Source organism: Melanerpes formicivorus, unplaced genomic scaffold (assembly GCF_026170545.1).
Source record: "Melanerpes formicivorus ecotype bairdi unplaced genomic scaffold, bMelFor1.0.p_v2 SCAF_66, whole genome shotgun sequence".
Classification (NCBI taxonomy): Eukaryota; Metazoa; Chordata; class Aves; order Piciformes; family Picidae; genus Melanerpes; species Melanerpes formicivorus.
This window is the reverse complement of record NW_027142418.1, coordinates 23,869-155,475: the sequence shown is the minus strand read 5'-3', so window position 1 is coordinate 155,475 and position 131,607 is coordinate 23,869. Positions and strand designations below refer to the sequence as shown.

The 131,607-nt window shown below is 48.8% G+C and overlaps 1 protein-coding gene and 1 long non-coding RNA gene across 4 annotated transcripts; one reads left to right on the top strand and one right to left on the bottom strand.

The window, feature by feature from the left end:
• Positions 1–10,180: 10,180 nt before the first annotated feature.
• Positions 10,181–97,062, bottom strand: BICD2 (BICD cargo adaptor 2). 3 transcript variants are annotated; one of them, XM_068162577.1, is made up of 8 exons: positions 96,648–97,062; positions 59,661–59,873; positions 38,483–38,635; positions 35,611–36,063; positions 32,488–33,507; positions 31,277–31,428; positions 15,376–15,586; positions 10,181–12,306 (listed from the first exon to the last, which is right to left on the bottom strand). In XM_068162577.1, exons 1-8 carry the CDS (start codon positions 96,885–96,887, stop codon positions 12,301–12,303), a joined length of 2,448 nt encoding a protein of 815 aa, XP_068018678.1. In that variant the 5' UTR covers positions 96,888–97,062; the 3' UTR covers positions 10,181–12,300. The 3 variants fall into 3 exon arrangements, with proteins under 3 accessions (XP_068018678.1, XP_068018679.1, XP_068018677.1); XM_068162578.1 differs by having other exon boundaries at positions 15,421–15,586; XM_068162576.1 differs by having other exon boundaries at positions 10,181–15,586.
• A 269-nt stretch (positions 97,063–97,331) lies between these two features.
• Positions 97,332–100,394, top strand: LOC137453428 (uncharacterized). The gene is made up of 2 exons (XR_010990370.1): positions 97,332–99,583; positions 100,217–100,394. It is a non-coding gene; the product is annotated as an uncharacterized lncRNA (long non-coding RNA).
• Positions 100,395–131,607: the final 31,213 nt, after the last annotated feature.

The window sequence follows — 131,607 nt, the reverse complement described above, 5'->3', positions numbered from 1 at the left end:
TCCAGCACCTCCAGATCTTTCCTGTGCTACAGGCTCCAGAACTGGACACAGAGCTCCAGGTGGGGTCTCAGCAGAGTGGAGCAGAGGAGGTGAGTCACCTCCCTGGCCCTGCTGGCCACACTTCTCTTGCTGCAGCCCAGACTCTGCTTGGCTCTCTGGGCTGCAAGTGCTCACTGCTGGCTCCTGTTGAGCTTCTCCTCCCCCAGCAGCCCCAACGCCTTTTCTTCAGGGCTGCTCTCAAGCCTATATCAGTGCCTGGGATTGCCCTGACCCAGCTGCAGGACCCTGCACTTGGTCCTGTTGAACCTCATGAGGATGGCTTGGGCCCAGCTCTGCAGCCTGTGCAGGTCCCTCTGGATGGATCCCTCCCTCCAGCTGTCAGCCACACCACACAGCTTGGTGCTGAGGGAGCCTCAGTGCCACTGTCCATGGCACCAACAAAGATGTTAACCAAGCCTGGTCCCAGGACTGATCCCTGAGGGACTCCACTTGTCACTGGCCTCCACTTGGCCATGGACCACTGAGAGCCACTCTTTGGGTGTGGCCAAGTTCTTTATCCACCCAGTGGTCCATTCATCAATCCTCTGTTTTACCAGCTTGGAGACCAGGATGTGGTGTGGCACAGTGCCAGAGGCTTTGCTCAGGTCCGGATCAATGATGTCAGCTGCTCTCCCCTTGTCTATTGATGCTGTGACCTCGTCACAGAAGGCCACCAGGTTTGTCAGGCAGGACTTGCCCTTGGTGCAGGCCTGTTGCTTGTACCAAATCACCTCTTTGTTGTTCTTCTGCCTCAGCAGTGCCTGCAGGAGGCTCTGCTGCAGGATCTCAGCGGGCACAGAGGTGAGACTGCCTGCCCTGTAGTTCCCTGGGTCATCCTTCTTTCCCTTGTTGGACATGGGGTTATGTTTCCCCTTTTCCAGGCAATGTGGACTTCCCTGGCCTGCCAGGACTTTTGGAATATGACAGAGGGTGGTTTAGCAGCCTCCTCTCCACCTCCTTTTACCACCCCTGGGTGCATCCCATTGGGTCCCATGGCCTTGAACACTTTCAGGATCTTCAGGTGCTCACGACCCTGATCTTCACTCACCATGGGCAGTTCCTTCTGCCTGCCCCTGCCATTATCTTCCATGCCCCTTGGAGTGTGGCTGGAGCCCTTGCCAGTGAAGACTGAGGTAAAGAAGTCATTGAGAACCTCAACCTTCTCCATGTCACTTGTGGACAATTCTCCCAGTAATTGGCCATTGGTCCTTATCCTTTCCCTGAAATGTCCAACTTTCATATAGGCCTTGTTAAGGAAACACACTGTTTATAACTTGAATCACATGGTGGAATGGAGGAATGTTTTTGTGATGTAGTAAAATGGATTTCTTTGGACTAATTCCAGAATAAAAGCAATAGCTGTTCTAGATTATGCACAGGGTCTACTTAGACCCTGTGGATAATCAAATTAAGAAAGATTTGGAATCATGGATTCCTCCCCCCAGAATGCAGTGCCTTGGAAGGGCATTCCAACCCTCCTGCAGTTAGCAGGGGGCAATCCCACCTAGACCATGTTGCCCAGATCCCCATCAAGCCTGACCTTGAATGTCTCCATGGATGAGGCCTCCACCAAGTCCCAGGGCAAGCTGTTCCAGTGTTCCACCACCCTCAGAGTAAAGAATTTCTTCCTAATATCCTGTCTAAATCTTCCCTACTTTAGTTTTCAACATTATCTCTCATGCTTCACTTCCACCCCTTTCCGAAAGTCCCTCCCTGTATTTCTTGTAGTCTCCTTCAGGTAGTGGAAGACTGCTCTGGAGCCTTCTCGTCTCCAGACTGAACAGCCCCAACTCTCTCAGCCTGTCCCCATAGGAGAGGTGCTTCAGCCCTCTGATGATTGTTGTGGCCTTCCCCCATATCTGGCCCCAGCACTGCAGGTGAAGTCTCATCAGAGCAGTGGGGCAGGATCCCTCTCTCCATCTCTGGACACTGCTTTGGATGCATCCCAGACTGCCATTGGCCTTCTGGGCTGCAAGCTCACACTGCCTGCTCCTGTCCAGCTTCTCACCCACCAGCACCCCCAGATCCTCTTCCACAGGGCTGCTCTCCATCACCTCCTCCCCCAGCCTGTACTGATGATGAGGATTGTTCAGCCCATGTGCTGGACCCTGCACTTGCTCTTGTTGAACCTCAGGAGGTTCACCAGGCCCCACCTCTCCAGCCTGCCCAGGTCCCTCCAGATGCCATCCTGTCCCTCTGGTGTATCAACAGCACCTCTCAGCTTGGTGTCATCTGCAGTCTTGCTGATGGTGCCTCAGGCCCCCTGTCTATAGCATTGGTGAAGACATTGAACAGTACAGCTCCCAGGACAGACCCCTGAGGGACACCACTCGTCACCCATCTTTATGTGAACATTGAGCTGTTGACCGCTACCCTCTGGATGCCACCATCCAGCCAATTCCTTATCCACTGAACAGTCCACCCAGCAAATCCAACTCTCCACCCATCTGTCCAATCAGAAGGATGCTGTGGGGACTGTCAGAGGCCTTGCAGAAGGCCAGAGAGGTGACATCTGTAGGTCATTCGTTGTCACTGATGTAGTCACCCCATGGTAGGAAGCCCCTGGATTGCACAGGCAGGACCTGCTCCTGGTGAAGCCATCCTGGCTGTCTCCAGTCACCTCCCTGTCCTCCATGTGCCATAGCAGAGCTTCCAGGAGGATGTGCTCCATGGTCTTCCTAGGCACAGAGGTGAGGCTGACAGGTTGGTAGCTCCCAGGATCCTCCTTTCGTAACAGGGGGTGGGATGTGTCCCTTCAGTCTCCAGGGGCTTCACCTGACTGCCAGGACTTTTCAGCTGTCATGGAGAGGGGCTTGGCAACTCCATCAGCCAATTCCCTCAGGACTGTGGGATGCATCTATCAGATTTCTATATGTTCTGGTTCCTCACATGCTCACCAACCTTGTCTTCATTTCCATTGGGATGGGTTTTGTCCTCTTGCCCCCATCTTGTGGTCCTTCAGCTTGGGAGGTGTGAGGAGAGAGGCTGACAGCGAAGACTGAGGGGATAAAAAGTTGAGAGCCTCAGCTTCTCCTCATCTGTTGTTACTAGCTCACCATTCTTGTTCTTCACAGGGCGGGTTCTTTAACTTTCCTTTGCTGGTTGCTGTACCTGTAGAACCCTTCTTGTTACTCTTTGAATCCCTTCCCAAGCTCAGATCCAGCTGTGCTTTGGCCTTCCTGACCTCATCCCTGCGCAACTGGGCAGCATCTCCATGCTCTTCCCAGGACACTTGCCCCTGCTTCCACTGCCTGTGCAGCTCCTCCTTCCTGGTTTGACCACCAGGTCTCAACTGAGCCACACTGCTCTCTTCCCTTCCTCGCCTGATTTTGTCACCCGGGGTCAAGAGCTCTTGTGCCCTGTGGAAAGCATCCTTAAAGATCTGGCAGCTCTGTTCTGTTTCCCAGGGTGTCTTACTGACTGACTCCCTGAAGAGATGGAAGTTTGCTTTTCTGAAACTCCTGACTCACATCCCTTAGGAGTGAGAGCTCCATCAGGGTGTGACCACTGCAGCCCAGGCTGCCTCTTGACATCCCCAATGAGCTCACCTGTACTGATGACCATCAGATCTAGGATCACATCCCCTTGGGTAGGGCTGTCTATTGCCTGGCTTAAGAAGTCCTCCTGGATGGCTTACAGCTCCCTGTGCTACTTTTCCAGTGAGGGTGGCTGAAGTCCCCCAGCAGGACAAAAGCCTGTGAGCATGATGCTTCCTCCAGGCTGACTAAGAAGGTTTCATCAGTGGGCTCCTCTTGAGCAGGTGGCCTGTAGTAGGCACCAGCCCCTTGTTTCCCTTGTTGCCTTGCTCTCCAGTTCCTATTCCTAGGCCTTTGACTTGCTCCTGGCTGTTCTTTAGGGACATCTCTTCACATTCAATCCCTTTCTTAACATAGAGAGCAACCCCTGCACTCCTCCTCTGTCCCCTCTGAACAGCTTGTAGCCATTGATAGCCGCACTCCAGTCATAGGATTCATCCCTCCAGATTTCAGTAATGGCCACTACCTTGTAGCCTGCCAGCAGCAAGGTAGCTTCCAGCTCCTGTTTGTTGCCCATGCTGCTTGCAGTCCTGGGGAGCCTTCGGCTGGGCTGTCCCCATGCCCCCTGACAGAACAGCCCTGAATTCCCTTAAGGTGTTTCCCTGTTGGCTGCTGCTAGCTCAGGGGCCCCGGCTCATCTCCGTGAGACTTTGGGCATGCTACTGTGTCCCTGGCACGCCTGAGGACAACAGACTGAGGGCCCTTACTAGCACTGTGTCCCTCTAAGCCTGGTGGTGTGCCATCCCACACCTTGTCACATAAAAGATTGATGATATTGCCCCCCTGCACACCTAATTTAAAGCCCTGTTCATTAGTATTATATAAGCCTATTTTATTTTCTTCCTCTTTTGCTTGTGGACAGATGTATCAACACCCTTGACATTCCTACAGAAATCAAACCTGGCTTTGGCTTTCTTAGTGTGCATACAGCCTTCAGGGTTAGATGACTCCTGAAATGGTCTGCTGTCAGCAAGGTGTAAGATCAGTGGCACAATCTCCTGAGCAAAGCCCCACTTCCCACTTTCAGAAGGTTGTCTTCCATTAGATGTCAGCAAGCCTGGTACCCTGCAGGCCATCATGGTGCTCTCAAAACCCCCAAGCTCTGTCAGTGCTTGCAGCCACAGAGCCATATTAACAGGCTGGATTTATCAGGAATGTCTGGCCTGGATTTCTGGATGCAGCTTTCAAAATTCCACCTCAAAGCATAGGCTGGGCCAATTTCACTGTTGCAGAGGTTAGACTCCCCACCTTCATTGCTGTACCAAATGGTTATAGCTGCCTGGAGTTAGTCCTGTCCTTGAGGACAGAGAGGCAGATCATCTCTAAATTACTCTCACCAGAGCGCATCTGAGCTTACCGACCAATGCTGGGTAGTTGCCAGATGCAGCAGCTGAAAATTACTCAGGTTCTTCACTCCCAAGAGAGCTGAGAGCAGAGGCATTTGCAGTATTTAATTTGTATCTCTTGACCAGAATCAGTTGAGTAAGTTTGGAGGGACTCTACAGTTTAAGCATTCAATTGCAGCCATTCTCATCTAAGCACAAGCCAGCTCTTCAGCCCAGGTAAGCAATTTGGAGTTGGAATTTCAGTGGATAAGCAACAAAGAGTTGTGTTTTGCAGTTCTGCTGGGGATTTTAAGGAATAAAAGCTACTGAGAAGGTAGGTTGCCACTGGCAGCAAAAGAGTTCAGATTTGGGTTTAGAAGAGGAAGGTGCTTGCTGGGACACTTCCTCTGAATGTTGCAGCTTTCACCCTTCCCCAGAGGAAAGAGGCATCCCCAGTCCTTTAGAAGCATGAGGAACAAAACCTGGGTTTGTGCTTTGCAGCATCATTTATGACTCCTGAGTAAAAGCACAGGACTCAACCTTTTATTGAGCTGCAGGCTGTAGATCCATTTCCAGCTCTGACAAGCCCTTCACTCCTACCTATCTCAGGCACCCAAGCTGTTTCCCTTCAGCATCTCATGAAGGAAGTCATAACAGGAACAAGTTCTCTTTGTCCACATTGCTGTCGCTAGTGCTGCTCTCAGGCTTAACTACAAAGTCAGAGCTTCTGTTGAGTAGCTTAGAAACTGACTGGCAATCCTCTGCACCAAACTGCGCTTTGTCAGCACCTCAAGGTCTCAGATTCTATTAAAACTTCTTTGCAAATGCAAAGTGTGCTTTGCCCCCAGTACAATATACTCCTTGCCTTTCAGCTTGGAAGCACTGGGCAATATTCATTGAATGTGGTCTTTATCGTGGGCCACTTTTTGTTGTTTTCAAACCCTTGCTGTCTAAGGCACTTGCGTCCAAGGGTAAAAGAAAAGGGTTGATAAGTACAGCAAGTGAAGTTCACACAAGTACTCATTCTTTCTGCTCCCCAAAGGAAAAAAGTTGCCTGTCATCTCCCATTAAAATTCTTGTACAGGAAGAGCTCCCAACAGAAATGAATTCTCCCTCTTGCTAGGCTCTGCAGTTAAATAAAGATTAGAACTGCACATCCAGGAAAGGTAAACCTAAAGAAAGTAAAAAAAAAAAACCTTAATGAGACCTTGGAGACCAAGAGGCTCTGCAGAGGCACAGGTTTTGTCTGCCACGCTCTCCGTGTGAAGGACGCATGTTGTGTTCTCTTCTGGATGATGCAACCCTCGGGGTGGCCCTCATCTGCTTTTGCCACCATATGACACTCTGCTGGGCATACAAAGTTCCTTTGTACACAGGAGCCTTATTTACAGCTCTCAGAGTTTTGATCACAGCTTCCCCACCCCCCCCTTCTGAAGAGGAAAGGAAAAGATTTGAAGCTACTGTACCATGCCTTTTGAGTATCTGTGCAATCTCCTCCTTGTGACTTTGAAACCAACCCTCTGCCAGCGCAGAGAAAGAAGGGCTGCTTTATTTTTCACTCACCAGGGCATCAAACCAACCACTGCAACACAAAATTGCGTATTTAAGGCAGCACTGAAACTGATTCTGTTGCTTTTGTTTTAAACTTGCAAAATGATTCATCAAAGCAAGCTTTGAAGGGCAAATACTTTTATGCAAACCACACTGAGGTAGTGTTTTGTGGGTTTTGTTTAATACCACCTTAGGTAAAACACAAGTTTATTCCATATTCACCAACACCACTTACCAGAGCAGCCAGGAATCCAGAGGTGAAAACACCACAGAGCAGCAGAGCCAAGGAACTGCACTTAGATGTAAAGCAGCCCCCACTCAGGACACAAGTCCAGCTGCAGCCTTTATGCTCTGGCACAAGATTTTTATAGCAGAGTGAAACAGTTGCATTTCATCCCCGCTTCATAAAGAAGTTGGATGAAAATAGTTACCTGGGCTGTGTTCTGGATAAACTGAGGCACTTCAAATCCTGGCATTCTCTAGCACCAGTTTAAGGGATTTTTCAGATAAATGGATTCAGATCTCAAGGTAAAATACCTCCAAGCTGTTCCCTAGACTCTCTGAAAGCAGAAGTAGGTTCATGCCACAGCTAATGAGCCATCAGTGTGTCACCTCCTTCCAGAGCCTTATTATCTTCACAACCCAGAATGTTCTTGTTGGAGTCCCCAGGGAGGGCAGCAGAGCCAATCTTCATCTTTTAAATGCTGGGCAGGGGAAACCAATCGTCCTGTTGCACTTATTTGACACAAATAACGAGCTACAGGGGCTTTCTTCTGTGTCTCTAGTGCAAAATGAGGGTAGAACCTGAGATCATTAGGGGACTCCTAATATCATAGTATAGTATCATAGTATCAGTCAGGGTTGGAAGGGACCACAAGGATCATCTAATTCCAACCCCCCTGCCATGGGCAGGGACACCCCACACTAGATCAGGCTGGCCAGAGTCTCAACCAGCCTGGGCTTAAACACCCCCAGGGATGGGGCCTCAACCACCTCCCTGGACAACCCATTCCAGGGCTTCACCACTCTCATGGTGAAGAACTTCCTCCTCACCTCCAGCCTGAATCTCCCCACCTCCAGCTTTATTCCATTCCCCCTAGTTCTATCACTACCTGAGATCCTGAGCAGTCCCTCCCCAGCCTTCTTGTAGGCCCCCTTCAGATACTGGAAAGCCACAATTAGGTCACCTCCTGTCAAAAAGCTACATTTAAGGTGTGGGATCCACCTGTGGAAATGAGGATCTGTTACTGACCTCTAGCTAAAAGCCAACTGGCCTGGCAGCCAGCAGACTCTTGACCTCTTCATTGAGTCTGTTTGCTAGCTGCAGCCAGAATACCAAGGCTGAAGTCGCATCAGAGCAGTGTTACCAAACTCTCTCTGCCCTGTTTACTGTGGGTTTGCATTTGTAGTTTTAGCTCACTGAAAGCTGTAGGTCTGTCAGTGTGCAGCCAGCTGCAGAACTGGGGATGAACTCAGTGGCCCAAAAGCACCTTTCAGCTCCTGTGTTTGTAATTCATTTTGTATCACCTTATAACAGAAATGAGGAGTTACAGCTTGTCACCACTCAGTGAGGCCACTCCAAACAAGACTGACTTTCACACTACCCTCACAAATAACAAGCTTTTTATGAGTGGAATCATCTGACATGGCATAGATAGATGCATTGAGGGTGATGTTTTTCAAAAGCACTATCTTCCAGGCACATAAACTCCATTATGCAGAAGGAAAAGGACAGAGGAACCTAAATGCTCTTAGCCCTGAGCAGGAGTTAGGTTCAGCATTCTCAGAAATCCCTTCCCTATTTAAATAATGTACAGGACATTGTAGATTGTGCCCCAAAGTCTTCAGTAACCTAAAATCAGCCCAACAGAGATTCTTTGATTGGAGACATACTGAAACTGGAATCTCTGCCAAACAGGAGAGGGAAATGATGTTTATCTGTGTTCCATTAGAGCAGAAATTTACTCCAGCTTTAGCCTGAAAGAGGCAGAGATGCTGACTTCCAAGACATGCCACAATGGTCGGGGAGACAGTAAGGTTTAGCTTTTAAACAGGAGGGAATTGCACAGGAATTGAATAGGAATCACAGCACTTAACTTCTGTCTGCCTGGTTCAGAAACAACTTAGTTTGAATTTAGATAAAGACATTGTCATCTCTTTCTATGTTACTCTACATCACATCGATGACCTCATTATTCTGTCACCCCACAAATCAGTTGAAGCCAAAACATTCTGTAGAACTTCTTTACTCAGAAAAAGTAGTCACCAAAATGGTTAGTACAGTATTTATGCAATCTCCTACTCAATCATCCAGAATACAAACTCACATCCTTTAAAAAGGGATTCTCCTTGACCCTTCATGGAACTACTGCACAGTTCTCGTGCAGTAAGATTTTTTGAATGACCACTTATGCAATGTTCATCCCAGCCACTTGTCAGGATCTTGATGAATGAAGCAGTATCCAGAATTAGCCACAGCTTGCTCTGGCAGCCCTCTAAGCTGCCCTCACAGCCACACCTTTCTATGGTGGCAATTCCAGTTCTGTCCAGCTCGTTACTTGGTTTAGCAAAGTCACAAAGCAGAGGAGGAGAGAAAGGTCTGTGTACAGTTCCTGCCGGCAGGAATGTGCCCATCTTTTGTCACAGCCAACAGCTTGTCCCCAGGAAAGCAGGGAAGTAAACCTGAGCTCTTAAAGCCCAGGCACCTTGCACGTCCTGTCTTCAGGAAGTCACAATTACTGGGTCGGCTGAATCAGCAGGAGCAGCTCATGTGGCCTCTGCAAAAACACTTTCAAAATCTCATCCAATTTTTATGCTTGCATAAAGCCTCAGCTTCCTTGGGAGTCAGAAACTGTGAGCAGCTTTTTAGCCAAAGGACCCTCGTTTCTACATCTTTATCTACCAGATGATACAGCAGATGACATTTTTACCTCGTCTCTACATTTGGAATACACTCGCCAGACAAGAGATGTTAGTCCACCTGGCTTGCTTTAACCCTGTGTTTTCTTAGCTGGCACTGCAGTGAGAAAAGACAGACTTTAAGCAGCACTACGGATCCAGGGAGCTTAAATGTATCAAATATTCCAAAACCTGACTTTGTGAGAGAAAAAAATATAACTGAAAATGAACTACAGGCCCAAGAGTGGAGTTTATTTAAATCTGAGAGAAACCAAGCATTTCCTGGAGTGCTATTTGCCCTGATTAAATTAATAGAATTATTTGCTGCTTTGGATGCAGTAGGTCCATCTCCTGCTGAGCAGTGACACCAGTTTTAGCAGGTATGCCACTGGAATGGATTACTGCCATTTCCACATTAGACCTGGGCAGCAAAACTTCATAAACCAATGAAACCAGGCTTTTCACTTTGATACTGAGACTTCAGTCACCTAGACCTCAGTGTGCTCAACTTAGGTTATTCATTAAAAACAGTGGGAAGGAAAACAATCTCAGACCTTTTTCCACAAGTGTCCAGAAAGAACCCAAACATGTCTGCGTGCAAATCCTTCCTGCAAAAAGAGGCTGTGATTACTGAACCACTGAACGAGGAAAAGATGGCAGTGTCACTGCAAGACATTACATTTGGGTCTTCCCTGGGTATTCAGCAAATTCCCTTGAAACATTCCTGGGCCACACTGTGGGGGGTAAAAAAAACAATAAAAAGCTTAGGGGGAATACTGAAAGTGGCTGGAACTGGCACCTTCTTCAAAGACAAAGACAAGAAGCAGCAGAGAGGCTTTCTTTTCTCTTTTATTGACACAGCCAATGTGACTACCCTTATGCAGGCAGATTGCTTCCCTACAGTAAGCAGTTTGTTAATGTGGAAGCAAGGTTTTGCTCTCTACACCTCCTAAGGTTATCCAATTAACACAAAGTTACACTTGTAAGAAGTTTCCACACTTTAACATCTTGTTCTTCCCAGATCCACGTCAAGGTTACTTGGCAAAAATACATGCCCAGGACGTTCAGTGGAGACCAATCCACCACTAAAGGTAATGCACATAGAACAGAGTACAGTACTTGGACAGGATTTCAAATAAATACCCATGGACAAATGCAGTCATTTTAAATGCAACAATATTTCTTATGAATCAATACTGTAACAAGATGGACATACGAGTCCCCACATCTAGGAATAATAATGCTTTGTTTCCAGCAAACAGAAATATTTTCCCCACTATCAATGTCATTTCAATTTGTACTATTTTTGAGCAGTGGGAAGGCTCCCTCCCCCCCCCCCCCCCCAACAAGCACCAATTTAATCATTCACCCGAGCCTCCGCAAGCAGTACAGGGATGGGGACAGCTTGCTGAGGCACTTCTCCATTTCTGTTTCCTGAAAACACAATGATTAGATACAACATGCAGGAGAGGACACCAGCGCTCTGCTCTCCACAGCTGCGGACAATACTATGGTTAACTGCACCCACCAGCACACGAAGCTACCCTGACGGCCTCTGCTCGATGCACTCTGTGCTCTTACCACCAAGGTGCTCAGACTCCTCGCTCACTGGTTCAGCACGAGTCTGTGTGTCCCAAAGTGGATTTGGGTTTGCGTTTCTTTTCCTTTATAGCCCTGAATTTGCAAGGATTTGCGTGATGAAATATCATTGACTAACAGAATTGTTTACAATCCCTTGACTCTAGAGATTCTAGAGTAAGACTACTCGTTAACAATGTGCGAGAGGGGAGTTTGCTTTGCACTTATTGCTCCAGGTCATCCTCCGCTGCCAAACAGCCATTCCCTTGCTCCTAAGTCACAGGACTCAGACTAAGCTACTCTGAGAGCCTCCCTTCACATGATTCAAGGCACTACTGGCAATGACAAGTGACAGAAAGGCGCTGACACCTAACACCCTATCGTCCACAGCTTTAGGAGTTTGCTTTCTAAATGTACCAGAATTTGGCACGATAAAATGAAACAGTAACAAAACAATTCCAATTTGGAATTTAACTGGTATAGTTGTAGAAAATTCTGTTAATCAATAATACTTCAACTTCCTAGAACCCAGGAATTCTGCAATTTATAGGTAATACTACTTATTTAATATTTTTTCAAGTGCCTATTACCGTTTTAACCAGAGCAAAGTCAAGTTTTCTTCTTGTTACATTGAACTATTCCTAAGAATAATAATACAATATGAAAAAAACCCCAGAATTGGAATACCCTGGATTTCTTAATGAACATGGCAGGTAAAAAAAACCCAACAACAAAATAATCAGTATTTTAAACATATAAAGCTTAACATTTTTTATCATAATAAAAAAAGCTGCTGAAGCACAGCACACAGTTTAGCAGAGCTCCTGGTTTTTGTTGAAATTCTTTCCTAACCCAAAAATCTAGACCCACCCCACCCCCCCACCCCCACCCCATCATGCTGATGCAGAGTTCAAAAATCACAAGCCCAAACTGGAGACTGTGAGCACAGACCACCGCATTTATATAAACTCTTCTACTTAGGGAATTAAAGAAGCTAAAGAAGATATCAAAATATCCAAAGTGCACAGGTTTAACAATCAGATTAAAACAAAAAAAAAAAGGAGCATCTGCATGGACATCAGAAATTCCCCTCCCAACAGGTCTAGCAGGTCACAAACTACCGTAGTGGTCGTTACACTTGAAGTAGGTTTCTTCAGCACTTGTAAGTTTTCTTACTGCAGCAGCACTGATAGGTAAAGCTCGTTTGTTTTATAGCTTCAGACACAAAAGGACAGTTTCAGGTAGTACATAAGAAAAGTTAGGACCAGGGCAGTGGTTTCCATTCCTTGTGCAATGGTCTACCACTGTGAACTGTCATGAAAGAGGCTAAGCAATGCTGTTGCACTGTTGGAAGGGCTTCTCCAGGGACTACTCTACAGCTGAAAAATGGAAAAATAAAATGGCATTAGAGAAAAAAAAAAAAGTCAAAATGAAAAAAAACCCAGTGCTTATTTCTCGATGAAACAACCGCAACCAAGGTGCTGCAGAAGCAGGTTAGTTGGTGGAAGGTGTCTGTTAGCTTGTTGGGGTAGAAGCAGCCTTGCAGCTCGCAGATGCTTTCCAAGCCGATGGAGCAGCGCTCGGTGGGTTTAGCCGGGGAGCAAGAGCTTTGCAGGAAGAAGATTTCTTACAAGTACTGAATAAAGCTTTGCTGTTCAAGCACAAGTTAACAGCAATGAAATGTGCAAGAAACATTTTCAGTGAAGCTTTAGGCTCTCCAGAAACATGCAGGTCAGTGTATCATGCAGGCCAATGCAGAGAACACCATTCAGAAGAGCCTGCTTGCAGAGGTAGGTGTTCGCTTAAGGAGGTTTCCATGCTTTATCCCAACCCATGAAAGTGATACAAAAGACTTACAGCCAATATAGCTTTTGAGATACTGTTAACCAAGAATTACAAGACTTAATCTGAAATATTACCTAAAAATACAAACAGCAGACCCAGTCACCTTGCCACCATTCCTCATTTCTTTATACAACAGGTGCTACACAAAGTTAAACCACACCCTTGGCAAGCTCAAACAGCAGTCAGGTTGGCTCTCTTGTGCAGAGATTCACAGCAATGAATGGAAATGGAAATGAATACTGAAACTATTTGACTAATATCAAAACTGCTCCTGCTTGGAGGTGAATGTGTGACAGTGCTAGTCACTGTCTGCTAACACTGGGAACTTTACAGAAAGTTCCAGTTAATCTGAAAAAAAACCCCAAACCTGAAAACTGTTCAAAAATACTACCATGAAAGACATGGGAGCAGTGAAAACTGCATTAAAGCTCCCTAGCATGGTGGAAGCAAAGCTGTAACCATTTCCATTGGAGCAGAGAAAGTCAGCACCCAATGCCTGCTTTACAAATGATCTTTAAATTACACTCAACGCAGGAATGAGAAGAATAAAGGCTTTTGGGGAGATTGTGTAGCAAAGAAAAGCAAAGCAGGACAGACAATTGTTAAAAGAAGTCTCAAACAGCCAGCCTGCTGTTTAGCAATATTAAAGCTCAAATTCAGGAGAGCTCAGTAACCATAGATGGATGCACAGGGGCTAGTTTCTAAAGCCAGAAATGCTCTTTGTTTAAACTTCTCAAGCAGTTATGTTTGAGCAACACAGACTGAAATCACTTTGGGGATTTCCCCTCCTCTCCATACTGGTAAATGCAATTCTGGCTCTGAACTGTGGCATTCTGCTGTTTCCCAGTTTTGTAGCAAGGTTTCTACAATTCCATTTGTATTCATTTAGAATATGAATCCTCATCATATCCATTTAGAAGCCTTCCCCTTCCACTATCTGGGAAGGCAAAATCCCAGGTGGTTTCCTTCTGTCAGTAATGTGGCATCTCCTGGCTACTTAGAGATAGAGCAGGGTGCCCAGGAAGCAAGCTGCTGGTCAGCTAAAGGAATGGTGGCAAGATGAGGCAGTGGCCCAGCAGAATGCCGAACGGCAGCAGAGCACAGCGCTGCCGAGCACACAGCTGTGCCGGCTCACACTGCTCTTAGCAATACCAGAGGCATACAAAATGATCTGAAAGAGTACAAAACAAAGAGGGCTTTACACGAAACTGAAGTCTGAGGCTAGGCACTTTAAAACTCTGGGTTCAAGAAGTGTGCCTTCATGTGCTCCACACAGTCTCCACCAGTTTAGAAGCAATGTTTCCCATCTCTCTCTCGCTCTCATTAGGCACCAATTATGAAGTACACTTTTATGTTATCAAACATAGTGTAATGAAGTGGCTAAAAAGGCCCCTTAGAAGTTCATCAGCAGACAAAGGTTTGTTTTTAAAGATTAATTTGCAAACTAAGCTACTTCATAAATAACGATTAGCAGGATGATCTCATTCAATTTCCTGTGCCTATAATGTGGAACACATGCTTGCATAAGGAATGCAACAGCTTTTGTGTCTTTAAAAACAAGAGATCAGAGCTCTGCAATACTCTATCCTACTCAGATGCATACTGAAAGCTGAGGAAAACTAGTTTGTGACTGACAATCCTAGGCCACAGTCACGTTAACTCTACGCAGGTATGTTGTGTGGCTACAGCAAGACATAAAACAGATTCCTTCCAAAGTGTTCTGCTTGCTAGGAGCAACACAAGCCCATCCAGATCCTTTCAGGACATGACACTTCCACAGCACAACTTCTCAAAGTGGCACTGTACCAGTAGGATCCCAATTCTTGGAGTTTTACCTTATCTATCAAATGGGGTAAATATTGCATATCTTTTTATTCAAATGTGCAAGTTTCTTCTGGTTACCCCTCAGAAGAGAGGGAAGCAGTCTAAATAACGTACCCTTCCCAAGTGTTTTTTCTAGCTTTTGTAGCTTATAAAAGCTTCCAGGCCTTGGTCAGTGGTGATGGGACAGCATATTCATAGCAAATTCAGTTTCCTTCCTGTTTTGAAATGCTCTGCATTTTCAACACATACCTCTAATTTTAATGTTTGCTTTTCACCACTTCTCAAGCCACAATCAGAAGGAAAGTTTCCTGTTTGTGTCTGCCTATACAAGCCTTTATTGAAGCGTGCCACAGCCCCAGAGAAAGGATCCTGCTGGTGCTGTACAAACTACAATTAGCAGCACCAGGTATCCTCTGCCGAGTGTGCTCCTCTAACACTTACCATCAACAGCAAAACCCTGACACAGTAACTGTGGAAAGAGCTAATTTGTCTCCACCATGAACTTGTTAATAGCACCCCCATGCTCAGGAATTACAGTTAAGACCACCAGAATACGATTTGTATTACCTGGCTCGACGCCGCACTAGAACGAGTCAATTCACTGCCACGTTAGGTAGCGGGGATTTATGCTGACATTGCAGCATCAGACAAGAGGCAGGATGTGATTTTCCTGCCCCCCTGGCCTAGTCACAATAGATTTTATATTTCTCACCACAAAACACCTGGTTGTTGAGGACAGACCCTTCAGACCTGTCTCCGCAGGACCGAATGTGACTTACGCCAGGATTCGGGCCCTTGGCTTTGGAAGCAGACTTTGTGCGCACCCTTTTGGCCTGCTCATGGTCCAGCTCCAAGTGCTCCAGGCGCTGGGTCAGTGCCAGCTTCTGCTGGATAGCCATCCGGAGCAAGGAGTTCAGAGTCTTCTTCTCATCCTCAGCCGCTGCCAGCTGCCGCTGCATTTCGTCCAGCTGTGTGACGTACTCATCGCATCTGCAAAGGAACAGAGCAGCCTTCAGCTGACAAAGAGGGATCTCTCCTGCTGCCCCACAGCACTGACAGCTTTGCAGTTGCTTGCTTGCATGCATGCTCTTGTAAACAAGAACTTCAACCACACCTGCAGAAAATCACAATTGCTTCCCACTGGAGTTCTTACAGGCCCACCCTCATCACTTGCATTCATGCCTCTCAAGAGGTCATGTGATTAAGAGCATCCTTAGATGATGGAAGCCTAGAGCCTGGTATCAAAGTGCCCACATCTAAAGACCAAGTGAGGTGTCTGTCCATAGCCAGCAGGCACAATGCAGGCAAATTACTTTTGTTTCTACTTAACTGAGACCACCGAAGTTCTAAGCTTTAGCCCGAAAGCGAGTCAGAGGAGAGCAGCAGAGGTGCAGTACAGCAACCATTACTACAGTGGCTACTAAGAGCACATTACACAGGGAATCCAAACACAGCTCTGTTCAAACCAACTGTCTTTGATAATTCTACTTTGGCCTGCTCAGATTCTTGATGTAAAAGCTCTGTAAATAGCATTTTGTTACCATTTTCTCTGGAGCCTTTTTGTAACTGTTTTCACCATCAAAATTAATTTAAAAACAATTAAAGGAATCAAGTGTTCTTCAGAACCCTGTGGGAGAAGCTGTACAAATGCCTGCAAGCTCTTTCATTTGGAGTAATTTTTCCTGAGCTTGGAAGCTGCTTGGCTTGTGCAGAGTACCACAAAAAACTGACAAAACCAATGCCTTGGCATGTAGATGCACATTTACTGGACATAAAAGACCAATTGTGTGCAGAAAAATCAGCAGTCATAGGTACCAGCTGGAATTACAACTGTCACATCTGTAAAATGCAACTGCTTCATAAGAGCAAAAATATCAGCAGAAGATTATGTTCCTTTTAATATCCAAATGGAAAAGCCTCTGGCTTTAAGGGACATTCATCATCATTACAGAAAATAAAACAGACTAGGGGGAAAAAACATAAACCAAAACACACCAAAAGATGACAGCACAAACCAAAACTGCCTTCATCTGCAGATTCATTATCTGTGCTTAGACTCTCAAGGTTCTGAGTTCTGCTCCCCCTGACTTCAAACAGCAGGACCAGGCCTGTGTTCACAGAACCACAGGATACATCCCATTGCAATAGACCTCTAAGCTCATCCAGTCCAACCTGACTCAGCACTGCAGGGGCAACACTAAACCATGTGCCTAAGCACTGTGTCCACAGCTGCTTGAACACCCCTGGGGATGGTGACTCCAGCACTGCCCTGGGCAGATCATTCCAAGGTTTGACAACCCTGTGTGTAAAGCAGTATTTCCAAGCATCCAGCCTGAACCTCTCCTGGTGCAGCCCCAAACCATCTCCTGCAGTCCTGTTGCTTACCGCCAAGGAGAAGGGGCCAGAACTGAACACAGCACTTGAGGTGTGGCCTCCCCAGTGCTGAGCACAGGGGGATGGTCACCTCCTGTCCCTGCTGCCCACCCTGCTTCTGATCCAAGCCAGGATGCCATTGGCTTTCTCGGCCACCTGGGCACTGCTGGCTCATGGTCAGTGACTATCAGCCAACAGCCCAAGGTCCCTCTCCAAGTTGCAGCTTTCCAACCACATATTCCCAGGTCTGGAGCTCCTCATGGGGTTGTTGTGACCCAGGTGTAGGACCTGGCACTTGGCCTTGTTGATCTTCATCCAATGAGCCTTGGCCCATGGGTGTGACCTCTCCAGGGCTGGAGCTGCTCTGCTATGGTGACAGACAGAGAATTGGAGTTGTTCAATCTGGAGAAGGCTCTGATGAGACCTTCCTGTGGCCTTCCAGTACCTGAAGGGGGCTACAAGAAAGCTGGTGAGGGCCTTTACGGTGTCAGGTTATAGGACTGGGGGGAATGGATCCAAGCTAGAGGAGGAGAGATTCAAATTAGACATTAGGAAGATGTTCTTCCCCGTGAGGGTGGTGAGACACTGGCATAGGTTGCCCAGGGAGGTGGTGGAAGCCTCATCGTTGGAGGTTTTGAAGGCCAGGCTGGATGTGTCTCTGAGCAACCTGATGTAGTGAGGTGCCCATGGCAGGGGGGTTGTAACTGGATGATCTTTGAGGTCCCATCCAAGCCTGACAGTTCTGTGATTGTGTAATCAAAGAACCTGAGGCAAGGCTGGCAGACTACTTCAGCCACTCCATTTAGAAACAGAGATGATGAAAACAAAACCATGTCAGTAAAGCAGAGCAGGGCCTTTCCACACAGACTTGCTAATGTCCTCTTCTCTAAACATTTCTGGTGTTACTCAAGTGCCTCCTGATCAAACTCATCCAGTGGTGCTGAACCGGACGGCGGACTGGGAACAGGGACGAATGCTTGTCAGAGTCTAGAAGGCCCTCAGGTCATCTGCACATGAGCCAAGCTAGAACTAAAGCCCTGATTTTGTCATGCAAGTTGGTACCTCACTGCTTTTCACTGCTTTGCAGATAAATCCCTTTCAATGTTCTGTAGTGCTGAGCTACTTTTCTCAGCTGTATATTCAATACAAAAAAAGTCAGAACAGAAAATGTCTTTGTTTTACAAATGTCTTTAGAAGCAAACAATTTAGCTTTCAGGATTTAAAGAAGAATATTAAACAGAGAAGCACTGGCAAGAGCCTGCTGTACACATTCACGGTTTCAAACAGATAGTGAACAGTGCTGCTGCTTCTTTTCTTCTGACTGGTAATGAGCAACAAAATGTGGAGCTCAAGGACTTTCCAAAGCAACACCAGCTAAAACACACATCTACACAGAGCAAAGAAATGTTCTAAGTGCTAAACCCTCTCATAATAGCTGAAGCCAAATTATTGCAAACCCTGCCAGTGGCTTGTCTCATTGCCAAACACTGCACACCAATGCACCCCACCAATGGCTTATTTCTGTGCACCACTTGGGTTCAGATTTAGAATATAGTGCATTTAATAACGTTCACTGCTAAATTCACTACTGAACCAAGATCTATCCCAGAACTCAATGCAGCTGGCTATGTAATTACACTTTCCCCCCTTCCTCTGTAATTAATATGCCCATGTGACAGCTTCCAAGAAAGCAAGACAGATGTGCTTGAAGGAGGCCTTTGAGAGAAGCATCAACTGCTTTAACTTCTACCTTCTACACTTTTTACTTTACTAAAAACTAGGAAACACTACTAGAGAAGCAGTTAAAATGTAAAAAAGCAGTGACTGCATTTGGCTGTAAGGGATATTGCAACCTGAACTAGAAATTAATACTAAAGGCTGCATTTTAACACCTTCCTCCCACCTCCTCAAAGTGGCCACTGGTGACAACCAGCTCACCTGCAGAGAAAGTGCCAGTTGTGTATTCCCAAAGGAGGAGCAGGGTTTGTATAGATGATCATTGTGATTTTCATCCAGAGTGGAGAACAGCTCATCACTAGCTGTGATGTGTAATCAGTGCCCATTAGTAAAAGCTATTAAAGAAATTAGTCAGACCACAAAACATCTCTTGTAGTTTGAAATACATAGGAAGAATTATCTTCTGCACTGAGAGGGAACAATCAATCCTGCACTGCAGAACACTACAGCTCTTCTCAATTTCCACCGATGCAAACTCTAAGGGAGATCATAAGCTTTGATAGCAAATTCCCTCCTCCAAGAACACAAAAGGAAACTTCTTCTTCTTTCGTATTTAAAGACTGAAATTAGCAATCCTATGACACTGATTGAACATCAGTTTAAAGCCATCATACAGGCAGGATGTTTTTCCTAGTTCTCCACTGAACGGCTTAGTATGGGGTGGAGGGTCTGATCCTGACCTGTTTGTCCCTCTCTCCCCTGTGCCACTGAAGGTGTCTTCTCCAGACTACAAGGACTGAGGCTTCCTATGAACTGCCTAACGAGCCCAGACTTGCCCACCTCAATCACCACAGCTTCAATAACTGCTGTGGCAGCAGTGCCCCTGTTTTAAAGTAACTCGTGTTCCATTTGGATTTAAAAAGAAAGGGCAGACAAGCTACACAAAGCTGCCATGGCACCACTATTCCACCACAAGACCACCTCCTGTGCCTTATCCTCAACAGCAGCCAGTCAAAGAAAGCACCAGAGCAGGCAGGACTTTGTGGTGTGGATGCAGTCACTTTGAAGAACCCCAGTGAGAGGAGTGGGAACTCACTGCTGTAACCCAGGCGCAGGCTCCACCTACAGGGGGACCTTTCCCAAGGGCGAATCTCAACATACCCAGCAGCAGACCCTGGAACTGCCAGGCACATCAGTGCTACCAATGTGACTGTGTGCAAGGCATTACTTGTGGCTTTTTAGAGCATGTTCATGAGACAGTCCAAGGCCTTTGTCCTGCCTGGATGCCCCCCTGCTTTCGAGAGGTTGCCAGCAGCCCAGACATTTTTCTCTCCAGATATCATCCATCACCTCTAGATCTAGCACCAGCAATAGGAGGCAAATGCTGTTACTCCCATCTGGGAATTTCATTGTGGTATTTTTCAAAGCCATATTTTGTGTGTCTGGCTCCCCTGAGCATTCATCCTATGGAATATTTTTAGAGAGACTGCGTACTTCTACTGTGTGGAGTCCGATATGAGGACCCCCAAGCAATCATTCTCAGTCCTGTGAGGACTGCACTGTTCTCTGCATGACTTTAAACTGCTTTATATTCTACAGGCCTTTGATGTCCATGAACACAAGAATATTTTCCCAAATGCTTTGGATACTTAGAAAACTGACAGTGCTTTTCTCCATCATTAAACAACATCTAGCTCCTAGGTTCTTAGGTGTAATCATGGCTCTGTTTCTTTTCCACCAGCACCCTCTTGTAATTTTGGTCTCTTGTTACAAGCTATCAGTCTTCCCAGTACATTTTAACACTTGCCACTCATCCCCTCCTTGACTTGATGCAGTTTGTCTCTCCCTGTATGTACAGTTTATGAAGAATGTGAAGCTGGAGATAGCTATTAATTACATCTAGGCACACTTGCTCTCTGCTTTGCAAAGCCTGCTGCTTCTGCTAGATGTCTTGACAGCTTCTATCTTTATTTTAGAGGGATGGGATGAGAAATCTGTCCTCTAACTGCCCCTGCATGTTCTCAGACTCTCAAAAAGAAACAGAGAAGCCAGGAAGAGCAAAGCTGAGAAGCCTGAGTCTTTAATCAGAGGAACAAAGAGGTACCCTAAGTCACTTCAGTTTAAGTCTGCCAGGGCTTACTAGGACAAATTCATTCATATGAAGCTTTTGCTTGGTCTTGTTGCCTGACCCTGACCAAGTATGCCAGGGAGCAACCTGCTTAGCTAGTTTTAGCCTGATTTAGTCCATTCACCACAGGAGTTTAGCTGTAACCTGTCACACAGGAAGTACTTGCAGAAAGAGATTATGATGTCTTCCCATGAGTGCAGGTAGTACCCGACATACAAACTGAAGAGAGGAAAACTTGCAGGCTGTATCAGAAGACAGAAAACCAGCAGAAAAAGGACATGGGAAGAGCAAGGTGAAAATCCAGGTTGTACTTTCATTGTGGATGGATTCTGCCATTTCCTCTATTTAGCAGAATTTAAGACTAACATCACAAAGTCATCTTTGCTTTTTGAAACGCAAAACGGTGATCCAGGACAAGCTCTTCTCAGTGTGTTCCTTTCTTGGCTAGAGAAGAGATGACCATACTGGCCTCCTGCTCTTAATCTAACCATACTTCAAGGTCTTCAATCTGAACTGCTTGTTCATGAATGTGTGTGCCTTTGACTTGTGGTGGACTCTGGAAATGCTCAATTTGGAGGTGTTCTCCAAACAACTAGCAGGAACCTACAGTGCTCTTACTCCCTCCTCCCCTACCAAAAAGTTGAGCTAAAGCATCCTGGAGGCTAACTTTCCAAGCTCAGTTTTTCCTCGTGTTCTGATCCAGTTGTTCTTCCCCATAGTCAATTCTAAGAAACCTGAGCTCTGATGTGCTTGCAAGTTTGAATGATGAATTGCTCACAGGCAATGTATCTTAACCTACAAGACAAAGAAACTGCTGCACTCCCATCTCGAATCACTGGCAAACAAGACATCCTTCAAGCTCCCCCAAAGCACTTGGGAGAAGCTGTTTGTCTAGCACAGAAAAGCTGCAGTCTTTCTTCTGACCATATTTTAGAGGAAGATTGAGGTCTCTGAGATTCACTGCTACCCCACCATGCACACACACTGAAGCAAGGATTTGTATTGTTCTCCAGAAAAAATAAAACCTTTCCATTTTCTTAACCCTCTAAATGGGAATAAAATAAGAGTAATTGACCATGTGGTAAAATACCTTTGGAGGTTAAATGGCTTTGCTCAGGAAAAAACAGCAGCAGGTCCTGGCTTGGTGTTCCCTATGCCTGACTTTGAAGGGACCTGACTATCACCAACAGCTCTAGCTGGAACTGCTGCTTTCACTCCCTTCTTGGTGCTGTTAACAGAGGGGCACTGATCACATTAACCTCAATAAATGCTCAAACACATGGGGAGCAGCCACTCGATCTTGATGTACTCAAACAGAGACCTGAATGCAACAGCTAAACTGCAGAGATGTGCCTTCCATGCTGCCTTCTGATAGAGATGCAGCTGAAACTCAGAGAAAGTCCAAACTCCTAGTTTGTAAACCCTGCATTTCACAGACTTATCTTGCCTTTGGGAAATTTCCCATGAAGATTTGACTGAAAACAAAGGAATGATTAGGTGACACAACTTCAGATAAAAATACTGACAGCAGTTTGACTGAAGCTGCTTTTTCTTTTGCCAATTTGGAAAGACTTCTTTAAAATACAGAACACACCCAACCCATGTATTTTGATCAAGTAAAACAAAAAAAGGAAGTTCAGCTTCTCTTTGGCTTTTAAATGGAGAAGTGGTTTCTTTACATTCCTCTTCTGGTGAAAAGTTTACCAATGAAACAAAATCTTTGATTGTAAAACAGTGACACATAAAATACCTGTTACAATCTAATTAAGCTGACAAATCCCATTTCAGACCTAAAGGGCAGATTTTAGTCTGGCTTCCAGTCTGTCTGTACTCACAACAGGGCTATGTGAACCTTACCAAGGCATCCACTGCATGTATGTCTACAGTACATTATGCACATCTTGAGTCAGTCTCACCTCTGTGCCCACTGAGATCCTGCAGCAGAGCCTCCTGCAGGCACTGCTGAGGCAGAAGAACAACAAAGAGGTGATTTGGTACAAGCAACAGGGCTGCACCAAGGGCAAGTCCTGCCTGACAAACCTGGTGGCCTTCTGTGACAAGGTCACAGCATCAATAGACAAGGGGAGAGCAGCTGACATCATTGATCCGGACCTGAGCAAAGCCTCTGGCACTGTGCCACACCACATCCTGGTCTCCAAGCTGGTAAAACAGAGGATTGATGAATGGACCACTGGGTGGATAAAGGACTTGGCCACACCCAAAGAGTGGCTCTCAGTGGTCCATGGCCAAGTGGAGGCCAGTGACAAGTGGAGTCCCTCAGGGATCAGTCCTGGGATCAGGCTTGGTTAACATCTTTGTTGGAGCCATGGACAGTGGCACTGAGGCTCCCTCAGCACCAAGCTGTGTGGTGTGGCTGACAGCTGGAGGGAGGGATCCATCCAGAGGGACCTGCACAGGCTGCAGAGCTGGGACCAAGCCAACCTCATGAGGTTCAACAAGACCAAGTGCAGGATCCTGCAACTGGGTCAGGGCAATCCCAGGCACTGATATAGGCTTGAGAGCAGCCCTGAAGAAAAGGTCTTGGGGCTGCTGGGGGAGGAGAAGCTCAACAGGAGCCAGCAGTGAGCACCTGCAGCCCAGAGAGCCAAGCAGAGCCTGGGCTGCAGCAAGAGAAGTGTGGCCAGCAGGGCCAGGGAGGTGACTCTCCCCCTCTGCTCCACTCTGCTGAGACCCCACCTGGAGCTCTGTGTCCAGTTCTCGACCCTGTGGCACAGGAAAGATCTGGAGGTGCTGGAAGGTGTCCAGAGAAGGGCCACGAGGAGGAGCAGAGGGCTGGAGCTGCTCTGCTATGAGGACAAACTGAGAGGGTTGGTGTTGTTCATTCTGGAGAAGACTCCAAGGAGACCTTGTGGCCTTCCAGTATGTGAAGGGGGCTACAAGAAAGCTGGAGACTGACTTTTGAGGGTGTCAGGGTGTGATAGGACTGGGGGGGAATAGAACAAAACTAGAAATGGGGAGATTCAGATTGGATGTTTGGAAGTTCTTCCCCAGGAGGGTGGTGAGAGACTGGCACAGGTTGCCCAGGGAGGTGGTGGAAGCCTCATCCCTCGAGGTTTTTTAGACCAGGCTGGATGGGACCCTGGGCAGCCTGATCTAGTGTCTCACCACCCTCATGGGTGTCCCTGCCCATGGCGGTTGGTCCCTTCCAACCCTGGCGATTCTGTCCTTGATTCTGTGATGTATTCCTCTGTACCACAGCTCAGTTTTGGGTGTGCTGCCACATTCCCTCAGTGCTGGAAGCTGTTCATTTGTGTTTTGCAAGCTTTCCTTTGTCTCCAGGCTGAATCTGATGGTATTTTCATGAATTATTAAAAATAGCTGCTATATTGTGAAATTAGTGGTGTTAACCTACTTTAACAGGGAAATTAGGTCAGTTACCATATTTGTGCCTTCAGCTCTCCTGTGTTTTTACAGCTCCTGCATTCTACAGAATGGGTGTCCTCCTGTGTAAATATATCTGTGTGCAGCACTTTGCTTCATCCCACACTCAAACAAGCACAGCAGGGTAAAGGCTTCATATTAGTCTCTGCTGATAAAAACCTCTTGGCCAAAGAAGAAACAACTTCCTGCAGGATGTTTACAATGGGGAAGACAAATTGGGCTGTTCCATAATTCTGATATTTGAAACACACCTTAAAAAAAAAATAAATCAGACTGCAAAGCAATTTTTGGGGTTATCTTCATCAGAGCACTTAGGAACACCTCTTCCAAACCTACCTTACCTGAAACAGAGACACAGACAAAATAGCCACTGACAGTGAAATGCACTTGGACATCCACCAAGCTACTAAATCCTCTCTGATCAGAGACCAGGGAGGGAAGGGGTGACAGTGCCCTACCCGCAGTAGGTCTTGATTGCTACCGTGGTATTGAACGTGTCCAGAGCAGGGCCACGAGGATGAGCAGAGGGCTGGAGCACCTCTCCTATGAGGACAGACTGAAGGAGTTGGGGCTGTTCAGTCTGGAGAAGAGAAGGCTCCCAGGTGACCTAATTGTGTGTGGCCTTGCAGTATCTGAAGGGGGCCTACAAGAAGGCTGGGGAGGGACTGCTCAGGATCTCAGGTAGTGATAGGACTAGGGGGAATGGAATGAAGCTGGAGGTGGGGAGATTCAGGCTGGATGTGAGGAGGAGGTTCTTCCCCATGAGAGTGGTGAAACCCTGGAATGGGCTGTCCAGGGAGGTGATTGAGGCCCCGTCCCTGGAGGTGTTTAAGCCCAGGCTGGATGAAGCTCTGGCCAGCCTGATCTAGTGTGGGATGCCCCTGCCCATGGCAGGGAGGTTGGAACTGGATGATCCTTGTGGTCCCTTCCAACCCTGATTCTGTAATTCTGTGATCTGAAGCACTGGCCACACAGGGAGAAGGAAGCAACTTGTCATGCTTTGTGCAAAGGTCACTGTCCTAAGCTAGATGCAAAACACAAGGCCCAGCTGCTTAGTCGCCACAAAAGGAATGCAAGTGCTCACAAGACACAATGCACTGCAGACCACATCTCCACTCTTTCCATCCTCAGCTTTTTCAGTCCTCCTTCGGTCTTGGCTCTTATTTTTTACACTACAGTCACCAGGTTAAGCATGAGTTCAGACATTGCAGTTGCTTGTTTAGGCAGGGGAGTCTGTTGTGCATCTCCAAACTGAGCTTACTTTTCCCTCTGGTCACTCACAATTCCCAGTGAGAGCTCCAGGACAAAGATAAGCCTGCTGCTCTCAATAAAAAGCCCTTTTATTCTGCCTCAAATTTCCCCACACCAAGGAATCATCATTATTGTCTTCCCAATACAAGGACAAGATTCACCTCTAGATAATACTCCCAGAGAGAGGCACAGAGAATTATCCCTCTGGCAGCTCTCTGACAATTCTTCCTCTACAAACCAGTTCACAGCCACCCTCTCACTTTCACACTGAGGCACAAGAACCTACCGCAGTTACATCTGCCTCTAGGAAAAAGAACTGGAATGTAACAGTATGCATTTGCTCTTTCCTCTCAGCTTCAAGATGATCTGAACAAAAAGACTGCAATTTCTGTGTGCTAACTGTATTCCAGAAGAGGAGAAAGAAGGGGGAAAAGAAAGTAGGACAAATACAGACCTACAGGACATTCCTTTCTCTGGTGTAATGAGATGCCACAATTCAACTTTTAGCATTCCTTGCTATCCTTTTCTTCTGTCCATGCTTACCCACATGCATAGATATTGCTGAGAAAGGCTGAATCATCAGGAAGCCTAAGATCTTAGGAGTCCAAGGAACATGAGAGCTGCTGCAGAACTACCCCCACAGAAGACCATACAAGAAGAGTCTCAGGAATCCTCCTAAGCACCCTCCTGATTCTCTTGATTCCTTACCCTGGTACTTTTTAACAGATGACAGAAACAAAACCCTTCCTGGTTTGTTTTTTAGGTTACTTTGTTTAGGGGAGTTTTGGTTTTGTTTTGTTTTGTTTGTTTTTGTTTAAAAAGTGTCCAGAGAAGGCAGAGAATGAGGCAACAGGTATCACAAACCCACCCTCCCATTCCCCGGGGTAAGCATCCTTTCCATTCTCTCCTCTCAGGGCTGTCCCTGGAACTGCCATTGAGCTGAGACTAACAGCTTCTGGATGAAGAGTTTTATTTTTCTGTCTTCCAGGATCACCTCCACACAGGAATTGACAGAATGCTCCTCAGCTGTGAAGCAGACCTATATTTCAGGAGATGTTGCCTCAACAGTCTCCAACAGAAATATGCAGGCTTACAAAAGCAATCAATGGCAGGAGCAGTAAGAACTTCTGCAGCTAGGGATGTGTCAGCAGGGCTTTTTCTCTGTTAGCAGCATAAAGCACAGCTAAGAAGCAGAAGCAAGTTTTGGACACATGGAACCCAAATCAGCTCTCACAGGCAAATGAAATAACAGACACTGCAGGACAGACAACCTAAGAACAACAAGATGTCTGCAATGCCTTTACTTATTTCTGGTACAAATTCTCATTTTGAGTGCTAAATGTCACTCCTCCTCCAAGTTACTGACTACAAGGACCAGGGATAATTAAACAGTGCCACAACAACCTGTTCTGCATCAGCACAACCCCTGCAGGCACTGTCCTCAGCCACCAGCAACAGGCGCACCAAACACTGCAAGCAGTGACCCTGGAAACAGGCACCCCACAACTCTCTGCACAGGGAAGTGGGCAGCATGTTCAGCTCTTACCCCACACCAGCAAGCAATGACACTGTGCAGAATTCACAGAATAGAAGAAACCAGGTTGGAAAAGACCTTTGAGATCAAGTCCATCCTAACACTCAACACCATCTAATCAACTACAACATGGCACCAAGTGCCTCCGCCAGTCCCCTCTTGAACACCTCCAGGGATGGTGACTCCACCACCTCCCTGGGCAGCACATCCCAATGGCCAGTCTCTTTCTGGGAAGAACTTCTTCCTAACATCCATCCTAAACCTCCCCTGACACAGCTTGAGACTGTGTCCTCTTGTTCTGGTGCTGAGTGCCTGGGAGAAGAGACCAACCCCCACCTGGCTACAGCCTCCCTTAAAGGGAGTTTTAGACAGCAAGAAGGTCTCCCCTGAGCCTCCCCTTCTCCAGGCTAAGCAACCCCAGCTCCCTCACCCTCTCCTCTGTGCTCCAGACCCCTCCCCAGCTTTGTTGCCCGTCTCTGGACACCTTCCAGCATCTCAACATCTTTCCTAACCTGAGGGGCCCAGAACTGGACACAGGACTCAAGGTGTGGCCTAACCAGTGCTGAGCACAGGGCACAATGACTTCCCTGCTCCTGATGGCCACACTCTTCCTGATGCAGGCCAGGATGCCCTTGGCCTTCTTGGCCACCTGGGCACACTGCTGGCTCTTGTTCAGCTGCTGTCAACCAGTATCCCCAGGTCCCTTTCTGCCTGGCTGCTCTCCAGCCACTCTGACCCCAGCCTGTAGCACTGCATGGGGTTGTTGTGGCCAAAGTGCAGCACCTGGCACTTGGATGTGTTCAGTCTCATGCCCTTGGACTCTGCCCATCTGTCCAGCCTGGCAAGGTCCCTCTACAGAGCTCTCCTACCCTCTAACAGATCAACTCCTGCTCCCAGTTTGGTGTCATCTGCACATTCACTGATGATGGACTCAATCCCTTCCTCCAGATCATCAATGAAGATATTGAACAGGATGGGGCCCAGCACTGATCCTTGGGGGACACCACTGGTGCCTGGCTGCCAGCTGGCTGTGGCATCATTCACCACCACTCTCTGGGCTCAGCCTCCAGCCAGTTCCTAACCCAGCTCAGAGTGCTGCTGTCCAAGCCAGGGGCTGGCAGCTTGGCCAGGAGTTTGCTGTGGGGGATGGTGTCAAAGGCTTTGCTGAGGTCCAGGCAGACTACATCCACAGACTGCCCCACATCCACCAGGCAGTCACCTGGGCATAGAAGGAGATCAAGTTGGTCAGGCAAGACCTGCTCTTCCTAAATCCATGCTGGCTGAGCCTGATCCCTTGGCCATCCTGTAAGTGCTGTGTGATTGCACTCAAGATGACTGTTCCATGATCTTGCCTGGCACTGAGGTCAGGCTGACAGGTCTGGAATTGCCTGGCTCATCCAACCTGCCCTTCTTGTGGATGGGCATCACCTTGGCAGCTTCCAGTCATCTGGGACCTCTGCAGTGAGCCAGGACTGCTGGAAAATGATGGAGAGCAACTTGGCAGCTAATCTGCCAGCTAGGATGGATCCCATCTGGTCCCATGGACCTGTGGGGATCCAAGTGGCTAAGGAGGTCTGCAACTACTTCTTCCTGGATCACAGGGGAACTATACTGCTCCCTGCCTCCATCTGCCAGCTCTACAGGCCAGCTGTCCTGCACACAACCTATCCTGCTATTAAAATTTGAGGCAAAGAAGGTGTTAAGCACCTCTGCCTTTCCTCATCTTTTGTTACTATATCCCCCTACATGTCCACCAAGGAGTGGAGGTTGTCCTAGCCCTCCTCTTGCCATTAATGTATTTGTAGAAGGATTGTTTGTTGTCCTTCGCAGCAGTGCCAGGCTAAGCTCTAAATAGGCTTTTGCCCCTCTCATTTTTTTCCTGCATGACCTAGCAACATCCTTAAACATTCCATGGGTCACCTTTCCTTCCTTCCAAAGATGATAAACCCTCTTTTTTTCCCCTTAATTCACTCAGAAGCTCATTGCCCATCCAGGCTGTCTGCCCTGGGGCTCATCTCTGGCACATTGGCACAGCCTGTTCCTGCACCCTCAGGAGTTCTTCCTTGAAGTAGGTCCAGCGCTCCTGGACCCCTTTGTTTTTAAGAGCTGTTTCCCAAGGTACCTTCTGAGTTAGTTCCTTGAGTAACCTGAAGTCCACCCTCTGGAAGTCCAGAGTGGAGGTTTTGTTGCTGGCCCTCTTAGCTTGGCTGCATATTGAACACTCAGTTATCTCTTGGTCACTGGAGCCCAGACAGCCTCCAACCACCACATCCCCACCAACCCTTCTCTGCTTGTAAATAGGAGGTCAAGCAGACCCTTACCCTTGGTAGGCTCACACAGCAGCTGGGATAAGAAGCTGTCCTCCATGCACTCTAAGAACCTCCTAGACTGCCTCCTCTCTGCTGTGTTGAGATCCCAGCAGATGTCAGGCAGGTTGAAGTCTCCCAGGAGAACAAGGTCAGGCGATCCTGAGACAGCTTTAAGCTGCCTATAGAATGCTTCATCAACACCTTCATCCTGGTTGGGTGGTCTATAGCAGACTCCAACCAGGGTGTCTGCCCTGCTGATCTTCCCTCTAATTCTCACCCACAGGCACTCAACCCAATCGACCCTGATCTCCAGCTCAATGGCCTCTAGTGCCTCCGTGATGTACAGGGCCACCCCTCCACCTCTTCTCCCTTGCCTGTCTCTCCTGAAGAGCCTGTAGCCACCAATTAACAGCACTCCAGTCATGTGAGTTGTCCCACCACGTCTCTGTGATGGCAACTACATCATAACTTTCCTGCTGCAACAAGGCTTCCAGCTCCTCTCGTTTGTTACCCATGCTTCATGCATCAGTGTCCATGCACTTCAGCTGGGCTGCTGGTTTCACCCCTGGCTCTAGCTTATCACCCTCAGACTCCTGTCTTGGGGGACTGGCTTCAGCCCCTTCCCCTTGTGAATCTAATTTAAAGCCCTGTCAATGAGACCTGCCAACTCCCTTCCTAGAACCCTTTTCCCTCTGTGGCCTGCTCTCACGCACTAAGATCTTTCTCCTCCTCTGGGACAGATGTACTCCATCTGCTGCTAGCTGACCTGGTGCTATAGAAAGTTCCTCAAGATCAAACCCCCAAAATTCTGTTGGTGGCATCAGCCTCTGAGCCACTTGTTAATGACACCTGCTGTCCTGCTCCTTTCAGTATTCCTTCCTGCAACTAAAGATATTGATGAAAAAATTACCTGACCCCTCAACCAGTTCTCCCAGAGCCCTGAAGTCCTTTTTGACTGCCTTGGGACCTCTGGTTGCATCATCACTCCCCACCTGCATAACTATCAAGGGATAGTAATCAGAGGACTGTACCAGACTAGGCAGCCTTCTGGTAACATCCCTGACCCGGGCCCCAGGGAGGCAGCAGACTTCCCTGTGGGAAGGATCTGGCCAACATGTGGGGCCCTCTGTTCTCCTCGGGAGGGAATCACCAATAACAATTACCCTCTGCTTTTTTTTGAGGGAACAAGTCCTGATGCAAGGGGCAGGCTGTTTGGCTTTAGAGAGCACCTCAGATGGTGTGTCCTCTGCCATCAGAATCACCTCACCTTCAACTTCTAGCACCCTATATTTGTTTTGCAGGGGCAGGGGGGAAGGTGAGGGGAGCCGTGAGGGTTTTACTTTGCCTCTCCTAAGAGGGGCCTGTATCCATTCCCCACTACTTTTTGGGTCACCTCCCTCTGCTAGGGGAGCCTGCAGAGCCTGCTTACTCAAATCCAACTCCCTTTCACATTCTCTTACAGTCCTAAGTCTAGCAACCTCTGCCTTCAGTTCAGCCACTATGTTAAGCAGACAGTCGAGCTGCTCACACCTAATGCAGGTGTTGTCTCCACTGCCCTCCATTCAGCTGCCAGGCTCCAGCACTCTCTGCAGCCAGTTGCCTGCTTATGTCCGACCTCAGTCTGGGTCAACACTGATCTTTTGCAAACAGCTTTGCTGCAAGTCACAACCATCCCTGTCCCTGGCTGCTGACCGACTGGGAAACGAAACAAAACAACAGACGACAAGCGCCGCGGCAGTGCCGCCGGCTGCGGCCAAGCCAGCAGCTCTCCAGCCAAGTGCCGACCGCACGGCTCAGCCCTGCCGCGGTTAAACTTCCTGCGGCTGGCGTCAGGACCTCGAGCAGGCACACCAGAGATGACCCTGCTGGTCCCTGCTGACTGCCGAGGTCCTCCTGCCCCAAAAAGCCCGAGAAGGACACTAAAATGGAGTGCCTTTGGGCTCCAGCACACCAGTGCCGGTGCCGGCCCCGAGGCAGCTCTCCAGCAAAAAGCACAGGTTCTTTACCTTGTAGCAAACATCGCTCTCAGGGAAGAGAAGGTAGCAGCATCTTCCTTCAAAGCCTTCAGCTCATTGCGCAGCTTCATCATCGTCTCTGTCACCATAGCTTTCTCATTTTCATACTTGCTCTTTAAGTTGGCAAGGGCTACCTCTGCAGTCTGTTGTTTACCAAGAGGAACAGAAACATACCAGTTAACGAAACTCTTCACAAAGTGGCCAGCTAAGAGAATTTGAATCCAGTTCCTTTGAACTGGAATGTTACACTTCTGGTCAATTTTTGTTGTACAAACCCCCCATCATTTCCAAACACTGAAAAGAGATCAGACCTAGGGGTCTCCTGCTTCCAATAACCATGCAAAGAGATCAGACCTAGGGGTCTCCTGCTTCCAATAACCATGCAAAGAGATCAGACCTAGTGGTCTCCATGCAGCAGCATCTAGGGAGTTACAGAACACACACTTGGTGGCACCTGTCTGACTACTAAATGAAATAAAGCTCAACATACTTCACCACAAAGAATAAACTCTTATTTAGTAGCTCCACATTTAAAGGCAGCCATCAAACACTTCCACAGTTCTCTAACCCTTTCAGCATTGTGCCCATTTCTAAGTTTGGGACACCTTCATTAAAATGTGCAAAAGAAAACTGGAAGTCTCTCTCCATTTCTTAAAACAATACTGTACTACTTTTTTTTAAAGACAATTTCCATGTGCATTAATTTAACTTCAGAGGAGACAATGAAGTGTGCCACCACATGGTGCCTCTGTGGCAGTTATTTGTATCAAATGGCACAGCCCAGTGCCCAAAGACTCATTTGCCCTTCACTCCTTTTATTTTGACCGTGCAGATCACATCTGTATCTTGAAAGGCTTCCTTTCATTTTGCAGTTTGACAAAGAGTTACTCTTAAAGGTAACTAATAGAACTCTTCCAAGTACAAAACAAGATCTGCCTCTTCATTCTAGGTGCCTTACATTAAATATCATCTAACCTAACTCGACAGACAGTAGATTGGAGCTATCTTAAGTTTAATGAAGTCTCACTGGTATGTGACTAGCAAAAGCCAGCTAAAGCCCCAGCACTCAGCTTTCCAGCAGGACGGCTGTGTGCCCCTAATGGAACAGCCCCAGTGAGTTGAGGCTATGGCAGTGTGGGCTCCTGTGTTTGTGACCCCATTTGCTGACACTATAGCCTTTATACCTGTAAGGACTTGGTTACCTGTTTGTTGGCCTTCAGCACAGTTCTCAGAGTTGCTATCTGTTCTCTCTTGGTGCTCAGCAGGGACTTCAACTTCAGGATTTCTTCCATGAGAGCTTCCTTGTCTTTGTCCACCACTGGCCCAAGTTCCTGAGTGGCCACACGCTGCCTGGACAACTCAGTTGTCCTGTCCACAGCAGCCTGCAGGTGTTTGATCTGATCCCGGATGATAGCAATCAAGTTGTAAATATTCATCGGCTCTTTCCGAGGGTCTGACACAGGAGATGGGAGAGATGACACTGGAGATGGGCTGCTGTCACCGCTTCCGCTCTCAGCCTTTCCTAGCTCTATAGTCAACAGCCCCTTAGAAAGAAGAATGGGAGACCTTCTTCCCTTGGTCTCTGGGCTGCTGCGCCCTCCTTTCCCTTCCTTGTAGTAATCCAGCATCACCCTGTTTGGAGTTTCATTGTTGCACATGCAGACATGGTGGTACAGATTGGCCAGTTCTTCGCTGAAGGTGACTAGTTCATCTTGTGCCACGCTGAGGCTGCCCTGTGTCTCCCCAGCAACATCACTGACTTTCTTCAGCTCCTTCTCCAGTCTGGCCACCTGCTCTCTATCATGCCTGCTGGACTTCTCTAGAGAGGAGATCTTTTCTGTGAGAGCTTGGTTCTCAGTCTCATACCTGCTCTTCTCATCTTCATACTTAGTCTCACATTCTTTGTATTTGGCCTTAAGAGTTTTGAGCTCTTCTTTAAGGTCGGTGATCTCTGCCACAGCCACTTTGTACTTGCACTCCAAGATCTCTGGCCCATTGATGTCAACTTCATAATAGTCTCCATCTTCATGGCTGTCTCTGTCCTTCTCGTTGTCGAGGGCGGACTGGCGCTCCTTGCTGACCTGGAGCTTCTTCATCGCATTCAAGTTTTCTGTGAGTCTGCCAACTTTCTCATGCTGCTCTGAGAGGGCCCCCCGCGTATTTTCCAGCTGCTTCTGAGATTCCTGTAATGTTGTTAACAAGTTCACCTTTTCTCTTTCCATCTGAAATACATGAACACAGACAGCTACATAAAGGCAACTGTGTCACTAGGTGGTTTTATTGTAATTGCAGCTTCACAGTTTGCATTGGCCTGGAAGGCACCCTCAAAGGTCACCTTGTCCAACCACCTGGCAGTCAGCAGGGACAGCTCCAACTACAGCAGGCTGCCCAGGGACACACTGAATCTGATCTTCAATGTCTTCAGGGATGAGGCTTCCACCACTTCCCAGTGTCTCACCACCCTCATGGGGAACAACTTCTTCCTAACATCCAATCTGAATCTACCCATTTCTAGTTTTGTTCCATCCCCCCCAGTCCTATCACTCCCTGACACCCTCAAAAGTCCCTCCCCAGCTTTCCTGTAGTCCCCTTCAGATACTGGAAGGCCACAAGAAGGGCTCCTTGTGCAGGTTTGGAAAGACTATGTACTTTCTTGTAAAAACTATCTCAAGCACAGTGTTGTCTTGACAGTCCCTTCTTATTTGCACTTTGAAATGCACATTTTTGCTCATTTCTTCCGTAGCTGATTGCCTCATTGTGAAAACGTCCTTCCAGCTGAAGATGACCTGAGGTTCACTGCGCTCTTGCAAATTATCCAGTAAATATTAGAAAACATGCAGCTAGTCTACAGAGGAAGCCTGGAGCTTTATGAAGGACTAAGAAATAACAAAACTTTTCAAGTTTATCCTCTGAAAGTTCTCATTTGGCAAAAATCCACCTATTTTTTCCCCCACAACAGCTTTTTCTTATAGAGCACTTAAAAAATGCTTAAATAAATAGCTTTAAACCATTCCTAGGCAAGACAATCTCTCCAACCTCCCAACAGCACAAATATAACACAACAATGCTCAGCATGGATTAAAACTCCATGTTCTTTGGATTAATTATAGACAATAGTTCTGTTGTACAAAACCCTTTGGATGAAGCTGACTGGAGTAAAGATCAATGTTTTAAATGACTCTTTCTCAGCAGTGCCAAAATGCAACAGGCACTGCATGTACTGCACACCAGATGCATTCCAGCTTTCATAGTATCATAGTATCATTCAGGGTTGGAAGGGACCACAAGGATCATCTAGTTCCAACCCCCCTGCCATGGGCAGGGACACCCCACACTAGATCAGGCTGGCCAGAGCCTCATCCAGCCTGGGCTTAAACACCTTCAGGGATGGGGCCTCAACCACCTCCCTGGACAACCCATTCCAGGGTTTCACCACTCTCATGGTGAAGAACCTCCTCCTCACATCCAGCCTGAATCTCCCACCTCCAGCTTCATTCCATTCCCCCTAGTCCTATCACTTCCTCCAAACTCAGGACATGACTGCTAATGTCCTTGCCTTTGAAAACCCTGCAGTTTTCTTCTGGCAAACACTGAATATTTCCAAATTCTAAATCAAAGTATTGGGTTTGGCTGAGCTGGAGTTAATTATACCTGGAGGATCTTTCCAGTGCTATGTTTTGCAGTGCTGTAGCTGGGTGTTGATACCACACCAGTGTTTTGGCTACTGCTGAACCCACCAAAAGGGCTGGGCTGTACTTTTCCAACATTTCCCCACCCCAGGAGTAGGCTGAGGGGTGGGCAGGACCTTGGGGAGGGCATACAGCTGGGCCAGCTGATCCAAACTGGCCAAAGGGGCACTCCATGCCATATGATGTCAGTTCAAACATACAAGCTAAGTGAAAGAAGGAAGTGGGGGACATTGGTTGAGGGTATCTATCTTCTGGAGCAAACACTACATATATTAGAGTTTTGCTTCCCAGGAGTGACCAAACATTGTCTGGATTGGTGGGAAGTAGAGCAGAACATCTTTGCTTCCTCTGCTTCAGTGTGCAGCCTCTGCTTTGGCTTTGCATTATTAAATTGCCTCTATCTTATTACAGCCCTTTGGTAATATTTTCCCCTCTCCCCTTTCCATCTAAGGGGAGTGATAGAACAGCTTTGGTGGGCATTTGGCCCCAGCCAGGGCCAGACCAACCACCACACCTTTACAAATACAATTCGTGCTGCACGGTGGCCATATGAGATAACGAAGGGACTGAAATCCCAACCCAAATGAACTCTATCAGCTATTTGGAAGTACACAACTGTTTAGGAAACCTGTTTACCTGCATGAGCTGTTGTTTCAGCTTCTGGATCTCAGAAATGTTTAGTTCACTCAGCAGATCTGACACCAGGCTCGGGGCTGGAGGGAAGCTCTCGTTTTTCTTGGGTGTAGAGGTACTGTTCTTGCCGTTGCTGAGCTTGCCGAGGCAGTTTTGCTCAAACCCATTCACGATTTCATCGTTGTTGGGCTCCGTGGCCTCATCGCTGAACTTCAGCCCGTCCAGGGAGATGTTCAGGTGGCTGTTGTACATGGAGTCGTTGATGTTCATGTAGTGAGAGAGCTCCTTGCGGAGGTTGTTCTTCTGCTCCCGCTCCGTCTTCAGTGTCTCTAAGGCCTCCTCCAGCTGGCGTTCTGAGATCTCCTTCAGCCGTATGGCATCTTCCAGCTGGCTGTTGAGAAATTCTGTCTCCTCTTCAAGCCTTTTGATTTCATGCTTCAAGCCTTCAAACTCCACCTGGAGGTACACACAGGGAGATGGGAAGAAAAGCCCTAATGAAAATATCTGCCTGCAAGGCATCAAGTATCTTACTGCTGAATCTTTCAGCTCACTATATTCGTGTGAACCATTTTCCAGCTCTGGACTCTAGTTTTGGCACTGTGACTATCTGCAAATGCAATTTACCTTCACAGAGACCAGGAAATACAATTTCCAAGTAAACCATCAGATGTGATGACCTATTCCAACTTAGTTAGGATGGGTGGGAGACACAATGTTTGATACAGAGGCATCACAACATAGGCTTTCCTAGCACACAATGCAAATTCTTTCTCCGATAGACAAATTCCCTAGCCAACCTTCCCACAAATTCAACATTTCCAAACACTGCTGCACTGCTGTTAGAATGTGCCGCTGGACTAAAGCTGCAGGGATGTACCTGGCAATCAAACTCTGCTTTCATACATTTGAAACAAACATGTTCTATCATTTCATTCCTCAACATTTCAGCGCATCTGGAATGGGCTATGGTTCAGACTCCCTGCTTTGGACTCGCCATGCTGCCACATAGTATTTGATGGCAAACTCTAAGTTTTTACCTGTAAAACTACCTTTTTTCCCTTGTACTGAAATTATAAACACACCCCTCCCCCCCATCAGTGTGAAAAGTTCAATCCCTCAGGAAAAAAATGAATACTCCTACCTAAGAAAGGAATAGAATAGAATAGAATGGAATAGAATAGACCAGACCAGACCAGGTTGGAAGAGACCTTCAAGATCATCACGTCCAACCTATCATCCAACCCCACCTAATCAACTAACCCATGTAACCAAGCACCCTGTCAAGTCTCCTCCTGAACACCTCCAGTGATGGCGATGTATACCAACCAGTGAAGAAATTTTAGATGCCAACATACACCAGTCTGGTAGTGCTGAACCACACTTGGTGTAAAACACATGAACCAATGATGCTAATTCACTTTTGAAACACAAGCCTGCCAAAACTTGCTGGCTTCTTCTAGTTAAGTCTATAGGATAATCAAAGTTTATCAAAATTCATGAGGTAAGATTAGGATAAGGTAGAAAATGGAGGTAATCCATTGCCTTGAAAAGTATTAGTTCTTGATTCTATGTCAGGCTACTGAAATGAAGGATTTCAGGCTGCAGTCTAATTTCAGAGGTTCCAGAACACAAACACCACAGTTGACAATGACTCGCAACTGACAAGACAGTATCTGAGGTTAAAATGTGGCTGGAGCCCAAAATTACAACATCCTTGAATGAATTTATTTTAGAATGGAGCTGGGAACTTCCACTTGCTCCTCTAAATACAATGACTAAGACCAAAAATAAAAGTTAAAACCTAAAAGTAACCAACTCCATGGGCTGGATTCTACCAGGTCACTATCTCTGCCAGTCTGCACCTACAGCCCCTTTATCCCTACCAGATGTTATCAGGGCACCCAAACCAGCATCATCAGACTAAACGTATTCAGGTGAGAACAGGTTCAATCTGGAATCCCATTTTGGGCACAGCAGTGAAGCCAAAGTGATAAACAATGACATGGAGTTTCACCTGGAGGCAAATGAAATCCCTTCAATACCCCAAACACCTTGCTTTGCAGGGCAGCTTGCATTCAGAACTTGACAGAGTTCTGAAGCAAGTCCCAAAAAGCTTTAGCTATATGCTCAGCTACAACAGATAGTGCCAGCGCTACTGTTGTCTTCAAGATCTCCATTTCCTAAATACTATACCATTTTCTCAGATGAACCTTGTGTTTTATTTTATTTAACAAGACTGATGAGAAAAATGAAACTGAAGAGTAAAAATGGCAAGTCTCCAGCTGATAGATGAAGATAAGCAAACAGTGCCAAAGACCACAGCTAATCCAATTACCTCTGCAAACAACAGCTATGGGGAATTATTGAGTTGTTCCCTCAAAGTAGTTTTCTAAACTTCTGAAAACAGCTGGAACTATGCAATTAATGATGACTTTTCAGATGAGCAACTATAAGAGATGTCCATGTTTAATGACAGGAGCTAGAAAAGGAAGGATACAGAATTGGAGCAATAAAACCCAATAAACCCAGCTACAGATAGCGTAGAAGAGCATGGATGGAGAGTACTGCAAATAGACACTGAAAAACTAGTACAGCAAAAAGACTAAACCAAGTAACAACACAGACTGGTAGAGACTTCACTTCCATCAGAGAGAGAGAAGGCAGTGGAAGGACTTGGGAGTGCAAAGCAAGAGCAATGGAGTTTTATGCCTGCATGTAAGCAGAGTCAGAAAGGACTCGTGACACTAAATGCCACAGCTTGTAGTGTCACAAGCAATACAAACAGAAAAGGAGGAGTGGGATGCTCAAGTGAGACAGAACCATGCTACAAACACAGCAACTGCTTGGTGCCAGCAAAGGTTTTGAAAAACCTTGCCTGGTTTTGCTTCAGGACAGACACTTGTTTCTGGAGACAGATGTTTTCCTCCTCAAGCTCAGTGTAGTCTTGCAGCAAACGAGTTTCTCTGAATTTATACTCCTTAATGTCATCTCGCAGCCGGGCCCTTTGGATCTCCACGTTCTGGTTGACCTGGAAAAAGAAACAAATCCCAAAGTGATTTGGTCAGCTACAACTAAGTTTCAACATGTTATCTTTGTCTGCATGCACTGATCAATCAGATTCCACTCAGACAGCAGCTCTTCCCCACCAGCCCCTAAAACGAAACTACAGAAAACCAGTCATTCACACAGCAATTAGCTTTTGGTTTCTTGCTTCTCTTATAAATTCTCACATTGGACTTAAAGGAATGTTAATTGGCAAGGAAAACAGCAGTCACCCCTATGTTGTCCCGCTGGCTGTAAGCGACAGGAAAGTTTTCCAGGTCAGAAGTCAGTGCCTGAATCTGCTAAACGCTTCAGATGACTCCAGACATTCTTTTTTGGACATGTGTTTGCTGCTGCTTTCCAACAGACTTTTTTCTCATGGCCAGCCCAATCATTTTGAAATTTGCTCTAATGAATCCTTTTGAAGAGAGACTCTGAGTTAAAGCTCAAATGAAACCCAAGATCCCAGGCAGAAAGAAATAGCAACTGTGATTAATTATAAAATGTTCCATCCCTCAGCCCCAAGACTTTTGTGAGATCTTGAAAGCCATTAAAATCCCTATTGCTCTGGGGGGACAGATCAGAAACCAAGAAGAATAATCTAGATATTGTTGCATTACATGTCTAGATCTTTGGTGAAACCATACAGACAATAAATTGAGCTAGTGGATATCCAGCTATGTGCATGGCTCACTGGACCTAGCTCTTCCTCCAACATTACTTTCTTTCAAGCCATATCTTTAAATACTTAAATAAAGTGAAAGTATGTTCTGAAGCATTAGTAAGAATACCTTCAGAGCTAGACAAACAGGCAATTTATCAGATATTTTAGCAGCTGCTCCAGTGAAGTGACAAGAGGGTTTTGCAAACAGTTCTAAACACAAGCTTCCAGAAGAGGCATCCTGTCAATGCAGCTACCTAGGCTATGGCATCTTTTCTCTTTCTTCATCTAACCAGAAGCCTAGTCAAGAAAGCTTCATACTCCAGTATACAAATTCAGATTCCCTTAGTGTTCTCACTTCTGATTTGAAACAAGAATGTCAGGGATTAATAAAATATGGTCTCAGCCCTCTTGTGAGCATGCAGCAGGAATACACAGAAACAATACAGCACACGTATCAATGGGCACCTACGGCAAGCTAAGAGATGAAGGAAGCCTTTGCAGCAGGGTCAGATGCCAAGACTTGAACCTGGCACATTCTGAACACCAACACAGAACTGTCTGCAACTGTTAAAACCAATACATTTAAATTACAGCTCCCTCCCATGTCAGGTAATGATGAGAATCTATAAACTTCCCTGTTAATTTTAGCAATGAAGAGATGACCACCACTTCCCAGCACACCAAGAAGCTAAATAAACATTGATTGCTTAAATCAAACACTGCAGTGCAACAGTGCAAATAAAAAGTTGCCATATTCCATGCCCCAGCAAGTGTTGGCTCTGTCTTTGAAGAAACCCAGGGCCACAGGGCCAGATGTGCCATGGGCAGCTAAAGGCTACAGGTTGGAGTGACTTTCCGTTCTAACTTCTCCTTAAAACTGCAATGAGGATCTTGGGCCTTTGGCAGAAAGGGCCTCCAGGCAGACAATCCAAGCTATTTAACAGTTAGGATTGCAAAAGGCTCCTACATCAAACTGAGGTTCATACAAATTAGGAGATCTTAACTGCGATTTTCCACATTCCCCAGGGAGTGAAATGCAGTGGAAGACCTCCCACAAAGCTACTGGCAAGCTTCTCTTCCCACTGCTTGGGTTGCTCTGTTCCTCTTTCTCCCTGGAAGATCTAATCTTTGCAAAGGTCAGTGCCTGGAGAAGTCATTGGAGCAAGTCTTTTTCTTAAAGAAAGACTGGTTCCTGTCCCATCCAGCCTGTTTAATTCAGAGCACCAGTAAGAGTTCATTAGTTCATGTCATAGTACTGCTGTGCTCTGCCTAGCACAAGAAGAATGTCAGTGTGCATCGGAAGGCCAGGTTCAAAAATAGCTCCCAGGCTTGCTGACTGCGAAGGGAAGACAAAACTGGGGTTGCTAGCTGCCTAGCACACTGCAGTTCACTTTGCTCTTAGCATGTTCTCAGGGCATGCTTGGCCAGGACCTCTCTTTACAAAGCCACACCTCCACCCACAGCCCATCACACAGCACACCAAGGTGTCATCACCCCGGTGTGTAGAGATGATGGCCCCAAAACCTCCCTGACCACCTCACCAACCTTCTCAAACTAGAGAATATTCCTACAATGCAGAAGCCTCCCAGCCATCCTGCCCAGAAAAAGACTGCAATCTGAAAGTGAGTTCACCTGATTGAAAGGCCACAGACTACTAGGAAGCTTGTCTTCAGTATTTTCATCCTCTCAGCTGTTCCTTGGAAGAGCTCTACAAAGGGCCCCTCCAAGCAGCACCAGTGCTTAGCAGGGATTTACTCAGGACCGCTTTGGACTGCTGTCCATCATTGCCAAAAGTCTGATCCTTAGCATCTACTTATTTAGCACACCCCAGCATGTAAATTTACAAAGAACTGGACCCTGGGAGTTACAATAATTGACACATACAAAAAAATCACAGAAAACATCCAGCTGGAAGAGACCTCCAAGTTCATCCAGTCCAACCCTGACCCACCGTTGCAGGGGCAACACTAAACCACATCACTAAGCAGGTCCATGCTGCTTGAACACCCCCGGGGATGGTGACCCAGCACTGCCCTGGGCAGAACATGCCAATATCTGAGAGCTGGAAGGGCAGAAATATTTCCTAGCATCCAGCCTGAACCTCCCCTGGGGCAGCTTGGAACCATTGCCTCTGCTCCAGTCCCTTGCCACCAAGGAGCAGAGGCTGTCCCCTCCTCACTGCAACCTCCCTTCAGGGAGCTGGAGAGAGCAAGGAGGTTTCCCTCAGCCTCCTCTTCTCCAGCCTGAACACCTCCAGCTCCCTCAGCCCCTCCTCTAGCCCAGGGGCTCCAGGCCCTTCTCCAGCCTGGCTGCCCTGCTCTGGACAGGCTCCAGCCCCTCAATGTCCTTCCTGCAGTGAGGGGCCCAGAGCTGAGCACAGCACTTGAGGTGTGGCCTCCCCAGTGCTGAGCACAAGGGGATGGTCACCTCCTGTCCCTGCTGCCCACCCTGCTTCTGACCCAAGCCAGGATGCCATTGGCTTTCTCGGCCACCTGGGCACTGCTGGCTCACAGTCAGTCGACTGCCAACCAACAGCTCAAGGTCCCTCTCCAAGTTGCAGCTTTCCAACCACATATTCCCAGGTCTGGAGCTCCTCATGGGGTTGTTGTGACCCAGGTGCAGGACCTGGCACTTGGCCTTGTTGAACTTCATCCAATGAGCCTTGGCCCATGGGTGTGACCTCTCCAGGTCCTGCTGTAAAGCTTCCATAGCTTCTAGCAGATGGACACAGCCACCCAGTTTGGTGTCATCTGCAAACTTACTGAGGGTACCTCAATGCCCTCACCCAGATCAGTGATAATGATGTTTAAGAGGACAGGCCCCAGTACTGAACCCTGGGGGACACCACTGGTCTTTGGGCCCAGTAGCCTGTTGTCGTATAGGTGTTCAAATCACCCTGAGCACAGCTTCCAGGACAAGATGTCAGCAGGTGAAGACATTTATTATTTATACAGCAAGATTATCTAGTCTACCAGAAGGCATACATGTCACTTCTTAATTGGTTGATTTCTACTGGCATGCAAGTAATTTAGAATAGAATAATAAACTTTATTTAGAATAAACCAAACCAGGTTGGAAGAGACCTTCAAGATCATCACATCCAACCCATCAACCAATCCAACACCACCTAAACAACTACCCCATGGCACCAAGCACCCCATCAAGTCTCCTCCTGAACACCTCCAATGACGGCGACTCCACCACCAATTAAGGCATACAATAGGCTAAAATAACAACACAGTGTTTTAACACATCCAGCCAAACTCTGCCTAGTTTCTCTCCCTCAGTTACAAGATATTTACATTATTTTCTGAGTCAAAGACTAAACAATCTTCCAAAGCTATCCCAAAACACCCTTCTCCTACAGTAGCCCAAGGAGGTAGCTAGTTCTCTCTTCTGTTCTGGGCACTACACAGCCTGACTAGGGCTAAGCCTCCAGGTCACCAGCCTGAGGCTTCCCCTGCAAGGGAAGCTGTGTGACCAGCACAGTTTGTGTTACCCTGAACTCCACCACCTCGTGAGGTCACAGGTCTGTTTGAGTTCCCTGCTGCAGTAAAGCTGCTCACACCTAATTCTACATGTCGTTATCATTATCAAGAGTAAAATCCTAACGGGACAAATATATTACTGATTCCAGGGTTAGATTTCAGGGTTTACATAATAAGTATTTCCAGATGCCCCCATGGGAAGGATTCACAAGCAAGGGTGCAGACTCTTTGGGAAAAATACAGAGCAGTCAGTCAGTCATAGATGTTGAGGTTGGAAAAGACCCTTAAGATCACCAGGTGCAACCATTAACCCAGCACAGCCAAGTCCACCAAAACAAATGAGTAAAACATCAGCTCTTGGACATTTGATTGAAGATCAACCTGAAAACAGGGAAGACTAATACTTGGACACAGAACTCAAAGCTAATTCATCTACCCTAGGTTCCAGTGGTAAAATCAAACCCTCAAAATATGAACCAAAAGCCTTTTGCATGCACAAAAAGGACACATATGGTCACTCACCAGACACAAACACAACCAACAAGTTACCTCATGGGGGCTACAAAGACCAGCAGCTGCAAGTTGTGCCAAATTCGCAGCTGCAAGTTGTGCCAAATTCACAGCTGCCCATCCAATTTTAGCTGCACTTGCTTCACACACCCAAGGACTGTGGCAAAGTATCACAGAACTGTAGTTAAGGGCTTGGAAATAAAACACTCCCAAAAGAGAGCACAATTAAGACTGCACAAGGAATCAAAAATAAGCTTCCCCTGTTCTCAAGTTATAGGCTCTTAAGTATTTACATTTTTGTATTACAGCTATGAACAACACACTAATATTTGAGAGAAGAAAACAAAAAAGCCCCAATAAATGCAGCTGTTTATGATACATCAAGCAAAAGGTCTGGAAGCCTGGACTTCCAGTATTGCTCTGAAGATCAGCTGTAGAACCAGGCTGCTTGCAGTGCCTGGCAATAAGCAACTGCTTTCAGGTGGAGAGGCAGAGCAGCAGCCACGTGTGGCCGACAGCACATCCTGGCAATGGTCTCCTTGGTGTGACTGCAGGCAAAGGTAGCTAAAAATGGGAAAGGAAAGAGACAGGTAGAGTACTGAGCAGCAGAAGGAATCATTTTGTGTGTTTTCAAAGGCAAAGTCAGGCTTTAATGGCATTTCATACAGCAAAGTTACTGAGCCAAACCCAACCCATTGAGAGATGACCATACCCCAGGCAAAGACATCCTTCCCAGCTGCCTCTCTGAAACACCATTTCACACCAAAACTCCCACCCCCTGTCCCCAGTGTCCCCCACAGAAATACCAGCTATGCTGAAATGCCCTGTGGACAGCAGTGAGACCCAAGCCTCCTAAGGACAGCACCAGAACACCTGTGCTAGCACCTTGGGTTGCCCTGCACCCAATGCTGACAACTTACTGAAAAGTAATTCACCTCAAGCCTGTTGAGGTTTTCCTGCACCTGGGCCAAATTTACATCACTTGGAGCTTATTAGCAGAAGTTGCAGTCTTTTTATTTTGGGACTAGGAGACAAAACCTGAAGAGTTCCATCTCATTCAGATAAGACATGCTCAGTGGTCCCAAGCACAGACAGGTTGAATTCCATGATATATTTTGCAGGCAACAAAAATGGCAGGGAAGATGATGTGGATTATGTGCAATCACAGCACACACATTCTCCTGCAAAGAGTGGAGCCAAAACAATAGCAGCTCTTAAGTGTGACTTACACACAATGCTCCCAACAGCTCCCAGGTGTTAATGGGAGACACACAGCTACACTGAGTCTTTGGCAGCAGAGGAGCACAGCTGCCTGGTTTGTTGATGGTTTGGGTTTTTTGCTGTTGTGGGTTTTTTTTTAGTTGTTTGGTTGGATTTTTAACCTGTCCTCTCATTAGCCAAACACCTCCCCCATGACAAAGCATCTTGCTACAGGTATGTATGCCTCAGGATCTTCTGTACAGTGATTAATGCTGGTGCACCACTCCTCTAATGTACTCAGCTCAGTGTTTGATTGCTCTGCAGATTTCCCAGACCCCTGCACACATGGCAATACACCATTTACTCTGAAGTTCTTTGGATAACAAAGAGCTCTAACAATGCTCTCCAACTGCAAGCTTACAATCCAGGTGAAAATAAGTACACCTCCCCCCTCTGCCCCCAGCTCTAGCTGCCCATCCACATGGGGGGTCTTGGCCAGTAATCCACTGGGCACTAAATATGGAGGTGCCTGGCACTAATCAAGCTTGCACAAGCTGCAGCAGCTGTGCAATGTCTTCACAGAAGCAAGCAGATTAATGGTGTAGAAGGTGGGAAGACTGGAATGAGCCTTGTGATCAAATGCTGGGGGCAGAGAGCTGAAATCAGAGGATGACTTTTTAAATCTGTTTGAAGAACTGATTTTGCAAGTGGAACAAGTCAGTTACTGGTAACCTATAAAACAGCCATTTTTGAGCTCCAGGAGGACATTCCCAGCCACCCTTCTTCACAGACCTGAGCTTGTCCTCCTGCAGCACCAGGTTAGGGGGTGGGCCTGGGCTCTGCATCTCAGCTCCAGCAACACATAGGAGTCTGGATGGAAAATGCTGCCCCCCACATCAGGACAGTATCAGGAATGGCACTGAGTGATGTTGATAGGGTCTCCCCTGCCTGCACCCAACTGCTTGCTAAGAGCAGTTAACTCCAGCTGCTTTTCAAATCTCAAATCTAAATGCTTGGCAGCTCACCAAGTCCTTCACTGCCACGAAGAAAACATTTAACCCTTCCAAGGCCTTCCATCTTTTACTTCCAGCAGAGCTCATGGAGCCAAGCCTAGTCCTAAAAAGGTCACTGCCACCCAAAGTGGCCCCAAACTATCACCAGCAGAGACAAACAACGCTCAACAGCAGCCTCACTCGCTGCTGTACCTTGTGCAAACTGCCTGCAACCTGAGATAGCAGCTTGTGGAGGGCTTTTCTATGCTGTGCTTATATTTTCAGTTGCTAATGAAACAAGATTTGTTTCAGCAAGCCTCCCTGTAGATGAAAGAAGGAAGAAAAGAGTTAAGTAACTGAAACAGCTCTCTTGCATTCAGTGGCTTGCCATCATTCCCCCAGGTTTGGGAATGAGACAGAATTCCCTGGGGGACAGTTGGATTCAGATACACATGGATATCTGAACTTAAAAGCTCCAACTACAGTAATTCTCATTGTGGATGCAAACTAGCAAAAGACTGGAAAAATTAAGCAGGCTTCCAGGAAAACAAAATCAACAACAAACCAGCCAGACTCACAAAAGCCTGCTGGCTACAGAGAGGCCACACCTGTCTCAGAGGGGAAAAGGATCCCAGCCCAGGAGCTGGCAGCACTCACTGAAAGAGCTTGAAACTGGATTGGAAGGGGGAAGGGCACAAACCCAGGCTGGCTGGAAATTAACCCAAGGGCAGCACACCGGTGTCTGAAGGATGGGGGCTAGCAGGGGCTGCCAGTGGAGGCAGGGAATGGAGACCCACGTGGCAGCAGACACACAAGGGTCACAGATGGGTTAGCAGCCACAGGAGCACCTGAGGCCAGGCAGGCAGAGACTGGGCCTTCTCCCTGCAAAACAGTGCTGAGGCCTTGAGAGTGACCAAAGAGCATCGACAGCAATGCCTGCAGCAGGGGAAGCAACAGGAGGAGCTGGGGGCCCTTGGGTGTCAGCAAAACGATGACCTAGTGGGCATCAGAGAAACTGGGTGGGATGTCTCACACCGCTGGAGTGCCACAGCCAGTGGCTACAAACTCTTCAGAAGGGATAGGCAAGGAAGGAGAGGCGGCGCCGGGGCGGCCCTGTGTGCCAGGGAGTGTTACCGACGGCTGCAACTTGATGATGGTGAGGAGAGGGTTGAGTGTTTATGGGGAAGAAGGCCCAGGAGGCAGATGTCATAGTATCATAGTATCATTCAGGGTTGGAAGGGACCACAAGGATCATCTAGTTCCAACCCCCCTGCCATGTCCTGTGGGAGTCTGCTACAGACCATCCAACCAGGACGAAGAGACAGAGAAAATACTCTTTAGGCATCTGGCAGAAGCCTTGTGATCGCTGGCCCTTGTTCTTGTGGAGCTCTTCAACTTCCCTCCTGTGTGCTGGAAATAAACCACAGCAGAGATGGAGAAGTCCCAGAGGTTCCTAGAGTGAGGGGAGGAGAACTTCCTGGCATAGCTGGTGACAGAGCCAACTAGGGAAGGCACCTGCTGGACCTACCCTTTGTGAACAGAGAAGGACTGGTGGGGGATGTAATGGCTGGAGGTCATCTTGGGCACAGTGATCAAGAAATGCCAGAATTCTCAGCTGGAGAATTAGAGAGGAGGGTTGGCAGAACTGCACCTGGGACTTCCAGCAGGCAAATTTTGGCCTGTTTTGGAGTCTGGTGAACAGAGTCCCTTGGGAGGCAGCCCTGATGGACCAAGGAATCCAGGAAGGCCGGACACTGCTCAATATGGAAAACCAATTACAGGCTGCACAAATGAAAAGCATTTCTAGTGCAAACATCGTTTTAAATGACACTGCTGTTTGTAATTTGCATTAAACTAGATGCAGAACCTCTGGTGAGAGAAAAGAATCAAGCAAAGAGGAATAGAAAGCAAGGTCAGAGTAGACAGAGATCAGAGCGGGCATCACCCTAGCTCTGCTGTATTGCATCCTGCATCCTGCTTTCCACCAAGCTGTAGGTTACAGCAGAAGCAGGACCCGTGCAGCTCAGATTTTCTTTCAGCAGCCCTGTTTACCACCAAGCAGCACAAACTTTCATAATTTCCTGATGATTTACTACACTGCTTTCATACATATCATGACTAAATTAAGAAGTCTCCTTCCCTTCGCACAGTTCTGCCTCAGACTGTGTCGTGCATACAGCTAGTACTCTGCAGAAATAAACAGATGGGGGGACACAGCACTTGGATCTTCATCAAGCAGCAACTAAATGCTGCTTCCAGAGATGTCCTTTGTCTTTGAAATGTTACCTTACAGGTACCAGAGCATTTTAAAAGCCAGAAGCACCTCAGAGTGAGTTTTCTGTATGTATTTATACCACAGCAGTCTCTTCCTTGCAGACCATGCTTCGGAGGCAACAGCCAAGCTCTGCATGCTGAATACGGTCCACTGGAGTTGTTTACCAGTAATTACCAGGGGGCTGCTTTGTTTACTTCTACTGCAAATGAACACTGTGCCTGTTAGAAGGCCACTGACCTATATTTCCATGAAGCAAGAAAAAATACAATGCAATCTTTGGCCATATAACACACTGCCCACTTTCTATAAGAAAAAGGGTTATTTTCTTAGGAACTGTTTTGATAAGTGACGCTAAAATTACACTGGATAAAAAGCTACATGTAGGCAGCAGAGCAGAAGAGTTCCTCTGTCACGAGCAAAGCTTTGTTTTTCCTCTCACAAGAGCTTTTGCCCAAGTTCTTCCAGACTGGAACAGCTGAGACACTGCAAAGATCAAACAGCTCCTTAATAACCACCAGCACAGACACAGCACCAAGACAGAAACAGGGCAAGGCTGCGCTCCAGAGGCTGCGATGTAGGCCAAAATGCCATGACTGTACAAGTGGTGGCACCCAGCTGCTGGAAGCACTTGTCCCTGCCCTCCACACCCTGCAGTGCAGGCTGCCTCACACAGCCTGTACTACACACCCTGCAGTGCAGGCTGCCCTACACACCTTGCACTACACACCCTGCCCTACACACCTTGCAGTCCAGGCTGTCCTACACACCCTGCCCTACACACCTTGCAGTCCAGGCTGTCCTACACACCCTGCCCTACACACCTTGCAGTCCAGGCTGCCCTACACACCCTGCCCTACACACACTGCAGTCCAGGCTGCCTTACACACCCTGCCCAACACACCTTGTAGTCCAGGCTGCCTTACACACCCTGCCCAACACACCTTGCAGTCCGGGCTGTCCTACACACCCTGCAGGCCAGGCTGTGCTACTCAGGCTGCACTGCACTCACTGCATTTCCCTTCACTCTTTCAGCTACACATTTTTGATTTTACATCTGCTCAAAGATTACAGCTGCATGCTGCCTCCACTGTGAGAGCCACACAGGCCTTTAATCAGCACGGTGAAAGCATCACCCAGCAAGCAGCCACCAGGTTAAGTCCCAAACAATACACTGGGGAATCTAACTGCACATTGGAAATCTGAGGACCATATTTAGAGTTCTGTAATGTCAGAAGATCAATCATTTATTTTCAATATTGATGTTATGATCTGACAACCCAGTGTTCAAATGGTGAGTTTTAACAACCTCACTTTCAATATTGTTTGACTCCTTTTTTTTTGGATGAGTTTCCAGGCAGCAACCATTACAGCAAGAGAAACACTGTTGTCAAGATCTTTCCTCTGAATATATCAGTGCACAGGAACAATGGGCAAATCACCACAGATGCCTTCTTGAATACGTGCAAGGCACATCAATTACATTTCCACTGCAGCTCATTTTCTTTGGACTGGATTTTTTTGTCTGTTTCAAGCACACAAGCGACATGCAGTGCTCTCGCCTTGGAAATAGACTCAGCTCTCATCATTCTAAAAAAAATCAACACAGAAACCACTAACAACAAAACCAACAAAGAAAGAAAAGAAAACGAAAGAAGCTGTTAGTACAAAAATCAACTTTGGTGAAAATAAAAAGGTGGGAAGAAACCTGCTGACATCTGCAGCCCCCCTCTGCAATGTGCTGAGGCAGCAGGCAGCAGCACCCTGCTCTCATACTGTCACCACCTTTGAGCTTCCTGCACCAGACAAAAGACAGGTTTTAAAATAAAATTTAAAACATAAACCAAAGCTATTCACACTGTGACCCTCCTAATTCTTTCAGTGCATTGAAGGACAAAAATCCAGTCCTGTGCACCTAATGTGACAGGCTCAGTGCCTGCAAGAAGCAGGCTGGGCACTGCTTTGCTTTTGGAAACTGAGCTTTCCCAACCCCCAGCCTCTTCTTCATTTGCAGCATGTTTAACAGCTCACTTCCAGCCACACTGCTCACTTCAGACACGACTCCTGCAGTGTATTCAGCATTATTTACATATGCTTCAGTTCAGCAAACAGCAACCAACCAAGCAAGACAGTCTGCTGTAGGGCATTGTTTGAGCATTACACCTGGGCCCAGAAGAGATCTAAAAACCCACAGGCAATGAATTCAGCAAGAGCCTTTGTGCTCAGACACTTTGCCATTAGAAGCTAAGGGCTGACATGGGATCTCTGAACCTGAAGAAAAAGGGAAGAACCATCTTTATCCTCAGAGTGAAAGCAGGTCACACAGCTGCTCTGCCTTCCAGATTCAGGGCTGATCAACACACAGACGCCTACCTGCTTTCAGGGTATAAAAGCAGCTACCTCCCGCAGCCTCTCCCATACAGCAGGTAGGAATGGCAGTAAGTGACCAGGGTACCATTCCTGCAGACAGGACAATCACAGCGACCCTCAGAAGGTGACCCTTTACATCTCCCTAGGCAGAGCAGGGGAAATGTTGTGCTTTTCACTTTGTTGTTGCTGTTAAAAGTTCCCTTTCTCAGCTCACTGCCCACAGCCTGGTTTTACAGAGGTTGATGTGAAGTGCTCAGCTCTCTCACACCATTCTGCTCCAATGTTTTGTCAGCAGCCTGACTATGTAGCTTCTCTACCTGTCTGTGTCCACCTGTCCCACTGGCTACCTCTGCACTGCACTGGCAGTTACAAAAGCACTCAGGCAGCCTTATCTTGTATATACAAGGCTGAAGCCTGGCACCATGGCCAAAACCCTGCTCCCAAGGCTTCCTAGCAAAGCACAGCGCACCCTGTGACAACGAGATTACTTCTGTTGCTGCTTTAGCTCCTTACACAAAAGGACATCATGCCTAGCTCTTTGTCAATGCCCCACTCCAGCTCTCTATTTTCTTGCTTCTTTCTCTAGATCAACAACTCTCTCCTGTTTTTTTGGTGACCATAAAGAGTTTGTTGACTCACTCTGTCTCCACAGGGTCACCAATTCTCTGCACCTCCTAGAGGCAAGGTTTCTGGGAAAGGCTTCACCTAGACCTTCTGTATTTTGTAAATACAAAAAACAAATCCAAAACTCTCATGCTGCTAAAACTCCAAGTTCCATTGGTCCACAGCCACCAATGCTACCATCAACTTTTAGAGCTTTTCAGCCTATTTCAATTAATCCAAATACTACCACTGAAGTAATATTCCTTCCCCTTCCTGCAAGTCATACTCCCGATTTAAGCAACTGGACCTTTTCCCTGATTCCTGTTTCCTGCCTAGGACATCATTTTAATGCCATTCAGAACTCCAGCCTCTTTTGCACACTTCTGCTGCAGATCTTCCTCCACTATTGTCCTTTATAGTTTCATAGTTTCATTCAGGGTTGGAAGGGACCACAAGGATCATCTAGTTCCAACCCCCCTGCCATGGGCAGGGACACCCCACACTAGATCAGGCTGCCCAGAGCCTCATCCAGCCTGGCCTTAAACACCTCCAGGGACGGGGCCTCGACCACCTCCCTGGACAACACATTCCAGGGTTTCACCACTCTCATGGTGAAGAACCTCCTCCTCACATCCAGCCTGAATCTCCCCACCTCCAGCTTCATTCCATTCCCCCTAGTCCTATCACTACCTGAGATCCAGAGAAGTCCCTCCCCAGCCTTCCTGTAGGCCCCCTTCAGATACTGCAAGGCCACAATTAGGTCACCTCGGAGCCTTCTCTTCTGCAGACTGAACAGCCCCAACTCCTTCAGTCTGTCCTCATAGGAGAGGTGCTCCAGCCCTCTCATCATCCTCGTGGCCCTTCTCTGGACACGCTCCAGCACCTCCACATCCCTCTTGTAATAGGGGCTCCAGAACTGGACACAGTACTCCAGGTGGGGTCTCACCAGGGCTGAGTAGAAGGGGAGGATCACCTCCCTCGACCTGCTAGCCACACTTCTCCTGATGCAGCCCAGGATCTGATTGGCTTTGCGGGCTGCAAGTGCACACTGAGAGCTCATGTTGAGCTTTTTGCTTCCTACATGGAAAGAACATTAGAGATGCTCATTTTTTCTTCTTCTGTTCTCCAACATTCTTATGATGATAAATCTTGAAGCACTCCTCTAAGCTGTTCACCTATAGATGCAGCATGACAGATTATGCACTGCTCAGAATGGGGCAGTTTATTTGCTCTACACCATGCTATGTTCCACAAGAGTATTTTTGCTGTTGCATTGACCTTTGCAATAATGCAGAAACATTACAGCAACAGCACTGAGAATCTGGTACGATTTCATTGCATTTATTAAAAAGGGGGAAGAAAGATGCTCCTGATGGGATACAGAAGGACAGGACTGCCAACTGCATCAGTCACAGGACTTCAAACCTAGAATGCACTGCAATAAAGCACTTAAACACACTCTTGCCCGATTAGCAGGAGCGCACAGTCTGTAATTCAGAGCGCAATAAAACATTGTTCCCACTTTCCTCTGCTACAATGAAACTCATGCCTGCTTTCAGCTCCTGACAGAGCTTGTAGGGAATGTAGAACATGGAGGCTTCCCCTCCTTGGATGCAGAGGAAATCTGTGCATTTTTCTGTTCAAGAGGGAGAAGGAGATCAACACAAAAGACCATTTAGCATCTTAGCTATAAACCCTAATGGAAAAGAGAAGTGTAATCATAGTTTTTGGAACATTCCTCCTTCAGTGATGACATTAAGGAGATCTGGAGAACTTCAGCCATCAGATTACTCAGTGTTCATAGAAGCATGGTCAGCCATCAGCACTGAGCATGCAGGGTCACATTTAAACAAATTCATGGTATACTATGGTGAAAACACTGGCTCTGAAACAACAAACACTTGCTAGCAATTAAAGCAGTCAAATCACAGAATGTTAGAGCCTGGAAGGGACCTGAAAAGATTATAGACTCCAAGCCCCCTGCCAGAGAAGGATCACTTAGGGCAGGTCACACAGGAACACATCCAGGTGGGTCTGGACAGTCTCCAGAGAAGACTGCACAGCCTCTATGGGCAGCCTACTCCAGCACCCTCACAGCAAAGTTTTCCCTCCTGTTCCCATGGCACCTCCTCTGCTCCAGCTTGCCCCCAGCACCCTTTCTGCTGTCCTTGCACATCCGTGAGCAGAGCCTGGCTCCAGCCCTGCACATCTTTATCCCCAGCAACTAGGGCAGCCCTCAGGCTCCTCTGCTCCAAGGTAAAGAGCCCCAGCTCCCTCAGCCTTCTTGTAAGACTGTGTCCTGGGCTTCCCAGCAATCGCTCTTCCAACTCTGTTCACATTTTTTAACTGCAAGGCCCAGAAAGCTGACAGAAGCCTCTGTAACATTGCTGTGTCCAAGGACATGGAGAGATGACTGCAAGCAGCTGCATTACTGCACAGGGAAGGCAGCTGTGGTTGAAGCAGCCTGATCTAACATACTGTGCTTTATGTATTCAGTGACTGAAGATCAGCTTCCACATGAATCTGCCAGGTATCCGTGTGTCCATCAAGGAAGCATTCAGCTACCCACAAGCAGAGATCAAGTTCCAGGTCTTCACTGAAGAGTAAGCACACTGGTTGGTTTCCCCTGTCTATTCAGAGTATGGGTGAGTTTCATAAGCCATGAACTTCATTAAGGAAATTATTTACAGGACTTGACTAGAGCATGGGGATTGTTAGACTCAACTGAGACTTTGATTCCTCCAAGAGAGGCAAGAGAACAGGATGAAGGGGTAAAACTCAGATCTTTACAGAGTACTGCATGCTTGGTATCCAGTTGTTCTACAATTAAAAACAAATCAAAAGAAACCCCCAGGGTAAACATTTGAGTTTCTGTGTTCAACACAGACCTGGAAATCCCACTACTATCAACAGAAAAAAAACCCAACCAGAAAACAAACGAGGGAGAGAGTTGTCAGTGCATAGCAGTGCCAGGTACCTGTGTGGTGTTCATTATCTTCCAGATTTACACAAGCTTTCTTGAGTAACATCTAAGAGATGACAATGGAGAACCAGAAAGTTTCTTCACAAGAGTAGCTTCCATTTCACAGCCTTGGAGAAATACAACCACAGTAATCACAGTATAAACACAGTATAACTTAGGTTGGAAAGGACCTCGAGGATCGAGTCCAACCTATCCACACAGAACCCATGACTAGACCATGGCACCAAGTGCCACGTCCAATCTCCTCTTGAACACCTCCAGGGACGGTGACTCCACCACCTCCCTGGGCAGCACATTCCAATGACGAACGACTCGCTCGGTGAAGAACTTTCTCCTCACCTCGAGTCTAAACCTCCCCTGGCACAGCTTGAGACTGTGTCCCCTTGTTCTGGTGCTGGCTGCCTGGGAGAAGAGACCAACCTCTTCCTGGCTACAACCACCTTTCAGGTAGTTGTAGAGGGCAATGAGGTCACCCCTGAGCCTCCTCTTCTCCAGGCTAAACAATCCCAGCTCCCTCAGCCTCTCCTCACAGGGCTGTGCTCAAGGCCTCTCCCCAGCCTTGTTGCCCTTCTCTGGACACCTTCAAGTGTCTCAATGTCCTTCTTAAACTGAGGGGCCCAGAACTGGACACAGGACTCACGGTGTGGCCTAACCAAAGCAGAGTACAGGGCACAATGACTTCCCTGCTCCTGCTGACCACACTATTCCTAATGCAGGCCAGGATGCCATTGGCCCTCTTGGCCGCCTGGGCACACTGCTGGCTCATATTCAGGCAGCTGTCGATCAGCACCCCCAGGTCCCTCTCTGTTTGGCAGCTCTCAGCCACTCTGACCCCAGCCTGTAGCTCTGCATGGGATTGCCGTAGCCAAAGTGCAGCACTCGGCACTTGGACTTGTTGAATGACATCCGGTTGGACTCTGCCTCACCTGTCCAGTCTGTCGAGGTCCCTCTGCAACGACTCATGTTTTGCTTGTGGGGGTTTTCAAACCTGCTGTTTGTAGTGTGTACTGTCCTGTCCTGCGCCACATGAGCCATTTCTCTGCACACACACCCAAATACATTTCATCCTTTAGTTTACAGAACCAGATCAGCTTTTCTTTTCCTGGGAAAAAAGTGCTCATTCATTTCCCAGTCTCTCCATACTGGGCAACAGCTACCTTATAGCCAAATCACCCTATGAAATCCCTTGGTGCCTTCAAAGCATAGGAGAGATGAAAGAAGACTAAAGAGGAAAAGCAATTAGCACATACTCAGGAGTGATTACTCCTTCCAATGACTCTTCCAGGATACAGAAGCTGCTGAGCTAGCTAATAGCAGTGGTGCAACTCATAATTGGTAGCCATCCTGTTGGCCTGTCCCAACAGGTCAAAGTTAGATAATTCAACAGAAAGCATCAAAACCCCTTGCGCCTGCTACAGCAACTCCAAGTGCACTGAATGGCACCCTCCTCCTTCCAGAAACAGCTCTGCTTCTGTGCAAGTGTCCTGAGAAGACACAACGAGAATGATGGCATCTTAAAACAGACAAGGTGCTTCCAACCAGTACAGGTCAGCATCCGCACTCACCCCACCACCACTGCTGCCAGCAGCACCTTAAGAGAAGCTGAGAAGCTGCTGTCTGATGCCCTTGACCATCCTCCTCTGCTACAGATGGAACAGATTTCATCAGAAACACCCCAGTACAGCTCTGCATGCTATCAGCCAGCTACAAAGCAGCAGACAAAGCTTCTGCACTGAATCTCCTTTAAAGCATAGACTCAGTCTTGCTTGATTTCCCTTTTTTTTGTTTTCCTTTTAAACTTCCTTTTGACAGGAGGAGCCCTCTGCCTGGCCAGAGGACACACAATGAAGTATTTTCCACATCCTTCCTCTTATCTGGATCAAATCCAGGATGGCTGCAACAGAAGTAAAGCTTCCTGTTCCCTCAATGGGGAGTAGTGCAGGACCTCCCACATGCATGCTGCAAGGACTAAATCTGACTACAAACATTCTCTACAGGATGGAAAAGAGCCACAGCAGTCTTCCTTTCATCACAAGTCAGAAAAAATGAAGGAAGGAGTTGCCACTGTGTCTCTGCAGTATAAACCAGCTGATCATATTTGACCTTTATCTCCAGCACCTTCAGAGGACAGCACCATTCTTCACAGCACAGTCTCCTTGCACTAGTATCAGCACAGAACGAAGAGAGCGGAAGAGAGCGGAAAGGACCTATGAGATCATTGAGGCCATCCTATCACCCAGTACCACCTGATCAACTAAACCACGGCACCAAGTGCCTCATTCAGGCTCTTCTTACACACCTCCAGGGATGGTGACTCCACCACCTCCCTGGGCAGCACATCCCAATGGCCAATCTCTCTTGCTGGGAAGAGCTTCTTCCTAACACCCAGCCTAAACCTCCCCTGACACAGCTTGAGACTATGTCCTCTGGTTCTGGTGCTGAGAAGAGACCAACCCCCATCTGGCTACAACCTCTCTTCAGGGAGTTGTAGACAGCAAGAAGGTCTCCCCTGAGCCTCCTCTTCTCCAGGCTATGCAACCCCAGCTCCCTCAGCCTCTCCTCACAGGGCTGTGCTCCAGACCCCTCCCCAGCTTTGTTGCCCGTCTCTGGACACTTTCCAGCATCTCAACATCTTTCCTAACCTGAGGAGCCCAGAACTGGACACAGGACTCAAGGTGTGGCCTAACCAGTGCTGAGCACAGGGCACAATGACTTCCCTGCTCCTGATGGCCACACTCTTCCTGATGCAGGCCACGATGCCCTTGGCATTCTTGGCCACCTGGGCACACTGCTGGCTCTTGTTCAGCTGCTGTCAACCAGTATCCCCAGGTCCCTTTCTGCCTGGTTGCTCTCAGCCACTCTGACCCCAGCCTGCAGCACTGCATGGGGTTGGTGTGGCCAAAGTGCAGCACCCGGCACTTGGATGTGTTCAATCTCATGCCCTTGGACTCTGCCCATCTGTCCAGCCTGGCAAGGTCCCTCTACAGAGCTCTCCTACCCTCTAACAGATCACTCCTGACTCCAGCTTGGTGTCATCTGCAAATTCACTGATGATGGACTCAATGCCTTCCTCCAGATCATCAATGAAGAAATTGAACAGGATGGGGCCCAGCACTGATCCTTGGGGGACACCACTGGTGCCTGGCTGCCAGCTGGATGTGGCAGCATTCACCACCACTCTCTGGGCTCAGCCTCCAGCCAGTTCCTAACCCAGCTCAGAGTGCTGCTGTCCAAGCCAGGGGCTGGCAGCTTGGCCAGGAGTTTGCTGTGGGGGATGGTGTCAAAGGCCTTGCTGAGGTCCAGGCAGACTCCATCCACAGCTTGCCCCACATCCACCAGGCACTCACCTGGGCATAGAAGGAGATCAGGTTGGTCAGGCAAGACCTGCTCTTCCTGAATCCATGCTGGCTGAGCCTGATCCCTTGGCCATCCTGTAATTGCTGTGTGATTGCACTCACGATGACTGTTCCATAACCTTGCCAGGCACTGAGGTCAGGCTGACAGGTCTGGAATTCCCTGGCTCATCCAACTGGCCCTTCTTGTGGATGGGCATCACCTTGGCAGCTCCCAGTCATCTGGGACCTCTGCAGTGAGCCAGGACTGGTGGTAAATGATAGAGAGAGGCTTTGCAGCTAATCTGCCAGCTCTCTCAGCACCCTAGGATAGATCCCATCTGGTCCCATGGACTTGTGGGGATCCAAGTGGCTAAGCAGGTCTACAACTTCTTCCTCCTGGATTACAGGGAAACTATACTGCTTCCTGCCTCCATCTGCCAGCTCTGCAGGCCAGTTATCAGGAAGACAACCTATCCTGCTATCAAAAATTGACGCAAAGAAGGTGTTGAGTACCTCTGCCTTTTCTTCACCTTTAGTTACTATATTCCCCTCTCTGTCCACTAAGGAGTGGATGTTGTCCTTGCCATGAGACAGGCTAAAGCTAAACATGGCAGCAGGGACAGGCAGAAAGCTCACTGCTCATCCTGCTCACTTGATTATAATGGCCACTACAGGTTCTTCTCAGTTCCTCTTAGACTTGCTGATAAGTCCAGGCCCTGCAATGGTGAAATAGCAGCTACTTGAACAACTGCAATTTTCTGGTGCATCTTATGACAGAAAAGCCAAGTCCCTCAAAATGTGTTTTTTTTTAGGGGCCAGGAGAAGGATGGTATCCCTGTTCAGACACTTCACTATTCCCTACCAGCAATTACAAAGCAATTCAAACCACACAAATCTTCAGAGGAGAAGAATGTCAGACCACACAGGATCAACTGGCCCAGATGTTTTCATTTTAACACTAAAGCCACTTTTTTTTCCTCCTCCACACCTCTTTACCCCACCACAATGCACCAGTAGAAGAAACAGCTAGGCCAAAATAAAAGCAAGGAAAGAATGCACACTGAGATGGCACAAATCAGCTGGCAGAGAAACACCTGACTGCAAGGTTCTAGAGACTTATCTCATTAGACTGATTTGGTTTTTTCCTGAGTTTAGTTTCTGTTCAAAGTTTGAAATCAGTCACATCCAGTTAATTATTTTACAACAGTTAGCCCTTATTTCTAGCCAGGTAACTGCAGCGCTGCAGGGAGCTAGGCTGGAATCTACCACTCCAGCATTTGCAATCTGATATGGGCACAACACTGCCTCCAGGGCAGGGAGCTTCTCTTCTGAGCTGTTCTTAAAGGTTAGGAATTTAAGATGGGGGGTGGGGTGGGGTGTGTACTTGCAGGGACTGGTTCCTTGACTAAACAGAGCACATGGCCCAATTCCAGCTCTGGTATCCCACAGCCAGGACCCATGTGAAATTAAAGGAAAGCTTCACTGGCCTGTCTGATGACCTCCACGACAGGCACCCCACATCTCCACAGAAGTAGCTCGCATTTCCTCACTGATTTCACCATGAAAACTCATCCAGATATTTGTTACCACATCCTAAACAAAATTAAATAAGACACTTGTGTTTTTCAGCTGTGGCCAGAGTACACAGGGCAGGCCGGCAACCCTCTCAGGGCTAGATGTGTAGCCAGCACTTGAAAGAAAGGTGATTGAAGGCTACTTGTTTACCACAGCCTTCTATTCTTTGCAGCCTCTATAACTTCTACCCAGTCTAAACTTCAGTAATGATTTGAGTTCCCAAAACAACTTTTTTCCTGCATCAGTGCCAAAGGGGCTCCTGCTGAGCTCCAGATTTCATAAGTAATTGACATTTTAAAGTTGGTTTCTCAGTGATTATTTCCCTCAGAAAGAGGCAGTTTCAACACTAATGTAAGAAAAGGTCACAGACATTTTAAGATGGTCAACCTTTGGAAAGTAAAACCCAGCACCTTCATGGGAGAATACACACGACTCCAAATTTTACTATGATGCCTTTTTGCACAATTCCAAGTTTTGCTATGCTCCTACATCCTTAGAAATTAGAGTGGAAAAAGTGAGAAGAGGGGAAATTTCTGCCCCAAATATTTCGCAGCAAGAAAATCTCTCTTGGGAGTTAAGCATAAAAAGCACATCCAAAGCACTTCTGAACTTGGACTAGACATGTGCCTCTGCTTTTCAGCGCAGCAGTTCTTGGACTGAAGGAACAGATGTGCAGTACCCACAGCACCAGTGTGGCCCAGATGTGCCATCATGTATCCGTGACACCACCTGGGACCGCGGTGGTTACTGAAGAACTAGTAGGTATTTGAACAAGGCAGATAGAATTCGTGGCTACACCAGGCTGGTTTGGTGGAGGGCAGTGAAAAGCTGGATTTTCTGCACTGCTGAACCACAGCTGTGGCTGAACACAATGCCAAGCTGAAGTCTCAGAGAGACCACCCATCATAGCAACTTCCAGGAGTAAGCAGATATCCAAGGGCTGAAGAATCTCCCCTATTTGGAACAACAAATCCCAGCTGCAAAAGCAGCTGTGATGCACACCGCACACCTTCACTCACCTCTTTCAGCTCCTGTGCAACAGAATTAAGGCGTTCGTTTTCAGACTGAGTGTTGGCAAGGATGTTTCTGAGCTGCTTCAGTTCTGTCTGCAATTCCATAACCTTCTTCATGTAGTACTCTTCCTTGGTAGCTGATTCCTGAATCAAGGTCTCCTCTCTGCTCTCCCCATCTGCTGCTACCTTCTTGTGGTTTGTATGGGCCTGCCCAAAGGCCTAGAACAGTCAGAAACAAATCTTGTATTAGTAAACTCAGAATTATGCATGAAGGCCTTCTGTTGGCCTGACAGGATTCACCTTTGTATTTTTTGAAGCAAAACAACATAACTGACTCCAACACTCTCCTCTCTGGGGAGCAGACCTTTAAATGCTATCAAGTGACCAACAAAGGGTTCTCAAAAAGAGTGTTTTGTGATGCACAGAATATCCAAGCAGAACCTCACAGAAACCCTTGTTGCAGGACACACGCACACCAGGGTATTGTCTGCTGTTAGAGGATGGCTTTGGTTTTCAGTGAGACCACCACAAGCTGCGCAGGCATTTCCGCACGTACGTGTCCTCTGTAGCTGGGGCAGACTCCTGCAAAACCCCAATCACTGAAGGCAGACTTAGCATTAACAGCCTGCTCCATTTCCTGGGCTGGGAGCACGCTGACTGCTCCTGATGAAGCTCTGCCCATGACACACATCACTACCCGTGGCTGCTCACTGCTGCAGATCACCACCCCCGCAACCCTGCTAACCCACTGCCGCCGTAAGCAGGCAGGGTCAGCAGGGCTGCTCCGTCACCAGGCTAAGCTAACGTGGGTCACTGCAGCTGAAGTAGGTCAGCAGACACTCACCCAACCAGCTCTGCTCCCTAGTCCTGGAGATGTCATCTCTATCAGTGTGCCAGCAAGGGGACTTAGAGGCAGGTCAGAGAGATCTAACCTCTTCATCACAGCACGCCTCTTTTTGACGCTGACATCCTCACTTCACACCTCCTCATTTTTCCTACCGCTCTTTTTGAGGGTTTTCATTTTGCTTGGAAGTCTACCAGCTGATGCTCCTGGCAGCAGTTCTCCCACATGAGCAAGCAGCCCATACAGACAGCCCAGCTGCTGCATTAAAGAAACCCACCAGTGGCTTTCAGTGATAAAGCAAAGAGTTTAATGGTTTCAGTGGGTAGATTCGTAACACGGCCCGGCAGACAGACCGCAGGGCAGGCAAGGAGGTCCGTGAACCTTCAGCTGCTGCACCTGGTGTGCACCACAGTTCACAACTCAAATGTAGCTGAGGCTTTGGGATGCCAGTGTCCACACAGCTGGTTTATGTAGCCAACATTAACACCAGACATTAAGCCAGGTCAAGGACAGGTCAGCATCTCACAAAGCTCCTTGTCTAGTCATGCACTACCTTTTCAATTAATCACTTTTTGCTAGCTCTTCAGAAATACACTGTCACCACCCAAAAAAGCTGCTGGGAAAAGGAGCAGATCACAGCATTTTCTTACCTCTGCATATTAGAGCAGGCACACTAAGATGCCAGGAGACACACGACCGAATGTGCTAGCCCTGCCTACAGCTAAAGGTCTCCACATGTCAGGCCCATCAGACAAAACTTTATTTCAGATAAGCAGGTCGGAGGTGTATGAGGGAAATCCCCATTCAAGAAATCCCAGCCAGGTTCAGAAAGAGATCTCAAGGGAAATGAAAAAGCCTTACATTTCAGACAGCAAGGAAAGCACCATCTGTGCAAGTCAAATGACTTCCACAAAGCAGCTTAAAAGCCTACTAGTCAAGATCTCCCTAATGTTCAAGGCATAACAAACCCATGCAAGCCTCTCAAATACGCTTTCTTTCTGAAAAAAAAGAATGAAGATCTGCCTTTTCTAGACCTGCACTTAGCACAAATCTCTGACACAGAGCTAGGACCCTGGGCATCCATTTCCCAGTGAAGTGGCACTGTTTTCCTCAACCCCACTCTCTATAGTACTGATAAAGACACTGAACAGCACCAGTCCCACTGTGGACCCCTGAAGGACAGCACTCATCACTCATCTCCATCTGAGCAACAAGCCATCGAGCACTACCCTCTGGATGGAGTCGTCTCTCATCTCCACACAGAGAAGGACAGATGCCCTGCTGAACAGGGAATACAGCACATCTTTCACTGAATGATGCTTACCCTGCCAAATTTCCATACAATGCATCACTTCTGTTTCCTTAAAACAGTTCAAGGACAAAGAAAAAGGAAGATAAAGTAAGATCATAGAATCAATAAGGTTGGAAAAGACCTCAAAGATCATCAAGTCCATCCTGTCACCCAACACCTCATGACTACTAAACCATGGCACCAAGTGCCACATCCAATCCCCTCTTGAACACCTCCCAGGATGGTAACTCCACCACCTCCCCGGGCAGCACATTCTAAGATTCAAATCAATAATTAATTTTTCCCCTGCACACAGCTCCTGCTTGCTTGCAGTCCTTGGAGCACATAGATTTCCAAGTCTGTGAAAACAGACATTGAGAAGAGTGTAAAACACAGCGTGAGTTTTGCTTTGCATCACGGTATCCACACACCAGCAGCACACTGAGAACCCTACCGCGAACACATGATTGCTGCTGAGAACCAGGGTGCTCCTGCAAGCCAGCTGTGCACGTCCACCAAGGGACAGCAAGGGGTAAAAAAAAGACTAAAATACAGTGTGATTTTTTTTCCTGATGCTTCAGAGACCTAGAAATTAATTTGTTGTTTCTAATCAAGGTTAAAGAAAGATGGAAAAATACCCATACAGAAAATATCAATTAATGTCAATCAAGAAGGTTCAGAAGCATCAGAAAAAGCAAAGTGTTAGCATTTAAGCTTAATGTCATTAGCAGGAGGGCAAAGGCATCATTCAGTGCAGCTGAGGCATCCAAGTCCTGGGCTCTGGAGGTAATCACCTACAGGCTTCAAACACAAATCCCAAGACAGAGGGCTACAGGCAAGCAAATGACTCTGCATCCTGCTGACAGAGGTGGCTTGTATTGCAATGTTGCTAAAAATCAGACATGCATGCAAACAAAACCTGGCACTTAAAGAACTTGCACTGGTTTGCAAATGAATGTTTCAGAGGGATTTAGCTGCAGAAATCCTCCAAGAAAATATTGAATGCTACAGCACAGAGAGCAACTGAGAAGCAGTATCAGAAGGTAACTGATGGCCAGCCAGCCAGACTTTGACCTGTGCATCAGTCGGTCACAGGTCTGGTTAGAACTGAGGGTGCAGAGCTCACCTTCTACACAGGATAAAGGAAAGAGCCACCTTTTGTCCTCTTAGTTTTCTGCCCCAAGCAATAGGCATGTGACACAGCCAGTCCAGAACTGGAGCTGACTGGGCCAAAGGGTTTGCCAGTACTGACTACAAACCCAGGATGCCAAAGGTGTCACTGCTGACAGCTGCTCAGGTGTCTGTAGGCATACAGAAAAATTATTCTGAGCACCATGCTCAGAGCAGAGGACAGACACTGGCTTCACTGCTGTAGTGCTGGGGACAAACACCAGAGAGGCAGTCAATATCAAAACAAGACTGTGCCAAAGACCACTTGCATTATCCTCAACGTTATCTCCAACATGAAAACCAACAGCTATCCAAAAGCCTTCACAACAAGTGATTAGGATCAGGCACTCAGAAAGTCACACTATGGAAATCACCTGAAATTGCTGGGAACATACCAAAGAATGGGGTCTTTGAGGAGTCATACCGTTTTTCAAGAGGGCTTTGCTACTAATAAAGTTTCACATTGCTCCTCTTTAATGCCTGACACAAACATCCCCCCTGCTGGGTAGGACACTACCTCCAGCACCCCTGTGTTTTACTAAGTTTAATACGTTATATGAGGACACAGTCTCAGGCTGCACCAGGGGAGGTTTAGGTTGGATGTTAGGAAGAAGTTCTATACAGAGAGAGTGATTGCCTATTGGAATGGGCTGCCTGGGGAGGTGGTGGAGTCACCATCACTGGAGGTGTTCAGGAGAAGACTTGATGGGGTGCTTGGTGCCATGGGTTAGTTGTTTAGGTGGGTTGGATTGGTTGATGGGTTGGACGCGATGATCTTGAAGGTCTCTTCCAACCTAGTTTATTCTATGTTTATTCTATGTTCTATGTTTAAGAGCCTTCATAGACATGCATGACAAGCAGCACCCAGATTACAAACCATCCAGCATCTATACACCTGCAGCTCACTTCAGATGTGACAAAAATCTACCAGTGCACTTGTCAGGATTATATGCTTTAGAAGCCAAGACTTAATCTTTCCCACTTCAGAGAGCCTAAAGCCTGTGTTCCCCAAACTGCTCTGTATTGTAGGTTAGCTTATTACCTTGAAGGGTCAGGTTGCTTTATTCATATAAATACAGAGCTAGTAGATGCAGTTGTAGGCTGTTAACATCAGATTCCAGCCAGCAGTGATGCTTGGTACACAAACTCGGGATAAAATCAACAGCGCACAAAATGCGTAAGCCTCTTGCAGACATGGCTTGCTATTGACACTGAACTGTAAAGATGTTTCTCTGCTTATTCCACAAACCTGGTATGGTAACAAAAAAGCAAAGAGAAACTTGGAGGGGGGAAGGAAAAAAGAGCCAAAGAGAGCAATTTCAATCCTTCAATTCTATCAGTTACCTGTAACTGCTGACAAGTCTGAGAAAACAGAACTCTCACTGCAATGGAAAAGACAAAGACATGCCACCTTCAAGTCAATGTTTAAACACAAATCCTTCAGCTGAAGGAGAGTCAAAATGTTAGGAGTGTAAAGCAATTAACATTTGACATCCTGCTTGGAATGGATGTGCAATTCTGGAGTGACTACACATTTGGGTTTTCCATAAGGCACGTGATAAAAGAACCGAAGGCACAAGTGTTACAATAAAAATACAAAGAACAAAGGTGGCAGATCTGATTCAGTACAGCAATTTATTTGTACTCATTCACTCCCTCTCACACTCCACAGCAGCCTTGTCATTTTTCATCAGAGAACAGCTGCTATTAAAAATCTCATACCCAAGTGCCATGTAAAAAAAACACCTCTGCTGTAAGCACAGGCTGAGGGAGCTGGGGGTGTTCAGCCTGGAGAAGAGGCGGCTCCAGGGGAACCTTAGAGCAGTCTTCCAGTACCTGAAGGGATCCTGCAGAGCAACTTTTTACAAGTGATAGGACAAGGGGAAATGGATTGAATTTGACAGAGAACAGGTTTAGGCTGGATCTGAGGAGGAAATTCTTTACTATAGGGCTGGCAAGGCTCTGGAATGGATTGTCCAGAGAAGTTGTGGATGCCCCCTCCCTGAAGATGTTCAAGGCTAGGCTTAATGGGGCCTTGAGCAACCTGGGCTAGCTGAGAGGCTGGATTAGATGATCCCTAAGGTCTCTTCCAGCCCAAGCTGTTCTATGATAATAAAAAAAAATATATCAAACCAAAACAGACACAAGAGAGCAGGAGACAAGAAATGTTTGAATCAAGCTGCAAACAGGCCTGTGGTGACAGTAGCCAGGGAAGGGGTTGCAGGAAAAGTCTCCCATTCAGTCTTCACCTCTATCTATCTCCTGCAGCCTTGTCCTCCCATTTTGTGATTCAAGGGAGTTTAATCTGTTCTGGGCAGTGTTACCTTCAGCAGTGCTGACTGCAGCTTTTCTGAAGAGTTGCATTTAAACTCAGCTGGCAATTTCAGTTTAAATATGCCTCCTGATGAAATGTATTCCTCTTGTGCACTGCATTTATGTATTTTCATTTCCAGCCTTTCTGTAAAGTGGCTATTCACCTACTCTTCAGTTAACAGAGCAGTGCTCTGACTGGCAGTTTCTCTAAGTCCTAGGCTTGCATCAGAAGACCAAAGCTGCAGTGACTGACACAAGCATTTTGCTGTGCTCCTATAAACACCATAATCCTCTGAGCATAATCTAATCCTGCACTGCCACTGACTCAGTCCCTTTCCGCTCCCAGCTCCTTCAGCTGATGACCAGAGCTGACAGCAGCACTGGCATGAAGGAAGGGGTAGACAGATGGAGGTGCACAAACAGGGGCCAGAAGATGCTCATCCCTCTCTCCAGCAGCAGCCAACTCAGCTGCCCTGCTGAGACTAAAGTCCTTAACATCAAGACCACAGAGCTCCTTCACATTTCTTCTAAATTGCCCTGGTACCTTTACCTGGAACCTTACTTTGTCTCATGGGTCTCACTACTGTTAAAACCTCAGCAGCAGCAAAGCTGCAGCCCAAACAGAAAAAGAACGTTACTGTGCCCTTGTCACTTTTGAGAGACTGAACCTCAAGAGGAAAATAGAACCCCCCTAAAACAAACATTAGGGTTTTTTACCAGATGACTTCTGGGTCTCATGTTGCATTGAATTATTCTCACAAAGGTTCCCATTTGTTCTCCTCAAAGATGGGAGGGCAACATGGCCAAGAAGCCAGCTGTACAGCTGTACAATTTCTTTGCCCCAAAACACCATTCCCAGCAGACCAGAAGTGATGCTCTGGCAATGCTGGAAAACAACAAGTCAGGAAGGAAAGGCTGGCAGCACTGTGGCCAAGCTCCTTTGCTTCCATTTGAGCTCAGGCAGCATGATCACTAGACTCACATGAGGTTTTCACAAGGTTTCAGGGCCCGCAGGAAGAAATGCAAATGCCTTACAAAGTCGGCCTTCTCCCTCACAGATTAGAGGGACATTCCACAGATGATTTAGAAGGGTTGTAATTTTTTTTTTTAATGGTACAAAACCACCAGAGCCTAAATTTAGAATATATTTCTTCAGTGCACTGCTGCTGGGATGAAAAGATCTGATGACAAAAGTCTAATTTAGACTGTCAGCTCAGGTAGCTAGACACTTCCACTGCATCAACTCACAGTCCGGAGGGCAAAATCCAATTGTGCCTAAATCGAGAGCTAAGCAACAACTCTGTCTGCTGTTACAAGAGCTAGTGGCCAGATACTGGCCATGTGAGGCACAGCTGGGAAGGGGCTGTAGTCTCCATATGCCTGAGAAAAGAAAAACAAAGGTGCTTAAACAGAGTGAATGGAAGCAGTGAAAATGGCTTCAAGACGTGCAGCAGGCACTGCACTTCAAATCAGCAGCACACGAGTGCTCTATTGCCGTTGCTTTTGTGACTTGGTATGTGGGATCATCTTGCAGATGTGAACCAAGAGGTCTAGAAGCTCTGAAGGGATTAACTAAAGATGAAAGTTTGGCTTCAGGTGTGGAAATTGCTGAAGCAGCTAAAAATCTGTTTGATTCCAAAGTGAAGTCATGTACAGAGCTGTTAACATGACAACTCTTGTGTCAGGAGGTTGAGAAACAAGATCCAGCGTGAGAGGCATGGAGAACACTTGCTTCCGACACTCTCTCCGTGCCCTCCCTTACCTGCCCTTGCAGATCACAGCTCAGGTGTGACAGAGCTGCTTCTCTGCCTGCTCTCTCCCCAGCAAGGCTAACAGCCCCACCAGTGAGTTTTTCTCAGCCATTTTGATTCTTGTCCTACTGTTTGCTCATGGAGCAACAAAACCTGGACTCGTTAGCGAGGAAAGTGTTAAAATCAAAACCACTTTAACAAGAGCAGGCAAATCATACAGCAGGAATTAAGCAAGTGAAGACACAGCCTCTCCATAAAACCTTCATCCCCAAGTACCGAAGTTTAAATTGCCAATTTCATGGACTAAAACCAAATAAAAACTAAACTTCAAGCAAAACAAAGCAACCCAACCAGACTGCATTCATTAGGGGTGTGGAGTGCTGTTGTTGTTGTTGTTTATGATATATTTTTATAGCAAAAAAACATGGTGAAAATTGCATTGCAAACCAACCCAGTCATACTTTTCTCATGTGTGGTTTGTGGGGAGGTTTTTAATGCAGAAAGGGTAACAGCCAGATACTTCCAGACTGTAAAAGTGCTACTTTGACATTTTTTTCCTAAAGCAAGAAACTAGAAATTTCTTTGGGTGCTTGTAGCTGTGCTCATTTGGCACTGCTTCCCTCCTGAGAGTCTCAGCTATTAAAATTGCTTTCTTAATTTCAAAGTTTTCCTGCCAAGCCAAAACTATCCTTATGTTTCACAAAGGCCACAGCCCAGGTACGAAATGACAACTGGTTCTGGATGTTCTTCACCCAGGGTGAAAATTCTTGGGCTGACCCATCTTATTGTTGAGTTACATTTTAAGGTGGCTCCCTTCCTCCTCACAGTATACAGATGAGGAGGGGAAAAGGTTGCTCACTGTTGTTTAAAACCCTGCTGAACAAACCAGCCACTAGTGTCACAGGGACAGAGCAACACTTCTGCTCAAGCACAAGGAGAAAAAGAAGCATCTTTTTACTTTACCCTGAGATTCTCCACACCTGCTGAAACTGGACCTTCAGACCAGTAGGGACTACATGACCTGAAAACATGTGAAGACTTTTCCCCACCATTCCCTGGTGGGGGATACAAAAGGCAACCCATGGAAGATCACCAGTGGGTGCAACCATCATCCTCGATGGCAAAGGCCATGCTGCAGGCCCTGCATGGCAAACAGACCAGCCTGCAAATAGGTCAGACTGTCATGCATCATTCATAGGAGCTTCCCCATGACTTGTTTTGACTCAGCTAGGCACTGCTAGCCAGCAGCTCTGTGTTAGGAGAACAAGTTCAAAACCCTGGTCGCCTGTTCGTCACACTGCACCATGCACCCCATATGCAGCCTGCAAGGGATTGCATTGGCTGTGATGCTGCCCTGAACAGAGCACTAAGGCTTCAAAGAGTTCAGGGAAAGGCTTTTGGATCTCATACAAAGTAAGGGATTTCAGGAGTATGAGATGGCATATCAGAAAGAAAAACAGGACAAGTTCAAATGTTTATGCCGCAGACATTAACACTCCAGTCTACTTTCTGAGCTAAGACCTTCACAGCCAGCACATGCATTAACCTACAGAGGGTAATAGTGTTGTAAATACACAACACTAGGTAAGGAATCACACACAGGTCTTGGATGTCTGCTGCTCTCAGAAGATACTGGAACAAATAAAGTGCTTGGGAACTCATGAGAGGAACAGACACAACAAGGTTAAAGGCTTTACCCAAGGCTAAGTGTCAATAAGTACAGACCCAAAGCCTGCAGAGTCTCCTGACCAGGCAAATATTCACTCCATTACTCCCTGCAAGCAAATACCTAGGTTGAGAACTAATTTCTGCTGGCACTCATCATTGCATCACAGTATCTAGCTATCCTGCCCATGCCTGCCCAGCACAGCCCTGACAAACGGCATGGAACTTGCAGAAGAGGAGGTATCAAGGTACCTCTGAGGAATTATCAAACAGGTTTCTGCAAGATTAAATCATACACTTAAACAAAAACCAACCAAAACCCAAGAACAAAAAAATCTCAGGAGACAGAGTCTTGATCTGCCATTAAGACTAGCAACATACAACATCCATGGCAATCCAAATTGGACACAAACCAAAACAGCCCTTTCCAGAATAGCTTGATAAAGAATTTCAGGGAAAAAAGAAAGGAAAAAAACCCCACACCACCACAACAAACCAGCCCCAACACTATTCCTTCTTATATACACTGCTTCAGTACTACCTTATTATTTGCTTTTGGAGTCTTTTTAGTCTTCCTTGTTGAAGAACAGAGAATGACTCAGAGAGTAATGCCAGGCGGATGATTTCACTTCACAAGTCAAAAGGCTGCTCAATAATGGGACATCAACTTACACAAAAGTGTGGGAACATGCTGAGAGAGTTGGGGTTGTTCAGTCTGGAGAAGGTTCCAGGGAGACCTTAGAGCAGCCTTACAGTACTTGAAGGGGGCTGCAGGAGAGCTGAGGAGGAACTTTTGACAAGAGCTTGTAGTGACAGGACAAGGGGCAATGGCTTTGAGCTGCATTTAGACTGGTAATTAGGAAGAAATTCTTTAGAATGAGGGTGGTGAGACACTGGAACAGGTTGCCCAAGGAGATTGTGGATGTCCATGGAGGTGTTCAAGGCCAGGCTGGATGAGGCCAGGTTGGAACCTGGGCTAGTGGAAGGTGTCACTGCCTATGGCAGGGGTTTGGAACTGGATGAGCTTTATGGTCCCTTCAGACCCAAACCATTCCATGAATCTATGCATGATCACCAACACAAATCCAACCCAAGCACAGGTCCAAAGATCTACACCAGCCTGGTCCACTGCAGGTGCAGAGAAAAATCCACAACCTTCACCTTCTTGCCGAAACAGATGAGAATTTTCCTGTCCTCCTCCCAGTTTCATTCCTCCCAAAGATTAAAGGAAATAGGCCTCAGGAAAGACAAACAAACAAAACACAACTTAAAAACTGAAACAACAACAAACCCACAACAAAGAAAAAAAAACACCAAACCACACTTGCTCATAAAGCTGCTTGCTATATTGAATGTGGTTCCCTCTGCTGAATAAGAAAGTTAAGTATTAACAGCTATAAATCTTCAGGAGAGTAGTTTTATTCCCAGCTCATCAGTAAATTTCTTGGATGCCTGTTTGAACAGCCATTCAATCACTTTCTGCTTTAGTTTCTGACCTACGACAGGGAAACAATTCCAATGTCCTGTGAGGTACTGGACAACACTATACAAAAGAGGAGGGCAGGAACACAATAAATGAGTTCTGATCTTCTACTTCACCTATTGCACTCTTACACGATACGAAGCAGAAGGTGAAATCAACCTAACTCCCAGTCCAAAAATGTGTTTACTCTCCAGAAGAGATTCACACAGCCAACAAAGGAGAAGGACAACCTTCACCTGTGGTACTGCCTCAGCACTTCCAAGCTTTGTGGCTTTCCAAAGGCAATCCTTTCATTAGTTACAGTCCCTTCATTTTAGCTTTGTTATAAATTAATATGCCATGAACAGCATGTAGTTGAGGGCTTCACAACGAATGGGGAAAGCTTGTACCCACTCCTGACTTGCACCCTGAGTACTTCTCGCCTGCTTCCATCACCACCAGCAAAGGCTTGTCTCCACAGAAACACAATCCACAGAAACACAATCCACAGAGGGAGCACGTTTACATTGCCACCCCCAGAACCAGAGGACAGAATGCAAAGTGATTTTTGTTCCAATGTGATCTTCTCTCGTGCTAACAGCACCACGATGCCCATGAAAAGCACATTTCTGCTATTCACCAGCCTTCCAAATTCCTCTGTAACCAATAACAGAATCACAGAAAACATCCAGCTGGAAGAGACCTCCAAGCTCATCCAGTCCAACCTTTGACCCAGCACTGCAGGGGCAACACTAAACCATGTCCCTAAGCAGGTCCATGCTGCTTGAGCACCCCCAGGGATGGGGACTCCAGCACTGCCCTGGGCAGACCATGCCAATGTCTGAGAGCCCTTCCAGGGCAGAAGTATTTCCTAGCATCCAGCCTGAACCTCCCCTGGGGCAGCTTGGAACCATTGCCTCTGCTCCTCTCCCTTGCCACCAAGGAGCAGAAGCTGTCCCCTCCCCACTGCAACTTCCCTTCAGGGAGCTGTAGAGAGCAAGGAGCTCTCCCTCAGCCTCCTCTTCTCCAGCCTGAACACCCCCAGCTCCCTCAGCCCTCCTCTAGCCCAGGGGCTCCAGGCCCTTCTCCAGCCTCACTGCCCTGCTCTGGACAGGCTCCAGCCCCTCAATGTCCTTCCTGGAGTGAGGGGCCCAGAGCTGAACACAGTACTCGAGATGTGGCCTCCCCAGTGCTGAGCACAGGGGGATGGTCACCTCCTGACCCTGCTGCCCACCCTGTTTCTGATCCAAGCCAGAATGCCACTGGCTTTCTTGGCCACCTGGGCACTGCTGGCTCATGGTCAGTTGACTGTCAACCAGAATCCCCTGGTCCCTCTCTAAGTTGCAGCTTTCCAACTACAAATCCTTGAAACCTCCTTTAGTAACCAGTTTCCTGAGGTTAAAAGGTAATCCTTGGAGGGGTTTCAAAGATGTGATGAAAACAGGATAAATCCAACAACAAGAAGTATTCTGGCAACAAACTTCTCAACTCCTGCCCAACCACAAATCCCTGAGTCAGAAGCCCTTGTGACAGCAGGATCACGTCAGCTGAAAGCTAGTTGGGACTCAGCGACTCCCTATAGCCTACACACTCAAGTGTGCACATTTTAATCCTTTAACCATTCCTTAAAGGAAAGTAGGGCAGCAGTGTCCCTGTGTACATTCTTGCTCATTACCTCAGCATGTCCCCAGCAGTGTCAAGCCAGGCAGCACGACACTCCCTGCTCCCCAGGCTGCACACCACACTGTGCAGCAAGCTGAGCGTCAGACAGTGAGGGGCTGTGGGTGACAAATGCCACACTGCCCTTTGCTCTGCATGGCAATACTGCTGTATGAAGGTAATTGTACTAAGCAGATGAACCCACATGAGGCATTAATACTTGTTTTCACTTACTCAGAGATATTCAGGTGGTACTCCAGCCCTTCCCGCTATCGCAGTCACGTTACCATGTATGGTGCATCACCACAAGCAGAGTGGTGTTCCAAGCAACACACTAAGAAGAGGAACTAGTTTCACATTTACTGAAAAGCAGGCAAAGATAAAGAAAGGTGGTATCAGAGAGCTTTGTCTGAAAACAATCCCTTGCCTTTCTCCAAAGTCTGCAAAGCACAGCAATGTCCATGAGTGTGTGTGCAAACGAGGAGAGCAGAGCCATGCACATCCCAGAACTGGAGTAAGCATACCACAGAGATGCACATTTGCAGTTTAGGGGCACTCTAGCTCATGTGTTTCAGTTTCTCTGCTGAAAACAAAGCATGACCGGCAGGAAATGAAGGCTACTCAGCAAAAAAATGAGTTGATCCATAAAATAGTAAAGAAAGAATTAAAGAGAAGCCAAACCTCCAACAAAAAAGGTGCAATTATTCAAAATGTCCTTTTTTAGAAATAAGGATTACAGTCATGAGACCAAAAATCAGGCAAATCAGGCAAAGCATTTGCCTGCAGTCATTCTTCACAGTAACTCAGAGATGTTCCTCAGGAGGCTCTTAATTAATTAACAGAAAAAAACCACACGTCCTTCCCTCCTTCAACAACGGATTCTAGAATGTGCCCAGGGTACAGACACTCTCCTTCAGACGTCAGCAAGCAAAGCCAGTACTCACTGGTGTCCACTCTGACTTCCAAGGGGAGAGGCTGGAGAGCTTGGTAGTTAAAAGTCAAAGGGAACAGAATCATAGAGGCATTCTGATTGGAAAAGACCTTTCAGGTCATAGAGTCCAACCACTCCCCAACTCTACCAAGTCTGTGTTAAACCATGGCCCTCAGCACCACGTCTCTGCCTCTTTGAAACATCTCCAGGGATGGAGATTCCCTGGGCAGCCTCTTCCAGTGTTTCAGAATCCCTTTAGTGAAGAGTTTCCTTTCATATCCATCTGAACCTCCCCTGGTGTGACTTGAGGCTATTTCCTCTCATTCAATCAGGTGTTACATGGGAGAAGAGACCAATCCCCACCTCTCTCCAAGTTCCTTTCAGGGAGTTGTGGAGAGCAATCAGGTCTCATTTCAGCTTCCTTTTCTCCAGACTAAGCAGCCCCAGTTCCATCAGCTGCTCCTTACACAGTAAGTGTGCCCTCAGGAATGAGCGGCAAAGATATCAATGAATATATATATTAGTAGTTTATTTATATACAAACTATGCAACAGGGTATTTACAGTCACTATTTACAGGTATCAGTATTCGGTCGGTGGAACTACCTCTACAGAATGTCTGTGCCTGGGCACTTCAAACGAATCAAATGAGTTACAGAGTTTAGAATCGAAACTGATTCGACAGGCGGCGGGGGAGGGGTCCGGGGGAGGGGTCCGTCAGGGACCGGCAAGCCCGCCCCGGTTTGGCACCACCTTAACCGGAATTCTATAAAGCAAAGGCTTGGCTTACTCACCAACCAAAACCTTTGCGGAATCTTTCCTTGATCCTGTGTTTATAGTCCAGAACACGCGGCATGGATGTGCCGTAATGAGGAAATAGAGAATGGCGCCGACCGTGCGGCTCTGCCGCGGGGTTGCTGCTTCTCCCCGAGCCCAAGGGTCCAGGAGCCTCCCAGGGGAGGCTTTTGCAGCCTGGTCCGCGAAGCGCCTTGCCTCGCAAGGGCTCCCCGCTCTGGGGGTTCTAGCGGCTCAGGACCAGTGGTGCACACGGGCTACCACGATTTCCTCCCGCGGTGATGGGTCATGCAGCGGTTGACTCCACGGGCTACGGTCCACGAGATCGGCACGCAGCGCGGCACTGCCCGCAGCTGGGCAACAGGAGCGCTAGTTCGAGACCCGGGCGAGGCGGACCGTAGCGGCACAGACACGCACACAGGCACAGGCACGAACACAAGCATGGGGCACTTGCTTACCGAACAAGCCCTGTTTACCATTTGCCCCAACCAATATTGCTCCAGTGAGCATCCGCTGCTAACACAATAGTTCACCGATGAAACGATGTTTTGCCAAGCACAGCACAAGCACCGCCGCGAACGGGCCAAACGTGAGCATGTCGCCTGGCCCTTGTTCACCACAGAGGTGGAAACAAGTCCAGGCAGGTTGTTTACCTGGACTCAGTGGCGCCAAGATCCGCCCCCGCCGACCCCAGAAGGGAGGGGAGGAAAGGGGGTTTGAGTCATACACACAGAAGCATGTTCTGATAATATTTGGGGCACAGTCCTGGCCGTAAGCACCATTCACTACACAGACCTGTTCTCCAGACCCTCTATCGGTTTTGCTGCCTGTCTCTGGACCTACTCCAGCATCTCAATGTCCATTTTGGAGCCCTCTACTCAAGGTATGGGTAGAAATAGGCTGTTTCCTGCGTCCACCTACTGGGTTGGACACTCAGGACACTGAAGGTGTAACTTACATGGCAGTCCAGGAAGCACCCAGCCTAAACTGCCATCCCACAAGACACTGTCTGAGGAACGGGAAGCGTTGGGGAAAACTACAAAATACAGGAGAAAATTAAGCACTGGTGCATTACGCAAACAGTAGCAAAGAGGAAGCAAAGGCTTCCTTTACAGCCACGTCCCACCCCAGGGGTCCCACCAGCAAGGCCTGCTGGTGAGGAAGCAGCAGCCCCAGCACATGATATCCCAAACACGCTGGCAGCTATTTTTACATAGCCCTGACAGGGTTACAGCAGCCTCTGCTTGTTTCAGAGCAGAATGGAACTGCCTCTTCCTCTCCCAGCATTCAAATATTTCTCATACTTTTAATGATTAAAGTTCATTTTTGTTTACAATTTATTAGCAAACCCACAGCCCTTCAAGCCCTGCCTTGGTGGCACCACAGGCTGCTCTGGCACCTCTTACACAGATTCTTTCAAGTGCCATGTTGTTTTAGTAATTAGGAAATGTCAGCAAGTACTATCAGCAGAAAGATTCCTGCTTGCTTTGTATGCCCCTGGGCAATCCTTTGGAATAGCCAGAAAGTATTCTATGTGACCAATGAAACCAGTAACAAGGCACTCAATCAGTTTCACACACATTTTCCAGCTGCTTGAGAATGATAACCGAGCACCCACCTACCTTGCACACGGATCTCAGATTTTGTCACCAACTCCACCTGAATAATAAAGACATCCACATTTGGCACCAAGCAACAAGATGGCTTAATTCCTGTTATCACACAGGCAATCACAAACAACCACCTTCCAGCACTCACTCCCCAATAGCATCCTGGCCTGCATCAAGAACAGTGTGGCCAGCAGGAGCAGGGAGGTCATTCTGCCCCTGTACACTGCACTGGTTAGGCTGCACCTCAAGTACTGTGTCCAGTTCTGGGCAACTCAGTTTAGGAAGGATGTTGACTTGTTGGAATGAGTCCAGAGAAGGGCAAGGAAGTTGGTAAGGGGTTTGGAACACAAGCCCTATGAGGAGAGACTGAGGGAGCTGGGGTTGCTTAGCCTGGAGAGGAGAAGACTCAGGGGTGACCTTATTGCTCTCTACAACTACCTGAAGGGAAGTTGTAGACAGGCGGATGTTGGTCTCTTCTCCCAGGCAGCCAGCACCAGAACAAGAGGACACAGTCTCAGGCTGCACCAGGGGAGGTTTAGGTTGGATGTTAGGAAGAAGTTCTATACAGAGAGAGTGATTGCCCATTGGAATGGGCTGCCCGAGGAGGTGGTGGAGTCACCATTGTTGGAGGTGTTCAGGAGGAGACTTGATGGGGTGCTTGGTGGCATGGCTTAGTTGTTTAGGTGGGTTGGATGCGATGATCTTGAAGGTCTCTTCCAGCCTGGTTTATTATTATTATGAATCTTTTTGTTTCTGACAACCAACCACAGTTCTGCAGAACTGCTTAGGAACATCAGTATGTGCCAGTACATTGATGAAATCAACATTTACATCAATCAACAAAGTCTTTAATCTTCAGCCCTTAATTTTAATATGCATCATGTGTTGCTCAGAATTACAGATCACCACTCTCAGGCTGTGAATGCAGAAGTCCTGCTGCTATGAAATACAGGTCCCCATTAAAAGCATTAATTCTTTAGTGCTTGTCACTCTTCCAGCTCCACACTGCCCTTTAAAACGTGGAATAAGTCTAATGAAGAGCAGTTGAAGGAACTGGGACTGTTTATTTTGAGGAAGAGGAGGCTGAGGAGAGACCTTAGTGCCCTCTGCAACTGCCTGAGAGGACAGCAGAGAGGCTGGTGCTGGTCTCTTCTCACAGTGATAGAACGAGAGGGAATGGCCTCAAGCTGCACCAGGGCAGGGTGAGACTGGACAGAGGAAAAATGTTTTCACTGAAAGAGAGTGATCAGACACTGGCACAGGCTGCCCAGGGAGTGGTGGACTCACCATCCCTGGAGGTGTTTAAAGGTAGTTTAGATGTGGCACTTAGCAATATGGTTTAGTGGTGAACTTGGTAGAGCACGGCTAATGGTTGGACTTAATGATCTCGAGGGTCTTTTCCAACTTGAATGATTCTGTGATTTAAGCTTTGCCCAGGGGAGGAAGTGACGAGACAGAGCTGCTATGAGCAGCTGGAGACTCACTGATCAGCTTCACCATCACACCACTGCCCTGTGTCTGAAATCAGGATAAACTAGGAATTCTCCAAGCGGGATGAAATGTGAGAAACCCAAAGACGGCCTGTGAACAGGATATATTCCCAATACACACACAAAATCACAACACCTGTTATTTTAACAAACCTGAACCCCCAAACCACAACCACCCCCAAACTAAAGAACCAAAATAAGTGCTTGGGGAAATAACAAAACAAAAATCCAACAGTCAGTAGACTGTCCTTGCCAGCAATGCAACAGCAAGCAAGCAAGGGAAGGAAGCAAGAAAAAGCTGTCTCCAGACTGCAAATTAGTTGTACACAATCACTGGCTACTGAGAAAAAAGACCAGAATTATTTAAAATAAATGCCTGAATGATAATAAGACAAGAGCCTGATAATTTATAGCAATGCCAAAGGGGTTTTTTTGTTAATTGGAAGATTATGAAGCAAACTCATGCAGATCTTTTAGTCATTGGATGAACTCTTAAAGTGCTTCAACAGAAAAGGAAAATGTTACTGAAGAAACACACAAAAACCAACCAAACAAAAACAATCCCCCGAAATATCATCCAAGATTAATCAACACTTGCAGGATTCAACACAGAAAAGATTGAATAACTTGAGTCTGCAGAGAATTGCTCAACAGATAATTTAATACATGCAGTGAGCAGTTTGACTACAGTTGAAATATCATCACAGGTTGCAGAGGAGGGTTTGTCTGAAACCTGAAACGCCTCTAGTACTACAGAGGATCCAATGCAGAGCAACGCAGAATTTGGAACTGTGTGATGGATTTACAGGGAGAAATTCCACAAAGCAAAGGAGTGGACCAAGCTTTAGAAGTCAAAGACAAGAAACCTGAATAAACTACACTGTAACTTTTTTTACAAAGCTTCAGATATTCAGATATAAAAGGCACTAAATTAAGTCCATGAATTCTGGAGCCTTTGAAAGAAGATCACAGTTAAAGCTCTCAAAATAGTTTATGGCTAAGTCAAAATAGATCTTCTGTTGCATTACAGAATTACATTTCCAGTTAAGACTGAGACTTATTGTGTAGATCTACCAAGCTGATTTTCTTATCCCTCCAGACAAATATTACAATAATTACATGTCCTTCCTTATTTCAAGAGATACAAACCTCATCTTTGCTGTGATGTTCCATGAGTAATTGTCTCCACCTGTAAATCTAGGTACGAAGCACTACTTAGACCCATTCTGGTTGTACATCCAGTGTGCACAACTCTGTAAGCTCAGCAGTCTGCCTGGCAGACACTAAACACAGCCATGATGATAAAAACCCTGAACCCCAAATTACTTGTTAACACGAGACAGGGCTGCGCACACAGAAACACAACAGAAAGAGCAAAGGGGTAAGTTCTTAAGCAGCACTAATCAAGTGATGTCAAAGTATCATTACAAACAAACAGGAGCTTGGGTTTTACCCCTCAGAGTGGATTCAGTTTTACCTTCTTGTGCCCTGATTCCAGCAGGGCAGGAGACTGCAGCAAAGCAGAGCAGAGCAGCAGGAAGCACAAAGGAATGTTTACATTCCTGAGCTGTGCCCTCACTGACTTCCAGACCCACCAAAATGAAACGAACGTCACTAGAAGCTGTTTGGAAAGGGCACACAAGAACTTCATTTAGGATTTTGGACATGTGAGGGAACTTCAGTTTTTAACTGTTGCAAGCACTAATTCAAAGACACTTACCAACACAGCCTGCTCATCTGACTCGTATTTTGCCTGTGTTTTTGTTTTCCAAGACAGGGGATACCTGTTAAAGGTTTTTACCCTATCTCCAACCAGAGACCTTCCCACGGCTGCAGCTCACTTGCTACAGATGGAAGCTGCTAATTGAAACCACATCCTTAAACAAGTAAACATATCTTGAGTCGAGTTCTGAACTCACATTTGCTAGGAACATAATCCAAGTTTTGTTGGTTTTAATTACAATCCAAACATATAAAGGTTTAACTGCCTAATGTCAAAGGCATAAGCCTTTGAATCCATCTGCCAGCATCCTAGCAGGAGGTATCAAGTCTTACACCTTGCTGACAGCAGACCATTTCAGGAGTCATCTAACCCTGGAGGCTGCATGCACACTAAGAAAGCCAAAGCCAGGTTTGATCTTTGTAGGAATGTCAAGGATGTTGATACATCTGTCCACAAGCAAAAGAGGAAGAAAATAAAATAGGCTTATATAATACTAATGATCAGGGCTTTAAATTAGGTGTGCAGGGGGGCAATATCATCAATCTTTTATGTGACAAGGTGTGGGATGGCACACCACCAGGCTTAGAGGGTCACAGTGCTAGTAAGGGCCCTCAGTCTGTTGTCCTCAGGCATGCCAGGGACACAGTAGCATGCCCCAAGTCTCACAGAGATGAGCCAGGGGCCCCTGAGCTAGCAGCAGCCAACAGGGAAACACCTTAAGGGAATTCAGGGCTGTTCTGTCAGGGGGCATGGGGACAGCCCAGCCGAAGGCTCCCCAGGACTGCCTGCAGCATGGGCAACAAACAGGAGCTGGAAGCTGTCTTGCTCCTGGCAGGCTACAAGGTAGTGGCCACTACTGAACTCTGGTGGGATGAATCCTATGACTGGAGTGCAGCTATCAATGGCTACAAGCTGTTCAGAGGGGACAGAGGAGGAGAGCAGGGGTTGCTCTCTGTGTTAAGAAAGGGATTGAACGTGAAGAGATGTCCCTAAAGAACAGCCAGGAGCAAGTCAAAGGCCTAGGAATAGGAACTGGAGAGCAAGGCAACAAGGGGAACAAGGGGCTGGTGCCTACTACAGGCCACCTGCTCAAGAGGAGTCCACTGATGAAACCTTCTTAGTCAGCCTGGAGGAAGCATCATGCTCACAGGCTTTTGTCCTGCTGGGGGACTTCAGCCACTCTCACTGGAAAAGTAGCACAGGGAGCTGTGAGCCATCCAGGAGGACTTCTTAAGCCAGGCAATAGACAGCCCTACCCAAGGGGATGTGATCCTAGATCTGATGGTCAACAGTACAGGTGAGCTCATTGGGGATGTCAAGAGGAAGCCTGGGCTGCAGTGGTCACACCCTGATGGAGCTCTCACTCCTAAGGGATGTGAGTCAGGAGTTTCAGAAAAGCAAACTTCCATCTCTTCAGGGAGTCAGTCAGTAAGACACCCTGGGAAACAGAACAGAGCTGCCAGATCTTTAAGGATGCTTTCCACAGGGCACAAGAGCTCTTGATCCCCGGGTGACAAAATCAGGCGAGGAAGGGAAGAGAGCAGTGTGGCTCAGTTGAGACCTGGTGGTCAAACCAGGAGGGAGGAGCTGCACAGGCAGTGGAAGCAGGGGCAGGTGTCCTGGGAAGAGCATGGAGATGCTGCCCAGTTGCGCAGGGATGAGGTCAGGAAGGCCAAAGCACAGCTGGATCTGAGCTTGGGAAGGGATTCAAAGAGTAACAAGAAGGGTTCTACAGGTACAGCAACCAGCAAAGGAAAGTTAAAGAAACCCCCCTGTGAAGAACAAGAATGGTGAGCTAGTAACAACAGATGAGGCTCTCAACTTTTTATCCCCTCAGTCTTCGCTGTCAACCTCTCTCCTCACACCTCCCAAGCTGAAGGACCACAAGATGGGGACAAGAGGACAAAACCCATCCCAATGGAAATGAAGACAAGGTTGGTGAGCATGTGAGGAACCAGAACATATAGAAATCTGATAGATGCATCCCACAGTCCTGAGGGAATTGGCTGATGGAGTTGCCAAGCCCCTCTCCATGACAGCTGAAAAGTCCTGGCAGTCAGGTGAAGCCCCTGGAGACTGAAGGGACACATCCCACCCCCTGTTAAGAAAGGAGAATCCTGGTAGCTACCAACCTGTCAGTGGTAAACAACTCCATACCCACCAGGAGGGATTGTTGAGTAGTATCCACACATAGGGACAGAGCAGTTTCCATTCTCCCAAGAGACAAATAAGGCACTGCCCGGTTGGGCAGAGGCCCAAACAATAAGCTGTTTTTAGAAAAGCAGGGATTCATCCTCTTATGTGGCATGAGGGAGGGATTTAGCCTTAATTTAGCACCATTTAGAAAAGATTACCCTTTAATTGCAATACGAGTTGGCAGACACAGGAGGCAATGAAAAGCCTTTATCCTGCAAAGCTTCCAGCCCGTCGCCAACAGCTCCATGGGCTGTCCCCTGCCTGCCACCCAGCTGGTCAAGATCATCACCCAGAGCCACCAGGTTGAGGGAGGAGTGGCAGCTGTAGGGACACCAACCACTCACCCATCAGCATTGTGCCAGGACACCGAGGAGCTGCAGCCCCTTCTGGGGGCTCAGGTGTCCATGTTGGCAGTCACACTGCTGGAGGCCCTGCCTGGCTCAGGCCACAATCACATTGTCAGAGGAGATACCAGAGTCTTCCATTTTGGGATCAGTTTGGTCAGGTGAACACAGGCAGCTACTCAAAGACCTCAGCCCACTGTGCCACTGCCATTCCTTAAGCACAGGGTGAGAGGCACTGAGCTGTATTCACAGTCAGCAAGAGCTCTGCAGAGCAAATGCAGGACATGCCTCAGGTCTAGGTTTGCCAGATCCCTGCCAAGGCCAAGTGGCTCAGAGGCCATTACAAATGCCATGTAGTTTGGAACAATCCTAATGTTCTTCCAGAACAGGGTCCAGGAATATTTATTTCTTGCAGAAACAGATTCTGCAGCAGCAGGAGTGCATGGTTTACATCTATGCTTGAACAATAAACTGTAATAATCCTAATTTAGACTGGCAGAGGACATGGCAGAGCCTAATGCACAGTTTAACTCAATCCAGCTTTATTTTTAAAAGTAACTCCTAGGCATAGACAAGGCCTTAAACCAAGGTTAAACTTCCTACCTGTGCCTGGTGCTTCTGATAGCTTCAAGCCTGAGAAATTATGCCACTGCCCAGCTGGCTGAGCCATTTGAATGTACTGGGAACCAGGGAGAGGACACAGAGCACAGAGGCTGGGAGCTGGGGAAGAAAATTACCAGGAAAGGGAAGCTTGTTTGGCAGAGACTACAATGGAGTTCAGAAAGAAACCAAGGAAGAGGAACAAAACCAAGGGCAGAAGGAAGTAGGAGTGGGAAGGAGAGACAAGAGCCAGTAGCTGCTTGACTGTATTTGGTCTTCAGATATGAATGAACAGCCAACTGCCCTTCATCCCCTTTGTGCAGTAATTGTTTCCAACTTCTCAGGCCAAGGCTAAAAGTGGTCTCCCATGTTGGTCTCTAAGGTAAAGATCAAAAAGCATAGCCTCCAAATGATCTGCATAAGGGTCCCTAAAAATATCATCTATTAGCCAAATCCAGCTAACCAGCAACTGTGAGAGACACATCTGAGATGTGATTTCACACCCAACACAAGGCAGGAGATCACCCTAGCTGGGCCAAGGAGCAGTACTGGTTCAAACTTATTACTATGTGGGAATTATGATTTTTGTCTAGTTGTCACATGTGCAAGCAGGCCAATTCCAGCCTTCTTTCAGCTGCAGAAGCAGCTACACCAGAGAAAGTTAATGACCAACTTCAGTTTCAGCAAGTAACACAGACCAGTTTGAAATACTGTAGATCATTTGAGAACAACACCCAGCCTGGAAAACTGCCACTTGCCCAGTGCATATTTCCCTAAGCCTTTAAGTTCCCTTCAACACCAAGCAGCCTGGCACTGCACTGTATAGTGTCTGGGAATATGCTTTGGAGCAGCAATGGAGTAGCAAACAGTAGTGACATTTTGAATGTTTTTTTAATGATACACTTCTGCACACATTCAGAGTGCTCATACAAGGTCACTTCACTGCAAAGCACCACCTCCTTGGCACGCTGGCTGGTGGTTCTACCACCCTCTCCAGGATCAAACGTGAAGCAGTGAAGCAGTGTGGGGTGTCCCTGCTCATGGCAGGGGGGTTGGAACTAGATGATCCTTGTGGTCCCTTCCAACCCTGACTGATACTATGATACTATACCCTGGTATAACTATATGGATGCTGAAGCTACTGCCAACAGATGATAGAAAGCATGTAATTTACATTTAAGGTATAACATGCCAAGAGACATGTGTTACCTGGAGACAGAGAACAGGCCTGGAAGGAAAGCAGACACCAAATATGAGGTATGTATTTAATGTAGCCACACAGCAGATGCACTGAAATGCTTACAATGCCATGGAACGTTAAGCTACAGCTCTGTGAGTTGCTGCAGCACACATCCATTCATGTTTGCTGTACTCTGATCACTAAGAGATAATTCTCCCAGCTGGAGAGGGACTTCTCATAAGGGGGTCTAGCAACAGAACTAAGAAGAAAGCCTCATCTTGCACTCAGTAACATACTGAAGCAGATTACAAGGAAGAATTCTCCATCTCTCCAAGAGCTCATTTCACATTTAAAGCTGAAATTTGAGCAATCTGATTTGCTGCATTATAGTGTTTTCAGGCACATGAAAGACTTGGAGTTAAAGCAAAATTAAAGAAATTGAACAAGAGGGATTCTAGCTGTCCCCACAGATGTTATTCCCACTCCCCAAATGGAATTTTTCATTATTTCAGCAGGTTTCTGCACTCCAAGAAAAGAAATAAACATACACCTGATCTACAGTCCTGAGGTTTCAAGACACTGGATCAGTAGGTCCCAAGGGAAAACACCACAGCCACTCTCTGTGGCAGCACCAGTTGCAACAGCAGCAGTGATACAAGAGGGAGAGTTAAACGATCTGAGCCTGTAAACTCACATGCACAGACACCAAGCACTAGGCTGTTCTTGAGTGCCCTGGTAATACTTAGCAAGTAAAAATCTGGCTTTAGAGCATTACTGAACCAAGAGGCAATGGAATAAAATGCAGCCCTGCATAAACGTCACATCTTGTGGAGACTCCGATTCCTTGCACAGCAGTGCCTGCCAAAGATTAAGGCCCCATTCTTCATGTTAAGCCTGATATTGTGTGCAGCAAGACAAAGCTAACACATGACTGACACAGCATGGTACCAGGCAGCAAATAGAGGAGTCCAGGGCAAGAGTAATACTTTCATCAATTAATCCCTTTCTACGGAGATGGCCTTGCACAAAGAACAATGACAGTAAGGCAAGAAAATACACTGCTTGTGAAGCACACACAGAAATACAGTGTCAGCCTTAATGCTGTTTTGGGCTTATTGTGAGTACGTAGAGGGCAGGACTGTGGTGAGAATAAGGGCACACTGATCAAGGAGGCATGGCAGACCACGAGGCAGGCCAGGGGGCCAATAAATGCTCTTTGAGGCTCTTATCACAACTGTCAGAGCCAAGAACCTTAGAAGCGAACAGATGCAGGTGCTTCAGCGGTCCTGAAAGCCTGCCTGGACAAGACAAATTCCAAGAGACGTTCCCCAGCTGCAGTCCCACACGCTGAGGAGCATGAAAGGAATGAATGCCTTACTATGCTCCCCACAAACCCTAACAACAGCAAGGTCAGAGGGGACAGCAGACCAATTTTGATGTTAACAGGCTTTGTGTCACATTAAAAGAGTCCATTTGTTTCAGTCCCAATAACTCACTTGTGTTCTAGGGCACTTGGCCACACAGGCTAGATTAGAACAACCACTCACAAACATGTACAGCAACTAATGGAAATTCACACAGCTTCACTCTAAGCAGATCTATCTGCAGGTATTCGCAGCTCTCCGTCGCTTGGCTTCTGCCGGGTTGCCAAGTCGAATGGGTGGCCAATTACTAACCTTCAGAGCCTTTTCTCTTCCTGACTCTTTCCACAGCTCATCTATTTAGTCAGTCCTCGGGTGGGAGGTTGTAGCAGTTTGGGCTGGGTGCCCTCTGCTGTGTTCATCCGTGGGGTGCTTCCTGTGTCCAGAAGTCCAGGCCAGTGGGGGGACACAGGAAACCAGGTATTTCCTACCATGATTCCCTGTGCCACTGTAAGATCCAGCGCGGGGTCTGGCACTTCCTCTTTCCTTCCTCGCCGCCAGCCAGTAACTGGGGGAGATGTCTCCCAGCCATGGGCCTGGCTAGGCCCAAGGCCACGGGGGGAATGGGCAGTCTCAGATCTGGCCAGCTGAGACTAGCCTAGCAGGGAGGGGGGGAAGAAGGAGCCCTGGGGATCTTGGGTGCACCCTCAGGTGGGGATGGGACATTTCTGGGTCTGCTTTGGGGTTTCTTTTGTCACTGTGCTTCTGGCTCTCTGTACACACTCACCACTTTCCATTTAAACTTTCCATCACTTTTGCAATCCCTTTGAGTTGTTATTTCTGCCCGTGCTGGGGAGGGGGTCTCCCTCAATCCATCACAGTGGTGTCTCAAATATGAAACTTCCAGGAAACCTATGCTCTGCCTTCCCCAGCCTGTATCCATAACAGACTGAAATACAGTAGGTTTTAATAGGAAAGTTTTCCTGTAAGCTTCCAGGCCAGATGATATTCAGTTCCACTGTCCCAGCAGCCTACATTCCAGTCCTCAGAAGTGATCTCACCTTCCTAAAACCTTACCAAAACTGAGGAAGGAGTCACAAGCTAAGATACGAACCCCAAGCCTGATTCCACTGGCCACAGACAATCCTAGGTACAGTTTCATTTCAATTCACCACTGTGCATACCTCCACTGAGGACTCAAAAGGACAGGAATTTTTTGCCAACTGTGGCTCATCTGAGTCAATATTAATCCTGGAATACAGGATTTTTCCCACCCTGGAATCCCACAGAGTTAAGTGTGACCTTGATTTGTGCACACCATTCTATCAGTTAAATAGCAATGTGCAAAAATAGAGGGTAGAATGATGCTGAATACATGTAGAGGTGAGAGGAGGGCTTCACCAGAGTGATTGGTAGGACCACTGCAAACCCCCTCCCCCCCCAATGTGGGAATAAAATGCTCAAGCCTGAGCAACCCTGACACTGACAGAAGCTGGTCTCTGCATTCCTTTCCCAAGAGGTAATGCTGCAAGTGTCACAGGAGTCAGGATTCCTCCTCCCCTCCCAAACTCCAGTCAAACAGCTAACATATCTCACATACTCCTCTAGCTAAAATCTAGATCCAGCTATTCAATCCTTCAGCAAGTATTCACTGCCTAAATACAGTTGGAGGGGGAATCATAAAACCTAGTTACAACTTTAAAACTGCATCCCAAACTATGGGGCACAAGACAAAGGATGGTATGTAAAAAACCTCTATATAGGCAACAGGAGAAGAGGACTGCAGAACAGTTCAGACTGGAAGGGCCTCTGAAGAGCACCTCGTTAAATAGTCCTGCTTAAAGCAGTGTCACACACAAGAGGCTGCCCAGGACATTGTTCAGTTGGGTTTTGAATGTCTCCAAAGATGGAAACTCCATAACCTAAGGATAAAGAATAGAAAGTGAGCAAAGTTCAGCATGGCATGTTGTGTTTGTGGATACTCATGCACGTGCTATGGTTCCATCTTTAGTTTTATGGACTGCTCTGCAGCAACACAAATATATCAGAGGTTGGAGGCAAACAGCTCACAACTGGAATTATTCCAAGTGACTCAAACGTGCTCTTAAAATATTTCTATGGTTACTGAAGGATCTTAGAACAAGACTTCATTGTAAGCAATGGGGGAGGGAAAAAATGTTTTCAAACACCCCTAGTCCCCAACACTTATTTAGCCAGTTACATGCCAGCAGTCTCATTTCCCAGGGATTAGCTTGGATATTTTGGCTTCAGCCAAAACAGCTTCCTGGACTGGACTCACAGTAGAGAACACAGGCTACTCTTATGCAAACCAAACCAGCAAAAAACAGTATTAATTATCCCTAAAAGAAGAAACTTACAAAAATAGATACACTAGGCAGAACATAAGACAACTGAGTCAGATGTGGGTGAAGTGACCAAGCTGCAGGTGGGAGCTGGCAGTTGTTCTGTCAAACTCTTGGACTGCACTCCAGAAGAGCCTGGTGCACACACATAGGCTCCCACCAGCAGATGCTCCTAAGCAGCACACCCTGAGCTCTTTGCAGCCATCCCAGCCATTGCAAGGCACATCTTAATTGTTCTCACACAGAAAGTGCTGTTTCACATTGCAGTTTCTAAGGCAGCTACATGCTGCCGTGTGGCAGCCTCCCACAGAACTCCTGCTGCTCACCCCAGGTAAACCACCACGAGAACAGGCAAAGGCACACAAGCACTGAGCTATCAACATGCAACTCTGCTGCAAGATCACCATCGACTGCACCACCGACAGACTTAGCCCTCATTTGAAGTTGGCCAGCGTTTCTCGACAGTCATAAGAGTGAGACAGGTCCATTGTCTGGCCTTGCTGCCGGGGAGAATGGCGTTCCTTCCTGCTAAATAGGACGCAGCAAAAGCAGCCTGGGCCAAGGCTCTTACCACTTGCTTTTTAAGGCACTTGTGCATATACTTGTACAGCTGGCATCACTAAAACGTTCACATAGTGCACACAGGAATCGTGTCACATTTTTACATCAGCCCAAGCAAGACAAACCATGGCACATCGAGGTAACTGCAAGCAACAGTGTCTGCAACTACACGTGGTAATTGCTAATGTTTTAAGAACAAACAGACGGGCATCTAAGACATTAGCAATGTTAAATTCCAAATCAAACTCCCGCCTTTAACTAAGCTTTCACTGTTGAAGGTCAGGAACCCAAAGAAGAAACTTCTTATAAAGGTTAGGTAAAGTTCTCTGCTCCTCAACCTCAGACATTTCACAATCAGCAACAGTAACAAAACAAAACCAAAGCCCCGAGGATTTACAGAGGAGCAGAGGTCTAAGGACAGGAAGGAAGCTGGAGTTGGCTGATGTCCGTCGAATCGAGCAACTGCAGTTTGTCCTAGCTCCTGTGGAGCGGAGCTGTTGGAGTCACCCACCCAGCTGTCCAGCCCGCCTGGTTACATTACCTCATCCCACCTGAGATTCCCTCTTAAGTACACAAAGACTGTGGCTCCCGAGCGCACAACACGGGGCCAGGCAGGAAGCTGAGAGCAACAGCATCCTTTGAGAAAAGGGAAACACCTACAGAAACCTTGCTGGCTTTTGCCATGTATTCTGGTTTATCCTCTGAACATAAATTTTAAGCTCAAGCTCAATTACAAAAAAAAAGAGATGTATATTAAATTAGGAGGTTTAATTCAGAACTGCAATCAGAAGGGAACTGAGCAAAAGGGCCAAACCTTCCTGCAATGACAAGCACGGAATGACAATCCAGAATATGAGAGAGCACCTACAACTACTCAGCTCACTTTTTGCCTTCAAAAATCCTTTCACAGGAAGGTTTATTCGGAAAGCAGACACAACACCCTTTCAAAATTTTGTACAAGCAAGAGAATAAAAAAGAGAAAGTGAAAGGTATCAGACAAGGCTGCAATATCCTCCACCAGCACCGCTCCATGAAGGAAGCTTCTGTTGCACAGCGCTTGCACTGTCATGGAAAATGTTTTGCTAATGCTTAGCATAAGCAAGGATTTAAAGGGACAAGCTCAGTTGCTAGCTCATATCTTGTTTTTGCTCTTCTTCTCCCTTCCCCCCCACTCAACCGGCAGCTACATAGCTCTACATTAATTCTTAATTATTTACACAACCTTTCATTACATATATATTTAAAAAGCAAAAGGTTATAAGCTTCTTTCAAAACACTCTTAAAAAGAGCAGCAGATGGAGAAGCTTTTCTTGTATTTAGCTGTTGTATGCAAAAAAGCAAGACTTGATCTTTTTCAGGTGCTAGGATCTGCCAGATGTGCACAAGCACACACACAGAGAAAGGGAAGAAAAGAGAAGTAGCTGTCTCCTGTTGCAAGATATTCTATACACACCTGTGCATTCCTAGCTTCCAAGAGAACACAGAATTCTACAGTGTGTTACTCGTGTGTCATGGAGACATTTGTGCTACCAGTTGGGTTGGATGTGTTCAAAAAGATTTCGTAATGCAGTTCACCAAGGTCGTATCAAATCATAGTATCATAGTATCAGTCAGGGTTGGAAAGGACCACAAGGATCATCTAGTTCCAACCCCCCTGCCATGGGCAGGGACACCCCACACTAGATCAGGCTGGACAGAGCCTCATCCAGCCTGCTCTTAAACACCCCCAGGGATGGGGCCTCGACCACCTCCCTGGACAACCCATTCCAGGGTCTCACCACTCTCATGGGGAAGAACTTCCTCCTCACATCTAGCCTGAATCTCCCCACCTCCAGCTTCATTCCATTCCCCCTAGTCCTATCACTACCTGAGATCCTGAGAAGTCCTTCCCCAGCCTTCCTGTAGGCCCCCTTCAGATACTGGAAGGCCACAATTAGGTCACCTCGGAGCCTTCTCTTCTGCAGACTGAACAGCCCCAACTCCTTCAGTCTATCCTCATAGGAGAGGTGCTCCAGCCCTCTGATCATCCTTGTGGGCCTTCTCTGGACACGTTCCAGCACCTCCACATCCCTCTTGTAATAGGGGCTCCAGAACTGGACACAGTACTCCAGGTGGGGTCTCACCAGGGCTGAGTAGCCAGGTCCATCCATTCAGCATCTAATTGTCTGCACTGCAGCACAAATGTGAGTGAAAATGCTCATCTAATGGACTGTATTTAAGGGGGTTTTAACAAGAATTGCTTAAGCACACTAAGATTTACTTGCAAACAGAGTTTTGGACTTTCAGGATATATTTTGTTTCTCAAGAAGGGTAACAATAATTAGGAAAAAAAAAAATCAAACTGCAAACAGAATTAAAGCAGCAACTAATGTTTCTTTAAGATGAAATTCCAGTAGTAAGCATAAAACCTAAAGTCCTTTTCCTTCCATTTACTTTCTCACAACTTTAATAAGGGAAACACCTTTAATAGCCTCACTGACAAACGAAACCTGAATAAGGATACAAAAGGAGAGTTTAAAAACTAAGAGCTGTTTCACAATCCAAACAAGCTATGCCAATTCCACACAATTTTGGCCATTGCCAAAAGGAGGGAGTTCAACACCCTTCCACTGGCTTAAGTTTATTTAAAACAGCTGTGCTCACAAAAGAGCTGTTCCCATTTCCTCTGCGCATAAAGAGCGACCAAACTTGCTTGGTTCTGGGAGGTCAGGTGACAATTCAAACATTTTTTCAGTTCATAGCATTTCTGAAGAAATAAGCTTACTGCTCCATGAAGCCAATACACTTCTCTGCCTTGGAGACAGAGCTAAACTCCTGCTTTGTTCTTCGCTGACAAACAGGACAGAGAGAGACTTCCTAATCAATCCACCATCATATTGCCTCTGTCTACAGCACAGCCTCAGCATCGCTCCCTAAGCTTGCCAAAATCCAATCTGCACGATGGCAGCAATTAAGGGCTGAAAACAAAAGATTTATGGCCATTAAGGACGGTGGCATACTGCAGAGGCCAGGCCATAGGGCAGCAGTGCAGCTCCACACCAGACACGTCCCCGGTTCCAGCGAGAGCTGTACAGGTTACACCGTGGCACGTGCGTTCACCAACCCCAGTGCGGAACACAGCCACAGCACTCCAGAGAACCTCCAACCATTCTCAACATGCTTCAACTATGTTTGGGCCAAACATTCCACTTGAGGCCAATGGCCAGGCACATGAACCCCAAAGCCAAGCAGTTTTATGCAAAGGGAGACTCTAGGCACTGTATGCTTCCCCACAGCCCTGCTTGCAAACCCATCCTACATGGGCCACAGTTCTTAGCAGCCTCTTCGGGTAGGTCCCATCTACCCACTCCAAAGCGATGCCCGAGCCAAACACATGCCAGTGATGGGATTAAAAGTAACTAGTGTCTTTATAAAGGAGGAATTGTGTGAAGGGGGGCTAGAAGAGGAAGGGAGGGGAACCAGACAGCTTCCCTTATCTATGTGCATAAACAACAAAGCAGCAGCTCCAAAAGATCTTTATCTTAAATTCAAGGTAAATCAGTGGGAGTCTGTCAGGTGACAAGACACTGAACATAGCCCAAACTTTTGAACTTTCTGACCAGAGCACAGGCTTAATAGACTTCTAAATATTAACTTCTCCACCGAAAGTCGTGAAGATCCTAATTTAAATTAACATACAGTGTATGTAGTGAGGGGGTTGCACGTGAAGGGGGACATGTAGTAGGCGTTTCAGGACAGACTGCAAATCCTGAGTACCTGAGCTATAGGGAAAAGGAGAGGGAAATTTGTGGCTGGGAAATTAGGATAAAAGGGGACTGTGTCTCCCAGCAATTTGAGAGATACCACCAGGAATTGTCCTGTGGGCTCTCCCTTTATTCGAATAAAGCCTTACTAAACTCTTCTGTCTCCATTGTGAACAGGAACTTCTAAGTAGAGAGAATTTTTCCTTACACCAGGATGGCAGACTCCACTGTCTGCTGTGTATTTCAGCCAGAGCAGAGAAAACAGCTGGGGAAAGAGGAGGGGAAGGAAAGCAGAAGGTGGAAAGCAGTAAGTTAAAAGCTGGAAGAAAGTTAAAAAAATAAGAAAAATGTCACAGCTCTGCACCTATTCCGCTCAAAGCCTCAGCTGCTCTCTGAAATGGAGGGCTCCTGCATTCATCTGGATGGCAAAGTTTATTTATGTCACTTCCCTCTGCTAAGGTTTTGTAGATCATATTTCAAGCCCACATTATATTCCTCTGTTGCTGGGTTACCAAATCTGAACAAACAATTCTCCACAGTCTGCCAAAAGCAGAAAAAGAAAGCAAATGAATGCCTGGAGGATGCATCACTCTCTGGAAGTCATCTCATGGCCCCATATTGCTACAGATTAGTCACAACCTCAGATACAGTAGAGAGAGAGGAAATGGTGAATCCATTAACTCCAGGGCAGCCCAGGGACCTAAGAAATGCTAATCCCACCCACCCACTCCCCTCCAAGGCCATTTTACAAATAATCAGGGTTTTCTTTCTGATTAGAAGAAAAATGGTCCTAAATTCAAAGGGATAAATTAGGTATTAAACACCCCTGAAACTAGTGAGTTTGCTCCAGCAGATGTTGAAATGGCAAGCAGGAGCTGTGATTTGAAATTAGTTAAGCCACTGGTTTGGTGCAGAGCTGCACCAAAGCCCTCACGCAGCAAGCACTGATGACAGCAGGTTTGAGACTTTCACTTTGCAAGCAGGATGTCAGGAGCTGCACAAACTTCCCGTTCAGAGGTGGAGGAAGTCACAGCCATCACCCACACAGCAGTGCCCATCAAACCTTCAGGTTCACTCAAGTCCTCTGCAATACTGCTTTGAAGAAATCTTCCCCTGCAGCACCTGTGAAGAAACGCTGCCAACGTGCAGTAACTGATCCAGTACTTGTCCTGCTGAGAATGTCTGTTCCCTGCTCCTGTCCCCAGCATGCTCTCTGAACACCAAGGCAGGTCTGTATCCCACCTGCAGTGCCTCAACTCTCAAGTGCCCTCATTCAAGACTACATGCTGTTGCACGAGAGACCACATCCCATACAGACTCTTACAATGATATTCCCACTGCAGTATCCCAAAGAGGGCTAATTTCTATGAGTCAGACAAGACAGATCTAAGCATACAATTGCAGGCTACAGCTTGTGCTGTTCAGGCAGCAGTTTCACTGCTGGGCTCAGCAGCTGCAAGACCAGCTTAAGGTGCTCCTCTCATCATGTACTTGCTGCTGCCATAACATGCTCTTGGTGAGGTGATACCTGCACAACCACATGCAGCACACCTGTGATCCAATTCAGGGAACTGACTTAACTCAAAAAAACAAAAGGAAGCTTGTTAGAAACAAAACCAAATCAAACAAAAAAAAATTACTCTGCTCCACAGTGCACCATACCCAGGTGCTCCACCAGGACAGCAAACAGTGCTGCCACATTCCCAAGGGAAGCATACGTAGTAAATGGCACGGCTGCTGCCAAGCTTTTGTTCTGTGAAGCCTTGGGTTTAATCTAATGTAGAAAATTAGAAGCAAATTCCCTAACATTTGCTGGAAGGTCAGGGACAGTTCTCATCCTGGGCCAAGGCACAGATGAGTATCACAAAACAAAAGTCATAAAATCAGAGAACTGTTATGGTTGGAAAAGACCTCCAAGATCATTGAGTCCAACAACACCACGGCCATCAAACCATGACCCTGCATGCCACAGCCACACATTCCTTGAACACCTCCAGGGATGGTGACTCCAGCACCTGGGCAGCCTGTTCCAATCCCTGGCCACTCTTGCAGGAAAGAAATTTTCCCTAATTTCCAACTCAAACCTCCACTGGCACAATTTCAGGCCATTTCCTCTTGTTCTATCACTTGATACTAGGAAAAAGAGAGCAACCCCCACCTCACTGCAACCTCCTCTACAGAGAACTAGTATCATCGCATAAAAATCAATATGCAATCCTTAAAGGCAAAAAACAGAATCCAAAGCCACGACTACGCTGCAAACAAATGAAGACTCATGTACAGATCACTGCCACTCTTCCTTATAAGCTTTTTTCCTTCCCTCTCCCTTAAAAGCCATATACAAAGCACATACAGGGCATTAACTGAAGCACTGAGACATGCTTTTAGACTTTAAGGACAGCCACAGTCTACTGATGTACTTTTATATTGTCACTGAAATAAGCAATTCATAATATAGTGCCCCTTTTTTTCCTAGATTTAAATGCAAGTCTACCAGCACCAGTACAACATGGTCACCTACTCAGAAAAGAGCTTTGGACAGCAGCTGTTTGGTTTTTTTAACTGAGCTAATAGTTGTAAGTCTAACTCACATCTCAAAAGCAACTTCAAAGCACTGAGCATAGCCAAGAACCCCTTTTCCAAGCTAATTTCCCATGCCACATTCCCCTGCAAATCACCAGGAACACCAACACACAGAGAGCTGATCCTGTGTATCTTCCCCAAAAGTACAGAAACCCCAGCTCAGGCAGGTAAGTAGCCCTATAACTTATACAGTTATCATCACTTACGAGTGAACTTACAGTCCACAGCAGCAAATCTTTATTACTTCACCTCCTAGAAAGGAAAAAATAGCCATAAAAATCCTATGTATACAATGTGATGTAGTATTGCACTACAAGAAAAGCAGTATCTTATTTCTTGGAACTCTGAAAAACTGTGTTATCCATGGTATTTGTTAGAAGTTTGAAATCAGTTCCCTTCCACAAAAGCAAAGGTGAGACTGAAGATAACCAGTAAGTTTATGCTGGAAGACAGTTTGTATTTAAATGTTGTTCTCACAAATGATAGAAGAAACACAGCTCAAATTGCCATAAAAGACCAGAGATCAATACAAGACACAAGCAGGCAAAAGGACTAACTGGGGAGAACTTGAAAGCTTGTCAAGGACCCTGACTAAAGAGAGGCTGGAGCAAAGCCTCAGTGCAAAGACATGCCAGCTGCTCAGCTTCCCCAGGAGGACCTGAACTGCAAGTACTGGGTGTGCACAAGCATCAGTAGAAAATGGGGTATAGCTCTGAGGACACCAAAGGGGTGAAACAGGAGCTGAGGAGTGTAGCAGAGTAGCCTGGACTTGCAACAAACTGTAATAAATAGTTCCCACGCTCAAAGTTCATTCACCTATTGTATAAACAGGGCCATGATACAAGGTGCTTCATAACAAATTAAAGCATATCCAAATGTACAACACCCAGCATGACAGGAAACAGCACACAGCATAACATGGCCTTGTGCTACTGAGGTCTGCAGATGTAGTAGAGAGCAACGAAGGACTAGAGAGACTGGAACTGCTGTGTTTTAAAAGGCTACATAAAGTCAAGAAAAAAGAGATGGAAAGCACTCCAGTCTTAGTCAGACTGCTGACATCAACCCTCTGCCTTCCAAAGAACAACCTCAGGCAACCCAAGGTGGAGTCCATTCAGATTGAAGCCTGGCATGTGGTAAATCTTGCATGCAGTGCTCCCCACACTGTGCCTGGGAAAAGTCAGAAACTGCATAAACAGCAAAGAAAAACTCCTCCTCTGAGAGCCCGCTTCATACATCTGCTAAAAGTTTACAAGATCTAATGCAGACCAGATTCCTCCACAGCATCACAAGCAAGCCAGAGGAGCAGTGTTTTTTTCCCCTCCGTAGGCTAATTCTCAGTCTTCAGGCTGCTCCCAGAATACTGTCTCTCCCTGGTTTTGCTCTAATTAGAATGGGATGTGCACACACAAAGTAAATCCTTCGGGATGTTAAAAGCAAAAAGTGAATCAGTGCCAATCCTGTCATTTTAAGGTTTTTTTTATCTCTTCTACAAGGTTCATTCTAAAAGAATGAAAAGAAGCTGTCTTCAACCCTTTTACTATCTGAAAGTCAAAACATGCAATGCCCACGTGCACACAACCCAGTCCAGAGAACAAAGCACTACCTGGGACCAAGGCAACCTGGCTCCCATTCCTGGGTTGGTCAGGTGCTAGCTTGCTGCATGAGGTTGGGCCACTGCCTTCACCTCTCAATGTCATGCTTCCCACCCCACCTACCAAACAGGTTTACTAACTTTTCTTTCCCTTCAGCACAACTCTGTTGCTCTCATCTTCTTTTCAAGACTGCTTCTACTCTTAATGTCACATAGCATCTCTGCTGTCCCAGCCATGTTGGTCGAGTGGCTCTCAAATGTGCTGCCCAGGGAGGTGGTGGAGCCACCGTCACTGGAGGTATTCAAGAGGGGACTGGACATGGCACTTGGTGCCACGGTTTAGTAGTCATGAGGTCTTGGGTGGCAGGTTGGACTTGACGATCTTTGAGGTCTCTTCCAACCTTATTGATTCTATCATTCAGTTCAGCTTGAGTATTTAGTTAACAAGTTTATAGCCATGTAATTCAGAGTAATTAAACTGCTTATGCTTATTTAACACAATAAGAGCAGAATAAAGCTTTGTTTACAAGACCAAAAGGCCCATGTGATGTACAAAGTGAGGGCATTCAGAGAATTTCTACCAGTCTATTGACAAGTATGTATTTCCCCCTTGAAACAGTGTATTTTGACAAGCTAATCCAAAGACCCAATGGATATGGCATGCAGTGGTCAAATAAGTCCACATACGTTTAGCTCTTCTGCAGTATCAGATTTTCACTATCAAAGCAAGGCCTATATTGCCTGAAAAGTAGCACAAGATTTGCCTGCATGGAAACAGTTACCAGAATAACCTTGTGCACAGGCAGACAAACAGTTCCCACGGGCTACACCAGTGCAGCAGACTGACAGCTAACCATGTGTCTCCATATTGTGATGAGGTTGTGCCACTCTGCACATGGACTCTTCCGAGGTAGCTCTCTTCCCGTGTACTAGACCTGAAGATGATCTTGCATGAGAAAAATCTATGCACCAGCTGACCTAAGAAAACAGTGTTTCTTCTGAGAAACCTTACTCCACTGTACAAATTAGCTCTGAAGTTCCTTTTCTAAAAATAAATAAATAAATAAGGCAGGCAAACAATAGGGAACTGCGCCAGTGTGAACTAAGCTCCTCCGTATAATTTTCGTGGTCCGCATTCAGGAAGTTATTACATCAACACAACATTTTTTCACTGCACACAAAACCAGGCAGATGACAGCGACCAGAGGCATCCCAGCACGCACCAAAATCCTGATACCCAGCCTCTGCCCTCGGCATGCAGCGCTCGCCAGAGTCCCCGCTCCGAGGAGGGGCGAGCCGAGCGCTGCGCCCAGCCCTGGCAGAAGCTGCGCCGCTTCGCTCCTCTTTGATCGCAGACCCCAGGCCGAGCTGCTGCCAGAGCCTGCAGCGAGACGGAAACCCCTTCCGCACCCCCCTGGCACAGCAGAGCTGTTAAGAGCAAAAAAAAGCTTTGGGTTCTTTTTGGTTCCCCAGGTCTGAAGGTAATGGTCTCTGCGAGATGTCATTTCGGAGGAGGAAGGGTTTCACCGCGCTGCCTGCAGCAAGGCTGAGGCCTGCTCGTCCTCTTCCAAATTCTGCCAAGGGTGGTGGGGGGACGACAACTGACACTCCAACCGCCGCACAGCAGCCCCCAGGGCCCCTCAGACCACTACCACCGGGCTCCAAAGACGACCATCTGTCCTGCTCCCACCTTCCTCACCGCCACCTCCGCGCTCACCCGCCGCCGGGCGGGCACCTGCCACCGGGCCCCCCGCCGCCACCTCACCTCCTTCAGCTGCTCCATCTCGGTGCGGATGGTTTCGTACTCCAGCTCCAGCTCCTCATACTGCTGCTTCAGCTGCTGCTTCTCCTCCAGCACGGCCAGCCCATACTCCGCCGCTTGGATCTTCTCCCGGGTGGTCTCGCCCAGCTCCTGGAAGAGCCGCTTGATCTCGTTCCGCAGCCACTCAGGCTCTGACTCCATCACCAGCCTGGCGTACTCATCCTCTTCCATGGCCAGCGACATGTCGGCGGCGGTGACCGCCGGCTCCCAGCCGGCGAGGTGGGCGGGCGGGCAAAAAGGCGAATGCTCGGACCGTTTCCCCCTCCTAAGAGCGGCGCGGCCTGTGGGGGGCCATGGCAGAACCCGCTCGGGCTGCCATCCACGGGCGAGGCACCCGCTGAGCTGCGCCACCGACCACGCCGCGCCGCCGCCGCTACGAAACTCGCCGCGAGCGCCGACCGCAGTGAAATCATTCAAAAGGCACGGCCGGCCCGGCGCCCCGTGGCACACTGGGGCTAGTAGTCCTCGCCCGCCGGCATCCCGCGGGGCGCAGCGCCCACCAGACTACAACTCCCAGCATGCATCGCGAGGGGCGGTGGCTGCTGTGCGAGGGAGGAGAGCGGCCCCTGTCGGGAGGCGACGAGCAGCGCTGCGGAAGGGCGACGGCGATCAGCAGTGCGTGGGCCGGCCCGGCCCGGCCCAAGCCGAGCGTGACTTTCCATCGCCCGGTCTGTCTGCTACGGCTTTGGACAGGATTCCGGCAGCAGCCCAAGCGTAGGCACACCACCGCTGGTCCGGCGGGCAGCTCCCTGCTAACAGCAGAATCACAGAGCTGCAGAATGCTGGGTAGGAAGGGAGCTCAAAGACCGTCTGACCGGCGAAAAGGCCGGTTTAAACCAGACGGGCCAGCAGCCTGTCAGGGATGGGTAAGGGAAGCCTCATCCCGTCAGGCTTTAGAAACACCCATGCCCTCTCCAATTCGTTTAAGACCCACTTTTGTTGCTGCGAGACCACCCCGCAGCCCTTCAGGGAAAGCAGACTCCCAAGCGCCATGAGGCCGAGAGGAGGATTGGAGAGGAAGCGCTTTCGGCGCGGTTGGCAGCCAGGAGGCGTCGCAAACAGTTGTGTGCAAAAGGCGAGTACCATGCGAGGGAGGCGCAACAGCAGTCGCTGTTACATCCCGCAGGTACGATGCAACGCTTCCCCCTTGCCAGAACGGAGGGTGTCGCAGGCCACGCGTGCATGGAAAGAACAAGAGGTAGCGAGAGGTACCGGCATCAGTCCCCAAGCCCACACAGAAGAGCTGCCAATATCTCCTTTGTTTCATATCGCCATGTTCCTGCTTCAAGTAGTTCTCCATCTGCTGGCTGGGAATACAAACCGCGTCCCTCAGCATCCTGCTGAGGATAAGCACATCCACGCGGCAAGACGCTCACCTACCTCTGGACGGCCCAGCAGGAGGGAAATACCACAGCAAGTTCAGCTGGTGTAAATACTTGAGAGACAGCAATACCTGAGAGCAGCTGCACTGCTTGAGAAAAGTTGTTAGTATGATAAGGAAATGTGATCAGCTGTTGCAGCTTACACGCTTAGGCAAGTATGATGGCAAAGGCACAGAAACTGGGATGCTCATTTCTCCACCATGGGCAGAATTAATTTCCAAACCATAACGAAGACCAAACAGACTCTCTCTTCATTGGACCATTGTAGTTCCTAATCAGCTATGTATATAAAAGCAGTGTGAATGTGATCCTGCTTTACACCTGGGCATGGGAGTTGACTGCTTAAGCTCCCCATCAGCAGGAGAGCTTGCCTGGTTTCCATTCTGCTTTACCTTCCTTTACTACAGCAAATGCAGCTTAGACTTTCTTCTAGTGTCTAAACCAACTGGTAAGCAAATACCAAACATAATACAAACAATTACATTTTTGAGCACAAGGTCTAGAAGAAAAGTATTTGTTCACAGCTCCAGGCTTTTTTCCAAGCTCCTTTCAGGTTATGTTCATCACGCTCAGTCCTGGTGTGTATAAACCCTGATCTATATAATGGCTGGACACTGCCTCTTCAGTGTGAAACTGCCCTAGACCATTTTTTCTTCAGGGCCTTGACACCACCTAGAGCTTCCCATGCCTCACATGCAGGAATGTATTTGCCCCCTTGATCACCTGGATCTAAGAAGCAGCAAGTCAGTGTCCTCTGCCTATGGTGTTGTCCTGAAGGAACAAAAAGCCTCAAGAATACTCTGAATCAGACAATGGGGCAGGAGACAGCAGATCTGGTTTTTCAGGAAATTGCCCACGTTGCCCAGGCTTGTCTGAACATGCTCTGGTGTCCAAGTGGGCCAGGTGTGTGTGCCTTTGGCCATGTTTGGAGAAACCTCATTCTATAGGTTACAGTGTCAGGTTTTTATCTCTTAATCTTTGTTGTCACTGGCCATCATTGTCTTGGGAAATCTATAAATACCATCCCAAAGTGCCTTGCAATTGTCCAAGCTCTGGGAGAAGTCACAAACCTTGCTTGTCTTGCAATTTGGACTGGGAGCTGTGCTTCTGTTTACCCAGAAAGACTGCAAGACCCCTCGCTGTAAGCGTTGTAAAGCCCAGGAGCAGACAGACGTGTCTCACTGGGCCAAGAGATGAACCCCAGGAGGAGCTGAGTCCCCAGGACAAGTTTGTTTATTGGAAGAAGCAACAAGCTCCACTGTGAAGATTGCAGCTGAAGAACCTCTCCGGATAGGCAAAGTTACAAAGCCAACAAGCCCTGCAGGCTTTGGCAGCAACCTCTTTTCTACAAAGCTTTCAGCTACAAAGCCTTTGGAGATCAATCCTGTGTGTGCTACAGCAACAAGCTGCAGAAGCCAACAGCAACTTCCATGTGCTCAACGCCATTTTGGTTTTGTTTAAATCCCCACACACGCCACAGGATGCCACGATCAGTGGGTAATTACAACATCTGATTTTTATAGGCATCTATTAAAGGTCTGTTGCCCTAGAGAATTCTAGAGTTCTCCCCCTCGTGGGTAGTTCTGGGTCCCTCAGTTTAGGAAGAATGTTGACTTGCTGGAACGAGTCCAGAGAAGGGCAATGAAGTTGGTGAGGGGTTTGGAACACAAGCCCTGTGAGGAGAGACTGAGGGAGCTGGGGTTACTTAGCCTGGAGAAGAGGAGACTCAGAGGTGACCTTATTGCTCTCTACAACTACCTGAAGGGAGGTTGTAGACAGGCAGATGTTGGTCTCTTCTCCCAGGCAGCCAGTACCAAAATAAGAGGACACAGTCTCAGGCTGCACCAGGGGAGGTTTAAGTTGGATGTTAGGAAGAAGTTCTGTACAGAGAGAGTGATTGCCCATTGGAATGGGCTGCCTGGGGAGGTGGTGGAGTCACCATCATTGGAGGTGTTCAGGAGGAGACTTGATGGGGTGCTTGGTGCCATGGGTTAGTTGTTTAGGTGGGTTGGATTGGTTGATGGGTTGGACGGGATGATCTTGAAGATCTCTTCCAGCCTGGTTTATTCTATGTATTCTATGTAATCTCCAGCATGTTGCTGATGTTCTTCTCTTTTTTTTTCTTCACAGTTTAAATTACTGTTTGTTGTTTCTGGATTTTTGCTCCTATTGTTTACATTGTTTCATGTTCCTGCTGCTGAGGTAGCTGTTCCACAACTGAATATTTTGAACCGGTAAATAGGTTTTATTAATATTTTCTGTGGGATTTCAATATTAAAAATATGAAATATTAACAACCTCCATACAATCATAACAGGTGTGTATGCAAAATTCCTTTAGCTTTTTACTTCCAGGAGTCCTCAGGGAACATTTTTTTTTGGTTAATAGCAAACAAATATCTCTTTGGCCTGAGACAGCAAATACTCACATACCCTCTCTGTATCAATGTCAGCATCAGTACAGTGCCAGGTTTTTCGTTTCTCTAAAGCCAAAGCTCCTTGAAAATCCACATCTGTTCCTTTGAGGCACTGCCTGGGACCACCTCTGATCTTCTATCATCTTCAACAGATCGAAAACACATCACTGCCCTCAGTAGATTTGGATCATAGGGCCCCAGGACTGTAAAGCTTCCAGGCAACCCCATTTCATGTAAAACTATTGAAATAGGCCTCTCCTCTGTTAACCCCCAAGAGGGCAGCAGCTAAGGACATGGAGGAGAGCACCTCTGCCTTCCATGGCTCAGCCATGGTTTGACAGAGAAGAGCACAACGTCTGCATTGGCTTTCCCTTCTTAGATTGCAGCTGTTTAGCTTTTTTTAAGAAATGTGCTGCCTTTGCAGTGTTACACCTCAAAGGGGTCACTAAAATACAGAAATACCACAAATAGTGCAGACTGGGGTACTGAGAGGTGCCTCTGACAGATGTCCTCAGCGGAACGGTTCATGTTGGAAGGGACCTTAGAGATCATCCAATTCCACCCCCCTACTATTGGTAGGGATATCTCCCACTAGCCCAGGTTGCTCATCCAATCTGGCCTTGAACACTTCCAGGGATGGGACATGCACAGCCTCCCTGGGCAACTATTCCAGTGCCTTACTACCCTCACTGGGATGAATTTCTTCCTAATCTGCAGTCTAAATCTGCCTTCCTCAAACTTCAATCCATTGCCCCATATCCTGTCACTATAAACTCTTGTCAAAAGTGCCTCCCCAGCTCTCCTGTAGGCCCTTTCAGGTACTGGAAGGCTGCTCTAATGTCTCCCTGGAACCTTCTCTTTTCTAGGCTGAACAGACCCAACTCTCCCAGCCTGTCCCTGCAGGGGAGGTGCTTCAGCCTTCTTGATCATATTCTTGGGCTCCTCTGGACTGTCTCCAACAACTCCATGTCGTTCCTGTGTTGGGAGCACCAGAGCTGAAAGCAGTGCTGCAGATGGGGTGTCAGCCAAGCAGAGGGGCACAATCCCCTCCCTGTCCTGCTGCTTTCACTGCTTTGGATGCAGCTCAGCACACAGCTGATGCATCTGATGAGCAAAGAAGTAGGCAGAATGTTACTGAGGGTCACTTAAAGTCAGTAATATTGCCCATGTTAAGATACAGTAGCTGCACCTCACCATTTCCAGATGAACCTCATGTACAAACAAAAGTTTAGTGCTATCTCCACAGAGTGTAATTCTCACAACAAAGAGCTATCACTCTCTTGCACTGGCTTTACGCTGCTGTACCACCATCACCATCATTGTGCAACCTGCAGCATTGGTGTCTTGGTTATTTTTTAAAGCCAAGTGAGGAAAATAAAAACATTGCCTCTCAGATTCTCCTCCACACTGTGTTTAAGTACGAGGATTGCCTCTCAAATCTCTTGCTTTTTGTACTTTTCTTTTGTCTGTCTGTCCCTGCTAGGTAACACTGCTAATCCCACCCATTCACAACTGATTCATCAGTAGGATATTTTTACTGATAAATACTGGCTTGTTTTCATTCACCCCACACTTTCTGAGCCTTCATTGTGTTCAGGTAACAACTCTGCACTCAAACAAATTAGCTACCTTCAGTGCTCCTCCCTTTCTGAAACAGAAATCTGCATGCAATATCTTGCTTTCAGGAGAGGGAACTTCAGTTCATATTCTGAATATTGCTAGGCCTTTGAGTAAATTGTGAAACCTGACCAGTTTTGGGGGTGGTCAGGATGACCTGATCCATTTGCAGTGCAAGTGAATTATTTGTTTTCTAGGTCATTCTTAAAACTAGGATCTCTTGCTAAGTTTCATACTTTGTTTTAATAAACTGCCCAAGATGCAAAGGCAAATATCCAGCAGCAATTACACAAAAGCTATTTCAAAAGCATTTCTGCATAGTTTTGGACAACTGGAGTGGCTTGGCAAAAAGGCCCAGGTTCCCACGTCGTTCAAGGTGTCCTGAAAGGTCAAACCCCAAAATATGCCCTACCCCAGACAATGGGTTAAGCACCTGTGAATGTGCAAGCCTGGACACTTCCAGGGGCCCAGGTGGTCCAGATAAACATGTGTGAACTGTTTGTGCCCCTGGCCATGTTTGGATATGCCCCATCCTATAGGTTCAGCTATCAGGATTCTGTGTTACCAAAGGGCATTAATTGTCTTGGGACAGTATTTAAACCAGCCAAGTCAGGCAACTTGCCTTGTTCTCACCAAGTAAACAACAAGAGCCAAATGCTGGTGGAGTAGCAGCTGAAGAGCTTGTCCTAGCAGACCAACTACACCTGAGCCTTCCACCTGGACCAAAAGAGGAAGGGGAAAAAGCTCGAAGAGAACTGCGTCCCAGAAGAGCCATGGAAAGGCTACAGCCCAGCAACGGAGCACACGAGAAAGAGATGCCCCTTAGCCCTCCCTGAGCCAAGGGCAAACTCCAGACTGAACTGGGCGTGAGAGGAGAAAGGCCCCCCTAGCCCGCTCTGAGCCAAGAGCTGCTCAAATTGTAGTCACAGCATCGGGAGCTGCTCCCGCTGGCCCAGGCCGGCTTAGCGCACAAGGGCTGACTCTGGCCCCGCCTGCTGCAGAGCAGGATTGGAGACATCTAAGAGCCCACCTACAGGGAATTATTGCCCCGCCCCACTGGGCCGATCCCATCAGGTCCCCTCCCCAGGGAGCCAGCACCAGCCCTGCAAGCCCCGCGTCCCCAGCAGCCACAGCCATGCCATGGGACTGCCCGAGCCCTGCAAGGGAACCTGCTGACCAGCAGAAGTCTCGCTTCCCCCGCAGCTGCAAGAGGAGAGGGTTGCCCCCACCGTCACTGTCAGGAGGGAAGCCCACGCCCCAGCAGCCATAGCCTCAGCCCCAGACCAGCCCAAGAGCCATCCCGGAGCAAGCCGGGCAGGCAGCATCTCACCATAACCTGGCAACTAACTTCAGTACAAACAAAAGGCACAGTGTTATCTTTTCAGTTCCACATGTGCAGCACCCACTAACATTCAGTTCAAAGCCTCCCGTGACCAGCCGCGTGGCAGTTCCTAGCTTAAGCCTCTGACACACTGAAACCGTTTCTCTGTATATAGTTACAGCCGCCAAGTGTCGAGTCGCCATCTGGTGGACAAGCTGGGGGATTGCAGCTTTGCGGCTTTAATCGAAATTCTAAGTATTCTAATTAAGTTCAAGTTGTACATACAAAACCAGTTATGGATATGGGAGGCGACGGAGATTGGAATCAATACGGCTGTCCAATATGATTGAATATTGTTCCTTTATTGTTCCAGTGTTGCAGGCCGATGGTGCAGGCCTGTAGTGCGAGTATAGCACGGTAAAGTGTAGAAGAAGAGACAGGAAAGGCAGAAGTGCGTAGCAAGGGAACTGCTACAACTTATATAAACTCAGAATGCCTTGTTGGCATGGCTTCATTGGTTCCCTATGAGTGACCACACATTGCACTATTACAGATTATTGGTCCAACTACTAATGACACAAGGAGGTTGTTGATGCAGGTGCATGTCCTGTTGTCCCAAGATAACTGTCCATATTTATAGCTACAAGTGCCTTGTTTTAGTTACATGCTGTAGGCACAGCACTGTTTTGCTACACTGCTTGCTGGCTCTGCATTTATGTTGAGCATGGCCTACCACCTGTGGTGAAGGCACATTATGCCCCAATACTGAATCTTGTCCCAGCATGTGGGCAAGTTTCCCCTCCCTTGGAGGAAGACAAAAGCCAAGGCATTAGCCAGGCTTGCACGCACCTAGCGCATGCACTGCTCATGCTGACACCAAGTATGGGCATAATTCTAGCTTCACGCTTTCTATAGGCTGAAGCCAGTTGTTTATGAGAGTGCCCATTGGTCAAGCCCAGCCTCGAGGAATCTATAAGTATCACCCCAGTTGGTAAACACGTTGCCCCCTCATTTACTTTGTCTCTGTGCTTGCTCGAGAGAGTAACTCTCGAGCTGCAGCCTTTGCCATTGAGCTTATTGTTGTTAGCTTCTGTTATACATGCACGCATACTGGAAGCGTCTGCATCCTTGAGAAGCCCAGAGGGAGGACCTTCGCTGAGCCTGAGGAGCTCAGCGTTGCTGCAGCCAGCCGTGCCGACTGGGAGAGCCCATCGTGCCACCGGAGGACTGGACCAAACCCCGCGGGTAAGATCTGCCCAGTCGCCGGGGAGAAGGGACTCGATTGATAACCAAGTCCACGTATGCCTAGCCCCGCTGTAGCGGGAGAGGAGCCACCGAGTGCCGCTCTGAGGAGCCGCCAAGTGCCGTTCTGAGCCCTGTGAACCTCAGGGAAGACTAAAGCACTGTTCATGCCTATACTGCACCGAATCCGGGACCACTCTGAGAGTCCTGTTGCTCCTTTAAGCTCAGTAAACGAGAATCCGCCGCCTAACGCAGCCGCATTCTCTCCCCGAGGCTGTTTGCATCAGCCCCGAGAACTGCCGTGATCGGGCCGACCCCCGTAGCTGTGCCTGCTGCCACGCATCGTCCAAGCCCGCCTACCGGCCACTGTCGTCCCGCCCTGCCATTTGAGCCACGGGCCGATCTCGACCAGGACCGATCCCTGTTGTCTGAAGGGAATTGAATATCTTCCACGTGCTTTCCATCCACTAGCACTCAGTTCATAGTATCCGCGTCTAGCAGAGTAAGCGCTGACGCATAGAAAGATTGTAATATTGCTGTGTATAGCCAGAAGCCGCCCGCGTCCCGCCGAGTCGCCGTCTAGTGGCCAAGCGGCAGAACTGCACCCTTCGTTATATAAATATAGAAAAGGTTTATAGATAGTTCAATTAAGTTATAATCATAACACTAAGCCACTTGTGGAATCTATTTCACGAATGTGCACTAGAACATGTATATAAGTTGGTGATTCATTGGTTATTAATAGTTTGATAATTAATAAAATAATATTTTTCATAATTCATATTTCATATTCATAAATGTAATAACCTCTTCACCACACCACCATGTCAGGCTCTAGGCCTGCACTGCCAGATTGCTCACACTGCTCGTCACTGGCATTGCCACAATGGGTAATATCTCACAATCATGCACTAGATTCTAGATATAAAGTAGTTATTAATCGGTTATTATTTTAAAATAATTAATAAAAAATCAATTTAATGTTTTTATTTTAATATTCATAGATTAATAACCTCTCCATCACACCAGCCTAACCTGTGCCTAAAATTGGGATCATTGCATTGGTGAGAATCCTTAAAATCATGCTTCTAACTTTGGTTCGAGTGTGCCAAAATAAGGTGGTACAGCACATTGTAGCATTCTCCTTTTGTCTGCAGCATTTGTGTACAGCTTAGCTATAGCAGACATCTTCAAACACCCAGAAGAAACCCTATTGATCAGCCCCAAATTCCTTCTCTTATTTTCTGTTTAAAAAAGAAAAACAAAACCAAAATCTCATCAGAGATTGCAACACTTTGGGGTGTGGTGGGTTGAAATTTCCCCCCAACATTAACTTTGCCAGACCAGCTCAGCTGGAAGCGAATGAAGCTGTGTTTACAAGCAAAGCTACACTCTGCAATGGTATGCAATTAATAGGTACAAAATATATAGCAGTTACAATATTCTACAGATATTTACAATTGGCAAACCACACAAAAATCCCCCTGGTCAGAGACCAGGGAAGCCATTCCACTGCCCCCCCCCCCCCCCCCCCCCAATCATCCCAAAGGAAAAAGGAGCAGAGAGAAAGCAGTGGTTAGACTTAACTAAAATAATGCAGCCAAGGTCAGCCAGAAGTAGGTTAATCTCTCCCAAGCAAAGCAAGCAGAGAACAGATCAGAAAAGATAAAGAATTGTTTTGGTACAGCCAGTCTTATACTAGACATTTTCTCCAATGAAGTTTTTTAGAATAATCTTTAGCTTTCCTTTTTATACCCAATAGTGATTTATTTATATTTTCCCACCCACTTTTCTGCTCAAAATCTGTAACAAAATTTTAAAAGCATATCCTAAAACCACCACATGGGGCTTGCTAGTTGGTCGAGTAAAGTATGACTATTACAAGAGGGATCTGGAGGTGCTGGAAGGTGTCCAGAGAAGGGCCACGAGGATGATGAGAGGGCTGGAGCACCTCTCCTATGAGGACAGACTGAAGGAGTTGGGGCTGTTCAGTCTGCAGAAGAGAAGGCTCCCAGGTGACTTAATTGTGGCCTTCCAGTATATGAAGGGAGCCTACAGGAAGGCTGGGGAGGGACTTCTCAGGATCTCAGGTAGTGATAGGACTAGGGGGAATGGAATGAACCTGGAGGTGGGGATATTCAAGCTGGATGTGTGGAGGAAGTTCTTCACCATGAGAGTGGTGAGACCCTGGAATGGGTTGTCCAGGGAGGTGGTTGAGGCCCCATCCCTGGAGGTGTTTAAGCCCAGGCTGGATGAGGCTCTGGGCAGCCTGATCTAGTGTGGGGTGTCCCTGCCCATGGCAGGGGAGTTGGAACTAGATGATCCTTGTGGTCCCTTCCAACCCTGACTGATACTATGATACTATGATACTATAATACTATGATACTATGACAATGACTGTTCTTAAACATGCTTCAAAATAAGAACCCAAAAGGCTCAAATGGCTTGAAAAATACTGATTTTCAAGAGTTTGGTGAGTTCCTGGCAGAAACTGCTGGAGTTAACATCTGCATGCAAGAAATGAGCAGAGATGCTAATCAGAAAACTAAATTCTTAAGATGTCTAAGCATCAGGAGAAATAGGCAGCTCGAGATAGTTGATGGATAGCCTGGGCCAGATTTGGGAGTGTACACACTCTTTTTGATGCATCCCAGGATGCCATTGTCCTTCTTGGCCACAAGAGCACATTGCTGTTGTCATCCTGTTGTCCATCAGGACTCCTAGGTGTTTCTCCACAGAAAAAGATTATCAAAAATAGCAGCATGCTGCCCCATAAGCATCTCAGGGGAGACCTGATTGCTGTCTGCAACTACCTGAAGGGAGGCTGTAGCCAGGTGGGGGTTGGTCTCTTCTCCCAGGCAACCAACACCAGAACAAGAGGACACAGTCTCAAACTGTGCCAGGGGAAGTTTTCGGCTGGAGGTGAGGAGAAAGTTCTTCCCAGAAAGAGAGATTTGCCATTGGAATGGGCTGCCCAGGGAGGTGGTGGAGTCACTCTCCCTGGAGGTGTTCAAAAAGGGATTGGACGTGGCACTTGAAGTCATGGTTTAGTAGTCATGAGGTGTTGGGTGACAGGTTGGACTTGATGATCTCTGAGGTCTTTTCCAACCTTATTGATTCTGTGATTCAATGATAAGTATGGAGCTACTGCACCCAGACAGCTCTCCAGCAAGCCCACTTACATCCCCCATGCCCCTGCACATCTAGCTCTTTCCATGGGCCCTGTTAACTCTTTCTCCCTGCCAGATAAGCTTTCCCCATCCATTACCAGCAGACCTGGTGTCCTTTAGATCAATCCCAAAATCCTGTTGGTAACACCAGCCTCAGAGCCAGGCATTGGTCTGCTGGCTTTTCTGGTTACCATTTCATCATCAGAGGACAATTGTGTCACTGCTGGAACATCTTCCTGCTACACCAGTGTGACAGTTTTCCTAACAGAAAGCAAACCTCCAAGAAGTTAATTTCACTAATGGTGATGAGGAAAAGCTTTTTTTAGCAGTACATCCTGAGCCTTTAAAATGATTTGCTGAGATTTTTCATCTGTTGCTTAATGCTCCTCGGACAGCTGCATCTGTCCTGCAAATAACTAAAGAAATAATATCTCCAACAGGAGGGCTGCCTTAGATAAATTAATAGAATAGAATAGAATAGAATAGAATAGAATAGAATAGAATAGAATAGAATAGAATAGAATAGAATAGAACAGAACAGAACCAGGTTGGAAGAGACCTTCAAGATCATCGTGTCCAACCTATCATCCAACACCACCAAATCAACTAAACCATGCAACCAAGCACCCTGTCAAGTCTCCTCATGAACACCTCCAATGATGGTGACTCCACCACCTCCCCAGGCAGCCCATTCCAATGGGCAATCACTCTCTCTGTGCAAAACTTCCTCCTAACCTCCAGCCTAAACCTCCCCTAGTGCAGCCTGAGACTGTGTCCTCTTGTTCTGGTACTGGCTGCCTGGGAGAAGAGACCATCATCAGCCTGTCTACAACCTCCCTTCAGGTAGTTGTAGAGAGTAATAAGGTCACATCTGAGTCTCCTCTTCTCCAGGCTAAGCAACCCCAGCTCCCTCAGCCTCTCCTCATAGGGCTTGTGTTCCTAGCCCCCTCACCAACTTTGTTGCTCTTCTCTGGACACGCTCCAGCAAGTCAAAATCCTTCCTAAATTGTGGAGCCCAGAACTGGACACAGTACTCGAGGTGCGGCCTAACCAGTGCAGTGTACAGGGGCAGAATGACCTCCCTGCTCCTGCTGGCCACACTGTTCTTGATGCAGGCCAGGATGCCATTGGCCCTCTTGGCTGCCTGGGCACACTGCAGGCTCATGTTCAGTCTACCATCAACCAGCACCCCCAGGTCCCTCTCTACCTGGCTGCTCTCCACTCACTCTGACCCCAGCCTGTAGCACTGCCTAGGGGTGCTGTGGCCAATGTGCAGAACCTGGCACTTGGATGTGTTCAACCTCATGCCGTTGGACTCTGCCCATCTGTCCAGCCTGTCAAGGTCCCTGTGCAGAGCCTCTCTACCCTCCAGGAGATCAACTCCTGCTCCCAGTTTGGTGTCATCCGCAAATTTACCGATGACGGACTCAATGCCCTCATCCAGATCATTAATAAAGATCTTAAAAAGCACAGGGCCCAGCACTGATCCTTGGGGCACACCACTAGTGACTGGCTGCCAGCTGGATGTGGCACCATTCACCACCACTCTCTGGGCTCAGCCTCCAGCCAGTTCCTAACCCATCGCAGTGTGCTCCCATCCAAACCAGATGATGGCATCAGGTGATTCCCTTTGGGACACCCCTGGTCCCACGCTACAAACAATGCTCCTAATATATAGAAGCAATGCTTATAGTGCCCTTCGGGAGCCCACTGGTCCCGGCCCAAGAGCTCTTTTACCTAGGGGTGCAATAAATGCCTCTCTCCCGTGTAGGGCAGCCCCTCACAGCTTATGGAGTTACCCCTTTTACAAAAGCAATACTTCCTCTTTGCCAGCAGTCTTGTCTGTCCCTGCAATGATCTCATGAGTAGGGGAGCTCTCCTTGAGAATATCTCAGAGGTGCCCTGAGAGGTCCCGTTCCTCAAAAGGTCTCGCAGCCGGACAGAGGTTTCCTGCCTGTCTCACCAAAACTGACTTAGAGAAAGAGGAAAAACTCATGCAGTTTCACCTATCTTGCTTTTGTGGCAGTGCTGGACACAGGCTGGGTCCTTCCAAAAGACCTGTGTGTCTTCAGAGGGTTCAGTACAAGCTAATATGCAAAAAGTTATCTATCTAAAATGACAGAGGGAGGTTAATATTCCACAGAAAAGTCCAGGTGCTTTCTATCTATACAAAGGTTATCTATCTAAGAACAATAGAAGTATCTTACAGAAAGTCCTGGCGTTTCTTATATATACAAATGCTATCTGACTGATCCTCCCCCTGCCTCCTGCATTCCAGCCAACAATGGGGAGTTCCTTATCAGCTTTGTTACTCTGTTAAACTCAATAAGAATTTTAAAAGAATTTTCTGCTCATCATTGGGGTTAAGCAAGGAAGGGTGTGGATGTATGAAGGAGCCTCAGAGCTCTTCTTTGGGTAGTGCAAAGTGTCACCCTGAGTTGCTTTCTTCTTTGCCTGAAGCTGGCAGGCAGAGGAATGAAGGTGGGAAGACTCCCCTGTGAGGGCCAGCTGTCCTTACCTATAGAGTCCAAAGTACTGGGTGGCACACCCACCCATGTGGCACAGGGGAGATGGAGGCTGACATCACAGCCTGTCCCACTGCAGGTGATGCTGACCCCACTCTGGCAGCAGATGCAGTACCCATGGGCAAAGCAACTTCCATCAGCTCAAGGCCTGCATAGCCAGCCCCACGCCTCGGAGCAGAGAGCAGGATGTGGCCACAGCTGAGTCACAGCCCACAGATCCACCTGGCAGACAACACTCCTGTGCAGCACCCTCTCTGGAGCTGATGGGAGCAAGACATTTGTCCCAGAGCTGTCTGGAAGTGCTGGGTTTCTTTCTTGGCTTCTGGGCTAAGCCCATACCATGTTCCCTCACACAAGGACTGCATACATGGGAGAGGCAGAGCAGCATTGGCTGAGCCACGCTGGGTAACTCTCAAGGTGGGAAAAAGCAGCAGAGATCCCCGATTCTGGAGAAGGCTGTGGGGCCAGCAAGGACCAAAGCAGACAGTCCATGGCCATGGTGCTGGGCACCTGGGCAAGGGCAGCCAGCAAGGAGGAGGTGTGGGCAAGGTGCTCCCAGTCCCTCGGCCCAGCTCCTAGTGCTGCTGTCGAGGAAGGGAGAGGAGAATGAGGGAGACGTGGCAAAGGAGTGTGGAATCTGCCAGTGTCGAGACTGAAAACCACCTCTACTGTGGAGGTGGTGCAGGGGGATCAGGGCCAACACTTGGAGATGCTGCACGGTCGTTCCTTCTGCGGCGTCTTCTGGGTCGGGGTGGGCTGTAGGGCGCAGCTTCCTCTCGATGCTGCTGGCGGGACCTAGCACGTGCCTGCACGGGCCCAGGGGTGCTGGACTGGCTGGCAGGCTCAAGCACTGGGCAGCTGCCCCGGTCTCCTGATGCTGTCTCCCTGGTGGTCCTTGGGCTCTGGGTCTGTTGGTCAAACGAGCTGCAGGATGGCTCCTCCAGCATCCCCTGTCTGGAGGTATTGCTCTCAGAATTGGCTCTTGCCCTGCAGGGTCTCCCACGACGTGTTGTGGGCCGCCTGCAAGGAGTAGCTTCATCCTGAGACTGCAGGTGGGAGGCATCTCGTTTCCTCCTGTGCTGACAGGTACTGGACTGGCTTCCAGTCTCATGCACTGGGGAGCTTTCCCGGTCTCCTGATGATGTCTCTGTGGAGCTACTGGAGCTGCTGGTGTGCGGGTCCAGTGAGCTGCAGGATGGCTCCTCCAGCAGCCCCTCTGTGGAGGTACTGCTCTCGTTGTTTGCTCTTGCTCTGCAGGGTCTCCCACGGCTTGTTCTGGGCCGCCTGCAGGGAGGAGCTTCATCCTGAAACTGCAAGGGGGAGGCAACTCGTTTCCTCCTGTGCTGACAGGTACTGGACTGGCTTCCAGTCTCATGCACTGAGGAACCTCCCTGGACTCCTGAGGGTGTCTCTCTGGTGGTCCTTGGCCTGCAGGTCTGCCGGTCCAGAGAGCTACAGGATGGCTCCTCCAGCAGCCCCTGTCTGGAGGTATTGCTCTGGGTGTTTTTTCTTGCCCTGCAGGGTCTGCCACGGCGTGTTCTGGGCCGCCTGCAGGGAGGAGCTTCATCCTGAAACTGCAAGGGGGAGGCAACTCGTTTCCTCCTGTGCTGACGGGTACTGGACTGCCTTCCAGTCTCATGCACTGGGGAGCTTTCCCGGTCTCCTGATGATGTCTCTGTGGAGCTACTGGAGCTGCTGGTGTGCGAATCCAGTGAGCTGCAGGATGTCTCCTCCAGCATCCCCTCTGTGGAGGTACTGCTCTCGTTCTTTGCTCTTGCCCTGCGGAGTCTGCCACGGCGTGTTCTGGGCCGCCTGGCAGGAGGAGCTTCATCCTGACACTGCAAGGGGGAGGCATCTCGTTTCCTCCTGTGCCGACGGCTGCTGGAACGGCTGCTGGTCTCATGCACTGGGGAGCTTCCCAGGTCTCCTGATGGTGTCTCTCTGTGGCTGCTGGTCTCAGGGACCATTACGTTGCGGGATGGCACAAGCAGTGCCTGGCTGGAGGATGCCACAGCTGCCTCCTGTCTAGGCGCCCCTGGGGCCGGGAGCTCCGAGCTGTCCCTGGAGTCTGTAAAGGAAAGCAGAAAGGTCAAGGGCGCAGCCGCCAGCTCTGTGGCAGCATAGGCCTGTGCAGTGCCACCAGCCCTCCTGGAGCAGAGAGGCTTGGCCAAGCTCAGCCTGGTCTCCACTGCCAGCCCACTAGCCCCGGGTGGAGAGCAGCTCAGTGCTTTGCCTCCTACCTCTGCTGGGGCCAGCACAGCTGCTGCACTCCCAGCTGTCGGTGCTGGGCCTCAGATGGGAGCATTGCCTGTGGGTGCCCTCAGCAGCACAGGAGCTGCATAACAGCAGTTGCCAGGGCCTGGGGAAGAAAATGGGTTCATGGCTGTGAGGACAGACTGAGTGCAGCACGGGACCATCTGGCAGAGCTCTTGTTCTTGGAGCTTCTGCTCTGAGCCCATGGCCAGAGAGGGATCCTGCACAGAGTAGATCCCTAGGTTGCAGTTTGACAAGTTACCCTTCTTGCTCTGCCTGCTCCCTGCCTCCTGGGCACAGGCACTCGCTGGCATCACAGCGGCTGTGCCTCTCAACTAATTCTTCAACATTTTCTTGGACTTCCCAGGATGACAGTCTGGTGGAGAAAGGAGTATTGATGAGTCCCTGCTGCCACCCTGGCATAAGGCAGATGCAGGCCATCCTTGCTTGCCCGGCCCTGCCCTGCTTCCAGCTCCTCTGCGAAGCTGAAGCAAGGACTCCTGAGAGAGCAGAGAACCAGGACTGTACGGGCAGGCCCTGGGCTAGCACAGTGCTTGCACCATCCTGCCTTGTGAGGTGGATGGAAGGACACCAACCTGACAGGGATTTGGATGCCCATGGTGAGCATTTGTCGCAGAAATGCATTCTGATCCCTACACACCGGGCACTGGAAACTAAACAGTCCAGCGTGCCGAGCTAGTCCCTGCAGGAGAAACGTGATGAGCATGAGTCAGGTGCTGGTGCTGCTGAGCACCTGTGGTCTCCCGGGAGCGAGGGATGGGCTCCTACCTGGATGCATTCCCGGTGGAACCATGCGTGTTGACACGCCGGGCACACCATGGTCCTGTAGGAGGTTTGGTTGTCTACAGGATCCGTGCAGATGAGGCAGGTGGTGTCCTCCTCTGGAACCGCCTCCACTTCCTGACGTGGGGCGTGTTCCCTGCAGAAGGCCCTGGGGGAGAAGAGGAAAGAGGATTCGTGGTGAGGAAACAAGTGTCCGGTCCTTACGTGGTGCATGGGGAAAGGGGAGAGGACTTAACCGCACTAGGGAAAGTACTGGGTTAAGGTGAGGGTTAGGGTTAGCATCAGGGTCAGCGTTAGCATTAGGCTTATGGCTATGAAAACCAGTTTTAGGCTTTATGAAAAGCAAGGAAGGGTGAAGATATCTGCAGGCGCCTCAGAGCTCTTTGGGCAGTGGGAAGTGTCACCGTGAGTTGCTTTCTTCTCGGCCTGAAGCTGGCAGGCAGGGGAATGAAGGTGGCAAGCCTCCCCTGTGAGGGCCAGCTGCCCTTACCTGTAGAGTCCAAAGTACTGGGTGACACACCCACTCCGTGTAGCACAGGGGAGATGGAAGCTGACATCACAGCCTGTCTCGCTGCAGGTGATGGTGGCCCCACTCTGATGGCACTCACAGCACTCCTGTAAAGGGCAGAGCAACTTCCATCAGCCTTGGGGTCTTTGCAGGAGGGGCCCCATACCTCTGGGTCAGGGCCCACAGATCTCTTTGGCAGGCACAATTCCTGTGCAGGAGCCTCTGGAGCTGCTGGGAGCAAGACTCAGAAGTCTGGACGGTCAAAAGAGCTCTCTGGAAGGGCCAGGAATTCTTGCTCAAGCTTTGGGCGAAGCTGCCACAGCACTCTCCAGGTACAAATCTCACTGATTTTGTTGTGTCCTCACCTTCTGTGCTCCCTGCTCAACTGCACGTTCAATCTCCTCCTTACAAAATAGCAGCAGTTCATCTTCCTCATCCAGTAGGGGAGAAATGTCATTGGCAAAAAACTGCAGAAGAGAGCAGACAGGGAGCCATTGAGGACAGTGTGGCAGGGAGTGCCTGCATGAAAACGGGAGGCAGCCCCCAGGGCACTCACCAGGCAAAACCTATGGGCAGAGACCCCTTGCAGATCCAGCATTTCTCCACAGATGTGCCGGGCATCCTGTCCCTGACGGCACAGTATGCATGCTGCAGAGGAGAGAGCAAACACCATTAGGAATGAGCACTTCTGTAGGGCTGGGGGAAGTGTCTCTGAGGGACTGGCCCCAAGGGCCTGCTCTGTTCCTGCCGGTCTGGCTGATGGGCAGGGCTGCAGGGCTTGCAGTTCAGCATGGCAGGCACTGGGTGTCCCAGCAGGCACCCACTGGTCAGGCCTGAGCCCTGCTGGCTGAGGAAAGGAGGGGCTGTGCCCTGGGGCACTCTGGGGAGCTCTTTGCCTCCCTCTCTCACCCCTCTCTCAGCCCTATGCTCTGCTGACCACCCTAACCATTGTTCCCTGTCACAGGCTGCAAAGCGGATAACTTGGCTCACCAGGCTCCATCTCGTCGAGCGTCTTGTCCTTCCTTGCACACAAGGCACACGTCAACGCTGAGCTCTCGGAGAGTTCCTGTCCCAGCAGTGCTGAGCTGTCTCCTCAGAATGCTCCTCTGCTGACTCTGAGAGAGAAGCAAGCCATGCCGGTGAGCTTGGAGCACAGCCCCAGAGCCCTGAGGTGCAGGGGCTCCCCTCCTGCCTTGGCAGCCCCTTCCCTCTCCCAACCTCTCCTTACCTCACCAAGTCACAAGAATGCAGGAACTGAGCCCTGCACTCCCTTTTGTAGGCATTCCCCCTCACCTGTACCAGGGACTGTGGTGACGTCATCGCCACGAGCATTGTGACGTCATCACTGCTGGCCCCCATGTGCCACGCCCTCGGCCACTTGCCCCCCTCTCTGACACACTCAACACCACACAGGGGCTGCAGCAGGAATCCTGCACAGAGTAGATCCCCAGGTTGCAGTTTTGACAAGTTACCCTTCTTGCTCTGCCTGCTCCCTGCCTCCTGGGCACAGGCTCTGGCTGGCATCACAGCAGCTGTGCCTCTCAACTAGTTGTTGTAAATCCTGGACATCCAAGTGTGGTAGTCTGGTGGAGAAAGGAGTATTGAGGAGTCCCTGCTGCCACCCTGGCGTAAGGCAGATGCAGGCCATCCTTGCTTACCCAGCCCTGCCCTGCTTCCAGCTCCTCTGCGAAGCTGAAGCAAGGACTCAGGAGAGAGCAGAGAGCCAGAACGTTAGGGGCAGGCCCTGGGGTAGCACAGTGCTTGCACCATCCTGCCTTGTGAGGTGGATGGACGGACACCCACCTGTCACCCTCTCTGACACACTCAACACCACACAGGGGCTGATGTGAAGTGCTGAGGCAGGGGCCTGTGCCTTTGGCACCTATGTAAGAGGGAAGCAAGGGCAGAGTCAAATGCCAGATCCCCTGGGACAGTTCTCCAGGGTGGGCTCCGGTGGCCAAACGGTGCTGTTCAGGCAGCGCCACTCCGGTAACGTGACGGAGATTGGAGTCAATACAATACACACGACCAATATGATCGAGTATTGTTCCTTTATTGTTCCAGTAGTGTAGGACTATAGTGCGAGCATAGCGAGTATAGCACAGTAAAGTAAAGAAGAAGGAGGGAAAGGAATGTGCCTATGAAGGGAGCTTCTACAACTTATATACACTCGGAGAGCCTCATTGGCGTAGCTCCATTGGTTCCCACGAGTGCCCACACATCACACTATTATAGATTATTGGTCCAACTGCTAATGACACGCCAGGTTGTTGATGCAGGTGCGTGTCCTGTTGTCCCAAGATAACTTTCTGTGTTTATAGCCACCAGTGTCCTGCTTTAGTTGCACGCTGCAGGCACAGCATTGTTTTGCTACACTGCCTGCTGGCTCTGCACTTACGCTGAGCATGGCCTACCACCATATCACAGTATCACAGGATCACTAAGGTTGGAAGAGACCTCGAGGATCATCGAGTCCAACCTATCAACACAGACCTCATGACTAGACCATGGCACCAAGTGCCACGTCCAATCTCCTCTTGAACGCCTCCAGGGACGGTGATTCCACCACCTCCCTGGGCAGCACATTCCAATGACGAAGGACTCACTCGGTGAAGAACTTTCTCCTCACCTCGAGTCTAAACCTCCCCTGGCGCAGCTTGAGGTCAGGCTCTAGGCCTGCACTGCCAGATTGCTCACACTGCTCGTCGCTGGCATTGCCACAATCCCCCTTTTTGGTTTTGTGTAGACGACGGAGATAGGAACCAATACGGCTGACCAATGTGATCGAGTATTGTTCCTTTATTGTTCCAGTGTTGCAGGCCGATGGTGCAGGCCTGAGGTGCAGGCCTATGGAGCAGGCCTGTAGTGAAAGTATAGCATGGTAAAGTGTAGAAGAACAGGAGACAGGAAAGGCAGAAGAAGAAGTGCGTAGCAAGGCAACTGCTACAACTTATATAAGCTCGGAGTGCCTCGTTGGCACAGCTCCATTGGTTCCTGTGAGGGACCACACATTGCACTATTACCGATTATTGGTCCAACTACTAATGACACAACGAGGTTGATGATGCAGGTGCATATCCTGTTGTCCCAAGATAACTGTCCATGTTTATAGCTACCAGTGTCTTGTTTTAGTTACATGCTGCAGGCACAGCACTGTTTTGCTACACTGCTAGCTAACTCTGCATTTATGGCCTACCACCATGTCAGGCTCTCGGCCTGCACTGCCAGATTGCTCACACTGCTCGTCGCCGGCATTGCCACAGTTTTGTGAGCAATCTGGTCATGGGTGTTATTCTCATGCCATACAAGATACTACTTGCAAACACAGAAGCAAGCAAGGTAAAGCTAAGCTGTATAGCAAAAGCAAGAGTTCTGTAGCACAGCATGTCTAACAGACTGATGTCACCCATACAAGGCACGAAGCTTAAGTTGAGCTACTTAGAATGTTCTAACAGAGCTGGCATAATACATGGTCAAAGATAGCAGACATTGTAAAGAAGAACTTAGATCTTAACAGTTCCGATCTTTACATTTCACTCCTCTTATTGACAGAGAAGACTTGGTTATGCCTGAACACGTTGCACACAGAGATTAAGGCACAAATGCAATCCTTAGCACTATCTTTTACAGGCTGCTTTAGGGGTATGTTGCATCTTTATTTTTCTCTAGGATGGTCAAAAATCATCAATTGTTTAATGGCAGCAAGATTTCTTTAATCTGTAAAGGTAGACCTGGCCAGGCTCTAGCTTCACAGATAGAAAACTTGCAGGCAAACAGCAAGAGCAAAAGAGCTTCATTGTGTTGGCCAATATAAAATTACACATAACAGTGTGGTTTTGCTCATCCTAGTAATACTAATCTCTCAATGTTCACACAACAGTTAAGCAGTCACGACACTCAGTTATAAGTTAGATGCTTTCTGTTGGCATCTTGGATTCTCGTGACAGTCGTTGGGGTCAGTGCTAGGCAGGTTTGCTGACTGCCATTTTCCTGACAGTTGTGCCGTGCTCGTGTGTCTTGTGGTGAGAGGGTTCCAGCACATTGTAAAGTTGATGTTTCTAGGTGTTGACATGAGCTCATTATCTCTTGTTGGTATCATTAAAAGACTTTTTTTTGCTATGAGTATTCTCTCTTTCCCTTCCCCCCCCTTTTTTTTTGTTTACTGTTAATAATCTGTAACAAGCAAAATGGAAAGATGAAACTTTATCCTCTAGGATGTCTACATTCAGAGGCACATTTAGTTAACAAGAGAGAAGACAAAGTTATGAGATTCACAGCCCTGTGACATTGTTTGCCATTGTTTCCAACCTAAAATGAAAATGCATCTTGTGTTGTAATGAATTTTGATTTTCCCTCTAGGTGTGTAAAGTTATAGCAACCTGGTGAGATAACATATAGGTCCATATGAACAATTTCTCTAGTCACACAACAATCAAAGCACCATAATATTCAGTGCTAATTCACATGGTGCTGTGGTACATTCTCTGGTAACGCTGTTGATCCCAGATTATCATAGCAGTTATTGTGATCAACGTTGGACTTCATGGGAAATGCTGCTTCCTCATGGTCCTGATTCTTCTGCCGCTGTTTATGGTGGTGATTGCAGTTGACAGAAAAGAAGGCTCGAGGTGACCTCATTGTGCCCATCCAGTACCTGAAGAGTACTGGGTGACACACCCACCCCGTGTGGCACAGGGGAGATGGAAGCTGACATCACAGCCTGTCTCGCTGCAGGAGATGGTGGCCCCACTCTGAAGGATGCTCTGGGGCTGCACAAGAGGAGAGAAGGGCAGCAGGCACAAGCAGCAAAGGCAGCTCCCCCCCTGAGGCACACGCAGGCACTGGCAGCTCCCTGCTCTCTTGCCCTGCCCCGAGCTGGGGCTGCAGCCACCCCACCCAGGACCAACCATCCCCATACAGGGATCTGCCTCTCAGCTGGCACAAGGCTGCCACAGGACCCTCTCTGGAGCTGATGGGAGCAAGACATTTGTCCCAGAGCTGTCTGGAAGTGCTGGGTTTCTTTCTTGGCTTCTGGGCTCAGCCCATACCATGTTCCCTCACACAAGGACTGCATACATGGGAGAGGCAGAGCAGCATTGGCTGAGCCATGCTGGGTAACTCTCAAGGTGGGAAAAAGCAGCAGAGATCCCCGATTCTGGAGAAGGCTGTGGGGCCAGCAAGGACCAAAGCAGACAGTCCATGGCCATGGTGCTGGGCACCTGGGCAAGGGCAGCCAGCAAGGAGGAGGTGTGGGCAAGGTGCTCCCGGTCCCTGGGCCCAGTCCCTGGGCTTCAGGCTCGCCCCTTAGCTCCCCAGCAGCGCTCCAGGGATTTCTCTTTGCCCAGCTCCTCCCCAGCCAGGATCAAAGCACAGAAAGTGGCACTGGTGGGGTCTGCAGGCAGGCAGAACTGGGCTCCCCCCCTCCTCAGCCCCCTCTGGATGAGACAAACCAACTGGGAGGGGGCTGGAAGTGCTCATGAACATCTTCCAGCTTCTGAGCAGATATCTGCTGCTGCCAGGCAGGGAAGTAGGGCAGGAGGTGCTGGTGAGCCTGGGGCCACGTGATAGCAGCATGCCCAGAGCTGTGTCCAACCTGTCCCTCATGCTTCTGCCATGCTTGGGCACCTCTGAGTGTGACTCTAAGGATCTGGTGCAGGCAGGCACATGTGTCAGTGCCCAGCTGTGCCCTGTCCTGGCAGGACAAGGGAGGCACAGGGGTGAGAGGGGACAGGAGTGGCAGAGGAGGGGAAGCCATACTGGAGCCCAGGCCAGGAGGAAGGGCCTGGTCCAGGCCCACGCAGGGGGAGCACCAGGGCCAGGGTCCCCCAAGGGCAGGCAAGAAGCAGCCAGAGCAGCTCTGAAGAGCCGAAGAACCAAACCTTTACTGAACAACTCAAACGGGGAGGGGGGAGATGAGGCATGGGGGGGGAGGGAAACTGTGCTGGGAACAGGACACCTCCCATCAGCCCATGTTGCTCAAGGCTTCATCCAGCTTGGCCTGGAACACCTCCAGGCAGGGGGCAGCCATAGCCTCCCTGGGCAACCTGTGCCAGCCTCTCCCCACCTTCACTCTACACAATTTCTTCCTCATCCCCAGTCTCAGTCTCCCCTCTCCCAGCTCAAAGCCCTTGTCCCTTTGGCCAGGCACTCCCAGCCCTTGTCCAAAGCCACTCCCCTGCTCTCCTGGAGCCCTTCAGGTACTGGAAGGCTGCTCTGAGACCTCCCTGCAGCCTTCTCCTCTCCAGGCTGAACAGCCCCAACTCTCCCAGCCTGTCCCCAGAGGGGAGGTTCTCAAGCCTCTCATCACCTTCATGGCCTCCTCTGGCCACTCTCCAGCAGCTCCAGGTCCTTCTTGTGCTGGGGGCACCAGAACCTTAGGCAGTGCTGCAGGTGAGGCCTCAGCAGAGCAGAGGACAGTGTTATGAATAAATAGCCAAATTTAGTTAAGAACTACAGTTTTATTTTATGAATGGCAATAAAAGGCAAGCAAACAGTACCTCCAGGGATGGGGATTCAACCACCTCCATTGTCAGCCTGTTCCAGTCTTTCAGAACCCTTTCAGGGGAAAAGTTTCTTATATTCTCCAGCCTAAACCTCCCCTGATGCAACTTGAGACCATTTCCTTTTGTCCTATCACTTGTTAGTAGGGACATGAGGCCAATCCCGTCCAACCTCCAGCCTCCTCTCGGGGGGTTGTGGGGAGTGAGAAGGTCTCCCTCAGCCTCCTTTTCTCCAGAGATGTAAAGAAATAAATTCCAGTAGATTACAAGCCCTATGAGGAGAGGCTATGGGATTACAAGCCCTATGAGGAGAGGCTATGGGAGCTGGGATTGCTTAGCCTGGAGAAGAGGAGGCTCAGGGGAGACCTTATTGCTCTCTACATTTACCTGAAGGGAGGTTGTAGCCAGGAGGGGGTTGGTCTCTTCTCCTAGGCAACTAGCCTAGGAGAGGACAGTCTCAAACTGTGACACAGTAGGTTTAGGCTGGAGGTGAGGAGAGTTGTTAGCCATTGGAATGTGCTGCCCAGGGAGGTGGTGGAGTCACCATCCCTGGAGGTGTTCAAGAGGGGATTGGACGTGGCATTTGGTGCCATGGTTTAGTAGTCATGAGGTGTTGGGTGACAGGTTGGACTTGATGATCTTTGAGGTCTTTTCCAACCTTATTGGTTCGATGATTCACAAGTATCTGCAAAGAGCCCCGCCCAGAGAGGTTGTGGAGTCTCCTTCTCTGCAGAGATTCCAACCCCCCCAGTCACTGTGATCCTGGGCAAGCTGCTGTGGGTTGCCATGCTTTAGCAGGGGGGTTGCACTAGATGATCCCCAGAGGTCCCTTCCAATTCTCACCATGCTGGGAATACTGATTGTATTCAGTATTCAGTATTCCTCAGGTTGGAAGAGACCTCAAAGATCATCGAGTCCAACCAGTCACCACAGACCTCACGCCTAGAGTAGGGAGGACACTACTGCCCACTGCAGGCTTGAACTCACGACCTTCCCATTAAGGGTCTGATGCACTACCAACTGAGCCACCTGAGGGGGTTAATTATGTCAAGCTGCATCTTACTGAGGATTTATCTGGGCTTTGATAGAGAAGAACACCACCAAAAGATGCCACGTCTCACAACATGGAGCTCTTCTGGCCCCAGCAAAGCCAGGGATGGCATCCCCTAGGTGGCACTGAAAGGGGCTCTCACTGCTATGTGGTGGCTCCCAGGAAGCTGCCAGGCAGGGTCTGAGCAGCAGGGAAAAGCAGAGACAACCAAACTCACCTGGGGGGAGAAGTGGAAGGGAGGCTCAGGCAGCCACTTGAAGCGCAGGGCCTGGCCCCTGCTGCGGTTGGCAATGGTGAAGGTCACGGTGCAGGGGGTGCCAACGGGACAGAACCCAAACTGGATGTGATCCCCTGGGGCAGCTGCTGGCAATGAGAGAGAGAGGTCTCAGTGTGCAGGGAGATCCCTCTGTCCCCCACAGACACACAGGGCTCAAGCTCTGTCTTCTCCAAGCCTTCCTTCCCCTGGGACATGCAGCCCAGGACGTGGCTGGGCCTAGGCTGAGATCACAGTGCCAGCTCACCTCCAGCTCTGCACCTCCCAGCATCCCCAAGTCCTTCTCTGCAGGGCTGCTCTGGGCCCAGCATGGACCCCTGAGGGACACCACTTGTCACCAGTCTCCATCTGGACATTGACCTATTGATCACTATCCTCTGGCTGTGACCATCCAACCAATTCCTTATCCACCAAGCAGTCCACCCATAGAGGACACGGAGGATCAGATGTGCTCTTCACAGCACCCCATGGGCTAGCAGACCTCCTTTTAGAGGTCCTCAATCAAAAGCTGCTTTCTTTGAGCCCTCCCTGCTGGCCTGCAAACTTCTCCCTTGACAGGGCACCTTCCCTGGTGCTCCTAAGCAAGGCTGCTCTGCAGGCTACAAAAGGTGACAGCAGCTGGCTGCTAAATCTGGGCCAGCCCTGTGCTGGCACAAGGTAAGCCCAGCCGTGGAGGTTCCTTGCTCCACCTTGGCAGCCTCTCATCTTACCCTCAATGCTGTCCTCCTCCAGGCTGCTCTCAGTGAGGTTCTGCTCCTCTCTGTCTGCCACCAGTCCCTGGATGTTGCCCAGGGTGAAGTCATCTTCATAGCCTTCCCCCAGTAGCCTGATGGTGATCTCAGAGGGGTTGTCCAGCACTGACAGGTGGAGCTTCTCTTCCAGGCATTGGGCCAGGGTGGGCTTGAAAACCGCCTCCAACTCTGCTGTCTCCCCATGCTGCAGGAGCAGGGAAGCAGTGTGGAGCTTTCTCTCTGCACAGAGATGGACCCCAGGGACAGGTGAGGCCCTGCAAACATTTCCATGCTATAGAAAAGGAACAGGAGCTTGAAAAACAGCTGCCCCTAAGCACAGCTTGGCTCACCAGTGCTTCCAGACCCTCCTCCCATGTTCACAAAGCTGTGACACCACCAGGACCATGCCTGTTGGCTGTCTTAAGCTCAGCTCAGTGCTCAGGTGACAGTGGCAGAGCAGCTGGACACACACTGGATCCACCTCAAACACCTGGCCAGAGCGGCTCTTCAGCTTGGGGGAGCCCAGAGAAGGCTGTTAGGAGGAAACTTCTCTCTATGTGCTGCTGTCTCAGCCCTATATGGATCATGAGGAACAGCCCCAGACAGTGTGGCCCCCTTCCTGCTTCCCTAGACAGGCTCCTTCCATCTCAGGAGGTGAATCCAAAGCAGTGCTGCCCCAGGGGGCTGCTGTCATGCCCAGGAGTGCAAAGTTTGCTTTGAGCGCTGCTCAGACCCCCAGCACACATGGGAGGTGGGGACTGCATGGAGAACCCTGCAAAGAACCTGCCCCTGGCCTTTAAAGAGAAGGAGAAAAGACCAGGGAGCCCAAGGAGATCAGAGGATGGCTTTGGTTGGAAGAGACCTTTAGGATCATCAAGTCCAACTCTGAACTCGGCACTGCCAGGTCACCACCAAACCATGGCCCTCAGCACCACATCTCCACAGCTCTGAAACCCCTCTGGAGATGGGGACTCCACCGCTGCCCTGGGCAGCCTGGGCCAGGCCTTGACAACCCTCAAGGGAAAGAAATTGCTCCTCATGTCCAGCCTAACCCTCCCCTGGCATAACCTGAGGCCATGGCCTCTTGTCCCAGCACTTATTCCTTGGGAGAAGAGACCAACCCCACCCCAAAAAGGGTCTGCTTGGAGCCCTGGCTCAAAGCTGAGTAAAAGCTCCACTGCTGCCTGTGCTTCCAAGAGATGTTCAGCAGGGCTCAGGTCTGCCTCCAAAGCCCCAGGGGCCTTGAGATAAAACCTTGCCTGAGACACTGAATGCAGCCCAGCTGTCACCTGCCCTGAGCTGAACTAGTCTGGGCAAAAGGAAGCAACGAAGCTGGAGAGCAAGGCAGATGTCACACAGCCTTCAGAGACTCACCAAGGCCTCCTGTCCTTCCCTTCCTGGGCCTGGGTTTGACGGAGAGGAGCACATCGCAGGGCACTCTGTTCACGTTGCAGATCCTGAAGCGTGCTGTGGCCTGGTGCCCAACCAGGACGTTGGTGAAGATGAACTTGTTCTCATCTGTGAGGAACACTCCCTGCTCCTCCTGCACTGTCTGGAGCACCTGGCAGAGGTTGCTGCTGATGCAGATGTGATGCCCCTCGAAGATAGACCCAAGGTCATCAGCCATGAATGCTGTGAGCAGAGCAGAGGGAGGACTTAGGATGGAGAAACCTCCCTGCTGAACTGACCTGCCCCCGGTGGCCTCTGAGAAGCCCTTTCTGCCCAGGGAGCTGCAAACCCCAGCCTTGGCTGGGGGAGCTGCCTGTGAGGATGGAGCTCAGGCACCCTCAGTCTGAAAGGCGTTCTTTTGATCCTTCCGTGCATCCCTCCCAGCCTCTCCCACTGGTGGACCTGACAAGAACCTCTGAGGACGCTGAGATGGGGGCTCAGGCTGTCTGCTCTCTCCCAGGATTGAGTTTAGGTGCTGAGCCTCAGCAGTCTGGCCACAGGAACCCGTGGGCAGCACGTACCTGGAAGGCAGGACTTGGCCAGCAGGGTGTAGGGGATGCCAAGAGGGTTGTCCCTGGGGTCTCAGTTGCTAATGTCTATGACCAGGTGCTCCTGGCACAGTCCTGGCAGCCCAATCCACTGTCACCAGCTGCTGGTCCCCAGCAAGGATGGAGCCAAAGGCAGGGGACACTGTGAACATGCCCAGGGTGAGGCAAGCCTGCAGAGGAAGACCCAGCAGAGGCTGATGGCCAACAGCCTCTCCCTGAGCATCCCAGCAAGGAGGACCCTGGGCCTTGGCCTCCAGCTGGGCCTAGGGCAGGCAGGGATGACTCCCTGGCTCAGAGCATGACCCAGGATGGGACAAACAAGCTAAGAAGAGGTGCAGGCCTATCCTGAGGGGCTTAGAGAAAGGAGTTGGGGTGTAAAGGGTGAAGGTGGGAGCTAGGCTCCAAGAAGAGGCACAGGCCCACCATGCAGACCGTGTCTCATACCACGGGGACAAGCCCCCAGCCTGGGCACAGTGTGGAGGAGCCTGTGCTGGGCAGCAGGAGCCACTCACCTGCCTGGAGCTCAGCCTGGCTGCAGCAGAGGTTCTGACCAAGGTCTGCCGCTGGCTGGGCCTGGGAGGACTTCCTTTGGTGTGCACCAGAGGGGAGAGCAGAGGACATCCCTCAGGCTGAGCTCCTCCTGCCCTTCTGCAAAGCCAAAGCTTCCTCCCCGTGGAGGAAAGTCCTCCTGCTCTTCATAGCCCCCTGCACCACCTGTGGCTGTAGCTTATGGACAGGTGGGCTCCAGCCCCAGCTGCATGAGGATCACCAGGAGGATCCTGTGGCCTCTTTCTACACCCTGCTCACAAGCCAGATGCACAGGCAGACAACAACCCAGGGCTCACAGAACGTGGACTTGTTTGGGTGGAAGAGACCTTGAAGATCGTCCAGTCCAACCCTGAGCCCAGCACTACCAGGGGACCACTGTTCCATGGCCCTCAGCACCAGCTTTGAAACCCCTCCAGGGACAGGGACTCCACCCTGCCCTGGGCAGTCTGGGCCAGGCCTTGACAACCTTCAAGGGGAAGAAATTTTCCCCCACATCCAACCTAACCCTCCCCTGGCACAACCTGAGGCCTTTTCCTCTTCTGCTATTGCTCGGGAGAAATGACCAAGCCCCACCTGGCTCCAAGCTCCCTGCAGGGAGTCGTAGAGAGCCAGAAGGACTCCCCTGAGCCAGGAGTCACAGTGAGCCCAAACCTGAGCCCAGGAGGCACAGCGCAGCCTGGCTGTGTGTCCTGCCTGCCTGCCTCACACCAGCCCTACGGTGGGGCCCCCTCCAACAGGAAGGTCTCGCCCTTTCTTTGTGGGCTCAGCTGCCCCCTGGTCTGCTCTGCAGATGAGGAACTGGAGGCCTGTGTTGTGCAGCAGGAAGCTGCAGGCTCTCCTGGTGCCGCTGGCCATGGCCCCTCAGTCGAGCAGCACCACAGGGCTGATGCTGTACTGGCTGAGCACAGCTCTGGCTGAGAGCCTCACTGGGATGCTGGCCATGGGCTCCCCTCCTGCACGCAGGCTGGGCTCCAGCACCTGCAACCAGAGACCGGCCTCTGTCTTGTCACCACAGCCCAGCCGCCCAGCACCTCCTCCCCTGCTTTGGAGGCCTCCTCCAGAGCTGCATTTCCAGCCTCTCTTACCAGCCTGGAATGCCTTGGAAGAGTCATTGCTCAACCTCCCTGCAGGCCTTGAGCAGGTGCTCAGCTGAGCAGCACCAGAGCAGCTGCTTCAGAGGCCCAAACAACCTGACCTGCAATGGTTCCAGGGATGGGGCAGCTACCCCCTCTCTGGCCAACCAGGGTCTCACCACCCTCAGCATCAAACATTTCTTCCTCCTATCCAGTCTGAATCTCCCTCTTTTAGTTTCAAACCATCACCCCTGGTCAAAAGTCTGGCCCCAGCTTTCTTACTGGCCCCTTCAAGCACTGGAAGGAAGGAGCACAACTGGTTTCTGAAAGCCTTTGCTGTGTACAAATAACAGAAGGTTCCCCAGCTGAAACTTTCCTTGCAGCAGAGCCATGTCCTCCTGACACCCTCAGCCCAGGTGTGCTCACCCTGCCTGTCCCAGGCAGCTCACCTGGCACAGCAGGATGGCTTTGTCCTCAGTGCTGGCCTCCTGGGAGTGGAAGAGCAGCTGGACACTGACAGGGCGCTCAGAGGCAGGCAGCAGGCCCTGCTGTGGCTGCACAGTGAAGTGGGAGGCCAGGTCGCGGGTGCTGGGGTCTGCGGGACACAGCCTGAACCTGGGCAGGGAAGGAAGGAGGAAGGGAGATCTCTGCAGTGAGCAGCCCAGGGCTGTGCACAGGCCACATCCAGAGGCCTTCCCCAAACCAGGAATTCAAAGGTGCCTGGAAAAACAGAAGCACAGCAGGCACCTGGATTCCTCCCCTTCTCTGCTGGCTTTCCTTCCCTGCAGGCTTCCCAGAAAGGCTTTGCTAGGAGGAGCTCAGCTTCTCTCTTCCAAAGAAGCCAGGAGACTGCCTTGGCCTAGCTCCTGGCTGAGCCTGAGGCTGAGGGATGGATTCCCAAGAGGAATCCCAGAGTTAACACCTCTTGGCTCAGGTGTGGGGCAGAGTTTGGAGAGAAAAGGGCAAAAAGGGAATTCTTCAGCCTGGCCAAATCCTCTCCTGCTTTTTAAACACTTCTAATTTAAACTTCCCTGGGGTGTCAAAATGCCTCCAGAGCTCCCCTGGAGACAAAACTTCATTTCTAATACTGAAAGAAGAGAAAGAGGGAAGTGAAGAACAGAAAGATGCCAGCAGCTACAGGGACAGTATTTTGAGGCCAGACTTGACCCAGCAGTGAGGATCAGGGAAGTGGAAATCCCATTTCTCCTGCTCTGAAGGTGTCTGTGTCCCATACTGACAGCTCCAACCATCCTATCTTGCTGACACTGCAGATTCATGGAGGGTTTACCAACCATCAGCAGAAAAACCCTTCCCTTCAGGCTGCCCACAGAGCTCCCAGCACTTGAAACAAGCACCACAAAGCTGCTGAAGCTGAGATGGGGGCTGACAAGTGACCCCAAGCTGCCTTCAGGCTGCAAGCAGAATGTGGCTCTGGCCACCAAAGCACCCATGGGGCAGGAAGACCAGCTCCATCCGCCCCCCCCCGCCCCAGCCCCAGCTCCCCCAGCACTCCTGTGCCTGTTAGGTGCTCAAGTTCGCACAGCTGTCCTCCTTCAAAGCCACCAAACTCCCAGCTCTCTGCCTGGGCCTGCCCTGAACTGTGCCCTTGGAGCATGTTCCCCAAAGCACAGGGTCCTGCAGATCCCCTCTCAACCCCTCCTGCATGCAAGCAGCACAGCTGGGGGGTGGGCAGCACCTACCTGTCTCTTGCCTTGGCACACAGCAGCAGCCCAAAGTGGAACCCCCCTGTGCTCAGGGCATGCTGCTTGGAGAGGATGGCATCAGCTGCCTTGCTGTGCCTGCAGCCAGGAAACACCTCCCTGGCACAGAGAAAAGGGAAGGAAGAGCTGTGAGATCCTCTGAGCACAAAACCTGCTCACAAAGTCCAAACTCTTAGTGCTGGCTGAGGCACAGCACTGCTGCCCAGCTGCAAGCACAGCAAGAGATGCTGGGGGGCTCAGGCAGGTCACAGGGGCACAAGGGGCAGAGTCTCAGCTCTGAGCTCAGGGGGAGCAGAGTGGGATGGCCCCAGGGGCCAGCCTTACCGTGAGTCCTGGCTGATGGTGGGGCACAGGCAGGTGCCCCTGCAGTGCAGCTGGCAGGGTGGCTTTGTGGCCAGCAGCTCCAAGTGCAGCCTCTGCTCAAACCTGCCCAGCAGCGTGGAGCTGAAGTGGAGCTGCAGCACAACCTGGCCCTGGGCAGGCACTGCCCAGCGGTAGCCGCTGAGCCTGGCAGGGAAAGAGGAACCTGCAGGCACTGCTGACAGCAAAGGAGACCAGGAGGAGCTGGGGGACTCGCCATAGTGGAGCGGGGGTGGGAAACCTCCTTGGCAAGCTGGCCATGAAGCAGCTCACAGCTCCCCGGCACATGTCTCTGGGGGTGGCAGGGTGTCCACATGGCCTTGGCCCCCCTCAGAGGGACGTCTGGGGAGTCCTGTGCCTGGCCTCTGGAGAGCTCTCCTGCCACAGCCAGAGCTCTGCTTTCCCCTCACAGCCTCCTGGCTGCTGATGCCTTTCTCCCTCCTCAAATGGCCTCTGGCTGGAGTGCCCTGCTCCTCTGAGGTCTTCATCCCCAAGGGAGAGAGCAAAGGGAAAGACAGGGGAGACGTGCCCTGAGAGCACCTAAGCAGAAAGGTCTCCAGGCTTGTGCTGCCCAGACACAGCCCTGGCACTGCTGTGTTGGGCAAGCAGCAGCTGAACAAGAGGGGCAGAGGAGCTCTCCCTAGCCAGACAGGAGGGGAGTCCTCTGCTCAGTGCTTGGCTCCCCAAGCCCCCTCTGCAGAGGCTGCAGCAGGGGAAGCTGAGCTTGCAGAAAACTGCATGTGGAGGCAGAGCTCAGTTCCTGCTCCCTGCCTGGGCTCTCCTTACCACACTGCCCTGACAGACCTCCTGGGAGTGACACACAAGAGGAGCAAGGGCTGAAGGTAGCAGAGAAGTAAAGCAGCAGCTGCTCAACAGGCCCAGGGCACCCTCCAAAGCCTCCTCTGACAAGCTGGAGCCCAAGTGTTCAAGCAGCCAGGCAAGCAGAGAAGGCAAGAGAGAAGCAGGAAAGGCAGCCAAGAGGATCCAAGTCACACAGTGTCTGTGCTTTACCTTCTGAGCAGGCTCATCCCTGCTGACAGGGCACTGAGAGCTGATTGTAGAGCTGGGGGGTCTCCTCCTGGCACTGCCTGCACTGGACAGCAGAGAACTCCAGCCTGGAGAGGCTGAGGGATGGCACAGCCAACTTGGCACGGAGGAGGACACCAAATGTGGGGCCTCCTGCTACCTGGTGAGGGGCAGAGCATCCAGGTGAGATCCAGCTGACAGCTGCTGCTGTCCCCAGCCTGCCACCTGCCCCAAAAGGTGGTGAGGGCAGAGGGAAGGGAGGAGGCACAGGGCACCTTGATGGGCAGCAGCACGTCCGCCTCGCCCAGCGGCAGGGTGGCACTCTGGGGCTCCAGGCACACAGTGAAGGTCCTGCTCTGGGAGCAGGGCAGCTGCTTCACATGCTCCAGGTCCAGACTGAAGCTTTCAACAGAGGGAAATGAAGCAGCTGAGGCACAGGTGACATGAGATGGGGCACCAGCACCCAAAGGCCACCTGAGTCAGCAGTGTGCCCAGGTGGCCAAGAAGGCCAAGGGCATCCTGGCCTGCATTAGGAATAGTGTGGCCAGCAGCAGCAGGGAAGTCATTGTGCCCGGTGCTCTGCATCGGTTAGGCCGCACCTTGAGTCCTGTGTCCAGTTCTGGGCCCCTCAGTTTAAGAAGGACATCGAGACACTTGAACGTGTCCAGAGAAGGGCAACGAGGCTGGGGAGAGGCCTTGAGCACAGCCCTGTGAGGAGAGGCTGAGGGAGCTGGGATTGTTTAGCCTGGAGGAGGCTCAGGGGTGACCTCATTGCCCTCTACAACTACCTGAAAGGCGGTTGTAGCCAGGAAGGGGTTGGTCTCTTCTCCCAGGCAACCAGCACCAGAACAAGGGGGCACAGTCTCAAGCTGCACCAGGGGAGGTTTAGACTCGAGGTGAGGAGAAAGTTCTTCACCGAGCGAGTTGTTCGTCATTGGAATGTGCTGCCCAGGGAGGAAGTGGAGTCACCGTCCCTTTAGGTGTCCAAGAGGAGATTGGACGTGGCACTTGGTGCCATGGTCTAGTCGTGGGGTCTGTGTTGATAGGTTGGAATCGATGATCCTTGAGGTCTCTTCCAACCTTAGTGATACTGTGATACTGTGAGTGTCCTGGCTGGCAGGATGCATGGGAACCAATGGAGCTACGCCAATGAGGCTCTCCGAGTTTATATAAGTTGTAGAAGCTCCCTTCACAGGCACATTCCTTTCCCTTCTTCTTCTTTGCTTTACTTTACTGTGCTATGCTCACTATGCTCGCCCTATAGTCCTACACTACTGGAACAATAAAGGAACAATACTCGATCATATTGGTCGTGTGTATTGTATTGACTCCAATCTCCGTTGCGTTACCGGAGTGGCGCTGCCTGAACAGCACCGTTTGGCCACCGGAGCCCACCCTGGAGAACTGTCCCAGGGGATCTGGCATTTGACTCTGCCCTTGCTTCCCTCTTACATAGGTGCCAAAGGCACAGGCCCCTGCCTCAGCACTTCACATCAGCCCCTGTGTGGTGTTGAGTGTGTCAGAGAGGGTGACAGGTGGGTGTCCGTCCATCCACCTCACAAGGCAGGATGGTGCAAGCACTGTGCTACCCCAGGGCCTGCCCCTAACGTTCTGGCTCTCTGCTCTCTCCTGAGTCCTTGCTTCAGCTTTGCAGAGGAGCTGGAAGCAGGGCAGGGCTGGGTAAGCAAGGATGGCCTGCATCTGCCTTATGCCAGGGTGGCAGCAGGGACTCCTCAATACTCCTTTCTCCACCAGACTACCACACTTGGATGTCCAGGATTTACAACAACTTGTTGAGAGGCACAGCTGCTGTGATGCCAGCGAGAGCCTGTGCCCAGGGGGCAGGGAGCAGGCAGAGCAAGAAGGGTAACTTGTCAAAACTGCAACCTGGGGATCTACTCTGTGCAGGATTCCTGCTGCAGCCCCTGTGTGGTGTTGAGTGTGTCAGAGAGGGGGGCAAGTGGCCGAGGGTGTGGCACATGGGGGCCAGCAGTGATGACGTCACAATGCTCGTGGCGATGACGTCACCATAGTCCCTGGTACAGGTGAGGGGGAATGCCTACAAAAGGGAGTGCAGGGCTCAGTTCCTGCATTCTTGTGACTTGGTGAGGTAAGGAGAGGTTGGGAGAGGGAAGGGGCTGCCAAGGCAGGAGGGGAGCCCCTGCACCTCAGGGCTCTGGGGCTGTGCTCCAAGCTCACCGGCATGGCTTGCTTCTCTCTCAGAGTCAGCAGAGGAGCATTCTGAGGAGACAGCTCAGCACTGCTGGGACAGGAACTCTCCGAGAGCTCAGCGTTGACGTGTGCCTTGTGTGCAAGGAAGGACAAGACGCTCGACGAGATGGAGCCTGGTGAGCCAAGTTATCCGCTTTGCAGCCTGTGACAG

Excerpts from the sequence above, each read along its gene's own strand:
- BICD2 (XM_068162576.1), bottom strand. The coding sequence starts at position 96,887 with ATGTCGCTGGCCATGGAAGAGGATGAGTACGCCAGGCTGGTGATGGAG. Across the intron at positions 33,508-35,610 it reads TGAAACAACAGCTCATGCAG|ATGGAAAGAGAAAAGGTGAA; the intron begins GTAAACAGGTTT and ends CATGTATTTCAG. Across the intron at positions 31,429-32,487 it reads TGCTGAAGGCCAACAAACAG|ACTGCAGAGGTAGCCCTTGC; the intron begins GTAACCAAGTCC and ends GGTAAACAACAG.